This window comes from Chelmon rostratus, chromosome 10 (genome assembly GCF_017976325.1).
Source record: "Chelmon rostratus isolate fCheRos1 chromosome 10, fCheRos1.pri, whole genome shotgun sequence".
Taxonomy (NCBI): domain Eukaryota; kingdom Metazoa; phylum Chordata; class Actinopteri; order Chaetodontiformes; family Chaetodontidae; genus Chelmon; species Chelmon rostratus.
In genome coordinates, this window is record NC_055667.1 from 5,859,230 (window position 1) to 5,971,993 (window position 112,764).

General features: G+C 41.8%; 1 protein-coding gene across 1 annotated transcript; it reads right to left on the reverse strand.

The window, feature by feature from the left end:
* Positions 1-11,764: 11,764 nt before the first annotated feature.
* On the reverse strand, positions 11,765-54,677 carry ajap1 (adherens junctions associated protein 1). Its single transcript, XM_041946678.1, has 6 exons — positions 54,606-54,677; positions 29,199-29,956; positions 14,828-14,915; positions 14,444-14,686; positions 12,923-13,055; positions 11,765-11,975 (listed from the first exon to the last, which is right to left on the reverse strand). The coding sequence occupies exons 1-5, from the start codon at positions 54,632-54,634 to the stop codon at positions 12,983-12,985; spliced, it is 1,191 nt and encodes a 396-aa protein (XP_041802612.1). The 5' UTR covers positions 54,635-54,677; the 3' UTR covers positions 11,765-11,975; positions 12,923-12,982.
* Positions 54,678-112,764: the final 58,087 nt, after the last annotated feature.

Genomic DNA, 112,764 nt, shown 5'->3' on the forward strand with positions numbered 1-112,764 from the left:
GCCCTCATCTGTCTCATCTGCCAGTCAGAAGTGGCCCGGTCCCTCCACTCCACACCAGACAACAAGGAGCTAATCAACTTTGACTGCGCTGTCTGGGCTTGGTGGTGGCAGAGTCTTTGATGGGTGCAGGTTTGCAGCAGGGATTAATCTCGCCGTACTAAAGTATCTCCCTGGCAGCTGTTGGCATGTGCCGTCCACCGCATTGATCGGGCCCGTCTGTGCAGGCAGGGCTGCATAATTCTATCTAATGTACGAGGAGCGAGGTGGGGGGGGGGGCTCCGGGCCCGTCACAGTCAGTGCAAACTGATCCAACTGGCCTCATGCTAATGCGGCCTGCCAGGCCTCCCCGAGGACAGAGCCTGGCTTCGGGGGGCACAGAGGAGGACTCATTCTGCCCGTGCCGATTCGTCAAACGAGAGAGGAGAACTGTATCTCCAGGTGATCCCAAAAACAGCCAGATGAGAGAGCGAGAGAGAGCGAGGGCGAGACAGAAAGAATACGACAACCCAGAGACGGAGAGAGAAGGCACGAGAGAATGAGAGGTGCTGCTGATCATAAGATTAACGTTGGTAAATGGAAAAACACTAAGTGCCTGCATGGGGACATTAGCATTTATCGTCTCATCGATGGAGTCAGCTCTGTGTGTGTGTGTGTGTAAGGAGTGAGGAACTCTCTATTTTCTTTTAGTGACTGTCACGCACCACTTTTGCTAAAACCTGCTGAAACACTCTCCTGTCTGTGTTCCAGCATCTCGGTATTGCAGGAATAAAGTTCGATGACAGCAAAAAAATGAGATGCTATAATTCCAGGTTAACACAAGTCAAACAAAGTGAGACAGCATCATTCATACGGAACAACAATTATTGACTTGACATTAAATATTAATCCTTCAAAGCACTAAGGCAGTCTGCTGGAAAAACACTCCATCTCTTTTACATGGCATTATATTTTCACATGAAACTCCAGCTGAAAGTCCATGAATGAAACTTCCTCAAGCTCTTCTTAGTTTTAACCACTGCTTTATGCTGCAGCCCCCATTTGTACTGTTAGCGATCGTATGTCACATTAAAGCTACATTCCTGTTTTTTTTCCAAAAATGTTTGGACACTGTGTAGAATGTAAATACAAACAAAATGTGATTTGCAACACTGAAACCACATATTTAATTGAAAATAGCACAAACACATCTCAAATGTTGAAACTGAGATTTTTTTTTTTTTTTTTTTTTAAATTCTATCCTCATCTAGAATCTGATGCCAGCAACACGTTTCTAAAAAGTTGGTCAGGGTCGTTTTTTAGCACTGTGTTGCATCACCTCTTCTTTTAACAACACTCTGTGTTTGGGTACTGAGGAGATCAACGGCTGTCATTTTGAAAGTGAAATGTTTTCCCATTCTTGCTTCATGTACGATTTCAGCTGCTCAACAGTTCGGGGTCTCCTTTGTTGTATTCCACGTTTCATAATGCACCAAACAATTTCAGTGGGAGATGAGTCTGGACTGCAGGCGGGTCAGTTTAGCAGCTCCTTCACTACGGGGCCGTGCTGTTGTTAGGGGTGTTAGGGTACGTGCAGAATGCGGTTTGGCATCGTCTTGCTGAAGAAAGCGAGGGATTCAAGAAAAAGACGTTGTCTGCTTGGCAGCATGTGTTTATATGGTTCAGCATTAATGGAGCCTTCACAAATGTGCAGGTTACCCATGACGTGCACTAATGCAGCCCCACACCATCACGTATACTCGCCAGACCACAGGACAGTTTTCTGCTTCGCCTCAGTCCATCTTAAATGAGCTCAGGACCAGAGAAGGCTGCAGGGTTTCTGGATCTGGTTTATATACAGTCTCCTCTTTGCATGGTAGAGTTTCAGCTTCATCTGTGGCTGCAGCGATGAACTGTGTTCACAGACGATGGTCTCTGGAAGTGTTCCTGAGCTCATGCTGTGATGTCCACTACAGAATCCTGTCTGTTTTCACTGCAGTGTCGTCTGAGGCCTGAAGATCACGACCAGCCAACACTGGTTTTCAGCCTCGTCCCTTGTGTGCAGAGATTTGTTCAGACTGTCTTAATATTTCAATGACATTATGTATTACAGACAATAAAATCCTCAAACCCTTTGCAATTTTACATTGAAGAACATTATTCTTAAATTGTTGCAGCGCAGTCTGTCAGAGTGGTGAACCCTCCTCATCTCTACTTCAGAAAGTCTCAGTCTGATGCTCTTTTTAGGCCCAGTCATGTTACTCACCTGTTGACAGTTAAACTCATTAGCTGTGAGATCTTCCACCAGCTGTTCTCTTTTAGCATTTCACAACTTTCCCAGTCTTTTGTTGCCGCTGTCCAAACTTTTTAGAAACATGTTGCCATCAAATTCCAAATGAAGATATCATTTTTCAAAAACAATGACATTTCTCAGTTTCAGCATTTGATATGTCGTCTTTAAATAATGAACTCTAGAACTGCGATTTCTTGCCTTGTCAATCATCTCTTCAGCAATGTCAAAATACAATGCAATACAAACTGCTGAACATGCTCACAATTCCTACTGTAATTGGCTCCAAGCACAAACTACAGTTGAGGCCGTCACTGTCGCTGGTTTTGCAGTTATTTAGTCAAACACAAAAGTAATAGAAAAAATTTTGGCTTTGATTTGATGACGGCACTGAATGAAGAGTCAAGGAATCACAAAAATCAGAAGGATTCATCTTCTGGGGACCATGAATTTGTAGGTATATATACAGTGTATATATATAGGGATACAGAGTGGCTAATAACATATCACAAATAAGAGAAATAACATGTAATGAAACAACCCGAAAGGAGCGTAACGACTGGCGCTCAGTGCTCGTGATGTCTGCAGCCGCTTCCTGCGAGCTGGTGGGATCTGGTCGTAACTTTGGGCGAATGTTAAACAGGATTCTGCACCCAGCCTGCAAAACCTTTCAGACTCGAGTATTAAACAAACAGGGGCTGCGCTCACAAAGCTTTAATCATCGCTATTATTAATTGATTGACTGCTCTAGATAGGAAGAAAAGCCAGCTGAGAAGGTATTTCACACCTTAATCGGGTAGAAAAATACCCATTGCAGCACTTATGGTTCTCCTTACAAATGTGTCGCAGCTCATTTCAGAGATTCTTGTCCAGACGGACCACCGCGCCAGACCTGCTTTCACCAGTAAAGAACGGCACAGTGCATCAAAGCCAATAACTAGATCATAATGACCATAATGATATTGACGGTAACACAGCGTGATATTATATCATCAGATGCTTGCACTAATTTCTTTTTAAGCATCAACAAATGTTCCAGTGTCAGTGACCCCAAATAGACTCTCAGTTGATCACATTTAGACCCATGAAGAGATAATCCCACATTCAAAACAGCCAATCACAAACACTGCGAATCTCAACAACAGTGATATAACATTCACATGTGACCAATGCAGACCTTCAGCAGAGAAGCACAGCGGCTTACACCCTTGATGATATTTATTGAATAGTAATTTGATGATTAATATCCTGCGGTAGTCGTGGGTTTAATAAGACAATCTTGCACACACATCTGCTTACACACACATATATTAAGCTGTAAGTATGCAGACAGTTTCTTTAAAGCTGCCGTATCGTTTGAAACATGAAACTGAACCATGACTATCATAATCATCACTTGGAGTACACTGCCAGGACCAGACCATAACAGAGTCTCATGTTTAAACCAGGAGTCGTTAAAAGCTAACGGGAGTCAGGTAAATAATGGATAGCTCTGGTTTATCACAGCTTTGGTCTTATGTTCAGAGTTTTGGCCATCATTTCTGCTAGTTATAATAGCATTATACACAACAAGGCTGGTTTCTGAGATGTAGGAGCAGGGCGACAACATATAAACCAATGTGCTGCTTGAACTTTCAGCCTCTATACGCTGCACTTGCCGTAACTGTGGCTCGTTGCTGTGCCTTTGTCCTACATTTTGGTCTTGCCTTAGAATAAACCGGCTTAGATAGAGGCCTTCTCAGTCTCAACAGTTGACTCGGCCATTTCTGATGGGAATGATGGCCAAAACTATCAAACGAAGAACAGAGTTGTGATAAATTTGAATTGTTTTTTAAGATCTCGGCATAATAATTTTAAACAGCGGCCCCATGGGCCACCAAGCGCCTGAATGTAAACATGTGTAAAAACAATACAGAAAAGACAGTTTCCATTTACATATGTTACATATATTCTCCCACGATGTCTTCACAGTCTTTTTATACCCCACCTCAAGGGATGGGTATCTACATAAACACTACATAAACTCCATAATATCTCACTGGAAACAAATCTAAAACGTCAGTGAAACCAATAATAATCACCGAAGGAATGAAGCATGCAGGCATCAGCCAGCATCAGTCATTCCTCCTGTCGTCTGTCCTCCCCCCTCTGCGGATGTGAATCGCTGCCTCCAGGTACTTGCGGCAGAGGGAGGAGGAGCAGCTTTATCTCAGCCAGCAGCCCGGTTTGCACGAGTTTGCCAGATTTTAGGATGCGAGGCAAATGACGCTAAACAGGCAGCATGCAGGCAGCTTTTGTTTTAGTTTGTTTGTAGCGATTAGCTGAGCTAGCGTGCCGTGCCTGTATAAAACATTGCACTGGTGAATGAGAGGCTGCAGGCAAAGATTGAAATATTGCCTGTTAGCATGCTTGCAGGTTTATGCTTGTTGGACACATGTATTGATATGGTATTGGCTTTTTATTTGCAGAGGTTTCATTGCATGAACAGTAACAGGTGTATTTGGAGGAGCTCAACCACGAGCAGAGGAGATGCTACAGCGTGCTAATAAATTATCTTAGCTTATCAATACCCTGGTTTTTAATGATTTAGCCCTGGGGCCTGTTCAGTACCAGTTTGGTCACATGTCTCTGCCTCATACACACTCGCTCGCTGCCTACCTCCTCCCAGCATTCAGTCAGTTATGTCTGCAATACCAACATCAGAAAAAAAAAAACTTGGTGGCCACACAGGCCGCCTACAGGGGATGCGTGGTGGTCACAGAGTAACTTTCTGGGGCCGCGGGCCATCGGGGCCACCGGGTTAATGTCGAACCCTGAGCTCCTGTGCATGTGCAGACTCAATATGGCTCAGATTTCTATTAGAATGAGTGTATTTCTGAGAGCAGTCGCAGTTGAAAATCATTTGTTTGTCATTTATCTGGAGATCAGACTTTTATCTTAAGACCGTGGTTTCTCATGAAAATGACTTTCCGTAATTAGCAAAGATTTATTTAGATAATGATACGATTGTGAGAGGCCCACATGAATTTAGACTGTCATATCTAGACAGTTTAATTTTCTCGTGATACCAGCTTTTTTAATCTGATAACTCCATAATAAATGATTGTCTGTAATATCAGGTATTTATCTAGCATTCACGTTTTGGTCTAATTTTTCTCCACCCTGAGAGAAATGAGACTAAAACAATTGTTTGATATCTCAAGGTAACATCGTCAGTAATGTTATGTTGCAGTGATGGATAAAGTTTTATTCATTTTGTCCACGATGTCTTGATTATAATAAAAACATTACATACGTGAGGTCTCTTTCACTGACTGTTGTTGTTGGAAGATCCGGTGCCACAGAGTAAATGCCAGTGGATGATGATGCTCCCCTCAGCGCTGATCTCATTTGTTGGCAGTAATAATACTAATTTATTAAATTTAGCAAGATAATTATATATTGATTACAATGCTAACTAAGCATAGCAACCTTCAAATTAGCATGTGATTTGATTTGACAAACGCATACAGAACCCAGCTTGAATTCATAGTCAAATCTTTTATTTTGTGCAGTTTGCCCTGATCTCAGCCCGCCCCCCCAGGACTCAATCCAAGAAACTCCCTATAGCACGAGCCCATGTTGTTTTACATTTTATTAATAGCAACATCAGAGTACTAAATGTACAGAGGACGAATCCAATGAGAATCGCATTTACAGTGCTTGCAAATACAGAGCTTAGTAGTACAAGAGTAACCAAATCAAAGTCACCTGGAAATCGAAACGTTTACCAATAACTACAAAAGGAAGAGATGTGGTTCATAAGACACAAAATTAAAGTTATACAACATTTAGCCGTCACAGAGACAGACTGGAGTCCCTTTTGTGGAGGTGTACTGTGTGTGTATGTGTGTTTGTATATACTATTATAGTCTTATACAAAAGTTAACAGAGGTACTCATTGATATATTAAACACAAATATAAAAAGTTTAAGAGTCACAAAGTACAAACTCTTCATTTTTATGGCGACAACACAACTCGAGTCAGGTTCCTTCATGGTAGGTATGAATCGTGATTGTAAGTCAGCTTCGATGAACAAACCACTGTGTGCCCACATGTGAAATGCCCTCCCCTCCCCCCAGAAAGAAAAAAAAAAAAAAACCTATACAACTTCCTCACCCCTAGGAATTGAAACTGTACGTATGATGCTTTTTTCTTTTGACACCTCTGTCAACTCTGATTCTGATCAGCTGTCAGGGAACAAAGCAACCGTGGATCTACTGCGCTTTTTCCTGTTATCCCAAATTTCCTTGCTGTGTCAGTCACTCGAGGCCGACACTCCGTTGTGAAGGCGTTGTACGACGTCTGATGCCCTCTACGCAAATCAAGCGCTGCGGCGGCAGATCTGGGTCGCGCAGCTAGTCTCTATCTAGCACAGGGATTATGGGAGAATCGAGATGTTGCAAACGAAGTGTTGTTTTTCTCTCTTTTTTTTTTGTTTTCCTTGTTCAAGTCTTCGACTGTATTGATAAGCACTGACAGTGACAGCGCCGTAGCTCTTGTACGTAGAAAAGTAAAAACATGACCCGAGAGGAGAGTCGCAGCCCTCCGCTTCAGATACAGTAAGCGCACAGTACGTGATTTAGTGGAACGACGAGGAGAAGCAAAGTGAGGAGCTACAGTTTTCTGGATTCAGTAAGATTCATGTCAGCCTGTGAAGATGAACTTCGTCCTTCACTCTGAGTTTTCACCGTCCAATGAAATGTTTTCGTCTCCCTGCTGAGCCTCGCCTTGCTGTTTGAGTGCCAATCGACTTGCTAAAGAATTTAATTCACCACCGCATCACCATCGATGCCGGCTGTGATGCAAGTTTTTATGCTAATCAGACAGCAAAAGGCCATGATTAAACAGAGTCGATGCATTGATTCCTCTCCTCCCGTGCTTCCGATGATATGGGGAAAAACAAACATCGGCTTTGGGGATGTTCAGCCCACCTCTAATTTAAACAACACGTATGTCAATAAGTTCCACTCTGTATGTCTGTCATGCAAACAGGAAATCACAGTCCCTGCAAACGAATGTGCGGGAAATCCTTCATCTTGACAGGAACACCGTTGCTGATTGATAGCTTGTTTGTGCTGAAGGGATCATAGGTTTCTTGGGTTGCAGAGGAGACACTGGAGCCGCAAAATATTCATTCGTTTTGAAAAAGGCATGTCAAGTCTTTGGTGTCTGTTTAAGACTTTTCTGCAAGACCCCCACCCAAAACCCACCCACCCTCCCGTTCGCCCTGCCTTTGACCGCGCTGCTCTCAGATGTTTCCTGAATCAAATCTGTCCAGCGGAGTGGAATCACTTTCCTCCCTCGTAGCTATAATACAGCACGCTCATCAGCTGTCCTGAAACATAAACTGAAAAGGCAAGAAAGCAGTGAGGCATTTCCTTACATATCAGTTTGATTTCAGACAGAGCGGAAAGGAGGAAGGGTGATGTATGGCGAGGTCTCCAGGTATCCGTGCCTGTGTAAAATATATATGTATATATGCTGCAAAGTTTTCCTTGTCTAAATATCCATCAGGACTTCAAAGCAAATAGCTTTTAGCTTATAATGAGGGAGGCTAACAATGCAAACAAGCAGCTAACTGACTAAAACCCTACAAAACCTTTTCCCTACACTACGAACACACAAACAAATTCAAAATGTCAAAGTTTTGCTTCGTTCAACAATCAGATCTCGTATACTTGAATGAATGAGAGATTAGTCCCACGCAATCATTGTTAGCTCAGTACAAAATTTCAACGTTTTCAGTGGGGACACATCTTACAGTTATCAGGGACAGTGTTAGTAGAACAGAAACAACCACAAGAACCTTCTTTTGATGAAACTGTGAACAATTCAAAGAACTAGCATGGTCACAAATGGTCAACAGGCCAAATTTTGAAAGGTTGTTTGTGAGCAAAGATCTCGAACGATCTTCTCTTCAGGATAATTTGGATCGAGTACAACTTGGGTCTTATTGGCATACTTTTGCCCACCGTCAGAAATAACAACATTGCACTCAACCAAGTTGGATCTCTGACCTCTGGGTCTTGAAACTCAGAAAGAGGTCAGAAAGGGCACAAACAGTCAGAAGATCAGACAGGTTGTAAACAAACCCCCAGCAGCCAGAGTTATTCGGCAAAGAAGAGGCAAACTATGGGTGTTTCCAGAGTACAATGTCATCACAACAGACAGGAACGTTGACCAAATCCAAGAGTCGACAGCTGTGCTAGCGGCTCTGTGAGACTGTATTTAGACACAGCCACGCTTTGAGCTTAACACTAACATCAGAATAGTAACGAGCTTACAGAGACAATGCTAACATGCTAATGTTTACCAGATGTGTTGATCACGTCTGCCATCTTAGTTTAGCATGTTAGCATGCTAGTCATGGAATCACCAAAGTCATTAGGATCCATCCTGAATAACCCGGCAGTTTGGGCTGCACCCAAGTGGTGGACTGGCTGACCAACAGCTAGCATGGCTAAAAACTAGGAGTATGAAACAAACAGACCAGAATTATCCTTTAAACGCTTTGATAAGTGAAAAAGGGTGAATGGCTTCCCACATTATTGTGTGTAACTCTGATCTTGGTGTTTTTTAACCCGGTCAATTTTGCAGTCGCATCGAGAGAGTAGTTCATACACCATTTTCCTTTCACAATTCTTTCTTTAGACGCCGTTCCCTGATTATGTCATATGCTCAGAAATGTTAATATTAGTTCGTTTTCGCAGTCGTTACAGTGGAGTATGTGGCAAATTGTAAATTTTCTGGGGTGGTTGTAGCAATATTTATATACAAATACAAAATGAGAAATTATGACAAGTGAATGCAAACCAGTATAGATCAAGTTTAGTTGGTTTCTTGGCAGCTACTGTTGGAGTTACACTGTTTTTAATCCATGAGATGAAACACTATATTAGAATCCATGTAGAAATGATGTTAAAAAGAGAGAGCTATCGGTTTCCCAGCCAACCGTGAATACAGCTGAACCCAAGATATGATCACAACGCTTCGTGGAACCACTCAGCACTCGGTCACTGTCACACAATCCGCCTGGAAATGTCTCTCCAGTCTCTGAACTATTGCAGCGTCTACTGAAGTATTATACTGGTTAGCTAAAGATATAATACAAGTACTGCTTGAAAGTGCAGGTAGGAAGCTTGGCACAAGGTTAGTTTTGTGTTTTAAAAGAAATACCGTAGTTACACATGTAAACAAAGACACTATCCCCGACCTAGCTGAAACCTTTCCAAAAACTGGAGAGGTCTTGAAAAATAGAACACACCTGTACACAAATAGAAGCAAATATATAGAAAATACATTTACACGTGTATAATATACAGTAAGTTTTCGTAACCTTCTGACTATTAAGATAACACTCTTCATTCAAAAAAATATATGTTATGTCAAAGAAGCAACTCCGCAGCCTGACACACATGTGAGGCTGAATTGGTATGGGTCATTCATGAGAGTGGTTTTCATGTTGTGAAGGGGCAAAAGCAGGAGTTTTGCACCACAGTGTTTATCCCAGGCCGTCTCAGAACCTCCTGAATGGCTCACATGTACAGATACTGAGCTCACTGGGACAACCAGTTTTCTTCGATCCTTTAAGGAAGTGATTACAATCCTACAAACCATCTAAATTACTGGAGATCTACGCAACAAAATCCACCTTTTAGATCTGTACATATTGCTGTCTGCAGCCAAAAACGTTTACAATTACAGAATTGTATTTGTGCTTTGTACAAACCCGCAGCACAATAAAAGGTAGATTCACAGGCGGCTTCCTCAAGAGCTTCATAGCACAAAGGTAATCTGTCTTTCAGAGCTTGAGGTTGATAATAAAATTATTGGTGCTAGAAAGCGCTCAGGAGAGCTTTACTGTCCTTCCTGACCATGGAGTTCCTTCACCTTAGATAGATTGTTGAAACCAATTTGGCAGCGGCTGATTGGCTGGTCATAATCCCCTTACTTCAACAATACACTGACATATTTAGGTTTTTGAAAGAGCAAAATTAAACTTTTATTTCTCTAAGTCTGTTTCATATTTTCACTGCGCTTCCTTTGGCACAAATTAAAACGATCTATTTGTGCACAACCGCCAACTTCCTGGCTGTGATAGCTGAAATTCTGATATGCTAGAAATATTGTCCTCAAGTATTGAGTGGATCTGGCTCTGAAGAGAGCTAACCAACCCTTGCCGCACATTCGGTGCGAATCCCTCCCTGCTCACATCATCACTGAAAACACAGGATGCAGATTACTTTGATCATGAGGGGACACCACATTGCAGCACCTCTTTCACAGCTTCTTCTTCATTCTTAGTTGAAAAACTGAGGACACGTTCATGCTCCATCTTCAACATTTTGGTTTGTGTTCTTCTTGACTTTCTAAAATTCAGAACTTGTGGGTTGAAAAATTATTTATCAAAAGTGAACCAATCTGGGAGTTGCATGCAGATATTCATTCACTGTTCTGTGGAGGGATTCGTTTTTCAGTCTCTTTCCTATTTATGGAAATTATCGCATGAATTATTTGAATTTGAAGCTACATTCAAATTGAATGTAGTCCACCCTTTTAGCATTGCAGCTCAGATCTAAATCATAACCAATCATTAGAATTTATTCCAAACAGCTGCTGAAACTCAGACCAACATTAAGTGTGCAAGAGAGCTAGACAGACCTGAGGCAGTATGAATGTCCTGTCGAGCTCCATGCAGTCTGTTGTGGCTGTCCTCACTCAGTATTTTACATGAATTTGCTGCTATGATTCGTTGCAGCAGTGATCCCGCACCACAGAAGCCTCCTGTTTGTTTTTCCATTGAGCCAAATCAGGTACGAATCTTACATAATAAGCAACTGGAGCGGGCGTTGAATTGGCTTGCACTGGGTATATTCAGATTGTTTTCTTTGTTATAATCTCAGCTCGGGTGGAAGTATTTAATTAACAGTGCTGAATCCCAAGTGCGTCGGACCTCCACTATTAGGGCTGTGGCAGACTCTTCTGTGTAAAAAAATAGACATAGACAACTATTCTGTTTTTAAAATGGGACCCATAGAAACAATGTTTTAAAATCAGCTGTTCAGTAAAGCATATACCATTTCTTTTTTCCATCTTCTCTCTCCCCCAACTTATAGAATAGTGCTTCATATAAATATCTTTTATACTCTTTTGCAACATATTTCTTAAAACTATTTCAAAACATATTCAAATACAGTTGTAGTATTTTTTATCTTTCACATTTCTTTGAAAAAAACAAACAAAAAAAAAAACAATGCAGTTGGAGTCGATACAGGGTTAATATAGCGCTCTTTGTTTAGTCCATCAGTTGTTGTTGAAACTTCCTTCTGTCCAGGTTGTGGCACATAGTGGCATTATTGGCACATTGTTCAGAAATACAGTTCATCTTCCACTCACAGCAGCTCCGTGGGCTCCTTTTTCAAATGTCAAAGTGTTTTTCTTTAGACATCCTTGACGTCCACAGTCTTGTCCCACACATCCTGTAATTATACCTATATATAATCTATATCTAAATGACTGTACGTTCCTGGAAATATGGAGTGGCAGCGTTGTGGCTGCTCTGCTTGTCATCTCTAGAAAAATAAATATCTTCACCAGTGTCCAAAGAGTGATCACACTATTTTACAAAAGAAGCTGTTTTGTTTGTTTCTTGTTTCCAACTGGATCCTGTGGAGATGCAGAGAACAAAATCACAATTACCCCTCATTATGGGCCGAGTGCAAAATAAAACAATCACTTTAACAGATAGGACTCGCAAAACCAGCCTAGTTTCTACTTATGTTTGGGTAGACGGGGATCCAGCTCTGGCCTGAAGAGGTGCTACGCAGTACTTTTTCAAACCAGAGTAGAGGGCAATGATGTATTAAAATATCTGTACACTCAAGGCCTGCTGTTACATACACTTAAGTCTAGGAAATACATTAAATTTGCAGTACGATAATAAGAGATCTGAGGCCTTTTGAGACTGCAGCGATGGGAGTACGCCGTGTAGAGCTGAACTGACTGAGACTAATGTGTGTCCAGACAACGGCGAGGCGCTGTCCTCTCACTACGCTACCTGCAGGCAATTCTATTCCTTTTAAAATCTGGGTCAATAGCAGACGTTACACCTCCCCCCGGGCTTCCAGTAACACTGTGGGGCCTGAGCATGTGTTTAACTTTCACGCTTTGAATTTCAAATGCAGGTCATTCTGGCATATATTATCCAAGCATAAAAATATGTCACAAGTCAAGTGAAAGTGCCTCTTTACTCCTAGATATGTTAAAAAATAATATGCTATTGGTGTAAGAATGAGTGTGCTGGCATAAATATTAATGCCAGTGTTTCAGATATGCAGAGAGAAGACATTAATTGTGAGCATATAGCTGATTCACACTGATGTCTACATAATTAGTTTCTTATCTCATCTACTAAAACCTCTGATATTGCACTGAACTGGATGTTTTTTTTCATCACTGCGTACACGAGCATAGCAGAGCATAATCATGTCACAAATAACAAACATATGCCAAGTTCCCTTCTATTCCCAAAGTGGGGCAGCATCACCATGGGGATCGAGGTGGCTAAGGCTCAGATGATGATTTGCAAGGGGACAAAGTGGCACAGTACCCACCAGAGTGTGAATTCAGGAAGTCTCTTCCACCCACAGGAAGTGAACAAGGCCTTCAGCTCGTCAACACGAGATCTCGAACCATTTCTCTGACACAAAGGCCACAGGAATCAGCTGTCTCTCAGTGGGGGAGGGCCTGTAGGATAAAGTGCAAGAGGTAAAAACATTAAGTGGACGCATGTTGGTGGATAGAGTAGTTTGATTCGATATGTTTTTATATTATATCCAGTCAGTGCTATGTTGTTGAAGCCTTAAAGGCCTACTGTCAACATCGTACCATTGATCACAGACAAACGCAAACAGACAGACAGACTGATCATAGATTAATCAGCAATGTTGTTGTTAAACAACACCAGTGAAAGTGTATCCATCGTTCCACCACTTTCAATGAATAAATCCAGACACTGTGGACTATTTACACCAGATGAATGATCCTACCCTCACTGCCAGCATAATGAATCTGTTAGAGGGTTTGGACACACAGAGTAAGTGTGACCATCTTTTCTGGCCCTGCAGCTTGGATGACTGTTACTGTTATCCACTCAGACGGTAAACACTGTCAAAGCTCTACCACGCTTTATTGTCACGCCACGTATGAAGGAGAGTTTAAGGTATAAGACCACAACAGGCCAGGTTTCTATGCACACCTGTCTTGTCAGTTCACATCACAAAGACAGACAGATCTTCACCCACTGAGAGGAACAATTTCTAAATCAGAGTGAAATGCAAACACACCAATGACTCACCAGTGTTGCATCTCTTCCCTCTTTCTTGGTCTGATGTGTTGTGTGCAGTTCATTGACATTACATGACATGACTTCTGGGTAATGAAGTTCAGGTTTCAAAGTATATACATATATGTTTACCTGTCTACCATTTGAAACACTGTTAAAAAGACCAGCTGGACAGAAAATGGCACTGCAAAGACTCCACATCCCATTGCCCTACATCCATAAATACAGTGAGAATCACTGGTAGATTTGGATTTTTATGTGCAGCTTGAGCGTGCTGAGAAACACAGCGCTCAGCCAGGTGTCAGGCAGATGGACGAGGAACGAGGCAACGGACAACTGCACTAAAGGCAAACAATTTATGTGTTGATTCGCTCTGACGGGAGCCGATTGTTGTTCAGAGTAACAGCACACGCAAGGAGAAGAGTGGGAGGAATCCAGGCGCTTCACGAGGGAAATGTATTCACCATGATTGTTATTTCAATGTGCTCTTTCTCATCTGTTTGCCATTGTCTTCTTCTTTAATGCTTTATAATTTCATATGGAAGTTATTAGAACATTCATGCCCTCATAAAACCATCATTATTGGGAAACAGACATTGATTTCTTAACCCGATTATCATTGATCTAGCTCTGCCATTCAGCATGGGGTTTAATAATACTGAGGCCATTAGAACATTAGTGACAATAACTGTAGTGGACAGAAACATCCCTTTGGATTTCCAGTGCTGGCTGACTAAAGATGTTCTAGTGTGCATCTTCCTTCTGTGCTACAAAGAGTCCTGTTTGGTACCTGTTTCCGTTGTAAGAAGTCTTGTAGACAGGCGTCTGCTGGATCATCTCATCGGTGTAGATGGGCACGGCAGTCCGAACGCACTCATGTGAGCACTGCAGGCTGTCATTGTAGGCAGTGAATATGTCCACCTTGCTGGGCACCCGGGCTGGGGTGAAGTCTGTCAGGTTTTGGCAGCTTTCTTCCTGCTGGTGGATCTTGCGCTGATGGCTATTGTGGCGGCCATTTCCCGACTGCGCACAGCTACAAAAACACGCACCAAAGACAAGAAACAAACATAAAATCATACCTTGTACCTTCGGTCACCTACAGTGATTTCTGAGTAAGCATGTGCTTCTGCATTTAATGCATCTGTGAGTGAAAAAGTAAAGGAATCTTTCCTACCAGTTTTTAAGGACGAGTGTTGTGATCAAGGCTGCGATAACCATAATGAGAGACACAGTGATTGTGATTATCTGGTGAACTGCCAAACCTGCAAGAAGTCAGACATAAACAAAGAGCAGAGAATTACAATCGTTGGTGGAGGAAATGTTTTTGCGCCTGTTGTTCAGCAGGTAGCCATGTACTTGTACTCATTTGTTTTCTATACTGTACACACCCACTGCACTCTACAAAGAACTGAGGGCAGCTCTCTTAAAAAGTAGAGGATGACAGCCCGGAACAATTTTGCTCTTCAGTAAGTATTGATGACACTGTCATCCACTGCTATTCACTATTTAAGAGTATTATGAATTATTCCATTACAGTACAGCTGACTGTAATGGATAACCAAGTCTAAGTTTTCTCTAAGTACTTAGAAAATGTATTATTCTTATGTCATTAAAATAAGAAAATAAACCCAAGATCATGTATATATTTAGTTATTGTTTGATTGTATTGTGTTCTATGTATACTAAGTTTTACTGTTCAAGCCAGCATCTCTGTAGATTTTGCCCTGAGGCTTCTATTTAAACATTAAGGAGGAGCAAATTACTTGGCATGGTACATCAAATAAAGTATCTGATCAGAAGGTGATCCTGATATATAGTCTGAACGCTTTGAAAAGGGAGGCATGTCAATGCAGGGGAGAGGAATGAGGATACACACATACACAAGCATTAAAACTGGCTTGATAAAGCAATAAATTGGGCGTCCTTGCTATTCTGAGCTTCAAAGAGACACATATAAGACACTGTTAGTATTTATCATACCTAAGTGAATTTGAAAGTGATTAAATACCAAAATAAAATGTCTTTTTTCTGTGAATGGACAGCTAATTAAAGCGCTGAAAATAAATAAAGGCAATAAGACAATCAGAATATTTATATCATGTTTTATCGTTTTGGGTTGACCTCAATTTTACAATGTGTCAGCTTGATGAACTTGAATTTAACTTTAAAGGCACACAATTAAGAAACTATAATGACAATTCTGATCTTATCTGATCTGATTTTACTTCTAAGATCTAAGATCTTAGAAGTAAAATCATTTTTCAGGCTACTTACAGCTGCATTAAATGGGATTTTGTCCCCCAGGAAGCAGCAGCACATGCTAAAAACACAACGTCATATGGTGGTAAAAATTGTGACATGTCATGGCGAATGTATTAGATTGAACGCAGGTTGGATATTTACTCTCTTTTTGGTTCTGTTTTGGTCTCCACCTCCTCCTAAAAAAAAAATAAAGTCTGGTTCTTTATCTGCTCCATTAGTTTCCCCCAATAGCCACAAACTATGGGGGTTACTTTGGCACTTTGGTAGAACGCTGTGGCTTCATTAGGGACTTTTAATTGGAAAAAGCTGAGAGGCTAAAATTCTTTGCAGAGCTAACAGGAACTGCAAAGGTGGTGGTTCGAGTTCGACACTACAAGCAACCGTGTCGTGTCATTTGATCCACTGTAAATATAAAACTATTGAATAATGCTGCTTTAATGAACTAAACTAGGTGGTTTGCTGCACTCTAGGAAGGCTAATTGATCCCAGTATTTCTGTGGTAATACGATGCTCTACACAAAGTATCTGAGCCACAGATCATTTCTGACAACAGGAAGTAGTAACTCCAGTCAGGACTTCACGGGCCACAAGCTTTCTTCTCTTCAAGCGCATACAAACCAACTGCTACTTTTCATGATGAACTGGGCTGTTTAAGATCTAGTTGCACTTGTCTGCCCTCATTACAGAAAATCATTATTGGACAAAATTAAAACCCAATTACAGCGCTATCAAAAGGACAACAGGGACACTGATTGAGAAAATAATAAATTGCAACGACTGGATCCTTTGTATTACAAATGCAGAATGGCCAATAGACATTAAATTCTTGTATGGATTGGTGAATTTCACTGATGTCGATTGATTCAAGAAGGATTAAAAACCCACCAAACTTTAGTGTCATCACAAGACTAATCAGAGCAACAAAAACCAGATCATCATAATTCCACACACCGTTACAGGCACCTTACAGGTATCCAGTTTATAGTCTTGTTTTGCTAAGATGCCTGGACAGCGCAAAGCCATAAAATTATGACTATTCTCTTAACAAATGCCTTTTGCCTATCAACAGCATCTTAACCAGCCTCCAGATGTGTGGACCAAAGGTTCTTTGCTTGCTCCCTTTGTTATGTATGACTAAAGTACAAGAGCATTGTTCTTATTTAAACTCTTAAGACTCCTGTGTGTGCTGATCTCGCACTTTAGGCAGAGGACAGTAATCCACAAACAAAATACATGTCTAAAGTGAGGATTAGTGTGAGCTCATTCAACTGCACTGTATGGTTAGTGTGTCACGTATGTGTGTGGGTGAGTGGTAGAGCGACTAGGACACGAGACACTGCAGCAGGTGACATGCAGCAGGAGGGAAAAAAAAAACTAAAAAGAAAAGCTGTCATGATGAAACTGCCTTATACATCTCACCTCTCTATCAGCCAGCTGCCTAGCTGCTGATCCAAGCCAATTTGTCTTCAGAAGGCTCAAAAGGAAGTGCTGCTCGGTCATTTTGGAAAGCACACGGCCTCCTGCTCTGACTGCCTGCTGCCGGGACAGCCTCCTCTTGGATAATAAACTTCTGTGGGCAGGCCCGTGCAAAAGGCAGGCCAGGTCAACCTTGGATTAATGATATCTCAGTCAGGCTCAGGGAAGCCTTACCTTCCCAGCGCAATCAGAGTCTCTTGCCCCAGCAAAGGCACATTAACTTATCTGGCAAGTCATTTGCATTTCCCTCATATCCTGTCTCTATCCTCCCTCCTCTCCCGCTCTGCCTGTCTCCGGCTGACGTCAAGGCTGTTGAGTTGAAAGCGTTCAGTTATAAATTAACATCTGTCCAAGTTCAGGGATAATAGAGCTTGCCCCTGACCTTGATCAATAGCTGAGGTCTCTACTGAGAATTGTTTCTTTTTACACTGAGAAAGGAGACACTTCCCAGTCAAGAGATGTCAAATCAGTTTATCCTGTAAAACCACAACTGATTAAATCACATTATTGCGTTGCAAAAAATACATAAAATACAGCTCATAAAGTTCAACCAAGCACCACTTGGTGAACGTGATGTCAGTGAACACAGCGCAGGCATGCTAAGCAGTCCGGCCAGGCTGTGATTTTATACCAGAGGAATCCAGTTGGCTCTTAGTAACATTAGCATACAGTGTGTAGTGATGCTATGTTACATGTTTTCGGGGTATTTAAGTCCAACTAGCTAATTAAGAGTTACTTCAGGCTGCCATTTGGAGCCAAAAATACGCATGCTTTCCGAGTACAGCTTTTTAATGAAACAAATGAACCCAAGCACGTGAGGTCCAGCAACACAAACATCAACATTAAGTCCATTATAAGCTCATTTTCAGGGTAGTACGTTTAAGGGTGCAGGGATAATAGAGCAGATAATGACATGGGTGACAAATGTGAGTGCAGAGGCCAGTTCTATTTTCATCCAGGACTGCCAGTTAGAGGGAGGGAAATTTGGCCTGGCTATCTAAAACTCATTGTGTCTTGGCAGTCAGGTTGAAAAATCACCTCTGGCAGTCACCTTGCTTTAGAGATACGCGGTTAGGTTTTGTTTGGTCAAATCACTGCCAAACAAAGAGGCTGAGAGAGAGAGAGAGAGAGAGAGAGAGAGGGAGGGAAGGGACAGAGATGCCTGCTGAGAGGAGGGGACAGCTAGCTTGTGACCTCTGTGGCAGCAGGATTTGAGCCCCCCTCTATTGCCCCAGCAAGAAATAAATGAGATTTTGGGCCTTCTTGGCCATGACAGTTTGATGAAGATGTCAGAGGGAAGCATGGCGGTTAAATGAAATTTCTCCTTGTTACAATACCTACTTTTAATAAAAGTTCTCTAGCTTAGAAGCAAAAACACAGTGTGCAGTCAACAAATGAGTGCAGCAGGTAATGCCTGGTTTGTTGCACCTTTGAAAACTCCTCAGTATGGTTTTTGCTATTGTCACATCACATTATTTTCAGGCTAAATGCGTTAAAGATGTATATTATTAATCTTAAATATATTTGCCTCAGTTTAAAAAATCTGCCAACACTCAGCAAAAAGGTCAAGACAACAATGGATAAAATGGCTCAGTGTAATGTGAAAAGTGTGGCTTGACAAACCCAGAGACTTATAGCCAGACTCTGTAGTTCCCCTCAGCTACAAGACTTTCAGCTAATTCCTTTAAGACCCTCACCTTAACGTATGTATGGTTGAGCTCCAAACAGCAGACAGACAAAGTTAGCGACTAGCTGGTGAAGGTAGTGGAGCATTTAGCAGCTGAAGAGGCAGGGGCTAATGGAGACCAAATAAGAGGCAAAATAGGAGGGAATATGGGACTTAGAGTCTTGGAGTCTGCTGGTTGTGCAAAAAGGACAACATTTTGTTGACACTTTGCCATATGTGCGGTTATGGCAATGTCAGCTTGTTCTGCTGCCCCCCCCAGTGGCCAAAGAAAATCTATTAATGCTACTTTAAAACTTATTCTGGAGCATCATGGCTGTAGTCAGAGCAATGTGGATTACATTTACAGGTCAACACATTCCTTCAGTTGTGAAGTAGTAATCAATGCTGTGTTTATCTCTGAGTCTCGTTCAATCGATTCCCTTTTTTAGTGGTTCAATCAGCCATTGTTCAGTCAGGTTTGTGGCCATGTGAAAACTGTGGTTCCAAGTCTCCTAAACTCCTAAACACGACAAAAAAAATGTTTGTAGCTGCTTCACTGAACCAAGATAATCCTGAAATGTCATTTGGATGTGAGGAACACACACCTGAGTCTGGTTAGTAACTCTTGTTATTTGCGGTTATTAACCTGAAATGTCAGCAACAGCTTGAGCTCTTATTTCCACATAGAATACATCCCATAATGCCACAACATGTGATTTTCCTTTTCATTGAATAATTAGTGCTGAAGAGCGTTTCATAATTTTGAATGAGGGACAACTAACCTGTTTTCACTTCAGACGTTTTGACTTGTCATAGTAGGAAAAGCACAGGTGTGCTTCATGATGGCTCTGTTCTGTTTAAATGCTGCAGTAAACCATGACAGTGTGAAAGTGAGCCAGTATGCACGATGAAGGACCTTGAAGCGGAGGCAGCCAACGTGACGCCAGCCATTGATTTTATTGGATCATTCATTTTATTTACATCCGTGCGATTCCCTCTGTGACATGTCACATTGGCTTCTGTGGAAAATTCCCATTGCTCAAACAAACGAGTAGAAATAGTTACAGCAGTAATGCGTTTTCTTCTCCTGCCTGAACACACACTTCATGAACAAACCTCCTCTCAACAGAAAGCGCCCCACAACAAAAGGAGCATATTGATTATCAAAAAATATATACTTATATAATAACAAATGAGTAGATCGTTACAGTAACCGAAGACAATTCATCTTTGGCATGCAACCATTTTAATGGCAGTTTTTGACCGTGCTGAATGCCTGAATTGTCGACCTGCAATTTACACGGTGAACTATGTGACAACATCTAAACTGCAGGCAGTTTGTCCTCTGAGCAACAATCCCATAACAAGGCACTGTTGCACAAATGATGAAGGAACGAGAATGACTATTTAATTGCTATTCCTGTGTGTATGAGTAATTGTCAGCCTTTAGTTGTGTGTGCGTGCATGGATATGTGTGTGTGTGACTATGTAGTTGTAAGCCCTATCAGCATCTATAGCAAAGAGCCATTTAGGGCTAATGGTGCCTACACCCACACAGTGTTGGCTTAAAAGCTGCTGAAAAATGTGGGAAAGGCCCCTCATTTGTAAAACCGAGCTGCGGCTTACCGAGGTTGAGCCATTTCACTCCCACATACCACGAAGCACATTTGTACAGGCATATTCAATACACGCTAATACGCTGCATGACCCCCCTACACTTGTCTCTCCTACCACCGGCCACCTGAGCAGGACAGGTGGGGGGAAGACTTCCGTCAAAGGCGGCCTGCTGATAGTTAGGAATTGCCAATTAACGTTGGTGTCAAAGTGTCAATCTAGGCTGATTTCCACTGAGTCGCCAAGCAATCTAAAACACTTATTGAAGAGGAGGGTGCTGAGAGAGACGGAGACAGAAGAGGGGAAGGGGAAAGTTGAAGAGGGAGAGATCAGAAACAATTACTCTACATGCCTTTTCTCTCAATGTCAAAGGCATCGCTGCATAATTCAGCCAGGCTGGATGGCAAATGCCAGGATGACCCGAAAAAAGGGGTTCATGAAAGTATATTGCTTCAGTGAAGGCAGCCCTCACAGACGGATACACTTGTCTTGTGTGCCAACCTGTAATAGGAACAGCGAGGGACACACAGTCACTCATCCTGTTAACAACAGACAAATGGAAATGACGGCAATTTTCAGGTGGGTGTAAAATGGCATTGCTACTGAGGGAGCTTCAATCAACCACCCTGAAATCTGTGTACTGTCATGTTGGTGACAGGAGGTACTTTTTTACCAAACAAAGCTTAGCTGGATTGTTTAGCAGGAGGCCAGGCTGGGAAACATACCATGCACCTGCAGCGGATTTAAGTGCAATTCTTCATCATCATTCTCTCTGTCTTCGCTGTCACTTTTCAACAAAACTGAAAATCTCTCAAAAGCTAAAATAAATAATCTCAATTGAGTTTGAAGAAAGAGGGTCATAATAAAATCCCGCCCTAATCCCTCTGATTGACAGAACGATCTCATCCATCCAAAATAGAGTCTCAGTCAACATCTGCACTTCTCTTCCTTTAGGCAGATGTGTCAAGCCAAGAAGAAAGAGCTGAGCTGCGATGAAACAGGAAGTGAAACAGCATCTGCTCGGTCTGGCCCCTTCATCTCCTCTTGGCTGAGTTTTCTGTAAATCAGGGAAAGGGGGTTTGACTCTGCACGCCTGTCACCAGGCATCAGCGTTTAAGTCCAGATTTAACGCTCGAGAAAAGGAGATTCATTTTTACCCACTTTATTGAGAGTCAATACACAGAGTAATGGCAAATTTATTGGATTGCCATGGTAACCGCTGGGAAAAGTGGTTTCTCTCTGTCTCTGTGTGCGTCTCTCGCTGTTGAAGAGGCAGTACTGTACGCCTCTACAGGTCTACCGCAGGTCAAAATGCTGCATTACAATGCTCACTGAGCTTGCTCCTTTAAAAATAGATTCCTGAGACACTTAACATACATTTTACATGCGCTCACTTTGGTCTACAGACTTCCTTATTTACTCATTCATTTAACCGTCCACTCCCTTCACCGACTTCATACGTGATGTGAATTGTTGTCAGATGGATCTTTGTATTTTAAACAGCTCCTGGCTCCTGCACTGGATGTCTTCTCTTTTTACAGCCAGTAAACGTGTTGGATTCAGGACGCCACGGGACAGGTCTGTATGCCTCCGCTGTATCTTCCTGGAACACATGGTTCCTTCTGCTTACTGCACACAAACCTGTAACATTTAACCTCACGACTCGCAGACGGTCTAACAAGACCCAAGTTATCAGCAGTGGCTTTACTGACTGCGGTTTTAATCATCTCACACCCGTAATGCAGCTGACAGCTCCATCTGCGTAGAGCGGAGGGGGGTCGCCGTTACTAGCAGCACAATCACCGGGAACAATCAGCGAGCATCTGGAGGCACCACAGCTATAAGCTATATCGCCCCCACCACTACCCCCAACCTCCTCCTCCTCCTCCTCACACCTCCTGTATGATGACCAGAGCGCTGTGAGAGCAGGATCAACAGAGCTGTGGCGTCCTGACAAACTGAGGTAATGCAGAGGGAGAAGAGCTGATGGTGAGTATTGTGACTGTCTACGATATTATAATTTTGAGTTTACATTTGAATTGAATCTCTGAATCTCTGATGTCCGCCCTCTCTCTCAATCCTCCCCCAATTTGGTGAATTAAGAGTTTACTTGACCCAATCCAGAGTTAGTGATGTTTGTTGGGGAAGTCAAAAGATGTACCAAGAAGGTTTTGTTGAGTTTTATTTTGGCTTTGTTGCGTTTGAATGAAATGTGTTTTATGATGACAAAACTATTGTTTCTGTAATTGGAGCGATATAACAAAACAAAACAAAATGATTCTTACTCTTGAAACAAAAATGTATCTCTGTGGGGATCCTTTCCATAATGTTGTCAGACACGTATTATTCTAACAATCTGAGTCTGTCAGTGGAATAAACAGACACTTTTAGTGGGTGTGCATTGACAGCGGGCAAACACCAGCAGAGATTAAATTGCAGCGCATTTCATGGCTCTCGTTCAACACAGGAAAAAATTTTAAAAATGCTGCTTCCATTAGTCCCCTGGACACAAAAACATGGGAAAACAGGCTGCATAATCAGATAATATTTGACCAGAATTTGTCTGGGATCACTTTGATTGATTGTAAATGAAATGTAGGTCAAGCTAATCAAGCACACATTTCAATAACATGACATGATTTTATTTGTTTATTTTGTAATGTGTACTTTGTTGATGTTGAAATAATAAACAAGCAGCATGTTTCTCGTTGCATTGGTTTTCCCTCTTCTGGATGTAATGCACACAAATAGTTACTCAAATTGTTGATTTGAACATATGCGTTTTATCACCATTTATCACCATTTTTTGAATTTTGACAGCCCTAGTGAATATGCAGTGCCTGATTACAGAATTACAGCCACCTACAGCCGGACTGCAAGTCATTAAACTTTAACTGAGACCCATGTGCTGACAGCTGACGCTGGTGATTGGAATGCTGTGCCGTAAAATAGGGCAAACGAAGAAATCCAAACTAGCTAAATAAGACAGAAAGCAGACAAAGGGTATTTGCTAATGGCCTTTTAACTGAATCTAAGCAACAGTAACTTCTTTATCCTGGGAGGGGTGTGAACTTGTTGGATTTTCTGCACTGACAGAAGAGAGTTGTCCCTGTTGTTGTCCTGCAACATTGATGCCAACAGTGAGTGGGAGTAAAGACACATACCCTGCAGTCAAAAAGTGCAACACAGTCAAGCTGTGGCGAGCTGTCGTGTACTTTCTCTGTCATTAGCGTAGCTGCTTTCCAACCAAACCGGCTGGCCAAATGTCACACACGAACAATAATGAAACAAGCACAGACGTCGTCCAGGCATGGGGATATAAGGTCTGCGGCTCATTTCCGCACACTGGCCCACCCACACACCTACTTAAAAAGGCATTGTTTCCATCAAAGCTGGATCTTTATCAGGTCATTTTGAGTCTTTCAGTGTGCAACTGTATAAAAATGTTATGTAACACATCACTCCTGGATTTAACTTAAATATGCAATGAGAGCAGATTTTGCAGATTTGTTGTAATATTCCCTTATTCCCAAAACTGACTGACCTTATTCATTCTATAACCTTCACTATAAGCCCTAGGTGGTATCACACACGCAGTGATGCTGTGAATTAACTAACTGAATGGCCGTGGTGCAACTCCTCTGCACAGGTCATTTAAAGAGGAGACTCAGAATGATCAGATTCTGCCTGTCGGTCCAAAGTGTATGTGTGTGTTCGCTGTGCAGCGAGAAAGTCAGACTTAATGTGAGGAGACATTTCATTTAAGGAGACGGGAAACTTTGGCAACTTTTCCGGTGGGCTCTGAAGCTTGCCACTGAGTTTTTCCATATTCACGGTGAAAAAGGTGCAACAGACTGATGTATTAATGATTACATTGAACCAGAGTCTAGCCAGAAACAGAAAGATCCAGATTACTGTTCACTGTGTACGGTACCTCTATGTGTGACAGAGGCATCATTTCCTTTCCCTTTCTCTCTACCTCCTTCCGCAAACGAGCACTTGCATCCATGTTTGGCAGTGATGTGCACACAACCCCCCGCACACACAGCTTGAGATGATTACTGGCATGATACACACACATGCCTTATGTGGCTCAGACAAAGAACACTAATGGCTTGCATTTGTGCTGGTTCCCTACAGTATTCATGAGAAGTAGTCCATGCAGCTCGATTATTGCAGGGGTGAATGCACATATTGTAATCTCGCAGTTACTGACAGCCTGACTAGCAATTACACAAGAAAGTACACAGTACTTTCTTGAGCTGCACTGTCTCAAGCATTAGTGTGAAATTACAATTGGTATTTTTCTTCAATAAGGTTCTTCTAATCTACTTTTGTAAAGAAACATAAAGAGGTCATGTCCTGTTCATGTAGCTGAGCAAAACAGACCCCACATAGGCTCCACCCTAACTATTCTGAACAGGATAAGTACAGAAAGAACATTAGCTAAATTTGATTAGTTGATAATTGGTTTAAGTCATTTCTCAATTACAAAATACATTAAATTTTACTGAGTACAGTCAAACATTTTGCAACTTCTTTCAGATTTCTCAGATCATTGTGGAAAGATCTTTTATAACTGCTGGTCCATTATTTTTGACATTTAATAGAAAAATTCACTTTACCGATCAAATGGAAATCTACACATAATACAGACACGTTACGAGCCACCTGTCATTTCTACATCAGCACTTTCAGATTACATTTGGCTGTGATGTCAGGGTGGCCGGGCTTGTTTCTCCCAGAGGTTTACCTTGAACTGAGGTGCTTCTGTTTGAGACGCTGGATGAGAAAGACAGAGAAAAAGAGAGCGCGACACAGAGCTTACATGCACACTGGTACTCTGATTACTGTGAGTAATCAAATAACAAGGGCTTACAGCCGTATCAAAGACCATGATTTCAATTATTTTCCCTTTACACTGGGCACAGATCATGTGGGCTTCATTGAGTTGCACGTTTTGCACGCTGCCCCGCGTGCATTGAACATTCAAAGTGGAATGTTTCAGCATTGCCAGGAAAATAAGTAGACCTTACAGCATTCACCTGAGACAGTTGTCACGGTTAACTCTGGCACAGAGAGTGTAAGCCTGCAGGACGACAAGATACAACAGTGGAATGAGAGCTGCATACAGGAGCCACCAAACAGCTCGGTGCCAAATGCACACAGTTTATATCTCAACATACTGTAGATTCTAGAAGTCTGTGCATGCATGAAAGCAAACATACATAATGCATACATAGTCTTTGAACCGGTTATGCATATTTCAGTGCAACACATCTCAACTATCATGATATTGTGTGCATGTGCCCCAGCCAAACTCCCACTCTCAAAATGGAAGTTGACGCGCCTCTGTGTAAATCTGTTTGAGCATGAACCAGAAAACTTCTTTCAGCAGTGCCAAAGCAGCCCTTTGTTTTAAGCACTGACATGTCATGCTGTAATGCAGCCGCCTCACTGACTGATGACAGACGCAGCTATTTCATGGAATTTATTGACTGTACACTTTGGATGACGGTGTCAACTGATTCACCCAATAAAATCCCAAAAAATGTTTGTTAAAAGAATGCACACATCTATCTATTATTTACTATGCAGCTCGCATGAGGTTCAAAATAACATTTTACTTCCACTTTCAACTTGGACGCACTGGACAGCTATCTCACATCAAAAGAGCTGCAGTGTATGTATGCAACCAAGAGGCAACAAAGACAGAAATTACTTTGATAAGTGTAATGTTTTCTTAACCGATGCAAGTGATGGCCAAAACTGCAAAAATAAGACCCACGTTGTAATAAAGCAGACCAAAGGTTTAACCAATGTAAGACAAAATGTTCCTTGCATTAAAAAAAACATCAGATCTGCATGAGCGAGTCTAGCTCTGTGTTATATAATATATATGAGTTCAATATGTACGTGTCCTCTTTGCTCAGCTGCCTACAAAACTACTTCCCTCAAATCCTCCTGTGAGGATCAAAGTATTTCTGAATTGAACTGAATACATGCCGCAATAAATCAAGACGTAAGCAGAAATCTAGGTGAGTAAAACTGTTATGTGAACTCTAATTATCGTGTTACTTTGATTAAGATACTAACTTTGAGTTTTTTCTATCTAAGTTTGCATTCATCAGGCTGAGATTGAATGTAATATCCATAAACATCCTCAAAGACAATGCAGGAACGATAAGAGCAAGAGACAGAGACAAAGTGAAGCACTTCTCCGTTAATAGTTTAATTTCATCAGCAGTCCGATGCCGTGCTGTTGGTGCGGTAATTATATCTTGCCTTGGGGCCAATATGAGGCAGACACGGGTTAATGTGTTGTGAAGGCAAAAGGAAAGTTTTCCACAGCAGTTAAGCACCAGGGCTTTGCTTTGAAAAGTGATTCTATTCATCTGCTCTGATGAGACACAGTCTGCTTATTGATACAATAATGTGCACCCAGTCGGAAAAATCCGACTTCTTTTTTTGTCTCATCAGCTTTCAGTTAACAGTGGTGACTGATTTCCTCCAGGATACAATATCAAGCCATCATTTTGAATCACAGGTGGCCCACACTCACCTCCCAATCAAGAGAAAATGAAGAGATCACAACAACACTGACAAGACAGTTACACACTGCCTTATTGTGAACAGTACTGAGAGGCTACAGTAATACCAGCTATTACAACCAGGATGGCTTGCGTCCCAGTTCAGGACCTAGTGCTGCCCCTGTTCACTGTCTCAATACTGTTATTATGGTATAAGACAATTTAAGGAAATTACAGGAAATTACTACAGTTCTATGATAAAATGTATGCGTGTAGGATCACCAAACGCACAGCTTATCTTATGGATGCAACTTAGCGATTGATGAGGTCCTCTCGGAACAGCTTCACAAAAACCAAAAAATAAATAAAAATTCACCACATTTATCCAAACAGTAGAAGTGTTTGGAGACAAATGAATTGGCTTGTGAATATGTCTTGACTTTATAATGGAGCTAAACCAGATACCTTGTGAAGGACTTGTACATTTCCACATTCCCCTTCAGACATTTTCATTTGAATTGTGAGGAGGTGGCCAAGGACTTTTGATCACTCTTACTGCCTACTTCTATGACATTTATTGTAATGCACCACATGGGAAAGCTTCAATTAGCATAGTTCTTGTTCAAAAGTTATTAAACACGACTTATGTTTTATGACTACCTGTACGGTTCATTTAAAACACTGTGTTCCTCATGGACTTAATGAAATGGTGAATCTAATATGCCTTGTTGGACATTTTGTCTGTCTGCAGCTCAGAGGGCCATAAAATGACATATGCCCATGTCCAGTACTCCAGGCATGACAGCCACAGTATGGTCAAGGACATTCACTGTGAACCAGCCTATTTTCCTCAGCTGTAATATCATATTAATGAAAACTAGATCATTACTGTGGATCATTGGTCATGCATTACAGGGAAACTGTGAAAAGAGTTTTGCGGCGTCATTAGAGAAAAGAGGTCGGACAAAACTTCAAATAATTGTTTTTTATTTTATTTACTCTCAGCAATTTACTCCCCTTTTCACACCAATTTCGCCCAATTCTCTATGCATCAAGGCCTGTGTCCCTGTTGACCTGGGGAGGGAGTGAACATGAACATGAAAATGTGTAATACAAGTAATTTTTCATTTTATCCCCCCTCTCTCTCCAGGATCCCACCCACATGAGGTCACCCCAACTGTACAGTACTAGTCTGCACTGTAGTGGAGGAATGTGATCCCACACCAGCTTTCCACATCTGAACCCATGCTGTGTTCATTGGAACACAAAACAAAGCTGGCGATACCACTACTGGCAATCAAACCCTGGGTATCCGTGGGGGTGGATGAGAAATTTGCCTCTGTACAGGGTTCCCTTTAAATTGATATTTTGTTGTTCAACATTCAAGTTTCCTCTTACAACTTGAATTTTGGGATTATCTCCTCGATGGCTTGCATTCAGCGGATGCTCTGATCAAACATTTCTAAATCAGTCATTTTGTTTTGCATGTCATTGTGGGGGTGCACTGCTCTGTGGGGTCTGCCATTGGCATAAGCTGAATTTGTTACGTTTTAGGTAGAGATTTGTATAGTGTCAGTGTACCCTTAGATACATTATCACATGCCAAACTGAAGTCATATGAGCTTTGTAGAGTAAAGGCCTATCTTTCTGGTCACCATATACTTGAGACGCCACTCTAAATCCACAGTTTATTTCTGCACCATGCAGCTTCTCATTTGTTTTCAGCACTGATTTCATGAGTTTGTTTATCGTCTTTGGTTTAAGGTGAACTGAGCTATTGTTTTGTTAAAATGGCAACCTGCAGAACAAAACCTACGGCACAGTGTCGGACACAAACATCTTCACAGCACTGTATCTGTTTTGTATTGAAGATACGGGGTGAGTGTGCTCAAGTGTGACCAAAACAAAAGATGTAAGAAAAACAATAATTTCTTTACCTTACTCACTCGTATTAACCATGAAATTCACACTAGATGTTTAACTGTTTCACATCTTACCTGGTGTGTCCCCATATGGCTTTGGTGGTTTGACAGTCTCCACGAAGCTGACAGTGGCCTTGGTGGTGCTCTTGGGCTCTGGTGTGGTCACCACAGTGAACGTCCTTTGGGAGAGCCTGGTTGTAGTGCTAGTGGTTGTGGCCACTGTGGTAGTTGAGACCCTGGTGGACAGCGTTATGTTGGGCTCCGGTTTGCCATCATCATCTATGCTATCTGTCCCTGTGGGTCCCCAGTCGATAAATCCGGCCACTGTGGTAGTCCGGCCCTCCTGAGACTTGTCATAGCTGTCCCATTTGAGCTGTCTCCTGGCTCTAAGTAACAACCTCACTGCATCTCCTCCACTCGCGCTGGATAAAGCTGCTGGAGCTTCGGCTATTACCGCCAAAGGATCACCTGTCTCCATTTGAGAGTATCTCAACCGGCACTCCTTACACGCTGCTTGTCCTTTATGTGCTGGCTTCCGATGCTTTTGACCCTTGACTTTCGGCCCTATCCCTGCCCTGCTGTCTTGGGGTGGAGGGATAGGATTTAGGAGCCGGCGGGCGAACGGGCTCACCGGCCTCCAGTGAAGCTTGTTAGGAGTGTCCCAGAGCGGCTGCCAGCGAGGTCGTGAACGAGGCACCAATTTAGGAGTGAGTTTGATCCCCAGACCCTGGCCGAGGGGGCTGCACACGGAAAAGTCCAGGGTGAGGTGGGTCATGGCCAGCAGGATCCACACCCGGTGCCCCACACAGCTGCCTGGCCTCAAAGCAGACGGACTGCGGAGAAGGGAGAAAGGAAATGAGAGGAAATGTTTTACATTCAGACGCAGTTCACTATATATTCAAACCATACATTCAGGTTCCCTCTGTCTCCCACCTTCAAGCTAGTGGCCTATTGCTCAGATTCACATCTGTATTCACCTTCAATTTGCACACTTGGCAAAGTTCTACTCCACAACTTCTTACACTCCCACTCAATTAAGCTTCGATAATAATTAGCTTCGCAGAGCTCCTCTAGAATTTCAGTATAAAGGTCAGACACAAAGTAAATGTTGTAAAACATGTGAACGATTGTGGATTTGCACTGTCTGCTCTCAGCTGTCAGAAGCAGTAAGGACTTATCCTTGATGTTACAGATTCATATCAATCCAGGGATGATTACACCAACACGCAAGGTCAGGCCTGGTTTAGCTGATCATCATATTCGGCATTATCTCCCCCAGACACAAAGTCATCTGATTCCCAAAGGGCAATTTGATTATGCAGTGCAATGATCAGGAAGGTAACACGCAATGCCAGCAGAAGACACAGCATGACAGGTATATCAAAGAAATCCTCACTCATTCGGTTATTGCATTAATCTGCTGTGTAACTGTGTCCCAAAACGTCCTCTGTCACCGCACAGAGCTCCCTTCTGCTCATCAACATGATGGCAAGGTGATAGATAGGCCAGGACCCCGCAGAAGAGTGATTTTACAGACAACCTTCAGTGGCCCCTGGGACAAAGCTACACATTGATTCCTAAGGGAGAAACCTCATTATGGGCTATCTTTCATCTCTGCTGTCCTTGGCCAATTTAAGCCCACACAGAGGACTCATTTTGGAAGCATCACCGAGGTGATGATGGATGGAAAAGTGTGAATGGGTTCATCGACTGTTAGAGGCAACACAAAGATGTCTCTCAATCCTATAATTACCAAGTTATGTTTTTACAAGTCTCTATAACTACCATGTAGCTATACTGGCGTGACATCTGACAGGACAAACTGGACCTCTGTTGGGAATATGGTTATGGTACAACTGCTCTAGTCATAGTGATACTCACATGTGGCGCTCAAGATTGTGTTCATCAAACTTAAATGTTCAGCAAGCGGACAAAGACAGAAGAGAAAGCTCGCACCACACAATTTGTGATTTGATGGATTATTACTGCTATGATATAGATTTAACATGTTTTTGTCAGCTCTATTTAATAGGGATGTCAATTCTAATCAGGATTTCAATCTGTCTGACCCCTTGCATGCCCGGTTTTCCTGTCAGTAAGCTCGTCTGTTCTTGTTCTCTTTGCTAATGAAAAATGGAAAGAATGTGTGATTTTGGATTTGATGTTTGACATGGGTAACAATCATGAAGTTTGTTAAAAGCTGCTGGTTGACAGTATCGTTAGCTTGTCCCTTCAGTAAGGCGTCTGATTGCAGTTCGACAACGTAGTTCGGGATTAGGTGTCGTGAGCTGCATCTGAATCAATTCTGACAAATTGCGTGTTGGTTCTGGTTCATTCAAACCGCCTTACTTCTGCACACAGTACCATTTTTACACGTTCGTGTCACTGCCGCAGCACTGACTTCAATGAAGTACTGAGTACTTACAAACATGTTGGACAAGTTAAAACATGTTGCATTACAGGAGAATAGTAAAAGAACAATAGAACTTTAGACTTAAACAATTCAAGTGATGCTCAGTGAGAGTTTTTAAATGTTTTTCTCATTCATCTCACCTTTCATTTGAGCTGTGAGGGACCAGCAAACCACTAACTGATAAATAATCTACAATGGCATTTTAATTGAGCCATAAATTGTGACTGATGTGGAGATGAAAGAGCAGTGACAAGGTCAGTGCATTATTGACAGTTAAAAATATGGATAATAATTTGTCTTCTGAGTGTTTTGGCCCTAACCTCAGATCCTGGCACGTTCCCAACCAACACACTCGAGGCAAGTCAATTTTGACTCTCCAGGCCAAATTACACCAATATCTGATAAGGAAAGTGGTCTAACTCATCATGAATAATATGATCAGGAGCAGGAGAGAAAGAAAAGGCCAGTAAAATGTTTAATCACCATGTTTGTTCAGCACATTGCTCTTAACTTTGCTTTGCTCAAACATGGCCACAGCCATGAACACAAGTGCAATGAACTCATCAGAGAGAGGAGCCCTGATGCAGAATAAAAAGGTAAATCTTCATGTTTTTCCCGAACAATAAGCAGTGATCTAAATTGTTCATTACTGTCATTTTTACAGCTGCACCAACATCATCTTTAGTGTCACCATCAGGACCAGCTCTCTCAACCAGCCTCCCATTAACAGATGGAGAATGTGTGCAGAAATGTTAAAGCTGCTGGCCAGCACGGAGCAAGCTCAGCAGTGCCAGGCTTCTGATAAAACCACTTAATCTGCTAGTTTGCTAATTAAACGCTTCTTTTCTATTTAGTATATCGTGAAAAGGCTTTCCCATTCTGTTAGTTCTTTTTTATCTGCTCTTATATTTTACTTTTTATGGCAGCTGTAGTGTGTCCCCTAATTGTAAAAGACTTGCTTTGTGTTTAATTATTGTTAATTAATGAGCATAAAACAGCTTAAGGTGATTAATTAACAAGACATTTAAAGTACACAATTAATGTAACTCTTAATAAACCAGATGCTGTAATTGTCATTAAATCATTCAGTCAATGATTATTTTCCACATTGTGTCTATAAGTGACGTACATATTTCGTAATTTATGCACAGATTTGTAAAAGTACTTTTCAATGTCTAGTAGCATTTACTTACTTGACATTTCATGTATTAATATATATTTATTGTCCATCTCATGCTATATATCTACCACTGACACATTTATTGGTAAATAAGCTGACATGCAACCAAAAATAAAACAATACTCAGCGCAGAGAGAGGTGGAGGAACCTTTGCTGTCTTCTTTTTAGTGATTATTGTCAATGATCCTTTTTCTTTTGTTCAAAATTGCTATACCGTAGCTGTAGCTTTTCTAAAATAATTTGAAAATATTCCGGTACAGGAAAGCATTAATTACAGCAACAGGGCCATGAATATTGTCACTCATATTGGCCAGTCTACACAGTGACACACTGTCTTGGTCTTGGTACTGACATGGAGTATAATTATCAACACCAAAACCGCTGATGTAATTCCAGCAAGAACAGCACATGCTACGGATAAAATGGACTGGAAATAATATTTTCTAAGACTCTCAGTTTCATTATTCAAGATTGACTCTCTAATATTCTTTGACATCCCACATAATGAAATATCATTTGGAAGTGTACTGCACAGATGGCAGATAAAGTGCAGTATTCACAGCGTCAACATACCAGATTGCTTTCTGGTGGGAAAGTGTGTCTGGTGTCCTATTTTATGAGCACATGCTCCATCATACAGTAATAACTAACTTCAGAATATAGTTAAGCCTCGACGCTATGGCAGGAATTCCCTTTAGTGGAGACTGTGACGTCTCCTGATTGTCTGATCGGACTGTCCCCGCTCGAGGTTGTTGTTTTTTCTTTCATCACACAGCATTGTGATTGTACATGCAGTGGCTGCGGGGGCATACAGGCAGATGGGTTTTCATGGAAAAAGCACATTTAGCTGAAAAATTGAAAAACTGGTATGTTGGTGGAGGAGGGCACATTCATATGCACATGTTTATTAGAGAACGGGAGAGGTTAAAGTTGACTGCAAACTACTTTATATGCATTATTTGGGCAGTTTCAAGTCCTGGATCTCAGTATGCCAAGTCCATTCTAGAGCCAGACATACAGGGAATGAAATCACTTTGTGGAGTTATGGAGCGAACCGTTAATTAGCGTGTCTGTTGGCCTGGAGGACTCGGGTTTGAAGGTCAGCTTAAGACTTGCTGGAATGATGATTTTAACCAGGACTTGACAGACAGCAGATGAAAGCGGGCAGCCTGGGCTTCTGCTCTCAGACAAACCAGGCAAAACAAAATCTCTGTGCATCGCATGTACACACACTCCATGTACCTCCACCATCAAAATACATACAGACACAAACACAATACTTTTTGTATAGGTCATGTTTGCAGTTATCCTTCATTGTTTCTCGTACCTATTGATCAAGCAACCATGATGCCTGCCACATGTCCAATTATAGCAGACAGCCAGAGTCGAAAAGAACACGTGTGTGTGTGTGCGTCTGTGTGCGTCTGTGTGTGTGTGTGTGTGTGTGTGTGTGTGTGCGCGTCTGTGATCCCAACCTCTGCTGTCCCTCATCAAACTCAAGTAATGTAGAATTTCAACAGAAAGTCAGTGATGTAACAGTATATGTAAGATGTGATATTTCAGAGCAATATATTTGGATTATGCTTCTCAGCCCAAAAATGAAAAAGCGCTGGAGGAAGGTTCACCAAGCTTGACTTCTCTCTCTCCTCGGTGCCAGCTTAAGCTGTACTATATTCAGTAAATCTACTTCCAACTTATTCTGCAGCTTCCTACAAATGCCACTGTCACGGGGGTTAGGATTAGGCCTTGAGAGGCACTCCAAATTAAACACATGATCTTCATGCATGAGAACCAGTCATCAGCACATAATTAGGGTTTCCCATTGGATTAAAATATCATTGACATATGACTCAAGCGCTGATTTATACAGCTAAATTGTGTTTTAGAGTTAGTCATAAATAAATAACGTTCTGCAACTATGTTTGCAACATGCCTATGGCTAAAAAGGCTGTCCTAAAAGTGCAGACTTGCACATGAAGAAACTTTGAAAATAAGGTTTACAAAGTGGAACTGAGGACTTTGCCAGCAGAGTTTCAGCACATACTGTCTGTCTCACGAACGCTGGAACCAAAGTGGACATCTTTATGAGCTCCAGTTGTTCAAAACCCATGCTGCGCTGCTGCGCAAATAGGAAAAAATTAGACTGAGTAATCCAGTGCACACAATACTTAACACCATTTACCTGGCCTTGAAACTGGAAACCTCAAATAACCAACATAATGCCATCAAAAGACCAGAATGAATAAAGAGTAGCCTTTGAAGTCTGTGCAAAAGATTCACAGCATAATCCTGAATCAAATGCTTGAGCAGAGGGTGAGAGCGGTTAATAAAAAAGACCATTCATACAGACTGCTATGCCTTGAAGATACAGGTTGCTTTGCATAAGAGGACGTTGTCTACATCCCTCATGTCAGATTGTTGACATGTGAAGTGCTCTACTGTGGTTTGCACGGTTTAATGATCGCTGGGTTTACAGCCTATTGTTGTTCACTCTTTCTTTGTGAATTCAGCCATAGCAGCATTTAAGGGTTCTTGTTCTCTGCAGAGCAGCGACTGCAGCACTCCACATTCCATTTCTGCCCCCTCTGCTTCGTGTGTAGCATCAGCTCAAGGGCTTCATATGGAGACGTTGAAACTGATTTGCACGTACCTCACTGACAGCAACAGGCCTGATGTACAGTGTGCAGTCAGAGGATGGCTGGCTTCATGAGAATGTTAGAGTTGTCAGCATGAATTGGTTCAGGGTATAAAATCGGGCCGGGTCAAGAGTTACGACCTAGCTGCTATGAAAATCCCATGATGACCCAAGCTTTATTCATCATCTTACTCATGGTTCACAGTCAGCACCGCTTTCTGTGCATCACTTTGCACTAATACAACTATGTTCTTTGTAGGGGAGGGCGAAATGGCCTTAAAGTAATCTTGCAATACTTGAGAGTTTTTCTGCAGCAATGATATGACAAAACACTGACAAATACTTTTAGTTTAGAACTCACAATAGCTGCTGTGCTCTCCTCACAGGATTTCTGGCACACCTCGTACTCCACCAGGTGCTCCTGCTGGAAGTGGTCAAATAAGCATTGTATCGTATTGCCCCTTTCTTGTTAGACTTTTCTGGCATTCTTCCTGCTGTGGTCTGTTGTACATCTGGTATTTTGAAACTAAACCACTTCCACACTACTGAAGTTGCTCCCCTTTATGGAACTAATTAACAGCAAGTAAGTCGGAAGATTGTCATTATCACAATATGAATTTTAGTCATCATCTTAAAAGTTACACAGATGTCATTGTGAATCATATGATGTGGCACATCCTTAATCATCTGCGTATTAACTCCACTGTGTGACTCATTCAACGTGTATATATTGAAGTCTGCAGTGATATCAAGCAAAGATGGCTAATCTCTATATGCACTAAATGCTAATTTAAGCAGAGTCACACATGTAGAGGCCTCACTGTTTCATTCACTATATGGACCATGTACAGCACTTCCAAATGACAACTATTTTTATTATAGATTCATCTGATGACTATTTTCCTGATTCATCCTTTTGGTCTATAAAATGCTTTGTTCAAGGAACTGCAGTGCCATGTTGATTTCAGTAGTCAAGACAGATCAAATCAGCATTATCTAAATGAACTTTAGAGTCTAATCAGACAATATGTGACCAGTTTTAAGCCAGTTACAGTCACCATTTTATGCCAAGAAGAGGAAACTCATCACACACTCAGGGCTTGCGTCATGTCAAGCATCTTAAAAAAAGGTGAGCAATGCCCAGTGCTTGATGAATCTGCTCTTCCCCCAGAAAAGATCAAAGTAGCTGAGTGCTGTGTAGGCTATTATGTGCAGCAATTCTGCAAACCATGTGCCAGTGGGGCACAGATAAGCAAAGAAACAAAGGGCAGGATATCATCTCTGTGAATGAGGCCAACTTTAAAGGCTCTTGTGAAGCCTTTTCAAAATGCTTCACAGAGCCTCGATGTTTTAGTAATCATAGGAAGTCAAGCTTAACAAAAAGTGGCAAAACAGTTAAGAATACATTAAAGTAGCACTACTCATAGGGACTATTAAAAAGTCGAAATTCAGAGCCAAATTCCTTCCTTACAGTGTATGTAAATTACTGTCATGAGAGTACAACAGGCTAATGAGGGATTATCTGACTCTTTGAACTCATCCTTGGCGTCATGTCAGACCCAGTAAAACAAAACTATTATCTCCACCACTAATCAGATATTGCAGCTAATTATTGGCTCCTGCACTGTATCTCTGGCCCACTTCTTGTGTCATCGTCACACTGTGATCACTTGTGCGAAGTAGGTCTTAATTAGAACTTCTTGGGAGTTTGCAGGAGTGAGGCCTCAGCAGATGGGCTGCCCACCTGAGGGAGGTGAAAAAGGCATGCCTTCTTCAATCCCCTCGCCCTGCGGCACCAGGCTGCCATCAATAGGAATTTTATCAGCATGGTCTCGGCAGCCCCGCCACTGAGTACACATCATTTTCTAGCCAACACAGCCATTGAAAGGTGCCTGGTTGAAGGTGACTCCACCTCTGATGGGAAGCTGGGTGCGATGGCGGGCGCTTTCTGGCAGGCAGGGTTTTGGACTGAATCAGTGGTTTGCTTTTTTTTCCCTAACCTCTCAGTGGGGTTTTTCCTGAGCTAACAATTTCAGAGTAGACAAAATAACCAGTGTTTTTATTCAGGGTACACTAGCAATTGATAGAGCATTTACACGCTGAACTATGCAATCCATGTCTCTCCCACACACTTCTAAAAACAGCACTGTCCACCGGGGAAAAGGTTCAACAGCTACAGTTCGTGAAGTTTGGAGCTGCAGTGGGTGGCTTTCTCCGGTGGGTCCAAACAGACACAGCGAGAGGTTCAAATGAGACTTTGTGAGCATATACAGCAGCGCTGCATCTCAACAACAAACTTGCATTCACTGGGATGACTTTTTCTGTTTGACATTTCATTTGGTTGGTGTTCTGCAGACTCTAGGAAGACCTGTAAATGTACAAGCTGTCTGGAATTAAAGATAATAAAGTATGTACAATAAATATTAATTTAGAAATGTTGCTGCCAAATCTCTAAGATTAGTAACTTAGATTTAGCCTCAGCACAGCTGACCTGTTTTTTTTTTTTTTAATCACAGCCAATTTTATGCTTTTACAGACTTTTGGCAGAGACAAACTGAACACTGTCCTAGTTGAGGTGCTCTTCAGCTGTATGAACACATCCTAATTTATTTTTCAACTGATATGAGGACATAGACAGACATTAAACATTAATCCATTACTTCATCTGATCCCAACAGGGTGTTGGTAAGTTGAGTAACACAGTATAGCTAAAGACAGCGAGTAAGTTATGATGAATCTTATCCTGAAAAACCTTGCTTTACCTCATTCAGGGTAGCAATTAGGCAAAAGAGAACTTGCTAATGTCCCTGTCTACTTACAGAATGCAACTGATGAGAGCACTGATACAGTTTTGTAAAGGCACCATTGTGCCACAGGGGGCTGGTATCAATGTTATCTGGTTTTTCCTCTAGTATAACAATTAATATAAAATCCAGCAATTGAAAATACCCACAAAGGTGGAATGAACAAATAGAGTAATGAAAAGTCTGAAAATCTGTTCACTGCCACCAGGACAGAGACAGGACTTCAGTCACTGTGTGTGTGCTGTTGTGATGCTGCCTTCGCGCTGCTGTATTAGCTACAGCTGTCAGTGCAGATATATTTTATCATATACTAGGACACACATGTTGGTTAGTCGCCAGCGGTCATGTCAATATTTTTCTTTGAAGAAAGGGGAGGTTTTCCTTTTCGTTTCATTAAACAAAGTTTCAAGAAAAACCCTTTCAAGAACAAACCACAAAGGAACTTCACCACCTGTGATTCATGCTTTGGTGCTGATCTCTTGTATCATAACCGCTTTCAAATAGCGAGGCCTCCAGGCTTAACCAAACACTTGAACAGAGCAAAACAGATTCCACTGCTGGTTTCAGCACAATAAGGATTACCTCGTCAGCATCTCCAGAGCGTAGACACTCGCTACGTTTACACTGGTGATACTCTGGTTTAAGGTCTTATTCAGGTTAAGATATGAGTTTCCTTTTTATATTAAATCTAACAATTAAAAGTAGATTCCTGCTCTCTCGCTGAACAGCAAAACACGATGAAAATGAGAAAACAGAAACATGCTTCCGTGCCACGGTAACCTCTTTCATATGGGACTAAGCAGACTTCGTAGTAAGGATCTTATGATGATTATCATAATGTAACATCTGGTTAGTATTAGTCAGCGAATGAATATTTTATATTTATCAAGCAGCTTTTCACAGTAATACCATATACTGTACATACACTATGGGAGAAGATCTGTAAGAATACAATGTTCATCTTTTCTTTGAAAGTGTCTGCACAATCAGATATGCTTCCAGTTGGAAAAATCCATTCTGGTATTCAGTGCCTGTGTGGATCATTGCATTAGATGCTATTTATAGTCAAAAAACATGACACTGTCATGGCTTTTCCTGAAATGCCTCCAGGGGTGTGGGTTGGTTATGTCTTCCTTTAAAATCATGAGGCATACTATTAAGCTGCTCCAGCAGCTATGATGCTAGATTGAGCAACTTTAAAGGATTATGGATTAGGAATACACTAAAGACAGTGGGATGCCGGTGAGAGCTCATACAATGTGTTTCCATTCATTCCATCTTCCCTGATTCTGCCAGCCTGGAGCACAGTCCGTTCACACTGGGGAGAAGACTCTTAAAATAGAGATGGGGGGATATGGAGTATGCATTTGCATTGCCCTAAGAGAGCGACAGAGATGGAGAAAGAAAAGAGAGAACAGGGAAGGAGCTGTGTGGCAGTCTTACCCCTCTGGGGGGTAAAAACTCTCTGATAACATCCAGGCCATAGAACAAGGACACTTCTCCTTTCAGATGACTCACTGTGAGGGCAGCACACTCAGGAGTGCAGATTGGACCCCACCGGCAAAGCAAGCTGCATTTGACTGCTTCATCAAATTACAACAATGGCTGCTCGAGTGAGAGATGTACAGTAATACTGTACGTGTGTGTGTGTGTGTGTGTGTGTGTGTGTGTCAGAGAGCTGGATGATTTTACTGAAATTAATATGAACAATATTTTTCAGATGTCTAATATCTGCAAATTCACATATAATAGCTGGGGTCCTGATGGCACCTCAGGGCCAGCTGCAGCTTCACTCGGGCCATCTCTTATTGACTCCTCCTATATTTTGTAAAACATTTATTGAATCTGCTGCTGCTTAAAAATGCTTAACAGTAAGACTTAAAGCAAACTGTTACCCATTTCTTTTTTTTAGCCTGGATAATAAACCCGTGGTGGTATTATTAACATAAATCATCATCCGCTGCGGCTCTAGCTATTAGAAGTTGCTACAGAATGAATGGACCATGAAAAATGAAAAATTACCAGCACAACAGCACATTTATTTCCATCACTGCGACTTGGCTTCTTTCATATCGTTCATATCCAAGAATGTTCTCATCTAATGTCAGTTTTCCAGCTTCCCCTGCATGAAAATCTGTCATTACTGTTATTGTTGCATTGTTGACGGTGATGGAGGTCTGCTAAAAACAAATATTGAAAAAACAAAGAAATTAAAAAAAAAAAAAACTGCCATCTCTGTCTGGAAAAACTAAATGACACAGTTTGGTCAGTCAGATTTTGACGTTCTGGTTGTGCTGTGCTTTTCTATATATGCATGTATAACCCAATGACCTGTGTTCCACTGTTGTGCACCACAACAAACAAAACTCTTCACACATCTAAAACAGATTTCTGGAATTTTTTTCAAGGCCTATTTATATTTGTGTCTGTCACTACGATATTGACTTCTGCCCAATTCACCCCAACACTCGACATGTGGCTATGACACAGAATGGCGTGGTGTTGTTGTTTTGGTGCATCAGCAGCTCAGAAAAGTTTTCCAGCCTGACATGATATTATTGCTGCGCCCAGAAAATGACATTCACATGCAGGTGAACTCTCCACGTCTGTGAGCACGCCTCTCCACTGTCCAGGAACCACATCCATCTTCTGCTCCACAGATCGCTGCTTGGTCAGCTGAGACTGATGAGTGTACAGTACATAAATGACATCACGCACTGTCACACTATGATAACAGACCTAAGCTTTAAATAATAGAGGAGGGTTCCAGCCATATTAGCATCACAGCATAAAATCACGAGTGCATGAAGCCTTAGGGAGCTGAAAACGCTGCTTAATCTCCCCAAAGACAAAACTGACCTCTAAAAAGAGATATGAACCACAATGCTGACGCACAGTAAATAATATCATCACTCTCGCTTATTGGAAACGCCTTTAATATACTGGTAATTGCCTTGCTGTCTTGTAGAAAACAGAAAATTCAAATCTCATGGAAATTACTCTGACCCCTCTGGGATTAGAGAGGGAAAACTGTTTGTTTTTTTTTTCCTGTTTCTTGCCTCCACTGCAGCGTATTGAGAAAATGAGGGCATGATAACAGTCCTTCTCTGCCCTTCCCAGTTCCATTAATTCCAGCGTGTAGCTTTAAGAGAGTCTGACCCAGAATAATCACTGTTTTCAAGAGGAGGTCAGCAGAGATGTACTGTAAAGCTGAGACAGCCTCAAGTAGGAGAGCTCTAAACAATTGAACTGAACTACTGCTCTCTTTGTAAAAGAAAAGCAGTACAAGCAAAGGTAATATACATCAAAATAGCCCATCTGGCCAGTGTTTTCGGTGATGTATTACAGGGTTAAAGTGACACAGTGGTCTACACAAGAACAGAAACAGAGCAAAGCATCCAGTAAGAAAGCTGTTCTGTAAAACCAGTACAGGACATTTTGTTTTATCTCATTTCACTTGGCACAGCTTCTTTCTTCGTCTGACTTTTAAGTCCTATTTCTGTCGATCAAGTTTCCCCTACAGAACGAGCAGGGTTGTAATCCCTCAACGAGGAGTGAAAAAGAGAACAAGTATGCATGCATTTCTGAGACAGGTTACTCTTTCAAACTCTTTGCTGCTTTAAAGCTTTCCAAGAGCGACTGACATATTCACTGAGCAGGAATCACATGGGCTGAGTTAGACCGCCGGTTCACACAATGGCGCCACGTTACATTCCTGGTGCGTCCACCTTAACAGAGAAAGGACGAGTTCAGGAGGCAGAAGGGTGCTGAGTAGGACTGCCTACCCCAATCACACCCAGACTTAATTACTACTTCAGGCTGATCGGATTGAATCGGATCATTATATTGAAATGGAGACTGCCATAACAGCACAACACTTCTTGTGCCGTTGACGAGATTTTCCATCATTTATGACAGAATGCTTCCTCACCATTCACAAATAAACTCTCCAGTGGGGGGCGCTGTTGTGGATCTTGTGAAATAGTACAGCACTTCTAGGTCCAAAAGCAAACAAAATCTGCTGGAAACCAGAAGGAGAAGAGGATTGTGCCAAAGAAACAGCAGCCTAAATGACAGTTCGCAAGAAAAGGTATACGGCTGTGTATTCTGAGTGAGATCTGGATGAAGTTCCAAACGAGTCTGCTGGGTCCAATCAGGATCGCCACGATGGTGACGGTGACGCACACAGACACGACAAGCACAGAGGTGAGGAAGACAATGGTGTTGGTGTTGAAATTTCTCATGCATTACACGGACATGCCATAGGTAGATGTAGATGGATGACCCGTGGTCATCCATCTACATCTACATACATCTACATACAGTCAGTGCTCTGCTTGAAAATGCTGTTTTCTTGCGTTTTTGTTCAAAAACGTGTTTTTGTTCAAAACGTGTTTTTTGTTGAAAATTATATATTTTACAATACATTCAATTGAAAAAAAATAAAAAAAAATGAAAAAATCATGTGTAATAATGTAAAGTTACTTAGACAGATGCTACTTGGGAGATTGTCACTATTGTCATGGTTGTGGTGCCCCTAACATTAACCAACAGAATATTATCATCATTAACATTATATTTATTTTTCATACAATTGAAGTTAGCAAATAAAAGTTAGAAAAAAAAAATGTAAATACAAAATCAATTTAAAACAATCTACACAAAAAAATCAAGCTTCTCAACTTTTTATCCAAAATGTTGTTTCTATTGATTAAAATGACAAACATTCAAGCGTTGTTAAAAAAGAAGAAGAATGAATGAAAATAAAATAGAATAAAAGTCAGAATAAAAACAGAAGCTCTGTTCTTTCTTTTTATATATTCAGTGTTTATATATTCATTAAGCAAAACATTCTGGGGGTCTTGAAAGATTAGTGAATCTGATCAAGAATGCTGGCGGCGGCTGTCGACTAAACAATACTCTGGTGGTGAAAGTGTCAACAGAGGCAGCTGCTGTCAGGGGTGACCTGCAAACAACGTGGAGCGTCAGCCATGTGCAGGCAGTTTACTTTGCACATGCACACAGGAAGCTGTGGAGTGACTTACATCATTTTAATTCTGCTCAGCATTTGAAAATGTTCAGTACTGCTTCAGTTCTTGTTTACTTGGCAACCATGAAGCTGGACCGTGTGTTGTCTGGAGCTGTCAGTGAGCACCAAACTGTCTCGAGACGAGGTGACTGACTTTAACTGTAATAAATCGGTGGTGCCAGTGACTGACATGTCCGCAGACTGAGACTGACAACTATCTCACACTTACTGATGGTGCAGCTTCTAAAAAACTGCAGCAGAGAATGAATTTCTTTTAACAGATGAACAAGTCAAACATGGATCATCAATCTTTTTACTTAAAAAACGTCAAGGACGACTATTAGCTTCAGCACACTATAAAGACAGTGAGTGAGATCACAGGACTAGATCAGGCATCACTAACACAGCTTTACAATGACCTAATTCTACAGTACGTTGCAAACTAGAGTGCATTTATAACAAGAAATCTGAGCTGCGTCAAAGGGCCAAATACTATACTAAGTCTAAACAATGTTGTAACTGTGTGAATGTGACACAGTGTGTTGAGTTTTTCACTGTTGGGAAATACACTGGAGGCGTTTTTGCATGACAATAAATTCCTTCCTTCCTCGTCACAGACTGAATGTATTTATATACTGCAGTTTAAATTTTGCCCTGCTGCTTTATCTCTCTGAGTGTGTGTGGGGTACAGCAGACACTCGGGCTGGGGACTTTTGGGACATTTAGATTATAGAGCAAAAGCGAGGCTCTTATGTTGCGTGGTGCTTGCACTGTGCAAAACTCTCAGGGGGAGTGAGGGAGTATGTGGGAGCTTCAATTCAAATAGCTCCAGAAACTCACTTAGTCACACAAACTCTGTGACCACTCTGCCCTCCTTAATACACCTGTCTCTCAGGTGGTCCTCCTCCTTTTACACTGTTTTCTACGCACACTGGGGACAACACACTAATGAAACCCTGTCTGGAGACAAGAAGGCTCTGCATTATTCAAAGAATGAAACATACAGGCAGGCCTTGGCAGATTATTTACACCATAAAAACAATACTGATGTAACATTTTTTTAAGCAGCTACTCCAAGTTTGTTTTTTTTAGTTGTGAACTGACGTGTAGCTAGGGCTGCAACAGTAAACTGGATTCATGGTACACTGTGGTATGACAATTGACACTTATCATAACGTGTACATTTGGTTATTTATGGTATTCAATTCTACCATATTGGTGTTAAATAAAGCTTTTGTTTAACAAAAACCCTTTTGTTTTTATTCCTTTAAGGGTCATTGTAATTGAAAATAATACTAATGATATAAACAACAACATGTGATACCATGAAACTGTATTATCTGACATGGCAATCGTACCGTGAAACTCTCAAACTGCTGCAACCCAACCTGCAGTATAATCTGCAATGGTAATGGTGCTTTGCTAATTTTCTTAAATCACTCAGAGACTGAAACAACTTTTCTGTAGCAAATCTGACCTGAATCTATATTTCTGATAGTTCTCCAAGCAAAGACGTTTGGCCTCAGGAGCGTCTGCTGGTTGGTCAGTTCACCACCCCGCTCCAGAGTAAAGTGTCCAAACGACTGTTGGACTATTGGGCAGTCATGAAACGTGGTGCACACATTAGGGGCTTCCAGAGGACAAATCCTGTCGATGTTTGTGATCACTGGACCTGTCATGTAGTAGTCCAACGAGTAGGTCAAACGCACCACATACTACATACAAAATATGTTTTTCTGCAATAAGGTCAACAGCACTTTCACATTCATTTTCCTTATAACATACAACAATGCCATGGAGAGATAATGTGCTGATATATTATTATTCCTAAACTCAAGTTCATTACAACTTAAATACCTATGGAGTAATTGTTATTCATAGTGGGCCGCTGTATTTACAGATCATACAGTATCATATGAAGTCATCCTGATCTCACCTCATTACCCTTCCACTCTTCCAATACATCGATCACTGAGAGCCGACAGGAAGATCAGAGCGGCTGTACAGTGTAATCTAAGTGTCTCTTGAGAGATAACGCCTAAATTGACTGGAATCGTCTCCACTTGCAAAAGGAAATAAAATCCACACAAGAGAGTGTAATCATGCGTACAGCTTGAAAGAAACACCCAACTGTCATTTAGGAAAAAATATGGCCATTACAAAGGCTGAACTTCTCAGAGAAATGTGTTATTCATATGAAGAATATGGCAGGGCTGCCTTTCCAGTCCAATAAACTCAATAAACTGTTAATGATAAAGCAAATTGAAAATGTCAGAAGGTATACAAAATGCTGAAAGAAATTCTCTGCTAGCTTGATGAATGGTGCTGCATATTGGATATTTATGAATTATGAGGCTACATGGCTTGTTCCATTATTCCATTTAAAACTCATTTTAACTGGCATCCGGCCCACAGTCCTGGACACAATAGAATCTGTTATGACACTGAAGGCAAACTTTAGCACATTGTTGAAGTAGTGCTTCACATTCTGTCCAAAGTAAATTCTCCACTAAAGGAAAGCAAAGCCTAATTCATCAAAATTGTCTGCAGGCCTTAATGTGTGTTAATAAGGTAACGAGTTTGAGAGAGAGAATGACAGTCAGCATAACTCTGCTTTCAAATAACACCCTCACACAGTACAGCATGCAAAGCTTAGGACTCCTCCAGAGACATCAGCACCTTTCTTATCCACCATAATTCTCACACAGACAGTATCATATTGTGGCAGCAGCTGAAAACGAACCATTAGCAGAATGCTCTATTGTTATTTTAATCCAGTTCTGCTCATTTTTGTCCTTTGCTTGGCACTTTTTTCCACTCTCTCTTCTCCCATTGTGCACAGCACTTTTCAGGGATAAGGCTCTCACAGCCATTTGATTTCAGAGGGAAGATCAGGGTGGTGGCAGATTCTGGGGGTTAAAGTCCTGATGTCTGAAGAGTACAAATGCTTTTTGATCCTCACGGCTAATAAACCGTGTGTGTTGTGTGCATATTTTTCAGAACCGGATGTGATGTTGGCTAAACTATTTTTGCATTAACGATGTATCAAATGACAAGGTGCCATTAGCAGTGAGGAAGAAACAGAGATTTACCATATGACTCTGCCGCTCCCCTCAGCTTTACAGAGCTTTACCCTGGAAAGACATGGGGCATGGATACAAAGCGTCACATAGGTGGGCAGAGGGTGGCTATTTACCTGCTGTAGCGTGTGGCTGCGTGCCAGCTTCACTGTGTGCATATTTAGTTGTGCCAAGTGATAATGCAGTTAACTAAACCAATTTAACTACAGGAACATGGACACACATTGGTTTATGATTAACTTTCATATGAAATGTAATGTATGTGCACTGTAGTTTCTATCTGAGATTACTCAAACAGCAGAGAGTCGTGCATTTGTTAGGGACTATTTTCAGATCCAGGTTAATACGCTTTTGGTACACTACTGAACTATTTACAGAAACACTGTATGTAAGACTAACTCAAGATAAAGTACAGAGCTATTGTTCATTATAATGACTGAAAATGTCAATCTAGAGAAATATTGTGGCTCACTGATGTATTTTTCATAGTTTTGGACAAAAATAGGATCAGCTCAGTTCAGTTTTGCTTCTGGAGTTTGTTGATATTAATAAAAGCATATGAATATAACATAGTATGGAGAACTTGGAGAGCTTTTTAGCTGTTTATTATCAGGATATGTGTTCATTATAGAAGAAAGTAATGATACATTTTAATATATTATATGCCTGGTGCAACACATTTAAAGGGGTTATTAAAAGCCACTTGACTTTATTTGCTTTTAATGGACTCATACGTAACTGACAGGCTGAATTTATTCATTTATAGTTAAAGACATTTAAATGTTCTATGATCAGGGTCTGCAAGAATAAATTCTGTGTCAAACACACACTAAAAAAAACAAAGCTCATGACATTTTCTGGTATAATTATGCTAATCATTATCATGTGTTTACAATGTCTGCTGGTGATTTATGGCCTTAAGACCAACATTTAAGTGCTACATATGGACACTCCCATGCACACACTGGATACTCAAGCAAATGAGAATTTAGCACTAGTTTTGGTTGTCTTGTCACTGCAGCTGTGGAAGCGTTGTGTGTTTCCTGTAGTACAGCTGAGGGGGTTCATCCTCCGTCCACTAAAAGGAGGAGCTGTGATACCTCTGAGTCTCTATTTGCAGCCTGTTGAATATGCAATCATGCCTTTGTTGGAACTGAAGAGGGCTGTGTGCTCAAGCTCTCAGACTAAGCGACAGGGCAAATATAACCCAGCATGTACACACACACACACGCACGCACGCACGCACACACACACACACACACACACACACGAATGGCTCTGTGGTGGCAAGCTCTATTGCCAAGATACACAGGAACCAAATCGCTTATTCCCGCTATGTTGTGTTTCTAATTTGTTGATTATGGTGGAAAATCCTCCTAGATCCTGCTCCAACTAAGCAACATGCCACTGATATCAACTGAGTGTGATAAGCATTGAGGCTGGACAGGTGTTCACAACCCCTGCTCTCGTCTCCAGCCAATCAATGACAAAACACAAGAGAGGCAGACATGTCACTCAGGTATTCTGCTTCAGGTTGGTGAATGTAAACTACATCCTTTTCACAATGACCCTTTTAAACTCTTATTTAGGGATAGGAATTGATAAGACACCGATGCCATTAATGATTCTGCTGATCCGAGTCCTGATCAGTCTTCTGTGCGGAAAGATAAGTAAGATCACACAGATTTTAAGAATCAATGCAACTGTTTTATTATCTCTGAGTCTGAACACAGTGTAGAAACAGGTGGAGGCATTCATAACCAGTAACTTCATTTCCTCTGCAGCACAGAACACACAACCTTCCAACAACATGAGGCTGCAACCTGTGCTTATCTCGACACTGACTATTAAAACTCACAGCCTGTAGCATGGACTTTATGGTGTCTGCGATAACGTGCAGGCACTCTTCACCCTCACACAACAACACCCAATGAACTACATCACACGCACACAGGTTAAAGACAAGGGAAAATCTGCTTTTAAGACAAGATAATATTCACATTACTGATTTGAATTTTTATAATTTCATGAGTATTCCAAAATTCAACATTTAACTGCTGTTTCCACCATCTGCCTCTCAAAACTGGCCAAAAATAATGTTCGAATATTGTTGAGTTGTGCGTTTGTTTCAGCTACACTTTATTTTCAATCAGTGAAAGTGACATTGCTTTTCCAGTTGGTGCAGGTCCGCATGTTCTGGAAGATTTCAATGTCCAGGACAAACGAAAATTCCAGTCACATAATTTGAAGTTTTTTTTCAGTATTGAATGAGAATGCTAAAACCTGCAGTCATGAAACGGGCTGCAATGTAAAAATGTTTGTGCACTGTCAATATAAATCCACACCAAAGTGTCTGTTTTTTCCACTGATGGCTCAGATTGTTATAACTGTCTGATGACATTATGGAAAGGACCCCTACAGAGATACATTTTTGTTAAAGAGTAAGGTCATAGAAACAGAGAAAAGGTTTTGTGACTCCTGTCCGTCATGCAGTGCATTAAGTGTAGCCGCCGTAGCATTTTTTGCAACAATGGAATATTAATTTTCACAATGCAATCTGTATATAAATTAGAATTTAGAGTATTTGTTGACAGGCCTATTCTATCCTGTCTTGAAATTATCATTTTACAGACATGTTGTTATCTTTCAAGCCAACTGTCAGAAAAACACGCTGGCATCAATTAAAGGAATTGATAAGCTCAGAGTCATATGATTGTGATGGAATGTACGATTTGAAATCCCTACTCTTATTCTGACAAAATCCCACATTTCTGATTTATTTCTATCCCCAGGACAGAGGCAAATGATTACACTGAATATATTAACCATGAACAACTTATCTTCCAATGTATAACCTTTATTAGGACATAAGCTCTTATCCAGGATGCCGTGGACACATAAACAAAAGTAAGTGACTTCTCCAGAGGTCAGAAACATCGGTGGAGGGATGCTGAGAATCACCTCTGAATGAATCATTTCATCTTCTGTTTTGACCTTTTCTTTCAGACAAAGAGTGCCACAGGACAGGGCCTGTGTTCCACTGGATTTCTATGATAAATTTGAACTCACTGCATCTTTTCATCATTAATCAAAATGCACTGTATGGAATTATCTCTACACGTTTGTTGTGTTGTTTAGAATATCAGCTAGGCTGTGGTTGTGTAGCTTTGAAAAATGCAGGCTCTGAGGTGTAGGAGTTAAGCTCTCCTCGGTAGATATCCTGTATTAGGGAGATAAATACCACAGTTGGCTCTCCAAAGAGTTCCAGAGATTTATGGATTGCTTCTGTGCAGCAGGCCTCTGGGAGGCGAATATTCTATGAAATCCTCCACATGTTTTGGTAGTGTGCAACAAACACACACACACACACACATACAAACAGACCTCATTCGTGCCCGTAAGATGCAGCAGCTGCTTCTATGGTTGTAGTTTAAGAGACATTGTTGCACTGCTGAGGTTGGAAAATTTAGAGAGGAAAACACACCAAAAAACAAAAAAAAAAAAAGGGTGGGGTGGGTGGAGTGTGTATACGTGTGAGGTTTTGAGGGGGTCTAAGATGCAACAGGCAAGGGTGTTGCATCATCCCATTAATTACTCTCACTGCACAGTGTCCTCCACTGCAGCGTACATGACCCACATGCTCAGAAAGATAAGCAGGGCTGTAGAGAGCATGGGAATGGGCTGAAAATGAAAAAAGAATGAGACACACAGGACAATGCCCCAATCAACGCAGCCCCTCACTGTCAAACTTTTCATTTCAGCCTAAGCCTCAATCCACATCAATCACCACCAAATAGCTGGGAACTATATAGAAAGGGGGGGACTTTCTTTTGTTCATTTATGAAGTATTATTGTGGAAAGTGGCCCGCTGAGAGACGCCCCCTGCGCCTGGAGACAGCCAGTTAGTGGGAAGGGCCATGACGGATAAATCTGATCCTTTGTAGAGGCAGTATTGATCCAGCAAAAGCTCACTACATGAATCAAGTATGAGCTCTGCGCTGCTAGTTCCTTCACTCTGTCGGATGGATGTGCTTCACTGCAATAGAAACACACACTTTCCCATGTAGCCCAAACTGGACAAGCTGGTCATTAAACCCAATCAGGCTGAGGGCCGCTGGCACTACATAAGGAACTTGGACTTGAATTTCATGAGGTCTGAATTTGTGGATCTTAGTTTAGGAAGAAAGCAGTGTCATTGTTAGCCCAAATAGCTCCAATAAAACATGTGAGTTTAAAGTAAACTGAGCAAAATACAGCAAGACGCACTGCCAGAACTGAACCATTTTTACCAATTCCAAAATTTAGAGCAACCCCTTCAGCTGCCATTCACTTCCACCTGCACAACAACCTGCCTTCAGAAGCTGTCAGCCCACCTCTGTACAACAACATGTTTTATATGGTTTTCAGTGGGAAGGTTACTGTCCCATGATGGTCTAAATCCTGTTTCACAGGGTTTTCAAGTCCAAAAGTATATTATAATACACTTATAATCCTTGTTGTCCAGTGTTTATAAAAAAAATATATATTTGGCCTACAGAGCTTACATTCGAGTATTTGAGTGTTATTAGTTTTCCAGAGTTCTGTGTGCTGAACTCTATTTCAAGCATCCAGCATGGAATTATGTGTGTGTGGTGGGAAAATCAACTTAACAGTGGCTGCTCTGGTCCAATTCCGCCAATGTCCCTCCTCTACTAACTGCTTTGCCAGTCAATTATGAGCAGTAGTGTGTATGATTCACTCCTGTCCTTAGCAGCGGCAAGTTTCTATCTTCTCCTTTGCGCTCTTGGTTATCTCCCCAAGATGGTTCGATGAACCAGCTTCCACGTCTGTTTTGTCTCTTGCGCTATTTCCCAGGGACAACCTGTTCTGGTCCTTCTGGATTTGACAGACTGTGGAGCACTGGGTGTTTACGACATGCACGCTCACACACACACACACACATACACAAACACACACACACACACACACAGAGAAGCCTCCAGAGGATAGGATCTCAGAGAAGCAACACAGCCTATTTCACTGCAAATTAGGTTAATCACGCTCCAGAGAGGCCCAGTTAATAACCCTCATAGAGGATATTAAGATGGCACCTAAATCACAGGAATATCTGAATATCAGATGGCCCCTCACACAGTAACGCCACGTTTAGCCCCGGAGTTCTTGGCAGAGTTTGCTGTGAGGATGCTGACTGCTCATAAACACCCTAAGAGAAAACACCTCAGTGCAGAGTATAATATATTAGAAACCCTGGTTCATTAAGGCAGCGATATTCATCAGAATTCGACTATTACTCAGTGGGGTAAGACAACGAATACTAAGCACATGATTACCAGTATAATCAATATGGGGACATAATTCCTGACATCTCATGGATGAAGACTGATTAAAGCCACTGTCTCTTCTTTACTTTCTCTGTATTCTGAGAGTCCTTTGGAACTAACACTCCACATATCACAGTTTATCCAGAACAGGAAAGGCCAGACATGTGTCGCAACAGTCACCTGTACTTAACAAGTGGAAACTGACAAATGAAGCTCTCCTGAAAGGCAACTGGTGTCTCTGCCAGTAATATTTTGCGGCTGCAGTGTGCCGAGGCCTGATAGCATCCCCAGCAAGCGAGAGCTCACCGTGGGGAACCTGAGACTGTGTGACGTCCATGAAAGATCGAGCCCGGAGATGCTGAGCCTGGGAGAGATGAATCCCTGCTGGTTAACCCTCAAGTGAGACACGCTCTGGCTCCAGCATGTTGTAATTCTGCACCATTACCAGCACTCACAGCTTCAATCCAAACTAAATTGATCTGCTCTCAGATGCATATATGTATGCATGAAATGTATGAAACCTGAGAAACCCTCTCTGCTACAGGGAGTATTTAAGCACACACACACTATTCAAGCCAAATAACAAACCTCTTGCCATTGCCAAAGTTTCAGTTTTGGGTGGATTAATTAGAATGAAGCACCTTTCCCATGTTACTAGTGATTCATGAACAACGTCTTTAATTACCCAAAATGCTCCAAAAGTTTTCAACAAGCAAGTTAAAATTAATGCACCGCAGTAAACAAGCGGCTCATTTAAACAGCAGTATAATTGTGACTGAAACCATACATTGATGTGAGAGTGTGTGTGTGTGTGTGTGTGTGTGTGTGGATGAAATGGCTAACAACAACTTGTACCATTGGTTTAAGCAACAACAAAAGTTCCTTCAATACACTTCTTCCTCCTGCTTCACAAACCTGAAGCGAGGCATCTGTCCTCTTTTTTTATTATTGCAAACCAGATATCTTTGGGGTTGGGTTTTTTTGGTGAGAAGAAAGAAACAATCTGAAGACATCACTTTGGTTGTGGGAAGTTATAACGTGCTTTTTTTTTTACTGTCCTTTGACTTTTAAAAGCTTTTAAAACAATTAATTGAATATGCAAACTTCACTGCAGCCCTAAAACATCGTCTAGAAATTTAATTGCAGCAGTAATGTGGAGGTGGCTCTTGCTCTTATTCTACAGTTGGGCAGGGGAATATAAATATCCCACTATTGAATATATCTCAGTATCAATAGTTTCATAATGTTATGGCAAATCTATGATCATATCACCATGATAATACCATTACACTACAGTCTATGAAAGATGATGCTGAATTATCACCCAGCTTTAGTCCACAGGTAGTCTTCATGAGACAGTTTGTCTCCAATACATGAACTACAGTGGTCAACTGCAAAATCCTTTATTTTATTTTATTTATGTGGTTATCCATGCATTCCTCTCTCCAGACCTGCTAGTCATTGCTGCTGCAATTACGCCCACGTATCAAGTGTTTGTAGGTGGTCTGTTCTTTGTCTGTTCCAACAGGTACGGGAGCTTTCACTGCCCGTTTCCTTTTCTCCTTGTTATTAAAAAAAAAAAAGACTGTTAAATACAACCTGTACTGGAAAGCAGGACTTCATCCCACACACTAAATGTAGGAAACCAAATATCGCCATCACTGTCTGATAATAAATGACAGTAATAAACAATACAAGCTTTTAGCAAGAGATGGCAAACACAATCATCCCACATCCCATTCTGATGTTCCACATCATGTCAGCAAATGACAGGGAAATTCCTGAGGGTAGAAATTGGTCTCTCTCTGCCTCTGACCAATTCAAACCGAGATTCAGCGTGGATGCTAAACGCATTTCATCATCTTATACAACTGTCCTGTCTCACGGCATGTATTGCCATTACCCTGCGAGGTCAGCCCTAAGATGTACAGTGTGTGTCATGCATAATAAATGGACGGCCGCAATTGGGCAGGAATTAGAGCTACCGGTGGGAATGAGATCCAGCAGGTGGCAAGAGAATCTCACCGCTGGCAGGTCTGGTCTCATTTCACAGCGTGTCATTACCTCTAAACCTATTTTACGGCAAATGAATGAGCTCAGTTTTAGCTTTTGTTTGCAGACTTCCGAAGTCAGGAGACTGGTCTCCATGCTGCTTCAGTTTAGGGATACCATTTTATCCTCAAGGCAAAGAAAGTATACATCATTATTTTGTTACATGACGAGAAAATGTTCCACTGGAGGAAAGGAGGTAAAGGTTACCTCTCCATCCAGGCTGTCTGCATGCCATCCTCTCCTCTGTCTTGGATAAGCCCTACTCAGTATATACACCCACTACTTTCATATTTTTGGGGAGATAAAGGTAGACTTAGAAGCCACGAGCTCGAAATTATGCTCAATCATAGCGAAAGATATTAATCAATTTCAAGTCTAATTTCACCAACTAATCGCCCTATTAAGTGCGTGCTTCTGAAAGAGCGCGTGCATGTGTTTGTTCTCACAAAGTGCGGGGGAGCTGACAGACCTAACCTTGAGGCGGCGCTTGCGCGTGCGTCCGTGTTTTGAGCGCGCGCGCGTCTGTGGTTGTGCGTGCGCGCGTGTGTGTGTGTGTGTGTGTTGCTTGCGCCGTACTGTTGGCGACCCCCAGCGTACGGGGTGTGAAGTTTTCGATCATATTCTTCCTTTAAACATCACAAAACACATCCATCTTCAGCCTCCGCCTCGACATCCCTCAGTGTCAACACCACTCCGGGAAATAGTCGGTGTGTTTGGAGAACTTTGGTGTCAGGGAACATACGTTTTCATGTCCTTTTTTTTTTACAGAGCTACTGATACACACAAATCAATCATCACTTCCAGCAGACTCTGGTAACTTGCAGTGGCGTACATTAAAAAACTGAGACATGTTCGTCGTGAAATATGTGAAACAACATAAAACAGCGTCTACATTTCTCGCTCCTCTCTCGCGTTTGTCCCTTATAGTGTGACTCCTATGACATGAGATTAAATGGTTCGTGTCTTACCTGCGCGCAACACTCCGTTTTATCCACATTTTGCTCGACTGCCGGATCCGACTCAGTTCTCCAGGTATCCTCCCATTTAGATGGGTTTCCACCAAAGTCGACAATAGCTGATAAAAACACTCAAGTGACGGACCTCACTCCAGCTGTCAGGAACGCAACCATTATTTAAGCCATATCCTCCAACGTTGCGCACATTAAATTCCTCCAGCAGCGCTGCCGAATCCCACTAAAAACACCAGAGCAATAGTCAGGTCTCTTTGAAGTTGCTCGTCAATTGTTCTTTTGGGGACAAGTCTTCCTGGTTAGCAGTCAAAATGAGAGGGGCTCGCGCGTGCAGGCGGACAGGTGAGCGGGAAAACCAGGAGAGATACCCTCAAACTTTGCCTTCACGCAAATCTTTCATTCCTGCCCCCCCTCCCGGCTTAAAAGACAAAGCTGTGAGCTGCGGAGAGCAAAAACAAGGCATGTAGTTGGCATCCTCGTCTCCTACATTGTGGAAAGGCAGATGAACGTCCGAAAAAAAAAATTGGGGGTGGAAGATGAGGATGTTCGGCTCTCTGAAGCACGGGGGAGACAAGTCACCGCTGGAAGGGGGTCCTCATTATCTCCTCACATCTCTCTGAGGTGCTGCGGGGTGCGGAGGGGTTTGACAAAGTTCAAAAATAATAACAAAAAAAAATCAGGTGCAACTGAAAAAGGAAGAGGGGAAGCGGCGGAGGAGAGTCCTGGAGGCTGAGAGTTGTTCCGGAGGAGTTGGAGAGAGGGGGAATGAGGGCTTGTCATGAGAGAGGAGAGGAGGCTGCTCCGTCTCCTGCTGCTCCTCTTCTCTCAGACTGACGAACGACCTGCCTGCTGAGCCCCACGCGGTCGTGACGTCATTTTAAAGCCAAACGTGTCATGTGCTGGAACTGTCTCGCGTCAGACGGGTGCGCGCTCAGGAGTGTCAGATTGGGGATGACAAGGGGCAGCGCCGTCCGGCACGGCACAGAGCTGCACGGCGGTGCGGGACAGAGGCGGAGGAGTGGAGGGAAAGGTGCGCAGGACCGGCTGGATGTACGTTTGGAAAACACACAGCGTGGTGTTAAAGTGCTGTGGTCACATCAGCTGGGAGTGAGGACCAGCTGGTAGAGAGTAATAGTCGGATAATGCATGATGTCATCTTATGTTTTAGGCATCCAAGGCTGCAAGGGCATGATCTGAACTCCCCCTTATACATAAGGTCAAACTGTGACTTACTTAAATAATTAGAATCTGACACCCCCACCTCAGAACCATGTAATTGGAAACAGCTTGATTATTATTATAATTATTGTTGTAATTGATACTGGCAGATAATACTACTGGCATTAGCAACGGGTGATAAAACAAAGCAGCATAAAAGCCGTTTAAAACAGATTTCTGTTCTAAGAAAGCTGGAAATGTGCAGAGCAACAATCAATTAAAATGACTGGCATAAACAAAGTAGATTAAAGCTACACTGAGTTTATTTTCTTTAAGTAATTAAATAATGTTTCAGATGCCTCTGACGGCGTACAGTTGACTTTCCACAAAAACTGACAATCAGCATGAAAACTGGTGCAGTCGTTGTGACGCTTTCAGCCCATTCATCTTGATGCCTGCAGGTTGGACACATGGGGGAGGGGGAGTTTGAGCTTTTCTGTATGCTAAAGTGTATTTTATATACAACCACTAGGGGGCACCAAAGTAAAAATATTTTCAAATTCTACACAAAAATTATTAGTTGGTTGTTCCTGATGGCCAAGTAGTGGGTACAGCCACTTGCACGTGCTTATTAAAATAACAGGTCTGTTTATCACAAGACATGACGTTGCACTTTGGCTAACTTAATTCAGCATCAGCTTGCACACAGAGCTATTGTGTGATTCAAATCATATTGAAAGTCATATATATTGCATTTTAACAAGTCAGTTGAGTTGTTGATTGATTAGTTTATTATTGCCTTGTTTTTGTTAAAGTTACTGCTAAAATATGATAATGGTATCAGAGAAATCCACTTGTTTCTAATTCTGTTTTGAGACTTAAAGGTGACCATGGCACGAATGGATTTGGTAGATTTGATAGACCACTTACTTTCACATATTAATAGTTGCAGCAAGCCTTTACTATCATTATTATTATTATTATTATTATTATTATAAAATATGGCTCCTACCAGTCTCCAGGCCCTACCCTGATCTCTATTGTGTTGCCTGGGGCTTGTCTTTACCTGGCAGTAAACCAGGATGGTGTTACCACGTGCAGAGGTTCATGCTGGCTGTCGATGCCGTGCCCCGTCCATCCAGTAGAAGTCGCCGGTGCTGCAAAAAGGACACGATCTCTCTCCAGTTTCTCGGTAGCAAACGCTGTCAGTTGTGTTTGTTGGAATGGACGACCATGGCAGGGATGTCTCCCCTGCTAGCTTGTTTCTCTGTGGTGGTGGGCAAGAATGTTTCCACTGCACCAAAGCAGTAGATGTGAATGTTTTAAGGCGACTGCTTTTGTCAGAACAAGAAGACACAAGACTAAGAGTATATTTACTAAGAGACTGTGATTACAAACTCAGAGGTCGGGACTGGACGGATTACACTTTTTTGACCTAATGGTGGCGCTAAATGAAAAATTCAGGGATCGCTAACATCCCAAAGGGAACATGAAAGGGTGTACCAAATTTATGGCATCTATTGATTTTTGTTTTGTTTTTGAGTTTAATGTATCAACAACTGGGATGTTTCTCACAACTCACAGAGGTACAGGAGGAAAAGTCATAAAGATTCATCTTCTGGGGACCATGAGTTTTTGTACAAAGTGTCATGGCAATCCATCGTATCGTTGTTTAGATATTTCACTCTGGACCACAGACCAATATTGCCATCCCTAGTGCCATGCTAAAAAAAATTTTTTTTTTTTTGCTCGACGCTTTGAAGATGCTTCAAACATATTAACTTTGCAGAAATTTTGGCTGCTTCTTATCCAATTGTTATCAAGCTTATTGTCAAGCCCTGCCAAGAGTTAGGAAATTTTCTGTGTAATCGTTGCCGGATAGCGGACAGAACTGTCGACTTGTCACACCCCGTTTTCATCTTCAGTCTGGCATTGCCTCCATTCTCATCGACTTCCATGGCCGAGAAAGATTCGATTTTCCTCAACCAACTGCCAGAGTGCAACATATCCGCTTGAATTTAACATCATTTTAAGTGGACACTGATGCATAGTCATGCCAACATACTGGTTTCTTAGGGTTTTAAGAGTGGAGCAGAATGATGTTAAAACAAACAATGATGCTGGGTGAAGAACAGCCTCAGCTAGTCTGTCTTGTCTACAGAGGTCGCCATTGTTGTTGTTACCCCTCCTTGGTTCCAGCGCACAGCTTGACGACGCTTAACAACGGTGTTAGCCCTGTCCGTGGCACTGATCGGATAGTCATGTCCTCCCGCTGCACTCATTGGATAAACTGCTTTTTCAGCCTATAAACCACTGTTTCATGCCGTGATGCCTCGACCTGTAGTGATGTCACAATTCAGGAAGCCTGAAGCTTCAGAGTCGTGATGAGCTGAGGTTAACTGTGTTTTCTCATAATATTTAAAAGCTGAGTGCTGAAGTGAAAGCTGCTTTCTCATGGGGGAGTTTATATCTACTATCTTTCCCCTGTGACATGAATGCAGCATTAAACTGTCATCCTGGAGGCTTTTTGCACACCTGTACTACAAGATGTCAGCGCTAGGCAAAATCCCTTTACATTAGAATCAATGTGCTGAAGTGACCGCACAGCGAGATAGGTGAAAATATTACCCATGACAAGATCAACTCTTGCGTGAGAAAAAGAGAGAATGTGGCGGCCTTTCTTGTACAGCTTGAGGTCAAAGTGTCAAACCGATGAACACATCACACCTGTTTTAGTCTTTGCGACTGCTCTAGCCTTTCCTGGAAAAAAAAGGATTGAATTGTGTACGCTTGCTGTATTTGTGCCTGTTTGGCACACGAATACTCAACGTGGACTAGTGTGAACCTGCAAAAACTAGTTCCCCTTTGCTTCATTTGTGGTTCCTGTGCTCACACTCTTCTGGATTGCCTTGATCAGCGCGTGCAGTTGTAATGCACACAGTCGCTTTCCTCTCAATCTGATGAATTGCAGCTGTTTATATAATTTGACTGCTCCATACGTGATGAGAAACTTTCCTCCCCTGCTAATTGTTGCCATAAAGCACACTTCTGTCAAATACCCTCATTACTGCATTAGTGTTTATACATACATACTGATCCAAGTGGATTCCTCTGTCTGAGGAGCCCATCAGTAGCTCCCCAACAGATGGGAGCTGTCGTCGCTCTCCATCTTTTCCCTTCGTATTCACACTCTCTCTCCCACACTCACTGTTTTGCATGTTGTCTCCCCGTGTTGCGTGTTTGTGTATGCGCTCGTACGTGCGTGCCTGTTTCTTTTGGTACATGCAAGCAACGTTAAGCGTGATACAGTGTGAACAGGCTTATTTCGCCTCAGAGGCCGAGTCACAGGTTGTCATGCATGTCTAAGACTGCGGGTGGCTTCAGCTCACACGGACCTAAACACAGCATACTAAACATCTGTTGTGTAAGCCATTAACACCCCGCCACGAGGGTGCGAATTAAAAGGAAGAGGGATTTGAGTATTGCTGTGTATCTGCTAAGCTGGATTGAGTCATTCTGAACGGCAGTAGTGGGTACAGTTTAAGTGCGCAGGATGAATTGGATGCTGCAGAGGGGGTTTGTGGCCGTGGTCTTATGGGGGATGCAGACAGAAAATATAGTGTGTTTACACGGTTCTCATTGGGCAACAGTTCAGTCTGTTATTTCCTGTCTTTTTTTATTTTAGGGAATAGTTGGCGATCCAAACAAACAACAAAAAGCTTTCTAGCAGTGTCAGTATTAGTATTATCATGTTGTATTAAGACCTTCTTAATTATCATATTGCGTAATAATAAAATTATCAATAATCATCATCATCATATTGATTCATACCAGTATTTCTTTTTTTATGTTGCAGCACACATTAGCATCAAATCAAATGTTAATTGTCATGTATATTGATCCACTGTCAGGTTGATGATAACATTTTTTTCACTACTATTGTATATTTAACATCTAAATGTTTTTTTTTTTTTACAAACTTTCAGCTTTAAAGCAGCATCATTTCTCCACCCACTTTTATTTTAAAGCTAAATACTCCATATGTTGGCCGATGTTTGGTGCTGGGGAGGTGGGAGCTGGGTTTAACAGTAGCCTGCTTCAGCTGAAAGCTAAGAAAAAAATCAAAACAATGAGAAAAGACAAGAGGCTCTGTAGAACTGAGGAAATCTCAGTCAGGGGATAACGTCTTTTGGGTTTGTCACAGTGAGTGACATCTATCATATTACATACAGTCATTTAATCCATTGTTTATATAGAAATATCAATCAGTGCTGCGTTAAGGATCAGTGACTGTCCTTCCAGTTATAGGATGTAATATTAATGTAATATTGTCAGGTTTTTCTTTTGTCAAAGAAGGAAAACTGCAGGGAACAGCAGCTACAGTAGGTGTTCTCTTGCTGACTCCCCAACAATAATCAATTCAACACCCTACATAGACATACATGAACACACAAAGCAGCCGGATGGCGTTATTGGAGCTTGGAACAAACAGTTCCATCACTGACAGATACGTTAGAAGATGTCTAAAAGTTAAAATGTGACAGTCAGACATTGTCTTCTCCAGTTATAGAGCTGCTGCAGCTCTATCATACTGTGTAAATGTTATGGGAATGTAAACATAAGCTCTGGGTCTGAGCAGCCACATTGTATTGATGTGGTTAAAATGCAAGTGGATGTTTTCATTTAAAGGAATGTGGGGTTTTTATATCTTTTGGATATAACTGTAAGATTGTTTTTAACCAAGACCGAGCGGGAATAAGTGGGGAGCTCTTCAAATTTGATGCTATGCATATGCATGCCACAGTCTACCGTTACATCACTGGGTTAATTGAGCATACTCAGAATATAAAATTTTATTGTGACTGGGTTAATTCTTGTCAAGTGATTGCACTATAATGTCTATGTCCATATGCTTCCATTATAAAAATCACTTAATCCAGTGTTTTGGCAGCTTTTCAGTTTGGCCTGTGCACGATTACACAGGATCTGACTCCACTGTTTGTATATGCAAAGAACCATTTAACAAGCAATTAATACATGGTTTAGTGCAGTGCTTTTTGCACAGTGCTCATGCTTTAAAGGAGGAATCCTCATCTTCTTAGGGACAGGTAAGTCTGTATTTCTAAACATTGACATTTTTCTTAAAGCAAGACAGCCAATAATATTTCAATTATAGTTTTGAAATTAAAATTAGATCTGAAAGTGTAGTGGTGGATGAATATGGAAGGAAAAACTCGTTAAAACATTGCCATAAAATGCAATTGGATGTTAAATCTAAAGCAGTTGCATTAAAATGTTAACAGAAACAACTGCGTGTTTCAGGCACAGATCAGAGAGGTGGGACATGTTTGACTTTTGACTCATAAAGCAAAGCAGTCCCTTCTCAGACCTCTGTCTGCCCAGAGAAAGACTTTCATGTTTCACAGTCTTTTATTTGATTATCGGGCGGCGAAGAACTATTGGGCAGTTTACAAGAAAAAGCAAAATAAAAAAAAATATACATGCAATAACTACAGGCGGTACAGCACACAAATCCTCCCTTGCCAAAAGTTATGATGCACTGACTCAGTGGATTTTTTCTCAGGTTTTCAGCTTTCAAAGTCATCGCTATGGGGAATTTCAAACTGAAAATCATAAGCAGAGATAAAGTATATTGCAAAGGCTGCAATATGGGCATTTGTCAGTTTCTGTTTCATACTACTAGTGGAAAAGTGAAAGTAGTGACGATCAGAAGTGGCTGGTAGTCATGTCTTCCCGAAGCCTAAAAATAATGCAAGGAGAATAGTTGCTATCATGGGAGTCTCTGCATTTCTGCAAGCACTTTTTAACATCCCAGAAATCATCAAATGTGGTGTGAGAGCAGAGGCTGACAGATAAATATATCCTAATCAGGTAGCTTCACTTTCCGAAAACGTTTTCCGTGAGTCAAAGTTAAAATTCAGTCAGATCAAATGTAGAGTAATGAACAGTAGAGCTTAATTTAACCTTGTAGACCACTATTCCCACGATTATCAATGATGGGACAAACAGAGAAGAAAGTTCAGCAAAGTTACGTGGTGATATCTACCTAAGGTTAGCCAACATGAGCCAACGTTGACTGGCCGGGTTGTTTCTTCTGTGTTTAAATTCAGCCAACAACCACAATCAGACCCACATTCATGACCTGTAACAACATGCATGACCGTGCAAAGCGCCTGAGTGGTCACAACAACCAGCCAACAGCAGGAAGTTTTTTACAGTTTTCGCATGGAGCTTCACCACCAAATTCACATCTGACAATTTGCTTCTACAAAACTGTGTAGATTTTGAATATTGGTAGTTTTAAAAAGATTGATTACAAATCAAAAAAGTGCTCCAGTCACACAGCCCACAACTGAAAGATAGTTTTCATTTCTAACATATTGCATTGAAATTATGCAGGTATTGCTAATGAGGAGATGTTCACAGTATGACCAAACCAGCGTGACCATTAACATGAGCATAAAATCATTAATCAACGAGTTTTATGAAAAGGCATCCAGTTTAATTAAAGCAAGAATAACAAGGATAACGTAAGGCATCCAAAGCAACAGAAATACAGAAATACAGGGAGGACTTATTACGACTCACATTACAGCTGCAGTCAAGTAAAGTGGCTAAACACTGGTGAATCTGCTTCCCTTCAATCGTCAGATAGGTGTTGCTGAGCTCTCACGGAAATCTTCATCTTTCAGAAAATCTGTGAAATCTTTGTGAAAATCCACATTTATTATTTATCTTTAGAGCATAAGGGGATGTTACACAATAGTAGTGGTTTGCCAGTAGTTGTGCTCATGTTTACTTCTGATTTCCAATCAATCATTTAACATTTTCATAGCGTATACTACCCTGGAAAACAGTACGTAGTGCATACTGCATACTGCAGCACACACAGCACACTGTGTTCTTTGGTTGGATGTAGTAGGAGGCGTTCCTGAATACAACCTGAGTGAGGTGATGAGCTGATTGCAGACAGGTGTGCAGCATGAGCAGAGCTGGGAGTCAGGAGAGTGAAGGGAGACCACGCCCACACACACAGACAGACAGACAGGCAGAGACAGACAGACAGGGAGGGAGAAAACACAAGAAAACACTGAGGAATGAGCTGGGCTACGGCCACAGCCTTAACAGGCTTGTATAATTACTTAGAAATTTCTGTTTACCGCTCGATTTCTCCAAAGTGCTGATGAAAACAAATACATCAAGACAAAAAGTTGGTGCAAGTGTAACAGAAGACCTTTCTAGATTTCCATTTAATTTGATTTACTATATAATTTTGTCGGAGGTGACACATGAATAATGGCTGCTCATTGATTTGTGTTGAGTTGCACACCTTCAGTGTTTGAGGGGGAGGATGGGCCGAGCTGCAGCCATAGTTTACACAAAGCGTGTTCAGATAAACCCTTCATTTAGACTGGTAACAGGTACCACTTCTACACTCTTTATACAGTCATTTTCCGTGCTAACCATGCAGCATGTCATGGAAATCTGGCACAGTCACTGTATCTCATGCGCCAAAAAATGTGGAGCATGAGACTGAGAAAGCTGATGTGTTACCAAGGCAACATCATTTGGAAGAACATTTCAACGGCAGCTGGGACGAACAATTTCTAGGGATCGTGTTCTTTTTTTCTCCTTTCAACAAATGAAGTTTGTGCAGAAAAGCCATTTTTCACTAAGAAACAGTGAAATTAATTTGACATTTTGGTATATTAAATCTTTAATGTAAAGCTGCTGCTGTGTGGATGGTGAGGCGCACGGTGGGGGTATTTAAAGAGACGATTACTTCGTCTCTTGTGGGTTGAATCGTACAAAGTGGAGAGCTTGAGCTCCAGGGATCCGTCCACTCCACTTTTTCATCCAATATGTCGTCTGTTTGCATAAAGCACATAATTGGCATAGAAGGATATTTAACATGAAAGCAGCTTTCAGCTTCTACCCTTAAATCAAATGACATCAGACATTACCTGCATGGTCTACTGACCGCTCACTGCTCTGCAAGAGACTAAATGGAGCTTCCTGGCATCCCAGTCAAGGAGACGACTTCTTGATGATTGTTTTTCTTCTAATACTCCCTCCAAGCAATTCGTCTTGGCTCCTATTCATTCAGATACTTCTATTTACTCCTACAGTCCTGTCAGAATACATTTCCAGAGGCAGCTCTTGGTTAACACCATCGAATCAAATGATTTCTCTGCACATGGAGCCACAGTAGCGCTAGCCAGTGTATATTTTATGCTGTACAGTGTACAGAAGATTTAAAGTGCCCAAACTGACACAAATCAAAGAAATAACATCACATACAATGCAGATTACTATATGTATATCCTTTTAATGTATGCACGGTCTCATAATTCAATGAAAAACAACTGTTACACACAAGCAACCTTTCACACTGAAATAAGTGCAAGTTACTGTTGTACAATCCTGTTTCCAAAAAAGTTGGCCCACTGTGTGAAATGTAAATATAAACAGAATGTGATGATTTGCAAAACACTAAAACCTGATATTCAATTGAAAATAGCACAAACATGTCATCTCAAATGTTAAAACTGTCAAGTTCAAAACTGTTTTTGAAAATTATATCTTCATTTGGAATTTGGAAAAATTTGGACAGCAGCAACAAAAGACTGGGAAAGTTGAAATGCTAAAAGAAAACAGCTGGTGAACATCTCACAATTAATTAGGTTAACTGGCAACAGGTGAGTAACATGACTGGGTCAAAAAAAGAGGCTCCACAGAGGCTGAGACTTTCTGAAGTAAAGATGTGGAGTGTTCACCACTCTGTGACAAACTGCGCTGCAACAATTTAAGAATAATGTTTCTCAACAATTTCATTGTCTACAGAACATAATGTCATTAAAAGATTCAGAGAATCTGAAGAAATCTCTGCACACAAGGGACGAGGCTGAAAACCAGTGTTGGCTGGTCGTGATCTTCAGGCTTCAGACGACACTGCAGTGAAAACAGACAGGATTCTGTAGTGGACATCACAGCATGAGCTCAGGAACACTTCCAGAAACCATCGTCTGTGAACACAGTTCATCGCTGCAGCCACAGATGAAGCTGAAACTCTACCATGCAAAGAGGAAACCGTATATAAACGAGATCCAGAAACGCTGCAGCCTTCTCTGGTCCTGAGCTCATTTAAGATGGACTGAGGCGAAGCGGAAAACTGTCCTGTGGTCTGACGAGTCAGAATCTGAAGTTCTTTTTGGAAATCATGGACGCCGCGTCCTCCCGGCTAAAGAGGAGAGGGACCATCCAGCTTGTTATCAACGCACAGATCAAGAGCCAGCATCCGTGATGGTGTGGGGCAGCATCAGTGCACGTCATGGGTAACCTGCACATTTGTGAAGGCACCATTAATGCTGAACTGTATATACAAGCTTTGGAGCAACAAATGCTGCCAAGCAGACGACGTCTTTGTCAGGGAAGGTCTTACTCATTTCAGCCACACAATGCCAAACCACATTCTGCTTGTATTCCAGCAGCACAGCTCCGTAGTGAAGGAGTGCGGCTGCTAAACTGACCTGCTTGCAGTCCAGACTTGTCACCCAATGAAAATGTTTGGTGCACTATGAAACGTAGAATATTACAAAGGAGACCGCGAACTGTTGAGCAGCTGAAATCGTTGTTCATGAGTCTAAAAATTTAAATTCAACTTTATTATATCATGTCCTTGGAAAACATATCGGGGGTCCGCATCATTTTTAACCACCGTGCAATGGGGTGCAGTTCAACACATACGTTTTTGTGCTGGAAAGGTATTGATTCACCTTCATTTCGGAGGGCGTAATGCAGTGGTGTTGTAAATGATGATGCCAAAAACAAATCAAGCAAGAAATAGAGTATATATCGTCACATGCATTTCATGTTTATGTCCACAGCTTGGGGGCTCGGGGGATATGAGAAGCCAACTATTCCTTCGATGAAGGTGGGAACTCAAGCGTCTACTGCACTGCATCAGCTACTAGCTCTGCTGGTAACTAGCATGCTTTTAGACCATTAGCCATATCGTGCAATTATTCTATGCATCATTGTATTTTATATGCAATCATTCAACTGTTGTATCGGCTCTGTGCAACTACTGAATTATTCATCCGAGCAATTATTTAATTGTTCAATTACTCTAATTAAGCTATTTATACCGTGCATCTCCATTACTATCTATTTCTGCTTGATTCAATTATTATAGTTAGTTAATCCTTTCCAGCCCAGCTGTTCAACCATGCACATTTACATTTTCAAATAAAGTTGAATCCAAATGTATGTCTTCTGCAAATATTTAATTAAAAAATTACTGAGTTTTTCAATCTTTGCTTAACTGGATAATTTGAGGAATTTTAATGGCAACGCACAGCTCCTAATTACAACCCTGCTTCCAAACAAGTTGGGACACCATGTAAAATGTAAATAGAAACAGAATGTGATGATTTGCAAAACACTGCGATCTCATAATTAATTTAAAGTAGCACAAAGACAACATATCGAATGCTGAAACTGAGAAATTTAATTGTTTTTGAAAATTCCATCCTCATCTAGAATTTGATGACAATGCTGCATGTTTCTGAAAAGCTGGATCAGGGTCATGGTTACCGCTCGGTTGCATCACCTCGTCTTACAACAGCAGTCGTTTGGGAACTGAGGAGACCAACTGCTGTGATTGGAATGCTCTCCCATTCTTGCTTCATATAGTCTTGTGAGCTGTACGTAGCTGGAGTTGAGTAAATCAGACATAATGTCAGGAATCATTTCATGATTCATGTTGATTATAGCGGTTGTGCACCATGACTTTCAGCCATAGTGGATGTGAAGAGCTGATTGTGAATTAAACACAATACAGCTGAGCTTTGAAGAGAATTAAGTAGACTGTAGTTTGGGGGTTATTTAACGCTGGTGGCCAATGTAGGGACCAAGAGCAGACTCAGCAGACTGAGCAGGTCGAGTTACGTCAGCGGCTCTTTACTCACTGGTCCTACATGGGTTGTAATGGGGAGTCACAGGGCAAACGAGGTGCAGGATGAATGGTCGGCTGTAAGTCTGACACGATAAACAGGAATAGCTCTACATTAGTTACATAACGCACACACAACCAGGCCAGTGCATGAGGGATGCTGTCTCTGGATCTACTGAGGAGCTAACAAGCAATGAGGAACAGCTGTGCAGGGAGTAAGAGCAGTCAGGTGAATCTGTAGTGGACAGGTGTGGTACAGCAGAGTCTGGAAGACAAAAAGACAAGAGCGAAAAGGAGACGCAGAACAGTGGGCAAAGGGAAAACTTCACTATTTTAAGTGAAGATTCTTTTTCAACTTATGGATCAAATTCTGATAATACAAAGAATAACTACAAGGTGTCTATGACCCTCCAGCATGCAACCGTGGCCACTACCAAAAAATCTAATCACAAAACCAAAAACGCCTCACAGTCCAAGTTCCTAATGGCATGAATGAAAGTTGCATTATGGGAAGCATGTGTTCAGTGTTTTTGGAGCTTAATGAACACTAATAAGTAAAAATCAGGATATCTTGGCCTCTGATGCATTGATTATAGTATAGTAAATAGTAAAAAGAGTAAATTGTTGTAGTAGCGTTTTAATGTAAAAACCGCTCACACATTCCATTTTACAGTTAGAATGAAAAGACGACAAATTTTCTTATAAATTGTACTAATTTCCAAGGACAGACTAAATATAAAGCAGACATCAGGTCTTCTGCTGTACTTAGTTTTAACTTTGATTTAAAATATTATTGAATGCGTCTACCTCACAAAGTTTGATGTTTTTGTTTATGCTGATTCTGGGCAGCAATACAGGTAACTCCCCCAGTAAGACTCTGGTGTCAAGCTGGACATACACTTGTTCTGTCTCTTATTAAATACAGGCCCGCACACATAGTGATACACAAAGAGACAGACATCAGCGCCCTGTAAGCACACTGGGCTGCTGGCCAGGTTCACTTGACTATTTTCAGGGAAATGTCACATCCTCTCAATTCAAAGACAAGCAACAGATTTTCACTGTGCTTCACGAGAGAAGAGGAGATGTCTGAAGGATAGCTGGCAGTTTATGTCCCGACAGATCGCTTGGAGATGAATGCTGAAGAAGGAGGGGAGGAGCTGCACGCTTGTACAGTACAGAATGTACCTATCCACCTGCTCCATCTGTCTGTAACAATCCTATCTTCATACGCTACTTTCAGCTCACTCGTCTGCTTTGACACAACTGTAGTGAAGTCACACATTTTTCACACGTCAACCTGAAAGGTTTAGACCGACAACAGTGATGCTGCAAGCGAGATTTCTAGCAAGGTAGCACCTCAGAAGGAATTAAACTCAGTTTAATGAATGCAAAAAATAAGACAAATCGGGGAAAACCAGGAAAAGTGAGACTGAGGAGACTGTGAAATTGAGTGTACGATGATGAACAATTCTGTCTTTGTTTTAAAAAGAAAACAGACTGGGCTTCCTTCATTTGGCATCTATGGATGGTCACAGACATATGCCTGGAATAAGAGAAGAAACGAAACCACAAAGTGACTCGATCCATTTCACACACTGTGCGGTCCTTGCTGGAAGTGGGAAAGATTGGCACGTGATAAATCGCCACAGCGCTTGAGTGTTTTGCATGATTAGATGGTGGAGGGAACATTAAATCAAGCTCGATTTGCTAATTGACTAGCTGCAAGACCCTTATCCCTGTGCATTCTGGCTGCAAGCAATTTCTGTGCATAAATGAAAATGATTATCCTAAAAAAAAAAAAAAAATCACCCTTCATCACATAAACCCTATCAAGAGCTTATTGTTGTAATGCATGGCTTTAGAGGCCGTTCCATGGTGCAGCACGTCGCTCCTGCTCCGGCTCTGCGCCGCCTCTTATATTTGGTGGTTTTGTTGAATCATACAAAGGAAGACAGATAAATCAGTTAGAATTCGAGCAACGTCAGCAGAGCCGGTGGAAGGGGGTGCAGTGATGTGAAATGTGGGGAGCTGACCTTGAAGAAAATGTTCGATTTGTGTTAGCGGTGGGGGCTAAATTCTGGCGTATTCTCCAAGTCCAGAGAATGCCAACATATCCGGTGGTTAAGCATAATGTTCCAGTTGCTGGCATAATCATTAAATATAACATTTATATGTATAGAAATGTAATTCTGTGCTCAGTTTCTCATTCTCCCTTGATATTTATCATGTGCAGAGTAAAAAAGCCATTCCACTCTGTTTCCTCTTCTTCAACCCTTTTTTATTCTGCTCAACACACAGAGACATAAGTATAAAGCCACTCTGGTATGTCGAATGTTAATGCCTGAGCCTTGCAACGAGATATCAATGAAAATTTATTGGAGCACACTCAAGGACAACTGACGTACCGCTGGAATATTTCTCTTTGGTCTAGCAGAGGAGCTCTAATGATGAGAAATTCTTCAGTGAAGCATTGTCACCCCGGCAGTGCCTACCTGGAAGAAGAGAGTGTGGGAGCATGGGAGTCATTGCTATGGAAACAAGCATAACACCGACAGAAAAGAGGCATACACAGGGCATAACTTAAAGCAGAAACTGTGCCGCGGAGGAAAAAATGTTCTAATTGATTGGTCGATGGCGCTGACGGAGGTGCAGAGAAATACCTTGTTCCGTTTTCCCAGGTCACACATGTGCAGCACATTTTTCCTTGTGTCTAGGAGGAAAAAAAGTTGTAACAAACGGCTGCACTGCTGCACAGAGACATTGGATAAAAGCCTGCAGGCAGGAACACTGTCTGCACAGTAGCTCCAAGCTGGAGTCTGGAAGATTCGGCCCAGACAGAAGGTTCTCTCTGATTGATCCTGTTACGTTACCTGGAGGAATATGAACCACTTCTAAGCGTATAATGTCAGCCTTTAACAGGAACTTAAGTCTGAATTCCTCATTGCATCTTGCAGACAAAACACAAGATTCAAAAGACATTTCTTTCTTCTTTAATAAAGCAGCAGGATCCACAGACATCTCGATTTTTTCCTGCAGAATTTGGCGGAGCACAGGTCAGGAGGACAAACTCCTCGCCTCCATCTTGAGAAACAGAGCATGATGACCAGCGTGACCACAAGGGCGATTTGATTTATTTCAAGTCACTTCTGTGCCCGTGTCGCCGGGAAGAACGATGTCCTCTTGTAAGAAAATTTGAGCCAGAATAACCGCAGTTTCCTCACGATTGGTGAAGCAACATACTGCTGGAGTGCAGCGGGTGGATCGTGGCCACTGGAAAGCCAGCAAAGCCAATATCACACATGGTTGGCTTTGATATTAAGTAGGATGAGAGATCTATGGAGGGAGGGAGCAAAAGTGGACAGACCACAGAGTGCCAGTTGTTGGCATTCTGGGAGGAAAGCCGATAAAGGACCAGCATTAACTTACGGAAAATGGTTCCAATGATGGAGAGATATTACCAATGTTAAGAAAATACATTTGCTGCTACCAAAGCTTTTGAGAAGTTATTCAAGGAAGTAGTTGCATATCTTAGAAATGGATCTTTAAAGCTGCACTGGGAACAATTTGAATATAAAAAGGGTACTTGGGCATCCTCAAAGACAAGCAGTCACATTACTCTCTTGTCACTTGTGACTCTGTGCTAACAGCTTAGATGGTGCAGTGTCACCTATGCTTAAACTCTATTGATGTGCACAGTCACAGGCTAACCCAGCATTGACCCTATGATTGGTCGACAGGCGTTTAAGTTAAATTTGAATACTAATTGGTGACTCTAGTGATGGTCAGAATGATGAAATCCTGTAGTTTGATATCAGTAAAAAATCATAGTAGCTGCTGCAGAGCTTTCTCTCATACCACATGGTCTTCATCATCAGATGGAGTTTTGACCACGCTGTCATGGGTGTTCAAATTTGTTTTACACTCTGATTTTAAGGACGTCTCATCCATTCATGAGGATCATGTAATTGTAAACAAAAGCTCAAGAACAGCGACTAAATTAAGCATGTGGTGAAGCTGTTTTCTGAAGTGCTGTTTCCGAGGTCAAAAATCAACTCTGAACCTCAGTTTTTTAAGTCAACGCAGACAAAAATATATTTTTGCTGGTATCAAACTACAAGATTTTGTAGTTCTGGACACTTGTTGGAGCCACCAAACTACCAAATATTGTCTTACAAGGTTCAAGTTTCAATGATTATTTATTTGTCGTTCTTTTCTCTGTATTATATGAAATTCAAATTGCAGAAGAAAACGTTCTTTTCATGGTGGAGTGTGGAGGATGAGTCTCACAGCCTGAGGAAAGATGCTGCTCTGTGGTCTGGGGGTCTGCCAGCGGATACTTCTGTATCGCTTGCCACACAGCAGCAGGTTGAACAGGCTGTGGCTGGGGCGGGTATCTTTTAGCATTAGTATTAGTATTGTTGGGTGCAGACATGCTCTTTATGAAAAGTGTCAGAGACAGGTTTTGTTGTGATTTGGCACTACATAATAAATTGAAATGAAACTGAATGGTATTGAACGGTATCTTTTGGGCTCTGTGCAGGCATCTCATCTCACCAGTATGTCCAGGGCTATTTTAATCACCCACTGCAGAGGCCTCCTTTCCTGGGCCGTGCACATCCCATGCCAATTTGTAATGTTTTCGAGTCAGGATGTTCTATTGGTCCTCTATAAAAGTTACTAGAGCTTGGCACAGGAGGTTTGCCTTCTTAAGTTTCCTTTAGAATAAAGGAAATTCTTAAGGAATTAAAAATTAGCCGTTTTACCTGCTTGTTAATGGGATTGTTCTGACAGTAATCTGACTTAAAAAATTGCTGTCATGATGGCACTTTGGGACCCTGTGCTTTGTGCTACAAACCCAAACTCTTAACTTGTGGCCACTTAAACAGTGAGGTGATCGGAGGGACTGGGTTTACCCAGTGCGAGAGGCTTGTCACTGAAACTGAATTAGGGCAAATTGATGGTATTACTCCTCAGGCTGCACTGCTGGGATGGTGTAAATCACTTTGCTGCTGAGCAATAAAAAAATGTCAGCCAATGGATTAAAGACACTCTGGCTATGAACTTTTCTTTTTCCCTTCTCAAGCTACGCAAATATGACATTTGAAAAGAACAGGACCCTTGAAGCAAAAGCAGGCATCATCCTTGTAACACATCCGGCCATAGCATACCACTGCTATTGTCTGCCAGGGGCTGAATAATAGTGTGTCTTGATAAGCTCTGGTGTGCCACCAGCGTATTATGAGGCAGTTAATAGGTTTTACTTGCTTTCATCTGCAATTCAAAGGATTTTGCTGTATGAACATAATAATTTGCTTTTTCTGTCCTAATGCCCCCGTTCTGTCTCGTGGGTAAATGCAGATTTAGCGCACATTCAGTCAATCTGGATTTCGAAGGGGGGGGGGGGGGGGCATTTAAGGTTGTGTTATTTGTTTGATCTCATCTTGGCCCTCATCTCCACTCCTACTTTACTCTTTAGCACTCCCCTGCCTCTGTGGGCTATGCCATTGCTTGTAAAAGGAGGGTCACAAATCCAATAAGATTCATCATAGGCTCAAATCAGATTAGTTTAATCCAGCGTAAAGCAGGAGCCAAAAGTACTTCCTCCCAATATAGAGCATGAGAAACCTGAAAGAACAATGACAGCTCTCACTAACAATCTGTTATGGTTCAGACTGTATAATATTAGCCTGAGTGTATACAGTATGTATGAGTAGAAGCAACATGCTGTTTTTAAGCACCGTTTAGCATTAATATTCACTTCACTCATCACTAAGCTATGTGTACTTCTCAAAGACCTGGCAAATTTGGATAAATTCTTAAAGAGTATTATGCTCAGAGGAACCAGTTAGAGTCGGACTGTGCTGATGCATGAGTCCACCAGCATGTCCAACACTTTTTACCAGATGCTTTACAAATGCTAAAATCTGCACATTATGAAAAAAAAAGCTTCCTCAACAAAATCAGGGCTAAAAGATAGCCTCCTGCCTTTTTCTTCCCCACCCCTGCTCCTCGTCGTGCACCGGCCTCCCAGCGTAGCAATTCACAGAGACAATGTTTTAATCACCTTGTAATATTGCCTCAGCTCAGCTCCTTCTTTCCCCGCTGGCTCCCTTCCCTCTCTGTGGCACTTAATTTATCCTCAATGCATCAATTTAAGATCAAGAATGTGAACCTCTCCTAACGACTCCCTCAAAATATTCATATGTTTATTGAGAGGCTTGTAAAGCTCGCGCAGACGCTCCTGCTGCTGCTGCTGCCACACTGCCGCCCTCCTCCTCATTCCACACTACGCAATAAATTCCTTCAAGGCTTCAAGACAGGTGATCTGAATGATTTATACCTCCCCTTACCTACACATTGCTTTAGTTTCCTTGTTAATGTAAAACACTGTGGTGTAGCCTGGCACTTTGCTGATTGGAGATCCACTTCTGCTGAATACCTTTGCTGTAGCTGGGCATCTGGGTTATATTTTACCATTTGCTAATTGCCGACTGAATATCTCCAAAGTTTAAGGAGGCTGCGTGACTGCCCGAGTCCTGTTTGGAGGACAATGGCATGTGATCATCCGTAAAGGAAAAAAAAAAAGTAATGGCATTATGAAAAGCCTTTGGTTATGGCTTAAATGTCATGCCGCATGTACAGTATGTACTGATGATCTTATGCCATGCTGAGACACTTACATCACCACAGTAGTGCTGTAGCAGCGAGCGTGGCACACAGTAACATTAGTTGTGTCCTTTTCCCTCTCTGGTACTTCCACTCCTGGATGACCTCAGGGCTCCCTTTGTATTTGTCTCACATAGGGTCCACTTGTTGGAAGGACGGCAAACATACGGTAATGATGGCCAGACAGGGTTCGGTAAGTGGTCAGACAGCTGCGAACTCCAAAGCAGATGGAATGATGTACCCTTTACCGAGCTGAATGTCATTGGCTGGCATTTCCCACCATGCCTCATGGATAAGACTGCTGAAAATGGCCCAGAGCGTCTAACAATGTACAGCCAAAGAAGCGCTTAGGGTTGTGATATGCTTGAAAGTAATATTCATGCTATATGACTATAAATTACGAACCACCATTAACATGTCCTGGCTGTTAGGCTCGTCACAGAGTAGAACATGGTCCTGACTGCGAGTATCAATGTCACTTTCAAGCTTCACAAAGGATGTTTCTTGGTAGGTTTGTTTGTTTATTTGATCACTGTTAGCCTTGGTGGTTGTTGCTACCTCCAAATTCACTTCCTGAATCCAAATGAAGGACTTGTGCCACACTTGCACATTTATGGACTTGAGGGAGACATATCTGTGTCTTCCAAATCCACAACTGATTAAGTCTGTAAGTGGCCTCATGTGGACTTGATGCAAACTTTCTGTAGACAGACATCACCACATTTCATCAGCAAGGTCACCCACAACTCATAGTTGAATGACTGCTCTTAATGAGAAAATAAACGATCAATGAGTTTAGCATCAAAATGAATTCACCTACATATTACTGGCTCTGTGAGGCCGATGCTTCAAATACAAATATCAGTGAGTTCACAGTGCATGTTAGTTTAGAGTGTTAGTATGCTAACATTTGTTCGCACTGAATACAGAGTAGCCTACAGATGAGATCGATGAGAAAGTCACTTGTCGTGGGACATGAATATGTAGGCTAAATTTCATGGAGTGAGATGTTGTTGAGACGTCTCACTCAAGGCAGGTATGAACCACATGGTGGTGCTAGAGGTGAACTCAAGGATCACCAAAGTCAGTAGGATACATCATACGGGAACCATGAACGTCTGTACCACGTTTCATCCAATACAATCCATCAAAAAGTTGCTGAGATATTTCAGTCTGCACTCACTCACTTTTGTAGAGCCTTTGACTAAATGACTTCATCAGACATCAGTCAATGTATCGACTGTAATTTATGTAGTGACGCACATTCCACTGCAAGTTTCAGAACTGTAAGAAAAGTACTGAAATGGGTTACAGGGTCAAGATCTCAGTTATATCCCTGGCAACAATTCAGGTCTGCAGTCCTTAAACACATTCAGTTTCCCCTCAAGGCTCAGTGCTCTTGCAGACACATCACAGTATCTATGACTAAACCCAGCAAGGGACAAGTCTGCAGGTTCGGTGGGTGGACGTTTTGAAATTCAGACCTTCTTTGCCCATATTTTGATTTCTATGGCCTCAGTAATTGGCAGAAAAGGTGGTAAGTGGTACGCCCGAATCCAAGCTATAAAATGCTCCTTCAGCAACTTCAGACCAAAAATCAAAAGGTCTTCTTTGACTCATGATCTGAGTAGATCAGCTCCACCTTTTCTCATTCAGAAATCTTAAGCCAACGACGAGCCAAAAAATGGCCACCTGCACGGCCCCTTCTTAAACACAAAAAGAAAAGTGTACGAGCAGCGGAAAGACGATAAGGTCTAAGTGTTTTTATCCCCCTCCCCTCTTTAATTTGGAGACTGCCATCGGCAGTAGCAATAACTGTAGATTAGCAGTAGGGGGATTTCTCTAGGGAGAGAGGCTACAGAGGAAATTGTTCCAGGCCGTTCCTCTGCAAATGTTTTTCTTTCCAAAGGCCAGATCTCTCTGCTTCATTGTCTTTGCAGCCCCCGTATTTCCCCGAGTTTTACGGCTCTTCTGAGGGACAATTTGTGTGTTGGGCCCTGGTTTTATTTGTTGGTGCTCTGCGAAGGGTAGGAGAGGACATCAAATGAAACCCATTAATCACCTCACAGGCTATAAGAGATAATTGTGAAGGGAGAGCGAGAAAGACATCGAGAGTGGGAGAGTGAGTGAGCGAGAGAAGAGAGGTAAGCGAGGCGAAAGAGTCGAGGGAGAGCAAACAAAATAAATCAGAAAGTGTGGTGTGGGGATTCTTACATATAACAGCCTTTTCCTTCCATTTCCTCACTCACTCTTCCTGCCTCAGCGCTGGGAGAGGGTTGATTGAGCGCGGAAGAAAAGTGAAATATTAGAGTAAATACATGACTTTTCAAGCCCCCATGATGCTCAATTGATGGCGCCTTGTACCATTTGTTTAAATTACACAGCTGCATTGAGCCTAAATTTAGAGTCAACTGACATGGCGCAGACATGTGCTTTGTGAGTGAATTGTGCATCCGTGGACCCTGGAACAAAGCAACAATAAAAATGCCACCTGCTGTGACTGATACCGTTACTCTCTGGGACAGTCAATCACAATTATGGTCGAACAGCAATAACTCCATATAAAATACAGTATATGTAACACACATGTGTGGTACATGCATCTGTGTGCAGTTGAAAATTTTAGAGTTGCAAATCAGATTTGTTTTCCCTGTATAAATTTATGTATAAATGTAAAAAAAAAATGTTATACAGTGTACGCACATTGTAGACAAATTTAGAAAGTAAAATAGATAAATATGACCTTTGTATGACAAATGTACTTGTTTTTTTGTTTTTTTTTTCTCAAAATGCCTGTAATACAGCAAATGACAAACACAAATTAAACAAATGAGACGATCTGTGGATACGAGACTGACCTGACAGCAGGGGCAATTATCCGGGAATCATGAATGAATCATGTTTTATCCCAGTAACGAGGAAGTGAATGGGTCATGGTGGAGACCTTCAACTGAAATGCAAATGGATGATAAAATGAATGATTTCTCAAATTATCTCCTCCTCCCCTGCCAACTCTGCCTGAACTTCAGATGAACTAAAAAATTGAATTTACATAATTAGTCAACACAGCAGACAGGCACATCCTGTGCAAGTCCACGCAGTTCAGTAGATCAGCTGCAAAAATATTTCAGTACGCACCCGAAAACACTTCGAATTGTTTTTTTCGTGTTTCAATATGGCACATTTTCAGTGAACTGTGAGTATTTGCAGGAGGCAGTAACATCTAAGTGAAGCGATGCAGAGCATCAATCAGTTCAATTCAGTTCTCTAAGCTGGAATGACCCTCAGAGGGAATAAAACGGCTGGCTCAAAATCACGCAATACATTCAAATCATGAGACATCATTTGTCACCTTAACGTCAAATTCCATGCTCCAGGCTCATGCTGTCTTTTGCATTGGCAACTATCTCCACCAATTGCTGTAACTAAAGATGCACGATGCGCCTCCACCTTCTCCCGCTGTACAAAAATGAAACCAAAACATCCCGAACGCAGGTGCTGCCACCACGCACTGGTGACGTCGTTCGGAGTCAGGTTCTGTGAATGGGTGATTGGCAGATGAAGATAAGGTATTGAAGTTCCGCCCATACACCCGCCAGATGCAACTGTAGGTCAGGATTAGCTGTCAATCATGATGTTTCACCCCCTTTTTATACCATCAAACATCTGACAACATACATTGGCATGATAAGAGCTACCTAAAGAGAGAGGAAGCAGCTTTTGGGAAAACTTTATTTAACATGTACTTTGTTTTTTTTTTTTTAGTTTGGTGCATATCCCATCCGCTAACATGTAGGGGGTGGGGTATATGATCTATACTGCAGCCAGCCACCAGGGGGCAGTTGAGGTGTTTTCGCTTCACTGTTCAGGAGCTGTGGTCTATCTTTGTAAACAGTCATCGATCTCCACCAGGTAACGAGTTAAGAAGCTGCCACACTGATTGAGCTAGGAGTCAGATTTGAAGTAGGCATGCCAGCACAGAAAGCTTCACCATTGTATTTAATTCTGTACGAACATAGCATACAATTAGCAGGACAAAAGACAATGAGACACTGTGTTTTTGTAAAATCTCAACATCAACAGCAAACTTTAGCAAACTAGCTAACGTGGATGACGTCAGCTATGTTGTTACATTTGGTGGTTACCTGTGCAGCACATTTACTATAGTATCGATTCCAAGCCACAGGAGTGTGACGCTCCCTACATCTTTCAAAGGCTTAAATGATGTCCACTCCGTCTCTCGGGACACTAAAACAGGTGCATAGCACACAGTAGACAGCCAAGGGCGCCTGAGAGTGTGTGTCATTTCCAGAAAAAAAAAAAAACACAGGCCAGCACTGCCTGTCCAGAGAGCTGTAAATCTGAGTAGCAACTGAGCTGATCAGAAACACTTTATTAATAGAAGCTACAGGAGCAGCCACTGAGCAACTGTGTCCACTTTGTGCAAAGAGACAGCAAAATATTACTAATTGCACCTTTAGTAATTGCACTGAATTTATTGGGTCAGTCGTTTTGTGTGTCAGGACTGAAAACCCAGCCTCTTTATTCTAATCTGCTCCCTTAATGAGGACAAGCTCATCCGCTGAGCGCTTGCTTGCTTTCTACAAGACGCTGCATTGTCATTGTTTTAATCTTCAGAATGCTTGACCGGTATTGATCACTCCGCATATGAGTCAATGGCAGTGTTATTTGGTGATATAAGAGTCAGTCTCCCACTTGCTGTGTGTTGTGCCAGGACTCAGCATGGAGAAAACACACATTTGATTCAGACAGAGATGTTTCACAACAGAATTAGAACGCTGTCAGTGGCTGCCAAACTTTCGCAATAGGATATGCAAATGTGCTGATGAGCTGGAGGGAGCGAGGTGGAAATGATCTTGAAATACAACACTCTGAAGGAAAATAAGTGTGAACTGCCACGGCTCGCTCCAAGAGTCCCTGTTCTCATATTAGTCCTATCATTCAAATTGGCGAGAGCCTCGCGGTTTTCTGCCACTTTTTTATGTTTTCTATTTATTGTTGGATGTTGAATCATTTTACTTTTATCTGCCCAGTAGATATGCAGCTTTATTCACTGTAAAGCCTTTGATTTAAGGCCCAATTTACAAAAAAGCACCACAGTTGCTTGTTTATAACTTCGTGCATCAATGATTTTTAGTGTATCCTCAGACTGTATATAGCACATAAGCACATTGCATCCCGTAAATTCAACCAAGACTAAATAAGAGACCTTATCTCATAATTATGGCTTCTGTATCTTGTAATTTTAACTTATCATTTCATAAATATATTTTAAAATAGGAAATGAATGAGAAAAGATAATATTTAAAAAAAATAAAAACTCCTAATTAGAAGATCCTAATCTTACAATTACATTGATTTGACAGACTACTGATTTTCTAATTATGAGATTTGTATCTTCTAGAAAGATTTTGTTATTAAGAAATCAGGTCTCTTATGTTGTTCTTTAGTGGATGCAATGCACATCTGTGGGAGGACGTTGTGAGACTGTGTGTCTACATCAAGTACTGCAATTAAATTGATGTGACTTTAAATATGATTATATGATAAAGTTCTACTGACTATTAGCATGCACACCTGCCAAAACCTGATTTTAAATTTGTGTATGTCATTGTGATTATTCAATTACCCAGCATAAACGAGCACAATAAACCTAGACACCATTATGATAACATTGTCAGCAAAGTAATTGCTAAGATCTGAGAAGACGGCAACATTGTAGTCCGGCAAGCCAACAGTTCAGCCAGGTTGTTTAAACCCAAAATGTCTCCAATACATTCATAACTGCATATAGGAGAAATGTGTACACACACAACAATGGTGAGTTTGCCTTTAGTTTTATTGCCCACATGTACGTTAACACATGTAAGCTGTACGATGGAATGTGTTGGACAAGAAAAGCAGGTCGGCTCAGCAATGAAAGCACTGGTCTATAAATATGTGTGTGTGTGTGTGTGCGTGTGTGTGAACCACTATATACATATTATATATGTGGTAAGTACCATAGGTTAAATTTGAAGCAGGTAGTGATTCCAGGTATCACTTTGATAGTAAAGCTTAGGAATACTGATAGGAATGTTGGAAACACTACGTTCATGTCACCTTTGGTCAGTTTTACCTCCCACCTGCTGTTGTTAGGGGGGACTGTTGTGAGTGTTACACACAGCTGTGAACTGCTGGTATCTGATATCACTCCCCATTCACTATAGAGCACACTGTATTTACATTTTGTCATTTTATTTGAATGTCCAAATTTAAACAGGAAAATCTTTGCTGTATATTGTGCCCTCAGAAATTCCAACAATGTAAAAAAGTTGCACCTTTGTCAGTTACACACATTTCTGCTCATCTCAGTGTGTCACATTTCATAGATGAAATGACCGTTGCGTGACAGAATGTCTGAGAATCCTAGTGAGCAGGTCCAGTCCAGTCTACTGACCAGAATAAACCACTGACTGTGTTATATGTGGAGTAGTTGGATGTGTTACTCCGTCTTGGTGTGTTGGTGATCCATCTAAGAATTATTACCCACAGACCAGACTGACAGAAATAAGTTAACCTTCAAGAATGCGGGCTTACATTTGCGCAGGCTGGTAACTAAAAGCAAAAAAAGCATTGACTCCCAGCTTTTTAATATGTAAATCTGCGTGTTTGGACCAGCACCAGCCTGTACATTAGCATGACACGTCTCAGACACTTGTCTGTATATTTTCTCGCTCTGGGGGACTTGTTGGAGTCATGCTTACAAACGATGATTAGGCATCCAGAGGCCATCAGAATATGATTTCTGTTTCGTTCACTTTTGTGGAACTCCACTTAAAGCCCTCATGCCTCCTCCAAGGCTATGGCAACAGCTCATTTTAACATTTACATCACGTGTTTTGTGAAAGGCCGAAAGCTGTGATTAAATCCGCTCATTACCATCACTCTATGACTGAGTACCACAGCGTTATTTTGCACAGGTCAGGCAGCCTGAGAGCAATATTCATAAGAGAATAATGTCTGTGGTGCACTCATTAAGAGGAGGACAGACATCACCATTTGCCTACTTTTAGAATTGTAAAGACTTTCTTGAGGGGCACAGGATCAAAAGCATATTAAAAGAACACTCTGCCAGTGCCAACCTTTTAAGTAATGGCCAGGATTTTAAGCAAGCCTGCCGCTGGGCTCAGAAAGGATGATACTGGACTGCATTTAGGTGTACCAGCTGCTTTTCACGGATGCGACTTGATTTAGTTTCACTGGGGCACACCGATGCACTATGTTTGGCTTTAATTGGATACGCTATCTTCCCTTCATTATGAGATGAACATAGAATGCAGAAGTGAGTTTTTCCGCCATGTCAGCTTTGGGTGTGGATAAAATTCAAAATGAAAGAGGGTAGCAATTGTCATCTATACCTGCAACCCGCTTCAAGTGAGATAAAGCTGCCTTTGGAGTGTCAATTAGCTATGATGATATTTAGACTGCATTGTGTAAACCAAAGCAGTAAGTGTCGGGTTATGCTCCAGAAAAACTTGTTCGTATGGCAGGTTGTCTGAATTTGTCGGAGATTGTACTCTGTTCTTCACATGAAAAAGTGACAGAAATGGTTCTGGTCCTGTTAACACCTGGGGTGAACGTGCATCTTGGGCGATCCGGTTGCAAGCGGACAGCTCTAAGTATGAATGCACTCTGGAGGCATTGCGGATGCATTGACATCCGATCGCTCAGACCACATTCAGAGGTGGTCGGGGATGCGTGTGGACACATTCTGTTAGCAGTGTGCACTTGATTGTGACGGCCTACTCACCTGACGTCCTCTGCATAAGAAGAAGTACGTCCTCATTCGCATGCCAACGGCGTCGTATTAATGTGTGAAACAAGAAGAAGACACGGCAACAACAGACAAAATGGGTTCTCGAGGATACGGTGCACATGATGTACACTGTCTGATTTTCCCGTTCGTTGTTGGAAACAGTCGCACATTTGGTCTTTGCAAATGGAAAGATGTAAATGTTTTTTTGCATGTACAGCAAGGTCGCCTCAGACACATGTGGAGATGCGTTCTAATGCCAGGTGTGAACTGATCTATTTAGAGCTGTCCACTTGTGATCATACAAAGATGTATGTTAATGCCAGGTGTAACCAGGGCCAGAGAGAAGTTCAACCTCTGGTCTTCTCTCACCGTCACACAGCTGCCCAATCATGACCTGAAGTGGGACTAAATGCTGGATTGTCTGGTTTTAGAAAAAGTGTGGGGGAAGGGATTTTCTGGAGGTATTTGACCACCCAACAAGCAGTTCTGACGACGCATACTGGCTTCATTTATTCTTCAAAGATGACGATGTGGGTTGGTCCAGCACTGGGTCAGAGAAAACAATCTCGACAACCACTTTCAAGATTGATATGAAATATGGTTTGGATGATTCCAAATGATTTTGGTGATCTCTAGAGCTTTTATGAAGAGATCCCATCAAATCAAAACCATGATATATCAACATCTGATCGGTATATCAGATTCTGCACTCCAGAGGGACGGTGCAGAAAACTGTCTTTCTTCAGATGTCAGCTACGTCAAAGCGGACACTGCTCGTATTTTAACCACAAAGACAGGGAACGTGGGGTTTATCACCCTGCCTGTCTTACAGCTGCTTTGCAGTTCAACCTCTGAATGACGCTGTGGATGAGAACCTGTTGGCAGTAAAGAGTCAAGCCGGCTGTCAGATATATCACCGCCATGACCTTGTGGTGCCACAAATCATGGGTGTGGAGGTTGCGGAGGCGACACCAAATATTTCATCATGACAAGAGGTCATTAGATTTATCACATGTCGTACGATTCAAACCTCATCCAACAGTAAGAGTGAAATCCCACTTTCCCTGTCACCGCCACCGGCTGTTTAACCCAAGTCTCATCCATGAGCTGTGGAGTAATCACTCGCCTCATCCACCCTTCAATCCATGTCTCTATTTAATCTAATTTTCTCACTTCTCACTTCTCAGCTGACGCTGAGGTTACAGCCATCAGCTGGAAATGTATGTTCCACTGTAGCGCGAGGTCTGTGGCAAGAGCTTGGTTCAATAATCAATCTCCCTTGTTATCAGAGTAAGAGTTGCATTGCTCTCGGGCAGAATTAGTTGGCATGCTCGCCGTATGCTGGCAGTAAAAACGAGTGTGGTATAGAGCTCAGTGACTTGGAAGAAAACACTCAGCCTCACTGGAAAAGCAGGTTTCTGGTCGGAATAGCTGGATATTCTCACTCATTGAGAAACTGTTGATTGTTCAATAAGCGCTGCTTTCTGTTTCCATCCACAGAATCATGTACAAGAACCAGCAAAACCCTCTCTCAATCAATCAAGAATGCCTTTCACATTCAAACAAAAGGCCCCTTGACTTCAAAATCACCCTATAAAGTCTTATTGGATCTTGAATTTCTTGACTCGAATCTTTGAGCTAACATTGCATCAATAGCCATTCATTTAGCTTAAGTTAATTTATTTCCTCCAATAAGCTAGTGGCATGTGAGACTGCACTTAGCCACACTGGTACTTTAAGCTTAATTGCTAATGTTAGTTATGCTTTACAAAAACAGTGCTAACATGCTGATGTTTAGCAGGTCTATATATTAACCATGTTAGTTTAGCGTGCTAATTAGCACTAAGTCGGCTGATGGGAATTTCATTAGATTTGCAGGTGTTTGCCGGGAACATGTACGTCCGTCACACACGCTGTAGCAATCCAATATTTTCGAAACCACAGATGTAATATTCACTGTGGCCTCTGGAGGCGGTGGACTGACCAGCTGAGAGCTAAAATGTTGCTTTGTAACAAATTTGGACAATGAGCTGACGGTAAGCATCCATAAAAATAAGTTTTGAGAGATGTTTCTATAAAACAGCTCTGTGTTCTTCTTTTTGCACGGATGATCACACACAGGTCTTCGTGTGCTGGTGCAATTTCATGCTGAGATGGACAGAAGAATTGCACCGTGCCATCGGCTGTGCACACAGTTCACGCTACTCTACATATCTGATTGCAGATAGATCAAAAGTTGCCTTGACATTGTACATTCCAATCCCCCATGTGGGATTGTGGGCAGCTGTTTTCGGCAAACAAGCTCATTGTACCTGCTGTTCACCAAAAACCAGACAGCCGCCGTAAAATAGTCACTAGTGAAAAAAGTTTTAGCAGGTACAGAGCCAGATATGTTTCTCAGTAGGTGGTGATTGTGGTGAAAACTCACTTAGTGCATCTTTAAAGCGCTTTAATCCCTCAGTGGATGTGTTCTTTTATCATTGGAAATGATATGCTAATCAATTTCAGTATGGATACAATCAACACCAATATTCACTCTTGTTTTGGCTACTTCTCTCCACCAAATCATGACAATATGTGGCACTTTAACAGCTGAATGCACAGCTATGCTCACCAGCTAGTTTCTAATGTTCTCTCTGCCATTTGGTCTGGGCAGGTAGCGTACAACAGGGGAGCTTTCCCCCCAAAAGCAGCTGCCTGCTGCTCCTGAAATCAACACATGAGAGTGGTCTGAGAGAACCGAACGGTAAAGTTGCATGCCTGAAACAAATACAAACAAAAAGAAGATAGAGCTGAGGGAAATGGCAGATTTGGCAGACTCTGTGTAGTCATTTGATCAATTGTTAATGTAGAAATATTGATTACAGCTGCTTTAAAGCCAAAATCCTCACTTTAATTGCAACACATCACATTTTTTTAAATACTGTATCTCAATTGATGCATTTTTTTGACAAGTGCCTTTATGCCATGTTATATATCCGCCGACAGCTTCTGAAAATTGTGCAGACATTCTAACATGTTTGGATCAGCTAAAGACAGCAATTTTGTCAGATTTTCGTCAGTGTGCCGCTTTACAAGTCTGTCTGAAGTGTCTTCAGCTTGTTTTGTGTTGCCGCAATGAAGACATCCATGCATTTAGGGAAGAGAGTACAGAAAGCTTTCAAACATTTTACCATACAAAAAAACTGCAACAACTCTTCCCAAATCTATACTTCTATTCATCTGTCTTTGTGTTCTTTGATCCTGAGCAAATGACGTAGCGTGTTGTGCGTAATCCTTGCAGAGGGTCCGGCGGATGAGAACAGTCAGATCTGGGGTGAGATACCTCCAAAACCTCTAAACCCGACTCTGCTGGGATATTCATGAGTGTGGAGGTAATTCCTTCTGCAATCTAGTCATGTAATATTAACACTTGTTAAATGGGCTGAAATGGAGCAAAGCTAAACAAAACAAAACCTCTGTGTAAACCTGCTGGTTTTCATTTGGCCCTGGTTTCCCTCTCATCCTCACTGCTACCAGCGAGGATGAAGAGTTGTGATGTCTGTCTGTTCATCCATCTGTCAGATGGATCAAATTTCTATTAACTCTGCTGTGGATGTTCATGGTCCCCAAAGGACTGTTGCTCCTTAAATTTTTTTAAATCCTGTATTGTGTCCATGCATGTTAGATGGCTTCTTCTTCTCTACCTTTTTCTGGTGCATTATTGCATTTCTTCACACATTACTGCGGTTGATCGGTGGAAACGTGCCACAAGCTTTTTTTCAAATTTGAAACTGTTGTTTCCAAAGTTTTGTGGTACGGTTTCCACGATGCCTCCATACTTGAACATCTGCCACGCATGTAGACTCCAGTGTCTGGGTCAACAAAATGCCTTTTATGGCATACTGTATGATGGTCAAACCCTTTTACTATTGGTGCCTGCCGGTAAGCTTGCCGTTCCTCTCACATGATGTATTATCGTTGGCAACAGATCGTCTCTAGTGTGGCCTCTCACCACTCTCAGTGTGGGTCTTCTTGATCTTTTCCCCACTTCAATAAGCCCAAAAATCAATTTTTTTGTGTGGCTTCACACAGTCGGCAATTTCATACTTAAAATGACCAATTTACTCTGAAATAAAACACACTTTTAAAGTAATGAAAATGAACTTTTTTCTTCCAAAGATGTCACATGTATCTTTTTTCACGTTTGTGTATGTATTTGTGTACCTGACACTATAGACCTGTGATAACTTTGTTTTTGTTTTAGCTGTTAGCTTATATGAGCTCTAATATAAGAAAGCTGACAGAGCATTTACATGTAAAGGTTGATCGATTTGGAGCAGTGGCTGGACAGGAATCACAGATTTCAGGTTATTGGTCACCTGTTGAATGACGTCAGGAAATATGCTGTTCATAATTGTAGAAAAGCAGAATATAAATGCCTTAAACTAAGTTTGGTTTCTAAAGTGACTCTTTGTTGTTCATTATTTCAGTTTTTATTCACCCTGTGGGCTGAGCTCACATGCAACACCCTACTTCACCCTCTGTTGCACATCCAACCAGTCTTTTATCATTGGCCACTGTGTTTGGTGCCATGGTGCCATTGTCTGTTTTAATTAAAATGTGAAGTTGTGTGTTTTGGAATATAATGACACGATGTGGCTTTAATAATCATTGTAATTTCTTTTTCTTACACGTTTCTTGCAGCCAGCACACTCATAAATCCTCATAATTGTGTTATACTGCAGTGCCATGCAATTGCTAATAACCTTGTACACTGCTGTCACGTAACTTACAGCTCAGAAAGTCATGCTATAGCATGTTATTGATGTTTCTAAGACATTTCAGAAACGTATACATTATAATCAGTTATGATGCATTAGAGCAGTTCTGTGTGTTTTTATAACTGGATAAAGTTATAGTAGTTATAATGTTGTTACCCAGGACTCCCATTCTTCTTACAAATGCTGTTGTCACTTTGGCATGGAGGTATAAAGCATTATGAGTGCTGAACTGTCCACCACTTACAATACTGCATTATAATGTCTCAGTATGTGTCTGAATATGCTGAGAATTTATTATAGACATGACCTTCATAGAAGGTGTTATCAGTCAACCTCAAGAAAAGCAAAATACATGTTTTAGACATTTTAAAACAGTCAAATCTACCAGTCTACTGTAACCTTGCACTGCTGGAGTACAAACTGTGACATGTGACATGGATTTAAGACATTCAAATGTTACTCCTGAATAAAGTTAACCAAGCTAGGCAGCCACATAAGTAGCCACTATGTCAGACTGTGGCTTTACATCAGCTTGATGTCTACTTGAGGGGCTGGAATCGGCCTCTCCTGCAGAACAGATGCAAGTCTCAACTACGAGTTGCCTCAGCAGTATCTAAAAGTGCTCAAGCAGCTGATGCTGAGGTCCTCAATGTGTAAAAGAACACAAGTACATAAAAAGCAGAAATGTTTTTGTAGGTGATCTCCCAAACTAGTTCTCCTAGTTTTGTCTGCTGGTCGGATCTTGATGCTGAAGACTTTCTTCACTCTGTGTTGAAAAGACGTTTCTCTCTCTCGCTTGCGTAACAGTAATTCCCGAGGCTGTTTGGTTTTGGCTGTTCTGTCCACATTGATTCTGCCTTCTTTTCTCATCAAGGAGATAAATTATTTGACTATTTTAACGATGGCACAAGCAGCGCCTGAGGTGTTTTAATGGACACCTTCTTCATCCGCGGTTTTGTCGATAGTCCACGTAAACACTCAGACACAAATGTCTGTGCACAGTCTGTTCCCGCTGCCAGCTGGCCACTCAAAACCGACCAAACAGAAGGTCATGATAATATGCCTCTGAGCCTTATCCTTCATTTTCTGATGACTTGATACCCATTGTGGTTTGCAGCGACATCCTGGGCAAGTCGTCGTGTTGACAGGACCTGAAATGACTTTGGCTGTGTTTGTGGCTGCTTTCTGCTTCTTTAGTTGATTTCTCTTTTGTTATCATAAAAATATATAACAGAATAACAGAATGTCTCTGAGAAATTACACAGGAGTGAGATTACTCCCTGTGCATGTGCTAACAACTTCCCCTTGTTTGGGGGGGGGTAAAATCTAATTAGTCAAAACAAATCCACAGCAAGTGTACTTGCTGTAGTACTACCTGCTTCTAAGAGAACAAGGGTGATCAAACAAAGACAGCAGCGGCGCTCTGAAGCCCACATTTCTTGTCTCGTTAATTGGGGAAATGTGTTTTCTGTTCAAATAATCTCAACCGCCGAGATCAGTTGACACAGTAATACAGAGAGGCAAAGACTCCAGACAGGGATTCTGCTATAACAATAATTGGTGATTGCAGCTGGGTTGCATTTCATGTTATTCATCAGTTTGCCAAAATTGAAGAAGCTGTTTATTTTCAAAATCTAATCTCTCTGAATCTCTCTCGTTGGCATTTTTACCTTATTCTCTCTGTATCGCGACTCCAGAATAATGGTTCTGTTTCCTGCAGTTGTGGATCATAATAAAGTATATTTACTTAAGAAGTATACTAAAGTTCAAGTTTAAAGAACTTCTTCAGCTCTAAATGCTCTTAAATGTTGCTTTTAGTTCATTTATTTTCAGCCCGGTCTCACACCGAGGCGTGTAATTGACCTGCCGATCCAGCAGAGGAGAACATGGAAGTGTGAAGGTTTGCTTTGCCACCGTCACCTGAAATCTTTCCCAGCAAGCTTTATTTTCAAAGTGTAACCAGACGGAATGAGAGGCTGTTGTTTTCAGCCTCGGCAATACAAAGCGTGACACAGACATGGTGGACTGGCAGTGGACCGGCAGGTGCATTACACGCTTTGGCATGGTAACGGCCTGTTTTTCTACAGCTATAGATGTGAAGCAGGAGGCCTCACTGCTGTTTTCCCACATTCTAGGGTTAGGGTCTTTTGTGGATAATGTAGCAATCTTAAAGTTTCATGCAGTGGTCACCAGTTTTAATTATTTGACTTTAGTTTCTGACAAGTCATTTGGGCGGATGGATGGAAATACTGTGTACCCATGAACCTCTGTTTCCATGGAGAGGAGGCCCGTCAGAGGCATGAATCTGTCACGAGTTGCAGCAAATTCAAAACCTTAGATCATGCTTATCTTGTCACAGCAAACACAGCGACATAATTGTTGAATTCACCCAAAACTGACCCGCAAATCCAAAAGGATTCAAGCTGTAGACTACAAAATGATTTTTCTCAATGCCATGATCTTAACTTCCCGACCAGAATTTCAAGCTTGGTAAATGAACATTTCTTGCAGAAACGTATCTTGGGAGGTGTAGTTAACTTCCTCTCTATCAAAGAACCAAATATTTTGCAACACAGCTGTTAATCTTTTGGACTGATGAGCGTTGATCCAAGTTGTAGATGTGCTGTGAGTGACTTAACGTTGTCTGTGGGAAAAGTGAAGGGGGCTTTTACTTCAGGATGTATAACATTGTTAGCACTGACTGGGATCGGTCCACTTGCCTAATGAGTATTATCATTACTTTTGCAATATGTAGTAAAGAATATTTGGTGTATAATACTTCTGTACTTTTAGTTAAGTTACATTTTTTGTATTGCTACTTTTCTAAGTGAAGGGTTTTTTGTCTGTGTTCATGCTCTTTATAGTGTTTTCCAGGATTAACTCAGGCGCTGTGCGTTGTTTTACGGCACACCAACAGATGTGTGGTGTGTTCTGTGTCGGGAGCACAGTTGCTTCTTTATGCTCTGCAGTATATCTCATCAAACAGAGTGCTCACAGTTGATACCAGAGAGAGGGGCACATGTTTAAAACCATGCATTTAATAATGAGCAAATAAAACCATTGTGACAGAGGAATACAAACACCCTTATTAGCTGAAGATTATCTTCAAGCAGACAACATTCAAATAGTTTCCCGGACTGTGTTCGAAGTGATGCAACAACAACCACAGGCAAGCTATTAAAACACTGATACACTTTTTAGCTGCACGAATGCTACCAGGCGAAGGACACAGGAAATTCATTTTCTTGTTATTGCAAAATTATTCAAATGAGAAAACCGTCAATAATAAGATTCCCACAGAGAAAATCCCCCATAACAGGTCCAATGGGATGAGAGATTTGATAAGAGGCCGCATCCCGCTGGCACAACATAATAAAAGGATTTTTGGAGCCCAACGGGTTCAGTGTCATAGATGTTCAAGTCCATGATGGATGCAGACAAGCTAACCTTTCTTTCCAAGCACATCTATGTTTTTTAATGACGTTTTTAACGACCTTACAGCACCAGTGAGCAGACCTGTGCTAATTTTTCCTCACCTCTTCAGTCTGCAGTGACAACCCAATTTCCATTAAATATAATCTGGCAGTTTAACATTCGCTATAAAACCCAATGGGGCAGAGACAGGTATTGTGCGGGTTTTAATTATCTCACGATAGCCTTCAACAGATGCTGTGTGTTTATTTCCCTCCGCACTTAAAGGAACGCTCCCCCTTCTCTTGAAGCCCCCCCCCCCAAACTCTTTTTCCCTATAGGCACCCTGCTGTCGTCGTGTGGATTTTCTTAATATCCTTCCTTCCAGTTTTCTTACTTCAACCTGTGAAAAAAACAGACACAGCCATTATGATCATCATGCTCAGCTTGCGACTGACCTCATTGTATCACATTGTCAGGGCTGCAGGCAGGATTGAAAGGGTCTGCAGAACTGGATTGCAGATTCTGTTGTTGCAGCTTTTAATTGGTGTGAAATTACTTTTTTGGTGGCGGCATAAGTATCTGACTTTGCTGGGAATAATTGAGTTTGATATGGTTGACACACACCCCCATGACAGTTGTGCAGTTTGATAGTGCCTTCTGCCCGACACAAACAAAGACATGTCAATGGATTCCAGCAGAGGAAAGGTGGGGAATGTTTCCCCAGATGGGCAGTCACAGCCCAGCGTGTCCCATTACATGTGTAGGAAATTGGCCAGACTGGGCAGCCTGTCGCTGCTCACATAAATACTTTATTATGTGCTCACCTTTTGTGCGAAATAGCATGTCCAACAACTGAATGAGAGAAGAGAGGTTGCTTCGATTCATCTCTAAGTGTCACTGAGTCCTGCTCAAATCTGGCCTTTCATAGCCAAACAATGACATCAGTCAGGTCTCTGAAGATGGATATATTCTGTTAGCTATGAATACAAGAGGAAAAGGCCATATGGTGATCTTCACTGCACATCCACTGAGCTGTGCATGAGCCCAATTTGTCTTGAATTCGGCTTTCGAGCATGTCATCTTATTGTCACTGGATTATGGGAGGTGCTTGACCTCCAGTATTGAATCAGTCTGAACACTTGTTTAACAGGGCACTGTCTTCTCAGAGAATATGAAATCACTCCTGCTGGGGATTTGGAGGTTTAGTCGAAAAAATGAGGTATGTACACTATCATTCAAAAGTCTGACATTTGCTCTTAGGTTGTAGGAAGTCCTCTTTACAAATAGATGTTACCTCATATGTAGGGCTTGTGAAAAAAGTAATGTTTTTTACATGGAGAACAAAACGCTGTGCAGCGTTTCAAGATGCAAGACGCCTCTGAACAACAGGTAAATAAGAACAGAAGAAATCATCAGTAAAAGAAATTAGAATCTTAGCATCAAAGTCTATGCAGATTTAAATAGTAACAGGTTCCTGTTTCAATGTCAAGAGCACAATAATGCCAATAGCAAGCTGGAATTAACAGGCATGTTGCTTCAGCGAAGCTATTCTTAAAACTTCAAAATACTTCAAAATAACAGGTAAGTCTGGGGGTCACATATGCTTTTCTGGACTGGAAAGGAAATTCAGAATATAAGGGTAATGGGGGGGGGGGGGCACTGTGGGGGTGTAGGGTTTGGATGGTGTTAAATCTCTACAAACAGGAAATGAACCGGCGGCATGGAGGTGTAAAGCATGGTGGGAAATACGACCATCAGACAGGCAAAGATTTTTCCAGAGCTCTGAGTTTCTTTACTTGAGTCCAAGTACCGAGTATACCAGATCCCCACATGTCCCTCCTGAGCAGCAGCAGACTCCTGGTTATTAAAGAGCCCTCACAGGTGTGTTCTCACCTGACCTTCCCTGCAGTCTCCACCCACACCATCACCCAGTGAAAGCAGTACAACACTCCACCTCCACTGACTGTAAAACATCTACTTACATTAAGATTTACTTGCATTTTTCTGCACATGACAAAAACAAACTTGCTGGTTTAGCCTTTGTTCAGTCAGTTGTACAGTCAGTATGCCTGTGTGTGGTTTCTTCAACTTAGTGAGGGGGATGCTCACCAGCTCAATCGCCTCAACGGAAGTTTTAACCTTTAAATTCTTCTTTTGGGCCAAAATGATTTCAAATGTAAAAAACACATTTAGTGTCTGAATTGTACAGGTTTTATCTACATTAGAATAACATTATTGAAGGAAAGAAGAAAATCATCAATATAACAGCTGATTCCAAACTTTTGAATTCTAGTGTACATTTAATGTTATTTTGCCTCCAGGTGTTGACATTCGGGGCCTTCAAAGCTCCCCCAGCATGGATCTTTGTTGCTGTGTGGCCTTGCGAAGCTCCACGTGCCAGGTCATGTACTTCAAATGGCTACAAGCACATCTTTCCTGTTCGCCATAGCAGCCACATGTAGCTCATGTTAGATTTTTGTGTTTGCTATTTTTCATTTTCGGAGCATCAAATTGAGGAAATGTTGTGGCATCAGAAACAGACAGGGAGGCCGTGTTCCCCCGTGATGGCGTCGGCACAGGTTTTGGCTGTCAGAATAACGGTGTAGCCTTTGGAGACCGAAATAGAGCGAGGCATCAAGGGAAGCCACCTGGAGGTCTGCTGGTCTAGTTTGAAGAGACACACTGCTGCTGCATATCACAGCACTAACTAGAAGAGAAAACACCGAGCCGCTAATCAAACACCCGGTCCAGGTGGCCAAATGTAGGTTACATTTACCATCCTGCATATCCTGTGACACCTTTAAATAGCACGAGGTGTAGTGAGATATAGTGTAACACCAGAGTGCTCCTTCATGGGCCTTTACGTGAGCTTATTTTTATGGGGTGTTTTTCACAGTTGGATTAATGTTTTAGATGTTAACGCCTTTAACTATGCTATCAAGACGCAACACAAACATCCCAATGGTAGCTCCTACAGGAGCCCTTTTCTGATCTGTCACCACTATGGTTAAGGTTTGGTTACATTTTAGCACAAAGGGGAACTTAAAAGGGGTTTCACATGTTGAAGCCGTCACACAGGTCTCAGGGAATACAGAGGGGGCTGCACAAAACCAAATCAATTATCACAAGTGGTGCCACTTGATCTGGCAATTCTAGTTGGGGCTGTAGACCACAACTGACCCTACCAGACCTCTGTAGGCGGCTCCTGGTCCTGCTCTGAAAGAGGCTCCAGGCTACATTAGCTGCAACTAGCACACACACATAAATCTGAACTAGGGGACTGACAACAAATGTCTCCAGCAGGATGCCAAATGGGTTGTGGTTCATGGGATAACCCAGGGGCAACCAGGAAGTCCTTCTTCTTGGGCGTCCTGAGCGAGTTTGCTCTGCATTGAAGTGCCGTTCAGACATCACCCACCCAATCCTGCTGCTAGTTTGGAACTTAATGGAGCTTGAAAACCCAAATTTGGGGGAAGAGATGGAGCCTGTGTGAGGCTAAGGCAGGACAAGCAAACAGCAGCCATCACAGCTGAATGTGATTGGCTGGGACACCTGCCATTCAGGCCTTAAAACACGCCTGTGGTTTAACATCAATACTTTCTTAAGAAAACTAAAAATATTCAAAATTGCCACCAAGACTCACACCTGTTTTTTCAGTGTGAGCTTTTTTAGTGCCAGCATTGGTCCATGGACCATGTCGCACATACACATGTTTGTCACCTATAGAGCTGGTCTGTCATCTAAAGTGCTGCTGTTGTTTTAATCCAGTGTTGATGCCACTGAAGCACCCGCTCCAGTGCAGAACAGACCAGGCACATACCCATCTAGCAAAGCCTTTTATCTGTGACCAATCAAAAATAATTGCCTCCTCCTTCCAGATCAAGCCACCTATACAGAGGGAAGAGCCTTAAAACACCCCAGTGGTTGGAAGCACATATTTGAATATGAATATATTGATGTTAAATAGCTGCCAGAGATTCAACACAAAGCACACAAACACACACATACACACACTCACACACAAACAAAGAGGTCCACCTCCTCACACCCACTCCAGCATGAATTCCTTTATAAACAACATGAGTCAGTCAGGTTGGCTTTTTATTGCCGCTGTAGCTCTCCGCATCCCCGTCCTTGGACCAGACTCAGCCAATCACGCCTGCAAGAGGGAGGGAGATGGAAGCAAGCCGCAGTCATCAACAGCTGACCAGAAATGGGCCGAGGACAGGCTGACCAGGGGCGGTGTTTCTCTCTGGTAATTGGCTCTGTTTGAGATCTTAATACATTCAACAGATGTTTGCCTGTGCCCTGAGCCATGGAACAGCCAACTGTGGAGGAATTCGCCCTCTGTGCTGTGGTGTCCTTGTTTTCAGCTGCTCTGACGCCTGACTTGATCGCAGTGTACATAATATACTATATATCACGGTCCAATTCAGCTGCATGTAAGTTGGAGCGAAATAAAGGACTTTGGCATCATACGGTCTCAACAAAAATAGATTATCATGGCAGCAGTTAAAAAAAAAATAATGGGGTCCTGGGTCTTGCCAGAGAAATAATACCAGTTAGAGAATGCAGAAGCACTAATTTCTCTGAGTTTCAAAACTACTAAAACCTTTTCATACACCACAGCAATCTTAGCAAATGGGGGCCAATGACCCTTATTCATTGTTTGGCCAACCAGGACATTGAAATGGTTTATAACATATGTTTTATAACATAACACACTTCTATGGCATGTAATTCTTTCTATACAATGCTGGAAATAGGCACTTTCAGAGTGCACCAAATAGCCACCAGGATTACAGTAACCTTGCAATGAAAGTACATCAAATACTCACCCCCCCTGTAAGCTTGAAAGGTGGCTGTGAAAAGTTTGCAGCTTGCTTCTTCTTGGAGGGTTGGCAGCTGCAGTCAGCTTGGATTCACATCAGTTCACACTGGATTACAATAGACCCACACAATATCACTGCCAGAAGAAAAGTGTCATAATTTATCAAAATGTCCCCAGAAACTACTCAAGCCACTCACGTAGCACAGTCCACCTCTCTGCTGTCAATCCGTGTGTTGTATGTGTTCTAAACACTCAGTGCTTCACCAGTGCTTTGACAAATATGCCACCGCTGGCAAAGCTTCAGAGCTGCACTATATTGGCGAAAGATAGTGCATATACCTTTGTGCACTTTCAGTATAGCTCTTTTTAATCATGTTAGGTTCAACAGCACACAATTCTGTTTTAGTGTGCTCTTATATTGTTTGGTGACGGTCTTCTCCTGATTCTTCATGTGCACAAAGCCAGGTCCAGAAAAAAAGCAATGGTGATGAAGAAGTTCCCTCACAGAGCCCTGACCTCAACCCCATCACACCTGCAGGATGATCTAGAACACCAATTAGGGTTTGGGTCAAAATGACTCCCCCGTTCAGGTGAGCAAAACCTGTCATGGTTTCATGAAAAACCATGTTGTTAAAGTTAGAGAACAGTTGCGGTTGCAGTTAAAAGAAACCAACTTTAAATGTTGTCCCACCCCAGCTTCATCCCTGTAGCTGAGCTTGGGCTGTGTCACTTGAATGTAAACATATGCTCTTTTGGGGCATTTTCTGATTTTCTGGAATGGCTGATGCTGTTGTTTTTCTTGGCAGGACAGTCTCAGACATACGGATCAACAGTGGAGACGTGGATTATGTTGCAGGAGTGGTTTGAGAAGTTGACACTTTGTGTATTTTCAACACATTTTTCTGCCATAGCTCTGATCCAAGCTGATGGCAGGTGCCATCCCCTGCAAAACAGCAAGCTGCAACTCTCACTGTTATATAATATAAGTAATCTTTTAAAAAGAAAACCACAAGGGCAATTCATATAAATTGTCAGGTTTCCTTAAATTACTGCTGCTCAGTGTAGACCAGCGGCGTAACTTATGTACCCTTGAGGAACCTTTCCTTCTCTGTTTGCAGGGCGGCTGGTAATGAAGTGACAAACTCTAGATAAGGGCAGCCGCTGTTAAAAGTGTGACTCCTTTAAAGCCCCATAAACACTCCTACCAACAAAAGACACAGTTGTTTGGTGGCTTTTTTTCCAGCATGGCCTTCTCAGCTGTGGGTGGTAATTAATTCTTCATGAACAGCGCACATTTTTATCAGTGCCACAAGATCCATTAAACAGGACCACACAAATGGAGTTCAGTTATCAACAGTGCTTGCTTATTTCTCGGCTGTAATGCGTATTTTAATGACAAGCAATTACATCTCGCTCCCTGCACTGAGACTCACCTTGATAATCTTTGATTCCTTTGAAGTCCACTTGCTTATATACTATGTTAATTCCCCCCTCCTCCTCTGTTCCCTCATTGCCTTGAAAACGTATATTCCATCAAATCAGCATATTCCACAGCTCCTTATCGGATTATGATGCTTAGGTATGACCGTTGCAATTGTGTTCTCTTATAATTGCTTCCGGAACGTTAACTTTCCTCTATTAATGGCCACTCCAGTTTCACCGAGGCAAGTCTCTACGGGTCAGATTTATTGAATCGTCTGTTTGAATCTTGGTCTGCTCAGAATGGAAATGCATTCATCTTATTTCATTTATCATAAGACTATAATCCCCGGACTATAATTTCCCTCCCATCACTCATAAAGAATTGAAAATCCACAGAGGAGGGTTGTGTTCGTTGGCTGCAGACTGGGCTGCAGTTTAACTGCATTATTTAAGACACAATTAAATACTCAAATTTGATTGCAGACAATGTGTTGGACATCTTTAAACAAGAGCTGTTTACCCTTTAAGCCCAGGAGCCCAAGGTTTTTATGACCACAATGTCTGCACAAATGTGAATTTTCTGTATGTGTTGTCTAGGTTTCAAATAATAATGTTGCTGCTCAAAATGCTTTTCAGATGTTAAATATTCAAAGATCTCTTTTTGGGGAGACTGTAAAACTTTTTTAGATTTTCATTGTGCATATTGAAACAAAACATTTTTGCGTTGGAAATTCATTTCTTCCACTGATGCCAGTTTTATCGTGGAGGCCCTGAAGGCTGCAGCAAAAGTGAAATGAAACTGAGAGGGTTCCATTCTCTCAATTACGATGTTGTAGATTTTTCCTCATTATTACTTTGTTGGTGTCAGATACGGTAACTGGCAGGGGTGTTTCGTGGCTCTCAGGAAGCCTTGAATTGTAACCTCAGTATGAAATTCAAAAGAGATTTCAGAAGCGCATAGAGTTAATATGATCAATACTTTCGCCAAATCAGCCAATGAGGAGCAGACTTCGGGTCTGAGAGGAGCACAGTTTCACACCTTGCATTTCTTTTTATCATGGTCACTAACATTAAACATGAACTTTTGCTGCAGTTTGCAGCTGCCAACACGCAAAAGCAGCACATGAGCAGCTTTAGTGTCCGCAGTGGGCTCGTTCAGCGTCAGTCCTGCTGGGCACTCACAAGCATCAGCTCAAACAAAGAGTCTTCAGCCATGCTTTTCAGCTTCGTGCTAATGTCACCATGACCACATGTTCACAGTGTCATTAGTAGCATGCTGATTACCGTTGGATTTTTACCATATTCACTATCTTTGATATGTTAGCATGCTAACATTTGCTAACTAAACACAAAGAGCAGCTGTAGCTGAGTATTTATTCTTTGGGGAACACTCAGTAGAACAAATGTCATGGGAATACAGGCATTAATATTTGGATATTTTGTTCTGTAATGGATATTTTGACCCGCAGGAGGTGCAAGAGGGTCAGGCAGTTAGAACCATGTTTGGATCCATGTTTGAAAATTTACAGCAAATTTAATGGAATCGGATCTTTGATTTTCAAGGTGCCTTGTGTTTTTTTTTTTTACCAGGTGGTGATGCGAGACAATCACAATTATTTCCAATCATTCTGTGGCAATTAATATCCATATTGAATTCAAGACATTCTGTCCAGCAGATGTCAGACATCTTGGCCTGGATGAAAGCGCTGGACACATGGGCAGACTGAATGGCCAACCAACAGACAACCTGCCACAAGCAAAGCGAAAAGGATAAAAAGCGCCTACACAAGGACTCTCTTTCTGTCCTCCTGTAAAAGGAGAACATACTGACTCTGCCAGACATCCGTGAATGTGTCCAGTGAACCCGAAAAAAGAATCTCTTACACATGTTGCAGTCTGGTCAGCAGGAAAAATGAATCGGGGAGAGTATGTGATCCCTTTTATAGCAAATCAATGTTCCCCACTTAGGTGCAGGTTACATAGAGGTGAAAGTTTCCCAGCTGAATTGTGGCCCAGGATTTATCACAGTACCTCGATAATCTCTATTTAACAATCCATTTCTCACTGTGGCCATTATGGCATTAAGATCAGAGAATGACTCTGCAAACCCCTTTGCAAGAGTGAAACTTTGTCATGATGGAGTGAAGCTATTCAGCCATGATTTTGGGCAACTTCTAATGGTATCAAGACCTCTCCAGAGGCCCATCTTCATTTTGCCTTTGAAGTCTTTCAAATCATGAAGTGATTCATAGTAGAGTTTTAAATCCATTCTCAAATATTACTTTGAAGCATGTTATCAGTGTTTCTGATCATACTAAAAATGATACATTTGGGAAACTTTCAGGCTTTCAGTTTGAGTCTGATTGTGCCGATCAGCCTGATTTCAGACTGGATGTTCCTTTGTTCAAGTGTGTATCAACAAAAACTCAATTATCGTGCAAGGCGGACGTGGAAAACTGTGGGTGTATTCAAATTTGAAACCTCTTGGGTTGAAGTTGAATATATAATGCCTGTAGCAGCTCAATTCTGTCCGTGAAAGGAAGGAAACAAAACATTAAGAGGAAAAGGAGGAAAACAAAACCTAAATGGGCCAACTCGTCCACCAGTACTTCATTTAATGAATGTCCGCCCTCCTGGGGATACATCCAACAGTCTTAGTTGCACCTTGATGTAGCTGTTTGGAGTGCTGGCTGTCTGAAGCCTCATCCTTCATCTCACGCTGTGTCACAGATATGGTGTATAGGGTTCTAGCTTTATTAGCAAGTGTTGGTCACTAACACATAACTAAAGGCTTACAGCAATTCATTATGTTGAGACTGGTCTCAAAGGGTCGAGGTGTTTCATACAATTACTGACTGCTGAACTGACCTTTGCCTTTCAGTTGCTCAAACATTAGCTGGTGAGCCTACATTCAGGAATCACCTGGGTTTTGTTTAGTTTTAGGGTGTGTGAACCCCGCCGCTTCGCTGTGAGGACATCCATAACGTCCACAGTGCAGTATGCAGCCATCGCGGCTAAGCCAGCTGTTGGTCAGTACGTACTCCTTTTGGCTGTGGACTGTAGGCTCGCTGCTTAACCTACTGTGTGTGTTTCTTCTCGCTGCAGATGTTGAAAGAAAACTAGACCTTTCATAGCTATGGATATTGTTTGTATTGGTAATGATATTATGATATGGTGATCAAAGAACAGGCTTTGCCAGAAAGTTGGCCTGTAACTGTGATGGAGGCCTAAAAACATGGAGGTTTGGTAACATCCATCCATCCATTATCTATACACCGCTTAATCCTCTGCAGGGTCATGGGGGGGGGGCACCCTGGACAGGTCGCCAGCCTACCACAGGGCTACACATAGAGACAGACAATCAATCACACCTCTCATTCGCACCTACGGACAATTTAGAATAATCAATTAACCTCAGCATGTTTTTGGATTGTGGGAGGAAGCCGGAGAACCCGGTGAAAACCCACACTGCACAGGGAGAACATCCAAACTCCACACAGAAAGATCCCAGGCGTCCTTACCGCCGGACGCGAACCGGAGATCCTCTTGCTGTGAGGCGACGCTGCTGGTTTGGTAACAATGTAACTCTATTATTCTGCTGATGAGCAATTAGTCATGAGTTTTTCGATGAGTAAGTAATAAGTAATTGATGTAACCTGCACTGCACTGGTTATAACAAATGCTATAACCCTGCCGCTCCTATTGACCATATGTTGGTTACAATACAAAAACTGTTTCAAAACCTCTTTGTGTCCATTCTGTGTCAGTATTAGTCCATCTTATAAAGCCAGAATGCCTCTCTGTGGCCCACATTGTAATAAGAGATAGTTCAGGATTGGGATAATAATTTGGATGTATTGACAAAACTTTAATGCTCCACCTCAGATACAGCTCGAGGACCGTATCAACCAGCCCTCCACTCATACTGAAGAAGAAAAAGCAACTGCATACCAAGGGACTCTGTGTAATATCTCTCCAGCTGAGCATTATGTAATGACGCGTTGTTTGGGTAACAAAACTGGAAAAAACAAATGATGCTCTGAGTGTCAGTGTTCCCCACACTGGGTGCTTTGGTTTCACCAGTGGTGCTGTGGGTGGAAGACTGAGTGTGTTCATCTGTTGCAGTACCAGACGGAAAATACCTTAATGCACATAAGAAAACTATTTGCTGCACAATTAATTACGAGTGCTCACAATATTATCATCACAACTTGTTTAATTTCGGTTTTAAGTTGGTATGTAGCCGTTTGTGCTCAATATGCGTGGATCTTATCCTTTTCCCAGCGTGTGGATGGGTGGGTGGCAATTAAATGAGGGGAATAAATAATATCACTGCCAGCTGATAACAGAAAAAAAAAATCTGTCTGTCTCACTTCCTCCAACTAAAGCCCTAACAGAGCGAGAGGAGCTCCAGCAGATGCAAAAAGCCACTCTGCTGGTGCTCTCGCTCCCCCTCAAGTGACAAGTGACAGATCCTGCATTTACATGAGCTTTACATATTAATAAAGCTGCTCTGGAGAGGAACACGCCTTCTCCAGCAACGTGTTTGGCCTCGTTGCAAGGCTTCATCGAATGATTGTTTTCCCTCCCGCTTGAGATAGTTCCAGCCTAGTTATTTCTCAGAAAGATTCGTGGGCAAACTTGAGAAATTGTGTTCATCTTATCGGCTGTTTACTGCGGCGAAAATGAAAAGGAACGGCGATCAAACATGAGAACCCCCCGGCTGCAGTCTGACATCTCCCAGACTTTATCTCCTGGTGTTTGCAATGTGCAACCTGGAGCTGCATCGTCAGCGTTGACTGGCCTGTGTTGATTTATTAAACCTTTTGTTTTTTTGGTTGTTTTCACACTGTATAAGCTTTGTTTTATAGAGATAACTGATCCGACTGAGAAAATGGAGCCATTATCCTGTACCCCCCTCAGAACTGTCCTGTGGTGCTCTTACCGTCACTGTCTCCATCTTTTCCGATTTATACTCATCGGAGCAGCGCTGCAGGACCTCTTATTTCTTGTTACTGAGTGAGCAGGAAGGAAGTGCATGCTCACCAAAATAAATGGAGCTCTCTGAGGCGATTGGAAAAAGAATCAAACATGGGTAATAAAATGCAGTTGTTGTATTTGTTAACCATGGAATCCTGTTATGATTGACCCCTGACTTCCACAGGGACATCAGTCTTTTTATAGCTCGTAGGTCGATACCCTGAATTTAATGTTGTGTTAAGAGGCACCGGGCTGCCAGAATACAGCAGAGGTGTGATGTGAAGGTGGATGCTTGCATGATGAACGCACAAATGAATGCATGATTTGAGTGAGTGAAACCAAATTGCCCTCGTTCCCCGTCGCATTTCCCTGAGCACTTAACAAGGTCAAGCACTCCTGTGTGAAAACAACAAGCTCTCGTCAAAAAGTGGCTGTCGAGGCCTTTCCAAAATAAATTTGTTTTACAAGAGGCCAACCAAAAATCACTCATTAAGCTGTGACTGTAGGGCTGGATTGATCACCCCGGCGTTGTAATTAATGACGGGGAGACTTAATATGCAGGTTCACTGAACATCATTTCCCCATCCACAGCAACTTGAAGGAGAAACCTGAAGGTAGGCACAGTAAGATAATAGTTTAGGAGGTCCTCTGATTATATTTGACTGTGAATATTAGAATCAGAAAAGCAGATCAGCTCTATTATTCTCAAATCTATTATTACTATTAATGTAACAGTCGAACATATTGGAATATATGTTTTATATCCCTCCCTCCTTCTGGTCCCGGACATGTTTAGCTTGGCTTAGGACAAAGACAGCAAACAGCTAGCACCTTAAATGTCTGTGGAGAAACAAAAATGTGAAAAGAAGACAATAGGCCGTGTTCAAGAGGCACTCGTACAAAAGATTTGTGCCTCAGAGCCAAATAGGAGTTATTTAAGAGAATTTTTTTTAATGAATTCATGAGTGATACAGACCTGCCATGAGACATGGTCTGACTCAAGAATCATAATGCATTAGTCTGAATGAATTTGGAGTTTGAATAAAGTAAAAAATAATAATTTAAATGGGCTCGATGCAAATTCGTAATATAATAATATTTCTCAGAATTTCTTTAAATTGAAGCATGTTATTGGTATATTTTTGCAAAGCAAAAGAAATTCTATCACTCTCACAGCTGTCCAAGTGAACATCCTCTGCTCACTGCTTATGTTGTCATCTGCTGGCCTCCACCGGCAGGACGGGACGCTCCGAGACTTGACGTTCTTCCTTTAATGCATGTGTGACATTTTTGTGAATGACACTTGCGCTCAAATGGAGAGGAACAGGTCGCCGTATATGCCAATTTCAGGGCGTCGATTATGCTAATGATCAAATCTCACAAACACACGCCTGCTCGTGAACACGCCGAGAGGTTCTGGATGAGAATAAGAAAATGGTCTTGCATGTTATTTCAGCAGCTGGTCCATATGGTGACCCCCACAGACAATCATGATTATAGAGTGCAAGCACAAATAGGATCTGGATCCTGCATAAATGCCACATTCACTGCTGCAGTAAACACTCACTGGTGCACTAAATGGGTATTGTTACACGGTTGAAGTCACCAATAAATACATTGTTTATTCCTGTTTTGAGTAACAAGCACTACAGTACCCAGATGTTTACAGGTTGTAGTATAATTTATAAAAAATATACTGTAGAATAACTCCAACCTCCTTATTTAATGGTTTTTTGCATTAAATGCTGTTTTTCTCACAGTGTTTAGAGCACATTTTCCTTCCTGTCTTCCTGTGCTTTCCCTCTTAAGGTTTGTTTGTCCTTGGAGCCACTGTAGCTGCGTTGAAGTCTCACAGAGCAAAGAAGACAGGCACAAGCTGAAGTAACTGTGAGATGTATGTTTCACTGTACATCACTCATTCCATTAGCCAGATTACATATGGGATAACACTGCTATTCACCTTCAGACTTTGACACTCTTAAAGATACTGACTCAAAAGACTATTGGTGTCACTCTTTAAAATCCTTAGTCACTGTGAATTTGTTTGCTTCCAAATGGGGGAATTTCCTCAGTGAAAAGTCCTGAAACAAGTTGTCCACTCCTCACTGCAGTGCTGTCTGCATTGTGCTGTGATGGCAGACTGTTTAGTGACACAGGATTTTAGAGCAGAGAGCAAGAGTCTAAGCTGTTATCCAGCAGCTGTCCGGTGGAACTGAACCACATATTGCACCTCAGATAGAAGGAGAGCAGCAACACATTTCGGCCTCCTCTCTATACTTGTTTGGGAAGGAACATTTTGGATCCAGGCCTATACTTAAAATAACTATGTGCACACTGTACCTACACTCTTTAGTCATTGGCAGCACAAAAGGAAGCAGAGATATGCAGGTGAACACAAACTGTACGTCATACTGGTGAATACAGGCCAACTAAAACGCTGTCAGTCTAAAAGATCTGTGAAAGCTGAACATTGAGCATGCTGAATCTTCAGTTGTAAGCTGTATAAAAAGTGGCCTTTGGTGTCGTCAGCTCATGGGAGAAGTTTGCCTTCAAGGCTTTCTGGCAGAAACCTTCCTGCCAGAAAGCCTTCAGCAAATCATGTGACGTAATATAATGAACAACACCACATAAGGAGGGGGTCGGGGTGTACAGGTGGGCACAGAACTCTCGCCCAGGAGACTGGGGTTTGAGTCCTGTGTGAAACCAAAAGAAATTTTTTTTTCCAAAACTTAACCACGTAGCACTGGCGCCTGAACCCAACCACACTGCGGCAATGTCAACCACATGTTATAAAGGCTCTCTGGCAGAAATCCTCGAAGGCAAACTTCTCCCACAAGCGGTGCTCTTAGCATGTTATTCTGCTGAATGTTCTCATGCTGGGCTATGATGTGCGACGTTTGAAAGTGTGACTGACTTCATTATCCATCTCTCTATGGTTGGGTGGCATCAGTGAACTAACTTGCAACTCTAGTTCCAACTCTGAACCAGAGCTGTGAGAAATGAGGACCAAAGCTCAGTGAGAGGCAGGAAACTGAAGATGTGACTTTAATGTGTTGGCAAAAGCTAAAAACACAACAGCCAACAAGGCTATCTAACTGTCTCACTTGGCAACCATCAATCTACGGCACAGGAAGCAAACACATAACTTTTCTCTGGTACTGTTCATTCCTTTTTCTTTATTAGCTTCCACAAAGTGGTTGCTAGTCTACCTGGGGTGCATACAAAAAAAGAACAAAAAAGAAACAACAATCAAAGTCACATCGTGTCAGGAAAAAAGAACAATACAAGCCAAATACAAAGATCAGAAAACAAGTGAACCGACTTTACACATGAAACTATAAACAGTAGCAGCCTACACTGGAAACAAGAGCAGAATTGTCACACACCCACTGCAACAAGAAATACACTAAAACAAACAAAAGACTTCCAAAAACAGGAACAACAAAATGACATCTAGGTGAGGCTCATCAATCAGGGACTTTCTGAACGAGGATCTGTTTTAAATCGGTCTGATGTTGGCTGGGAGCACGTTCCAGGCAGAAGAACCCCTTATGTTCCCATCATGCAATTTGTTCCTGGGCTGGGTACGACCAGATGACCAGTACTCAATACCGATGACAAAAACCAGCATTAATTAACAGAAGGCTTGATTTCCTTGAAAATGCAATGCAATGCAATATAATCAGTCTGATTTTAATCACCTGCGAAACTGATATCTCATCCATAAACAAGTTGATCACAGCGGCATTAAGGGGAACATTCCTACTACCATATATAATGCATTTACTCTTGGTAATGATAGTATTTATGATACTGATTTTATCCATTTAGTAATGGTATGCAGAGAGAATTGAGAATTGAAAATAAAAATGGGCCCAGGCAGCTCCCTTGTGGTATGCCACAAGATGTTTTTTTTACTGTCAGAAAATCTGCCATTGAAGAGCACTCACTGTGTTCGGCCAGAGATACAACTCTTCACCCAAGACATTTGAGTTTGGTAATATGGGTTACTGTCGTCAGTGACATCAACAGTAAAATCCAACAGCACAGCCCCAACTAGTTTCCTGTTATTCAAACTTATACGTTATACTCAGTGTACTAAAGCAGTGCTTGTAGAGTGCTCTGGTCTATAAGCATTGCTGTGCTGATGAAGGTAGACCATTTTACTAAAATTAAATTGATTGAAAATATCTTTTCAAGTATCTTACTCAGCACAGGGACTGTGTGAATACTGTAGTACTAATAATATCTACAGTTCGAGCCAGTGAGGCCTGCTTTTTCATCTTTGGGTAAAGGTATGATTTTAAATGTGAATCTGAAAGAGAGAGCATCATCTCCTCAACTGGCTAACCTTATCAAATGCAGAACTACATGTATTCTCAATCATAATGCTGTTAAGTGTTTGTTGCAAGTGAACATCATCCAGTTGCAATCAGGATCTCAAATTGTCCACTTCGTTGATAAAAGAAAAACATATTCAGATAACACAGCTTCAGCTTCTGGCCTGCTGATAAACTGACCTGCACATTCAACATACTGAAATTTCCTATTTTATTCAAAAAAGTATTATTATTGTTATTATTTGTTTGTTTTTACCATCATTTACACAGCTTCAAATGTTTGATTTAAAATATTCTTTTTGACATAATTTGACTTGACTTTGTAACTTTGTTTCACATCTTGAAGGAATGACTTCCATTTAAAATGTACCCTGATTTCTGCACAGTAATTTCCGTCCCTTTGAAGCATCAAAGATCTCAACTCATCAGCCCACCATGGAGCAGTTCTGCAGTCTTGCCCTTTACAGACCTTTTCCTAAGCACTGCATGTTTTCACAAAGCAACGTTTGCATCATTTTCCTGACATACATCGGCCCACCGGAACAATTTACAGACGTACGGTGGAAACAAGTAAAATCAATGATTACACATGATTAAGTTGGGGAGAGGCAGAGCACATTCAGCTCCCTCGCTGCTCCCAGCAGCAGGATCAGCACGTTGGAGAGCAGCAGGGCGGGCAGTCCTGACAAGGAACTGATTTAGCTTATCACAGATACATCCGTATCTGAAATAAAGTATGTCAGCCCATAATTAGCAAGAAATTGCAGTAGAAAAATGCCCAAAATATATTTGAGGTAATTTGGAAATGGTGTCATCATGTCATAGTTCGACCACCAGAGAACCCTGGCGGGTTTATTTTTAGCCAGGAATGATGGGTCGCTCAGACCACCGTTTTGGTCCAGACTGAAACTACTCAGCAACTATTGGATGGATCCCCCGACTCTTTTTGTGTGAGATATCTGAACAGCTTTCGGTCATTGCCATTAAAATCTGACCCACATATTCATGTTCACCTCAGGATTAATTATAACAACTTCAATGATTTCCTGACTTTTCATTTAGAACTATCATCAGGGCATCAAGTTCACCACCAAATACCTGCAAATCTAATGACAGTCCCATCGACCTCAGCTGGACTTTGTGATCAGTGCTTATTAGCAAATGTCGGGCATCAATACTCTAAACTAAGAAGTTGAACATCGTTAATATTATAGCTGCTATAGCTATAGAACGTAGTGATCGTCGTAGGTGTTACATTGATCGTGCAATAGATTTTCATCACATTGACTGAACTCTAAAATATTGATTTTCGATGAGCCTCAGAAATTCAGTGTGGGTCAGAATCTTCTTGATGGACTCATAGAGCTTTATTAAGATGATCAATCAAGAGATGGATTTACCGATTGGATAAACTGAAAATGCCTGTGCATGACTCACTTTACATCAGAGCAGTTTTTTCCAGTGTGAGGGGCTGATTATGTGGAAAAGTGTCTTTAATAAATGAATCGAAGCCTGGCGACTTCCTGAAATTACGGAATTACGGCTCAAAATAATACATACAATCACCATCAAGAAGGTGTAATCATGAGATTCAACAGCCTTCTTCCTTTCTTTGTAGTCATGAAATTGTGTTTGTTTCAAAAGCAATCAATAAGGAAGCACAACATTAACTGATGTCTGGTGTGAAATTGAGTAGACAACCCGAGGGAGGAGCGTTTCTGGGCAAAACAAATTTCACCCAAACTGTGCGAAACAGCTCGTAGACACCAAGCGTTCAGTTTAGAGCGGCAAGTGTCGAAACTTTTATGAACTCTGCGTGTTTGTGTCGGCGGGTCAGACCTTCTTATTTGTACTTGAACGGTCTCATGAGCGGAATAAGAAAACATGCAGCTGAGCATTAAAGCCGCTGGTGGCGGGAACAAACAGTGTACAGAGCAGGACGGCACCGCGGCAGCCCCTCCAGGCCCACACAGTCTGGCACTCAAGCAAAAAGCCATTTATCTGTTAAACACACCCTCTGGATTATTTATCGCTGTTGTACACGCCGCCCGTCCGCCGGAATCTCAATGTCCTCCCAGCTGCCTGCTCCACTCAGGTAAATCAAAGTGACTGTTTCACTGAATGAGGTATGTAAAACCATTAGGGCAAATTGCAGGAGCCAGTAGGGCCTGCTGCTTCGCCACATTCTGCTGAGAATCTGTGGGCGTTGTGTATCACAAGAGACACATCGGCTCTCAAGGGGGAGTTCATGCTGTTGAGGTCGCTTGTCACAGAGGAGGCTTTATATTTAAGTGAGAATTCTCCGGAGAGGCCTGACTAATGGCTCTATATCGATGCATATCCACATGCCTTGTCTCTCCGCGACCTCTCAGCGTTAACGCTGTATGCCAAGGCTGCTGGAGCGTCATGCATACTTAACTGTGCTTATTTAAGGAGCGATGTGGACGGCTCTCCTCTGTGTGGGCTGGAAAGAAATGTTCTTCATTACCGGTGACTAAAGCTTTACCTGACCAGGTGCTCCTCATTTTGCAGTGAAATCAAATATCTTAAATACCCCATTCGGACAAACACAGAGATGCAAGTCAATCTCATGTCAGCGGTGTATCAAAATTGGCTCAAAGGTTGTCATCAGACGCTCTCTAACAACCCTCCTCCAGACCATCATTTGATGTGAGTCGCACACAATCCAGTTGCGGTCGACTTATTGAGCAAACGCCCTAAATAACGCAGGAAGGGATAAAAAAAAAAAGAAGTGCGCAGGTGTGGGAGTGTGTTTATACAGAGGGAGAGAGGTGAAACTTAAACCTAACATTTATTCTGGTGATTATTCAATGTATTTCTGTTATTCTGTAACTGTCTTTTAATGAGGAAGTAGCATACTCTGAATCACCAGTGCTCAGTCACCAGAGACGAGCTCCACTGCTGTAGCCTTCACCAAAGATTAACCGCTGTCAGCTGTCTCTTATGAATAGATCCAGCACGAGTCATGCAGTCATCTGCTGTGTGAAAGAGATAAACTGCTATATATATATATATATATATATATATATATATATATATATATATATATATATATATATATATATATATACATCCTGCTTATTTCAGCAACAGATATTGCACAAATGGCTGGAAACTATAGATGAGTGTCAAAAACATAAATGTGTGGAAGAACAGTGCTTCCATACGAGGGCTCCCGGGATGATCTGATGAGTATGAAAACGATGCCATGCCCTCCACATGCACCGGATCTCAAACCAGTTGATTACCTTTAGAGGAAAGTGTCTGTACCTCTTGCAGGAATGGTGATGGGAAGTCTTGGAGAATCTCCATCGTGGAGCAACGAAGCTGCTCTGGAGGCTCGTGGTTTGGCCGACACACTCATGGCAGACACAAGGTTTTTAGTTTATTTAGAGCAAAACTTTAATATTTTGGAAAATATACTTCTTTACTTTCTGGCAGAGTTAGCTTAGCTTAGCACAGGCTGGAAACAGCTAGCCTGGCTCTGTTTGGCCTAAGAATGAATCTGGATGTATTCCTCAAACTGATGCCATCAGACCACGAGGAAAAACTTGGATTCTAAATCACTCAACCTGCGTTTCTCATCAGACAATGAGAAGATGAAATCTTGTGTGAAGAACTAAAATGACACTCTTCTCATCTAACTCTCTCTGTTGGATCAGTTAAATGTAATCTGTTCCTATTCCTAATATTACTATGACCTGAAGGCTGCATGACAGTAGAAGAAATGAGTCAATAGATATTGCACCAAGGAAATGGTTAAAGAGCCTGAGGACTGTTTGCAACATGCTCTCTTGGGGATCAATATGTGATTACTTCCACTGAAACACTAAAATGTTATTTCTTTACTCTGATACACAGAAAATAACATGATCTCAGTCGATATTGATTCAAAGCGGTCACAAATCTAGCTAGCTGTTCTTTCTTTCTTCGCTCTGTCCACTGATGCTTTTTTCTCCCTTTTGACATTTTTGCAGCAGCAGACTCTCCGCTGGATCTTAGAGAGGTTCACTTCTGACCTCTGAGTGGCCGTCCTTTCATCTCCTCTGTCTGTGTGCAGCAATGCCACCTCTGACAGACAGTGTGGCTCTGTCCTATAAATGACCTCTCCTCCGGGAGATCTGTCTTCTTTTCACAGCCGTAGATGTGCCCCAGTAAAAACGTACACATCCAGGCACATTAGTGTTTCATGTTGGAGAAAGCAGCCTGTGATACGGCATTGGATTGGGATCGTGTTGTCTGTCCGTACGCAGTCAGACAGTCACTCACGCTGCTTTTCACCACTTTTCATAGCTTATGAAACGACCGAAAAGTTGAAATCTTAACACAATGTGCTTATTTCTGTCATGTCTCCAAGTGTCTGGCCCTAATTTCTTACTTTATTCTTAGTTGAGGCTAATTTTGTCAAAACAGCAGAAGTAGGTTAATGACTCAGTCGTCAATAATTTACCCCAAAAGTTTCTTTCTGCACGCTCGTCACACCTCAGTGAATGATCCTGATGAATCAGATTCCTTTTTCCCTCATGTATGTTTCATGGAATTTAATTTCACCTCACCGACTTAATGTTGAACACTGTTGCCTGAGTCCCATTTCATTTTGAAGGTTCAGGTAAATGGAAATAAACAAGATGCATCAAACTGGAACTGTTCCTATTACTTGTCTTTCTGGTTGGTTGTGCTCCAAATGTAACACCATGTACAGCGGAGAGGGAGAACAGCCAGGACAGGCAGAGGTTTTCATGTCAGTAATTTCACCGCTGTCTCTTTGTTGCATTTCTGTTTTTTTGTTTTTTGTTGTTTTTTTTTTGTTTTTTTTCATGGCTACCTGTCACATCCACTTAGGCTAAGGAAAGGTGGGGTGCTTTCTGAACCAAAGTGCCCTTCAGTCTGCTCGGGCAAGTACTCCCTGGGAATAAAACCAAAACCACAGGCTTCCACTCCATGAAACAATTCTCTCTGCCACTCCTCAGAGATCTGCCACTACAATCTATTGAATTTCAAAACCGACTGGCAGGGAGACAAAGCTCAGGCCCTGATGCAATGTGTTTATTCTGGGTAATGAAATCTAGATTGCGGTGAAGTCTTTGACCATTTAATCAATCCCCTGAGTGATTTTCTACGGGGCTGTCCGCACATTTAAGTTCACTTCGCATGGGCGCAAACCCCAGAAAGGCCACTGAAGTTGAAGGGAATGAGAGTAGTCACAAGTTGCCTTGTGGGCATTTGGAGGCTTTAGGCCTTCTCACACTGACCCAGAACACACCGCTTTCACCGGCAGACTCGAAACAAAGCATTCCTCGCATGGTAAAGCGTTCAAACACAGAGAAATACGCCGGAATATGTGATTCTACTGGACAGAGCAAACTGAATCCAGTGATCTCACATCCGGAGCTCCCCTGAAAGAAAACCTGTTACCTCAAATGTTATGCTGTTACAAAGCGTGAGCATGTAGCGCGAGCTTGTTCCCGCGATCAACACGCTGCACAATTCCCATGCATCTCAGATCAGGCTAATGCACAAAGTACAAATGAGACATGGAGTTCCCGACGAGCACGGTGCGCAAAGACTAAATCTGACCGGAGGAGATGATGGGGTGAATCCACACTGTGGTTCTTTTCAGCGCTGCAGTGTGTCTCCGACTGCCTAATGAGGCCTTATTAATTCAGATCAGGGTGAATGATTACCTCATCATTCCCATTCTCCAGAGAGCTCCCTCTCCCTCTGTACTCTGCCCAGTAAATTTACAGCACGGTAATCCGGAGAGCGTCTCTTACCGTGAGAATTTAATGTGCCGCGTTTGGAGTGGGCGCCGAATGATACGAGTCGGGACGGAGCTCTAATATGAACAAGCCATACATGTTCCAGCGGGATTCAGCAATTACTTGGAATTGTTTTAAGTCCGTGCAAACGACTGGTATCTGTTTTATCTATTTTTAATCTATTCTCTTTTGGAGAGGCTGCACTCCCACTACCAGCAGATCTCTGACAGTAAACACAGAACACCCTCCCCATCTCTGTGCAGAGACTAGTTGCCTAGCAATGAAGTCTCTGATTTTATGGTCTGTGAGGCTTGCATACGCAAGAAAAAGAAAAAATCCATCAGGATTAGATTGAGAGTACTGTAACAGCCAGGCTCTTACTCTTTTTTGTATTTTTTTTTTTAACATGTTGTGGACAACATCAGGCCACTGCTCATTAGATATTGATAACAAAAGCAACACAGCAAACAATGCCACATGGCCAAACTGCGAGCTTAATCCTCAGCGAGTGACACATCGCTTATTGATCCAGCTCCACGGGCGACACTGCCCTCACCGTCTTTTGACAGAGTTGATGAAATATTAAACCAAACTTAATCTCCGAGGGCCAACGCAGGGTTTGTTGTTAATCAAATTTGCAGTGATTGAATTCAAAGCTTCGGAGAGAGGAAAGGGAAGGCACTGCTCTGTCTGTTATTTCACCACCAGGATTTCATTTCCCACACCATCCAAGTGGATGCAAGAAATGTTCAGGGTGCTGGTTGTTAACAGGATAACAGCTGCCTGTGTGATTCTTGGATGGTTAATTATAACGCTGCTGTCAATATGCTCAAACTATTCAAAAGGGAAATATCAGGCCTGTCCCTGTCAGAGAAACAACTGCATTGGTCGTTTGTTCACATGAATGATAAACAATCTGAGCTCACATCTTCCTAACAAGGGCCTCTTCAGGCCACGCAGATTTTTAGATTTTAGGCCAAACTAGCCTGATGTTTAATTGATTAATGATGTTACTTTTTTGCCCAAACCACCATCTGTCACTGACATTAACAAAGCAGCTTCATGTGTAAACCAAACCAAACCTTAAACAGTGACTTAACAGCCTATGAACATCTTGTCTTTGCTGACCTCCAGTGGGTTGACTCACCTCACTGCAGTGAGGTTGAGGTGCATGTCAGTATGTGTGAGCACATCACGTCGCTGTTGGGTTGCAGTTAAAGGTGCAACAGAGAACAGCTTTTCAGCCTGGTGCTAAATCAGTCTTCAGCCATCAGAATGGTTAAGAAGATTGTCACATCGGTCGCTTTGGGAGGCAAGTTCCTGCGAGATCCAGTCGGTCACATGCGGTTCAGTGGTACGCTTAGCCAACACTGCAGTAGAGGTGGAAATCACAAATCGCTTTGCTGATTCATATCATTCGGCTGAGTTCGTTGGCTAAGCAGCCACATCGCCGCTGAGTATAAGCTGTTATTTTCAGCTGATTAAAAGACTAGCCTACACATGAGGTTAAAAGCTTTGCAGCCTATTATTTACTACAGAGTTATCAGACTATGATTGTTCCTGTGGCTTCCACGGTTCAAGCTTTTAACAAGGAAGTAACAGAGTCGACTGTGAATCATACCTGACAACGGTGCTCTCAGTCACCAATGAGCGGAGTTCCACCAATAGAAACCACTGATTTAGTCATCTTCACCTTCAGCTTCTATCATCTGACATATTGTTACGTGAAACAAAACAGCTAGCAACAACGAGCTAACAAAGCTAATGAAGTCAAGTGCAATTTAATACGATGGGAGTGGTTAGCCCCTGACACATTTCAGTGTTTTACAAGTAGAGTTAGATTTTGTTATTTTCGGATCTTTCCGACGTTACTTGACGACAGAAGAAGAAAAAAAGAGAGAGAGAAAAAAAGGAAAGATCACGCGTCAATAAAAAGGTCATTCCTCTGGAGCTCAATTTCAGAAGTTTAAGAAGAAAACAGATAAAAGCACAGACTCATGTTAAA

Excerpts from the sequence above, each read along its gene's own strand:
- ajap1 (XM_041946678.1), bottom strand. The coding sequence starts at position 54,634 with ATGTGGATAAAACGGAGTGTTGCGCGCAG. Across the intron at positions 14,687-14,827 it reads ACACTCGTCCTTAAAAACTG|CTGTGCGCAGTCGGGAAATG; the intron begins GTAGGAAAGATT and ends GTGTTTTTGTAG. Across the intron at positions 13,056-14,443 it reads ACTTCTTACAACGGAAACAG|GCCCTCCCCCACTGAGAGAC; the intron begins GTACCAAACAGG and ends TTTATCCTACAG.